Raw genomic sequence first — 144,179 nt, 5'->3', positions numbered from 1 at the left:
ATAGATTCACAATGAACTATAGACTCACAGGGAACTATAGACTCACACGGGGAACTATAGACTCACAGGGAACTATAGACTCACAGGGAAATATAGACTCACACGGGAACTATAGACTCACGGGTAGCAATAGACTCACACGGGAACTATAGACTTACGGGTAACTATAGACTCACACGGTAACTATAGACTCACACGGGGAACGATAGGCTCACACGGGGAACTATAGACTCACAAGAGGAACTATAGACTCACACGGGGAACTATAGACTCACAGGGTACTATAGACTCACACGAGAACTATAGACTCACAAGGAACTATAGACTTACACGGGGAACTATAGACTCACACGGGGAACTATAGACTTACACGGGGAACTATAGACTCACAGAGAACTATAGACTAACAGGGAACTATAGACTCACACGGGGAACTATAGACTCACACAGGAACTATAGACTCACACGGGGAACTGTAGACTCACAGGGAACTATAGACTCACAGGGAACTATAGACTCACAGGGAACTATAGACTCACACAGGAACTATAGACTCACACGGGAACTATAGACTCACACGGGGAACTATAGACTCACAGATAACTATAGACTCACACGGGACCTATAGACTCACACGGGAACTATAGACTCACACGGGGACTATAGACGCACAGGGGAAACTATAGATTCACACGGGAACAATAGACTCACAGCTAACTATAGACTCACAGGGAACTATAAACTCACACGGTAATCTATAGACGCACAGGGAACTATAGACTCACATGGGAACTATAGACTCACACAGGGTACTATAGACTCACAGGGGGAACTATAGACTCGCAGGGGGAACTATAGACTCACACGGAAACTATAGACTCACAGGTAACTATAGACTCACAGAGAACTATAGTCTCACAGGGAACTATAGACTCACACAGGGAACTATAGACTCACGCGGAACTATAGACTCACACGGGAACTATAGACTCACAGGGGGAACTATAGACTCACACGGGAACTATAGACTTACAGGTAACTATAGACTCACAGGGAACTATAGACTCACAGGGAACTATAGAATCACACGGTAATCTATAGACTCACACGGGAACTATAAACTCACACGGGAACTATAGACTCCCACAGGAACTATAGATTCACACGGGGAACTATAGACTCACACGGGTAACTATAGACTCACAGGGAACTATAGACTCACACAGGTAACTATAGACTCACACGGAACTATAGACTCACATGGGAAATATTGACTCACAGGGGGAGCTATAGACTCACACGGGAACTATAGACTCACAGGTAACTATAGACTCACACGGGAACTATAGACTGACACAGGGAACTATAGACTCACACGGGAAGTATAGACTCACACGGGAACTATAGACTCACACAGGAACTATAGATTCACACGGGGAACTATAGACTCACACGGGGAACTATAGACTCATACGGGGAACTATAGACTCACACGGGGAACTATAGACTCACAGGGAACTATAGACTCACACGAGGAACTATAGACTCACACGGGGAACTATAGACTCACAGGGACCTATAGACTCACACGGGGAACTATAGACTCACACGGGGAACTATAGACTCACAGATAACTATAGACTCACACGGGAACTATAGACTCACACGGGAACTATAGACTCACACGGGGAACTATAGACTCACAGGGTAATATAGGCTCACACGGGAACTATAGACTCACAGGGAACTATAGACTCACACGGGGAACTATAGACTCACAGGGTACTATAGACTCACACGGGAACTATAGACTCACAGGGAACTATAGACTCACAGGGAACTATAGACTCACACAGGAACTATAGACTCACACGGGAACTATAGACTCACACGGGGAACTATAGATTCACAGATAACTATAGACTCACACGGGAACTATAGACTCACACGGGAACTATAGACTCACACGGGGACTATAGACGCACAGGGGAAACTATAGACTCACACGAGAACAATAGACTCACAGCTAACTATAGACTCACAGGGAACTATAAACTCACACAATAATCTATAGACGCACAGGGAACTATAGACTCACAGGGAACTATAGACTCACATGGGAACTATAGACTCACACAGGGTACTATAGACTCACAGGGGGAACTATAGACTCGCAAGGGGAACTATAGACTCAAACGGAAACTATAGACTCACAGGTAACTATAGACTCACGGAGAACTATAGTCTCACAGGGAACTATAGACTCACACAGGGAACTATAGACTCACGCGGAACTATAGACTCACACGGGAACGATAGATTCACAGGGGGAACTATAGACTCACACGGGAACTATAGACTTACAGGTAACTATAGACTCACAGGGAACTATAGACTCACAGGGAACTATAGAATCACACGGTAATCTATAGACTCACACGGGAACTATAGACTCACACGGGAACTATAGACTCCCACAGGAACTATAGATTCACACGGGGAACTATAGACTCACACGGGAACTATAGACTCACACGGGGAACTATAGACTCACAGGGAACTATAGACTCACACGAGGAACTATAGACCCACACGGGAACTACAGACTCTCTCGGGAACTATAGACTCACGGGGAACTATAGACTCACACGGTAACTATAGACTCACACGGGGAACTATATACCTACAGAGAACTATAGCCTCACACGGGTACTATAGACTCACACGGGGAACTATAGACTCACAGGGAACTATAGACTCACAGGGAACTATAGACACACAGGAACTATAGACTCCCAGTGAACTATAGACTCACACGGGGAACTATAGACTTACACGGGAACTTTAGACTCACACGGGGAACTATAGACTCACACGGGAAATATAGACTCACAGATAACTATAGACTCACAGGGAACTATAGACGCACAGGGAACTATAGACTCACAGAGATCTATAGACTCACAGAGAACTATGGACTCACAGAGAACTATAGACTCACAGGGAATTATAGACTCACGGAGAACTATAGACTCACAGAGAACTATAAACTCACAGAGAACTATAGACTCACACGGTAACTATAGACTCACACGGGGAACTATAGACTCACAGGGAACTATAGACTCACAGAGAACTATAGACTCACAGAGAACTATAGACTCACACGGGGTACTATAGACTCACACGGGAACTATAGACTCACAGGGAACTATAGATTCACAGGGAACTATAGACTCACAGGGAACTATAGACTCACACGGGAACTATAGACTCACAGGGTACTAAAGACGCACACAGGAACGATAGACTCACAGGTAACTATAGACTCACAGGGAACTATAGATTCACACGGGGAACTATAGACTCACAGGGAACTATTGACTCACACGGGTAACTATAGACTCACATGGGAACTATAGACTCACAGGGAACTATAGACTCACACAGGGAACTATAGACTCACAGGGAAATATAGACTCACACGGGTAACTATAGACTCACACGGGAACTATAGACTCACAGGGAACTATAGACTCACAGGGAACTATAGACTCACACGGGAACTATAGACTCACAGGGAACTATAGACTCACACGGGGAACTATAGACTCACAGGGAACTATAGACTCACAGGGAACTATAGACTCACAGGGAACTATAGACTCACACGTGGAACTATAGACTCACAGGTAACTATAGACTCAAAGGTAACTATAGACTCACACGAGGAACTATAGACTCACAGGGAACTATAGACTCACGGGTAGCAATAGACTCACACGGGAACTATAGACTTACGGGTAACTATAGACTCACACCATAACTAGAGACTCACACGGGGAACTATAGACTACCAGGGAACTATTGACTCACAGGGAACTATAGACTCACACGAGGAACTATAGACTCACAGGGTACTATAGACTCACAGGGAACTATAGACTCACACAGGGAACTATAGACTCACACGGGGAACTATAGACTCACAGCGAACTATAGACTCACAGGGAACTATAGACTCACACGGGAACTATAGACTCACAGGGAACTATAGACTCACACGGAAACTATAGACTCACAGGTAACTATAGACTCAGAGAGAACTATAGTCTCACAGGGAACTATAGACTCACACGGGGAACTATAGACTCACACGGGAACTATAGACTCACGGGTAGCTATAGACTCACACGGTAACTATAGACTCACAGGGGGAACTATAGGCTCACACAGGGAACTAGAGATTCACAGGGAACTATAGGCTCACAGGGAACTATAGACTCACACGGGAACTATAGACTCACACGGGGAACTATAAACTCACACGGGGAACTATAGACTCACAGGGAACTATAGACTCACACGGGGAACTATAGACTCACAGAGAACTATAGACTCACAGAGAACTATGGACTCACACGGGAACTATAGACACACACGGCAACTATAGACTCACACGGGGAACTATAGACTCACACGGGAACTATAGACTCATAGGGAACTATAGACTCACACGAGGAACTATAGACTCGCACGGGGAACAATAGACTCACAGGTTACTATAGACTCACACGAGAACTATAGACTCACAAGGAACTATAGACTTACACGGGGAACTATAGACTCACACGGGGAACTATAGACTCACACGGGGAACTATAGACTCACAGGGAACTATAGACTCACAGGGAACTATAGACTCACAGGGAACTATAGACTCACACGGGGAACTATAGACTCACACAGGAACTAGAGACTCACACGGGGAACTTTAGACTCACAGGGAACTATAGACTCACAGGGAACTATAGACTCACAGGGAACTATAGACTCACACGGGGAACTATAGACTCACAGGGGGAACTATAGACTCACACGGGGAACTATAGACTCACACGGGAACTATAGACTCAAACAGGAACTATAGACTCACACGGGGAACTATAGACTCACACGGGGAACTATAGACTCACACGGGAACTATAGACTCACACGGGAACTATAGACTCACACGGGGAACTATAGACTCACAGGGTACTATAGACTCACAGGAACTATAGACTCACACGGGGAACTATAGTCTCACAGGGAACTATAGACTCACACAGGGAACTATAGACTCACGCGGAACTATAGACTCACACGGGAACTATAGACTCACAGGGGGAACTATAGACTCACACGGGAACTATAGACTTAAAGGTAACTATAGACTCACAGGGAACTATAGACTCACACGGGAACTATAGAATCACACGGTAATCTATAGACTCACACGGGGAACTATAGACTCACAGGAAACTATAGACTCACACGGGAACTATAGACTCACAGGGAACTATAGACTCACACGAGGAACTATAGACTCACACGGGAACTATAGACTCACACGGGAACTATAGACTCACACGGGAACTATAGACTCACGGGTAGCAATAGACTCACACGGGAACTATAGACTTACGGGTAACTATAGACTCACACGGGAACTATAGACTCACAGGGAACTATAGACTCACAGGGAACTATAGACTCACACAGGAACTATAGACTCACAGGGAACTATAGACTCACAGGGAACTATAGACTCACACAGGAACTATAGACTCACACGGTAACTATAGACTCACACGGGGAACTATAGACTAACAGGGAACTATAGACTCACACGGGAACTATAGACTCACAGGGAACTATAGACTCACACGAGGAACTATAGACTCACAGGGAACTATAGACTCACAGAGAACTATAGACTCACAGGGAACTATAGACACACACGTGGAACTATAGACTCACACGAGGAACTATAGACTCACACGGGAACTATAGACTCACACGGGGAACTATAGACTCACAGGGTACTATAGACTCACAGGAACTATAGACTCACACGGGGAACTATAGACTAACAGGGAACTATAGACTCACAGGGAACTATAGACTCACACAGGGAACTATAGACTCACAGGGAACTATAGACTCAAAGAGAACTATAGACTCACAGGAAAATATAGACTCACACGGGGAACTATAGACTCACAGGGAACTATAGACTCACAGAGAACTATAGACTCACAGGGAACTATAGACACACACGTGGAACTATAGACTCACACGAGGAACTATAGACTCACACGGTAACTATAGACTCACACGGGGAACTATAGACTCACACGGTAACAATAGACTCACAGGGTACTAAAGACGCACACAGGAACTATAGACTCACGGGTAACTATAGACTCACAGGGAACTATAGATTCACACGGGGAACTATAGACTCGCAGGGAAATATAGACTCACAGGGAACTATAGACTCACACGGGGTCTATAGACTCACATGGGTAACTATAGCCTCACACGGGAACTATAGACTCACAGGGAACTATAGACTCACACAGGGAACTATAGACTCACAGGGAAATATAGACTCACAGGGAACTATAGACTCGCACGGGAACTATAGACTCACAGGGAACTATAGACTCACACGGGAACTATAGACTCACAGGGAACTATAGACTCACACGGGAACTATAGACTCACACGGGGAACTATAGACTCACAGGTAACTATAGACTCACACGGGAACTATAGACTCACGGGTAGCAATAGACTCACATGGGAACTATAGACTTACGGGTAACTATAGACTCACACGGGAACTATAGACTCACAGGGAACTATAGACTCACAGGGAACTATAGACTCACACAGAAACTATAGACTCACAGGGAACTATAGACTCACAGGGAACTATAGACTCACACAGGAACTATAGACTCACACGGTAACTATAGACTCACACGGGGAACTATAGACTAACAGGGAACTATAGACTCACACGGGAACTATAGACTCACAGGGAACTATAGACTCACACGAGGAACTATAGACTCACACGGGGAACTATAGACTAACAGGGAACTATAGACTCACAGGGAACTATAGACTCACACAGGGAACTATAGACTCACAGGGAACTATAGACTCACAGAGAACTATAGACTCACAGGGAACTATAGACACACACGTGGAACTATAGACTCACACGAGGAACTATAGACTCACACGGTAACTATAGACTCACACGGGGAACTATAGACTCACACGGTAACTATAGACTCACACAGGGAACTATAGACTCACACGGGGAACTATAGACTCACACGGGAACTATAGACTCACACGGGGACTATAGACTCACAGGGGAAACTATTGACTCACACGGGAACTATAGACGCACAGGGAACTATAAACTCACAGGGAACTATAGACTCACACGGGGACTATAGACTCACACGGGAACTATAGACTCACACGGGAACTATAGACTCACAGGGAACTATGGACTCACAGGGAACTATAGACTCACAGGGAACTATAGACTCACAGGGAACTATAGACTCACAGGGAACTATAGACTCACAGAGAACTATAGACTCACAGGGAACTATAGACTCACACGGGGAACTATAGACTCACACAGGGAACTATAGACTCACAGATAACTATAGACTCACACGGGAACTATAGACTCACACGGGAACTATAGACTCACACGGGGACTATAGACTCACAGGGGAAACTATAGACTCACACGGGAACTATAGACGCACAGGGAACTATAAACTCACAGGGAACTATAGACTCACACGGGGACTATAGACTCACAGGGGAAACTATAGACTCACATGGGAACTATAGACTCACATGGGAACTATAGACTCACATGGGAACTATAGACTCACACAGGGTACTATAGACTCACAGGGGGAACTATAGACTCGCAGGGGGAACTATAGACTCACACGGAAACTATAGACTCACAGGTAACTATAGACTCAGAGAAAACTATAGTCTCACAGGGAACTATAGACTCACACAGGGAACTATAGACTCACGCGGAACTATAGACTCACACGGGAACTATAGACTTAAAGGTAACTATAGACTCACAGGGAACTATAGACTCACAAGGAACTATAGAATCACACGGTAATCTATAGACTCACACGCGAACTATAGACTCACACGGGAACTATACACTCCCACAGGAACTAGAGATTCACATGGGGAACTATAGACTCACACGGGGAACTATAGATTCACACGGGGAACTATAGACTCACAGGGAACTATAGACTCACACGGGAACTATAGACTCACAGAGAACTATAGACTCACACGAGGAACTATAGACTCACACGGGAACTATAGACTCACACGGGAACTATAGACTCACACGGTGAACAATAGACCTACAGAGAACTATAGCCTCACACTGGTACTATAGACTCACACGGGGAACTATAGACTCACAGGGAACTATAGACACACAGGAACTATAGACACACAGGAACTATAAACTCCCAGTGAACTATAGACTCACACGGGGAACTATAGACTCACAGGGAACTATAGACTCACAGGGAACTATAGACACACAGGAACTATAGACTCCCAGTGAACTATAGACTCACACGGGGAACTATAGACTTACACGGGAACTATAGACTCACACGGGGAACTATAGACTCACACGGGAACTATAGACTCACACGGGAACTATAGACTCACACAGGGAACTATAGACTCACACGGGTACTATAGACTCATACTGGGAACTATAGACTCACACGGGAAATTTAGACTCACACGGGAACTATAGACTCACACGGGGAACTATAGACTCACAGGGAACTATAGACTCACAGAGAACTATAGACTCACAGAGAACTATAGACTCACACGGGGTACTATAGACTCACACGGGAACTATAAACTCACAGGGAACTATAGATTCACAGGGAACTATAGACTCACAGGGAACTATAGACTCACACGGGAACTATAGACTCACAGGGTACTAAAGACGCACACAGGAACTATAGACTCACGGGTAACTATAGACTCACAGGGAACTATAGATTCACACGGGTAACTAGAGACTCACAGGGAACTATAGACTCACACGGGTAACTATAGACTCACACGGGAACTATAGACTCACAGGGAACTATAGACTCACACAGGGAACTATAGACTCACAGGGAAATATAGACTCACACGGGGAACTATAGAATAACAGGGAACTATAGACTCACGGGTAGCAATAGACTCACACGGGAACTATAGACTCACACGGGAACTATAGGCTCACACGGGGAACTATAGACTCACACGGGTACTATAGACTCACACGGGGAACTATAGACTAACAGGGAACTATAGACTCACACGGGAACTATAGACTCACACAGGGAACTATAGACTCACACAGAGAACTATAGACTCACACGGGGAACTATAGATTCGCACGGCAACTATAGACTCACACGGGGAACTATAGACTCACACGAGGAACTATAGACTCAAACGGCAACTATAGACTCACAGGGAACTATAGACTCACACGGAGAACTATAGACTCACACGGGGAACTATAGACTCACAGGGAACTATAGACTCACACGGGGAACTATAGACTCACAGAGAACTATAGACTCACAGAGAACTATGGACTCACACGGGAACTATAGACACACACGGCAACTATAGACTCACACGGGGAACTATAGACTCACACGGGAACTATAGACTCACAGGGAACTATAGACTCACACGAGGAACTATAGACTCACACGGGGAACTATAGACTCACAGGGTACTATAGACTCACACGAGAACTATAGACTCACAAGGAACTATAGACTTACACGGGGAACTATAGACTCACACGGGGAACTATAGACTCACACGGGGAACTATAGACTCACAGGGAACTATAGACTCACAGGGAACTATAGACTCACATAGGAACTATAGACTCACAGGGAACTATAGACTCACAGGGAACTATAGACTCACACGGGGAACTATAGACTCACACAGGAACTATAGACTCACACGGGGAACTTTAGACTCACAGGGAACTATAGACTCACAGGGAACTATAGACTCACAGGGAACTATAGACTCACACGGGGAACTATAGACTCACAGGGGGAACTATAGACTCACACGGGGAACTATAGACTCACACGGGAACTATAGACTCAAACAGGAACTATAGACTCACACGGGGAACTATAGACTCACACGGGGAACTATAGACTCACACGGGAACTATAGACTCACACGGGAACTATAGACTCACACGGGGAACTATAGACTCACAGGGTACTATAGACTCACAGGAGCTATAGACTCACACGGGGAACTATAGTCTCACAGGGAACTATAGACTCACACAGGGAACTATAGACTCACGCAGAACTATAGACTCACACGGGAACTATAGACTCACAGGGGGAACTATAGACTCACACGGGAACTATAGACTTAAAGGTAACTATAGACTCACAGGGAACTATAGACTCACACGGGAACTATAGAATCACACGGTAATCTATAGACTCACACGGGAACTATAGACTCACACGGGAACTATAGACTCCCACAGGAACTATAGACTCACACGGGGAACTATAGATTCACACGGGGAACTATAGACTCACAGGGAACTATAGACTCACACGGGAACTATAGACTCACAGGGAAATATAGACTCACACGAGGAACTATAGACTCACATGGGAACTATAGACTCACACGGGAACTATAGACTCACACGGGGAACTATAGACCTACAGAGAACTATAGCCTCACACGGGTACTATAGACTCACACGGGGAACTATAGACTCACAGGGAAATATAGACTCACAGGGAAATATAGACACACAGGAACTATAGACTCCCAGTGAACTATAGACTCACACGGGGAACTATAGACTTACACGGGAACTTTAGACTCACACGGGGAACTATAGACTCACACGGGAACTATAGACTCACACAGGGAACTATAGACTCACACGGGAACTATAGACTCACACGGGAACTATAGACTCACACGGGAACTATAGACTCACACGGGGAACTATAGACCTACAGAGAACTATAGCCTCACACGGGTACTATAGACTCACACGGGGAACTATAGACTCACAGGGAAATATAGACTCACAGGGAAATATAGACACTCAGGAACTATAGACTCCCAGTGAACTATAGACTCACACGGGGAACTATAGACTTACACGGGAACTTTAGACTCACACGGGGAACTATAGACTCACACGGGAACTATAGACTCACACAGGGAACTATAGACTCACACGGGAACTATAGACTCACACGGGAACTATAGACTCACACGGGAACTATAGACTCACACGGGGAACTATAGACCTACAGAGAACTATAGCCTCACACGGGTACTATAGACTCACACGGGGAACTATAGACTCACAGGGAAATATAGACTCACAGGGAAATATAGACACACAGGAACTATAGACTCCCAGTGAACTATAGACTCACACGGGGAACTATAGACTTACACGGGAACTTTAGACTCACACGGGGAACTATAGACTCACACGGGAACTGTAGACTCACACAGGGAACTATAGACTCACACGGGAACTATAGACTCACACGGGAACTATAGACTCACACAGGGAACTATAGACTCACACGGGAAATTTAGACTCACAGATAACTATAGACTCACAGGGAACTATAGACTCACAGAGATCTATAGACTCACAGAGAACTATAGACTCACAGAGAACTATAGACTCACAGGGAATTATAGACTCACAGAGAACTATAGACTCACAGCGAACTATAGACTCACAGAGAACTATAGACTCACACGGTAACTATAGACTCACACGGGGAACTATAGACTCACAGGGAACTATAGACTCAAAGAGAACTATAGACTCACAGAGAACTATAGACTCACACGGGGTACTATAGACTCACACGGAAAGTATAGACTCACACGGGAACTATAGACTCACAGGGTACTAAAGACGCACACAGGAACTATAGACTCACGGGTAACTATAGACTAACATGGAACTATAGATTCACACGGGGAACTATAGACTCACAGGGGTCTATAGACTCACACGGGTAACTATAGACTCACACGGGAACTATAGACTCACATGGAACTATAGACTCACACAGGGAACTATAGACTCACAGGGAAATATAGACTCACAGGGAACTATAGACTCACACGGGAACTATAGACTCACAGGGAACTATAGACTCACACGGGAACTATAGACTCGCAGGGAACTATAGACTCACACGGGAACTATAGACTCACACGGGGAACTATAGACTCACAGGTAACTATAGACTCACACGGGAACTATAGACTCACGGGTAGCAATAGACTCACACGGGAACTATAGACTTACGGCTAACTATAGACTCACACGGGAACTATAGACTCACAGGGAACTATAGACTCACAGGGAACTATAGACTCACACAGGAACTATAGACTCACAGGGAACTATAGACTCACAGGGAACTATAGACTCACACAGGAACTATAGACTCACACGGTAACTATAGACTCACACGGGGAACTATAGACTAACAGGGAACTATAGACTCACACAGGGAACTATAGACTCACAGGGAACTATAGACTCACAGAGAACTATAGACTCACAGGGAACTATAGACTCACACGGGGAACTATAGACTCACAGGGAACTATAGACTCACAGAGAACTATAGACTCACAGGGAACTATAGACACACACGTGGAACTATAGACTCACACGAGGAACTATAGACTCACACGGTAACTATAGACTCACACGGGGAACTATAGACTCACACGGTAACTATAGACTCACAGGGTACTAAAGACGCACACAGGAACTATAGACTCACGGGTAACTATAGACTCACAGGGAACTATAGATTCACACGGGGAACTATAGACTCACAGGGAAATATAGACTCACAGGGAACTATAGACTCACACGGGGTCTATAGACTCACATGGGTAACTATAGACTCACACGGGAACTATAGACTCACAGGGAACTATAGACTTACGGGTAACTATAGACTCACACGGGAACTATAGACTCACAGGGAACTATAGACTCACAGGGAACTATAGACTCACACAGGAACTATAGACTCACAGGGAACTATAGACTCACAGGGAACTATAGACTCACACAGGAACTATAGACTCACACGGTGACTATAGACGCACACGGGGAACTATAGACTAACAGGGAACTATAGACTCACACGGGAACTATACACTCACAGGGAACTATAGACTCACACGAGGAACTATAGACTCACACGGGGAACTATAGACTAACAGGGAACTATAGACTCACAGGGAACTATAGACTCACACAGGGAACTATAGACTCACAGGGAACTATAGACTCACAGAGAACTATAGACTCACAGGGAACTATAGACACACACGTGGAACTATAGACTCACACGAGGAACTATAGACTCACACGGTAACTATAGACTCACACGGGGAACTATAGACTCACACGGTAACTATAGACTCACACAGGGAACTATAGACTCACACGGGGAACTATAGACTCACACGGGGAACTATAGACTCACACGGGAACTATAGACTCACATGGGAACTATAGACTCACAGGGAACTATGGACTCACAGGGAACTATAGACTCACAGGGAACTATAGACTCACAGGGAACTATAGACTCACAGAGAACTATAGACTCACAGGGAACTATAGACTCACACGGGGAACTATAGACTCACACAGGGAACTATAGACTCACAGATAACTATAGACTCACACGGGAACTATAGACTCACACGGGAACTATAGACTCACACGTGGACTATAGACTGACAGGGGAAACTATAGACTCACACGGGAACTATAGACGCACAGGGAACTATAAACTCACAGGGAACTATAGACTCACACGGGGACTATAAACTCACAGGGGAAACTATAGACTCACATGGGAACTATAGACTCACATGGGAACTATAGACTCACATGGGAACTATAGACTCACACAGGGTACTATAGACTCACAGGGGGAACTATAGACTCGCAGGGGGAACTATAGACTCACACGGAAACTATAGACTCACAGGTAACTATAGACTCAGAGAGAACTATAGTCTCACAGGGAACTATAGACTCACACAGGGAACTATAGACTCACGCGGAACTATCGACTCACACGGGAACTATAGACTCACAGGGGGAACTATAGACTCACACGGGAACTATAGACTTAAAGGTAACTATAGACTCACAGGGAACTATAGACTCACAAGGAACTATAGAATCACACGGTAATCTATAGACTCACACGCGAACTATAGACTCACACGGGAACTATACACTCCCACAGGAACTAGAGATTCACACGGGGAACTATAGACTCACACGGGGAACTATAGACTCACAGGGAAATATAGACTCACAGGGAAATATAGACACACAGGAACTATAGACTCCCAGTGAACTATAGACTCACACGGGGAACTATAGACTTACACGGGAACTTTAGACTCACACGGGGAACTATAGACTCACACGGGAACTATAGACTCACACAGGGAACTATAGACTCACACGGGAACTATAGACTCACACGGGAACTATAGACTCACACGGGAACTATAGACTCACACGGGGAACTATAGACCTACAGAGAACTATAGCCTCACACGGGTACTATAGACTCACACGGGGAACTATAGACTCACAGGGAAATATAGACTCACAGGGAAATATAGACACACAGGAACTATAGACTCCCAGTGAACTATAGACTCACACGGGGAACTATAGACTTACACGGGAACTTTAGACTCACACGGGGAACTATAGACTCACACGGGAACTATAGACTCACACAGGGAACTATAGACTCACACGGGAACTATAGACTCACACGGGAACTATAGACTCACACGGGAACTATAGACTCACACGGGGAACTATAGACCTACAGAGAACTATAGCCTCACACGGGTACTATAGACTCACACGGGGAACTATAGACTCACAGGGAAATTTAGACTCACAGGGAAATATAGACACACAGGAACTATAGACTCCCAGTGAACTATAGACTCACACGGGGAACTATAGACTTACACGGGAACTTTAGACTCACACGGGGAACTATAGACTCACACGGGAACTGTAGACTCACACAGGGAACTATAGACTCACACGGGAACTATAGACTCACACGGGAACTATAGACTCACACAGGGAACTATAGACTCACACGGGAAATTTAGACTCACAGATAACTATAGACTCACAGGGAACTATAGACTCACAGAGATCTATAGACTCACAGAGAACTATAGACTCACAGAGAACTATAGACTCACAGGGAATTATAGACTCACAGAGAACTATAGACTCACAGCGAACTATAGACTCACAGAGAACTATAGACTCACACGGTAACTATAGACTCACACGGGGAACTATAGACTCACAGGGAACTATAGACTCAAAGAGAACTATAGACTCACAGAGAACTATAGACTCACACGGGGTACTATAGACTCACACGGAAAGTATAGACTCACACGGGAACTATAGACTCACAGGGTACTAAAGACGCACACAGGAACTATAGACTCACGGGTAACTATAGACTCACATGGAACTATAGATTCACACGGGGAACTATAGACTCACAGGGGTCTATAGACTCACACGGGTAACTATAGACTCACACGGGAACTATAGACTCACAGGGAACTATAGACTCACACAGGGAACTATAGACTCACAGGGAAATATAGACTCACAGGGAACTATAGACTCACACGGGAACTATAGACTCACAGGGAACTATAGACTCACACGGGAACTATAGACTCACACGGGGAACTATAGACTCACAGGGTACTATAGACTCACAGGAGCTATAGACTCACACGGGGAACTATAGTCTCACAGGGAACTATAGACTCACACAGGGAACTATAGACTCACGCAGAACTATAGACTCACACGGGAACTATAGACTCACAGGGGGAACTATAGACTCACACGGGAACTATAGACTTAAAGGTAACTATAGACTCACAGGGAACTATAGACTCACACGGGAACTATAGAATCACACGGTAATCTATAGACTCACACGGGAACTATAGACTCACACGGGAACTATAGACTCCCACAGGAACTATAGACTCACACGGGGAACTATAGATTCACACGGGGAACTATAGACTCACAGGGAACTATAGACTCACACGGGAACTATAGACTCACAGGGAAATATAGACTCACACGAGGAACTATAGACTCACATGGGAACTATAGACTCACACGGGAACTATAGACTCACACGGGGAACTATAGACCTACAGAGAACTATAGCCTCACACGGGTACTATAGACTCACACGGGGAACTATAGACTCACAGGGAAATATAGACTCACAGGGAAATATAGACACACAGGAACTATAGACTCCCAGTGAACTATAGACTCACACGGGGAACTATAGACTTACACGGGAACTTTAGACTCACACGGGGAACTATAGACTCACACGGGAACTATAGACTCACACAGGGAACTATAGACTCACACGGGAACTATAGACTCACACGGGAACTATAGACTCACACGGGAACTATAGACTCACACGGGGAACTATAGACCTACAGAGAACTATAGCCTCACACGGGTACTATAGACTCACACGGGGAACTATAGACTCACAGGGAAATATAGACTCACAGGGAAATATAGACACTCAGGAACTATAGACTCCCAGTGAACTATAGACTCACACGGGGAACTATAGACTTACACGGGAACTTTAGACTCACACGGGGAACTATAGACTCACACGGGAACTATAGACTCACACAGGGAACTATAGACTCACACGGGAACTATAGACTCACACGGGAACTATAGACTCACACGGGAACTATAGACTCACACGGGGAACTATAGACCTACAGAGAACTATAGCCTCACACGGGTACTATAGACTCACACGGGGAACTATAGACTCACAGGGAAATATAGACTCACAGGGAAATATAGACACACAGGAACTATAGACTCCCAGTGAACTATAGACTCACACGGGGAACTATAGACTTACACGGGAACTTTAGACTCACACGGGGAACTATAGACTCACACGGGAACTGTAGACTCACACAGGGAACTATAGACTCACACGGGAACTATAGACTCACACGGGAACTATAGACTCACACAGGGAACTATAGACTCACACGGGAAATTTAGACTCACAGATAACTATAGACTCACAGGGAACTATAGACTCACAGAGATCTATAGACTCACAGAGAACTATAGACTCACAGAGAACTATAGACTCACAGGGAATTATAGACTCACAGAGAACTATAGACTCACAGCGAACTATAGACTCACAGAGAACTATAGACTCACACGGTAACTATAGACTCACACGGGGAACTATAGACTCACAGGGAACTATAGACTCAAAGAGAACTATAGACTCACAGAGAACTATAGACTCACACGGGGTACTATAGACTCACACGGAAAGTATAGACTCACACGGGAACTATAGACTCACAGGGTACTAAAGACGCACACAGGAACTATAGACTCACGGGTAACTATAGACTAACATGGAACTATAGATTCACACGGGGAACTATAGACTCACAGGGGTCTATAGACTCACACGGGTAACTATAGACTCACACGGGAACTATAGACTCACATGGAACTATAGACTCACACAGGGAACTATAGACTCACAGGGAAATATAGACTCACAGGGAACTATAGACTCACACGGGAACTATAGACTCACAGGGAACTATAGACTCACACGGGAACTATAGACTCGCAGGGAACTATAGACTCACACGGGAACTATAGACTCACACGGGGAACTATAGACTCACAGGTAACTATAGACTCACACGGGAACTATAGACTCACGGGTAGCAATAGACTCACACGGGAACTATAGACTTACGGCTAACTATAGACTCACACGGGAACTATAGACTCACAGGGAACTATAGACTCACAGGGAACTATAGACTCACACAGGAACTATAGACTCACAGGGAACTATAGACTCACAGGGAACTATAGACTCACACAGGAACTATAGACTCACACGGTAACTATAGACTCACACGGGGAACTATAGACTAACAGGGAACTATAGACTCACACAGGGAACTATAGACTCACAGGGAACTATAGACTCACAGAGAACTATAGACTCACAGGGAACTATAGACTCACACGGGGAACTATAGACTCACAGGGAACTATAGACTCACAGAGAACTATAGACTCACAGGGAACTATAGACACACACGTGGAACTATAGACTCACACGAGGAACTATAGACTCACACGGTAACTATAGACTCACACGGGGAACTATAGACTCACACGGTAACTATAGACTCACAGGGTACTAAAGACGCACACAGGAACTATAGACTCACGGGTAACTATAGACTCACAGGGAACTATAGATTCACACGGGGAACTATAGACTCACAGGGAAATATAGACTCACAGGGAACTATAGACTCACACGGGGTCTATAGACTCACATGGGTAACTATAGACTCACACGGGAACTATAGACTCACAGGGAACTATAGACTTACGGGTAACTATAGACTCACACGGGAACTATAGACTCACAGGGAACTATAGACTCACAGGGAACTATAGACTCACACAGGAACTATAGACTCACAGGGAACTATAGACTCACAGGGAACTATAGACTCACACAGGAACTATAGACTCACACGGTGACTATAGACGCACACGGGGAACTATAGACTAACAGGGAACTATAGACTCACACGGGAACTATACACTCACAGGGAACTATAGACTCACACGAGGAACTATAGACTCACACGGGGAACTATAGACTAACAGGGAACTATAGACTCACAGGGAACTATAGACTCACACAGGGAACTATAGACTCACAGGGAACTATAGACTCACAGAGAACTATAGACTCACAGGGAACTATAGACACACACGTGGAACTATAGACTCACACGAGGAACTATAGACTCACACGGTAACTATAGACTCACACGGGGAACTATAGACTCACACGGTAACTATAGACTCACACAGGGAACTATAGACTCACACGGGGAACTATAGACTCACACGGGGAACTATAGACTCACACGGGAACTATAGACTCACATGGGAACTATAGACTCACAGGGAACTATGGACTCACAGGGAACTATAGACTCACAGGGAACTATAGACTCACAGGGAACTATAGACTCACAGAGAACTATAGACTCACAGGGAACTATAGACTCACACGGGGAACTATAGACTCACACAGGGAACTATAGACTCACAGATAACTATAGACTCACACGGGAACTATAGACTCACACGGGAACTATAGACTCACACGTGGACTATAGACTGACAGGGGAAACTATAGACTCACACGGGAACTATAGACGCACAGGGAACTATAAACTCACAGGGAACTATAGACTCACACGGGGACTATAAACTCACAGGGGAAACTATAGACTCACATGGGAACTATAGACTCACATGGGAACTATAGACTCACATGGGAACTATAGACTCACACAGGGTACTATAGACTCACAGGGGGAACTATAGACTCGCAGGGGGAACTATAGACTCACACGGAAACTATAGACTCACAGGTAACTATAGACTCAGAGAGAACTATAGTCTCACAGGGAACTATAGACTCACACAGGGAACTATAGACTCACGCGGAACTATCGACTCACACGGGAACTATAGACTCACAGGGGGAACTATAGACTCACACGGGAACTATAGACTTAAAGGTAACTATAGACTCACAGGGAACTATAGACTCACAAGGAACTATAGAATCACACGGTAATCTATAGACTCACACGCGAACTATAGACTCACACGGGAACTATACACTCCCACAGGAACTAGAGATTCACACGGGGAACTATAGACTCACACGGGGAACTATAGACTCACAGGGAAATATAGACTCACAGGGAAATATAGACACACAGGAACTATAGACTCCCAGTGAACTATAGACTCACACGGGGAACTATAGACTTACACGGGAACTTTAGACTCACACGGGGAACTATAGACTCACACGGGAACTATAGACTCACACAGGGAACTATAGACTCACACGGGAACTATAGACTCACACGGGAACTATAGACTCACACGGGAACTATAGACTCACACGGGGAACTATAGACCTACAGAGAACTATAGCCTCACACGGGTACTATAGACTCACACGGGGAACTATAGACTCACAGGGAAATATAGACTCACAGGGAAATATAGACACACAGGAACTATAGACTCCCAGTGAACTATAGACTCACACGGGGAACTATAGACTTACACGGGAACTTTAGACTCACACGGGGAACTATAGACTCACACGGGAACTATAGACTCACACAGGGAACTATAGACTCACACGGGAACTATAGACTCACACGGGAACTATAGACTCACACGGGAACTATAGACTCACACGGGGAACTATAGACCTACAGAGAACTATAGCCTCACACGGGTACTATAGACTCACACGGGGAACTATAGACTCACAGGGAAATTTAGACTCACAGGGAAATATAGACACACAGGAACTATAGACTCCCAGTGAACTATAGACTCACACGGGGAACTATAGACTTACACGGGAACTTTAGACTCACACGGGGAACTATAGACTCACACGGGAACTGTAGACTCACACAGGGAACTATAGACTCACACGGGAACTATAGACTCACACGGGAACTATAGACTCACACAGGGAACTATAGACTCACACGGGAAATTTAGACTCACAGATAACTATAGACTCACAGGGAACTATAGACTCACAGAGATCTATAGACTCACAGAGAACTATAGACTCACAGAGAACTATAGACTCACAGGGAATTATAGACTCACAGAGAACTATAGACTCACAGCGAACTATAGACTCACAGAGAACTATAGACTCACACGGTAACTATAGACTCACACGGGGAACTATAGACTCACAGGGAACTATAGACTCAAAGAGAACTATAGACTCACAGAGAACTATAGACTCACACGGGGTACTATAGACTCACACGGAAAGTATAGACTCACACGGGAACTATAGACTCACAGGGTACTAAAGACGCACACAGGAACTATAGACTCACGGGTAACTATAGACTCACATGGAACTATAGATTCACACGGGGAACTATAGACTCACAGGGGTCTATAGACTCACACGGGTAACTATAGACTCACACGGGAACTATAGACTCACAGGGAACTATAGACTCACACAGGGAACTATAGACTCACAGGGAAATATAGACTCACAGGGAACTATAGACTCACACGGGAACTATAGACTCACAGGGAACTATAGACTCACACGGGAACTATAGACTCGCAGGGAACTATAGACTCACACGGGAACTATAGACTCACACGGGGAACTATAGACTCACAGGTAACTATAGACTCACACGGGAACTATAGACTCACGGGTAGCAATAGACTCACACGGGAACTATAGACTTACGGCTAACTATAGACTCACACGGGAACTATAGACTCACAGGGAACTATAGACTCACAGGGAACTATAGACTCACACAGGAACTATAGACTCACAGGGAACTATAGACTCACAGGGAACTATAGACTCACACAGGAACTATAGACTCACACGGTAACTATAGACTCACACGGGGAACTATAGACTAACAGGGAACTATAGACTCACACAGGGAACTATAGACTCACAGGGAACTATAGACTCACAGAGAACTATAGACTCACAGGGAACTATAGACTCACACGGGGAACTATAGACTCACAGGGAACTATAGACTCACAGAGAACTATAGACTCACAGGGAACTATAGACACATAGACACACACGTGGAACTATAGACTCACACGAGGAACTATAGACTCACACGGTAACTATAGACTCACACGGGGAACTATAGACTCACACGGTAACTATAGACTCACAGGGTACTAAAGACGCACACAGGAACTATAGACTCACGGGTAACTATAGACTCACAGGGAACTATAGATTCACACGGGGAACTATAGACTCACAGGGAAATATAGACTCACAGGGAACTATAGACTCACACGGGGTCTATAGACTCACATGGGTAACTATAGACTCACACGGGAACTATAGACTCACAGGGAACTATAGACTCACACAGGGAACTATAGACTCACAGGGAAATATAGACTCACAGGGAACTATAGACTCACACGGGAACTATAGACTCACAGGGAACTATAGACTCACACGGGAACTATAGACTCACAGGGAACTATAGACTCACACGGGGAACTATAGACTCACAGGTAACTATAGACTCACACGGGAACTATAGACTCACGGGTAGCAATAGACTCACACGGGAACTATAGACTTACGGGTAACTATAGACTCACACGGGAACTATAGACTCACAGGGAACTATAGACTCACAGGGAACTATAGACTCACACAGGAACTATAGACTCACAGGGAACTATAGACTCACAGGGAACTATAGACTCACACAGGAACTATAGACTCACACGGTGACTATAGACGCACACGGGGAACTATAGACTAACAGGGAACTATAGACTCACACGGGAACTATAGACTCACAGGGAACTATAGACTCACACGAGGAACTATAGACTCACACGGGGAACTATAGACTAACAGGGAACTATAGACTCACAGGGAACTATAGACTCACACAGGGAACTATAGACTCACAGGGAACTATAGACTCACAGAGGACTATAGACTCACAGGGAACTATAGACACACACGTGGAACTATAGACTCACACGAGGAACTATAGACTCACACGGTAACTATAGACTCACACGGGGAACTATAGACTCACACGGTAACTATAGACTCACACAGGGAACTATAGACTCACACGGGGAACTATAGACTCACACGGGGAACTATAGACTCACACGGGAACTATAGACTCACATGGGAACTATAGACTCACAGGGAACTATGGACTCACAGGGAACTATAGACTCACAGGGAACTATAGACTCACAGGGAACTATAGACTCACAGAGAACTATAGACTCACAGGGAACTATAGACTCACACGGGGAACTATAGACTCACACAGGGAACTATAGACTCACAGATAACTATAGACTCACACGGGAACTATAGACTCACACGGGAACTATAGACTCACACGTGGACTATAGACTGACAGGGGAAACTATAGACTCACACGGGAACTATAGACGCACAGGGAACTATAAACTCACAGGGAACTATAGACTCACACGGGGACTATAAACTCACAGGGGAAACTATAGACTCACATGGGAACTATAGACTCACATGGGAACTATAGACTCACATGGGAACTATAGACTCACACAGGGTACTATAGACTCACAGGGGGAACTATAGACTCGCAGGGGGAACTATAGACTCACACGGAAACTATAGACTCACAGGTAACTATAGACTCAGAGAGAACTATAGTCTCACAGGGAACTATAGACTCACACAGGGAACTATAGACTCACGCGGAACTATCGACTCACACGGGAACTATAGACTCACAGGGGGAACTATAGACTCACACGGGAACTATAGACTTAAAGGTAACTATAGACTCACAGGGAACTATAGACTCACAAGGAACTATAGAATCACACGGTAATCTATAGACTCACACGCGAACTATAGACTCACACGGGAACTATACACTCCCACAGGAACTAGAGATTCACACGGGGAACTATAGACTCACACGGGGAACTATAGATTCACACGGGGAACTATAGACTCACAGGGAACTATAGACTCACACGGGAACTATAGACTCACAGAGAACTATAGACTCACACGAGGAACTATAGACTCACACGGGAACTATAGACTCACACGGGAACTATAGACTCGCACGGTGAACAATAGACCTACAGAGAACTATAGCCTCACACGGGTACTATAGACTCACACGGGGAACTATAGACTGACAGGGAACTATAGACACACAGGAACTATAGACACACAGGAACTATAGACTCCCAGTGAACTATAAACTCACACGGGGAACTATAGACTCACAGGGAACTATAGACTCACAGGGAACTATAGACACACAGGAACTATAGACTCACACGGGGAACTATAGACTTACACGAGAACTATAGACTCACACGGGGAACTATAGACTCACACGGGAACTATAGACTCACACGGGAACTATAGACTCACACAGGGAACTATAGACTCACACGGGAACTATAGACTCACACAGGGAACTATAGACTCACACGGGAAATTTAGACTCACATGGGAACTATAGACTCACACGGGGAACTATAGACTCACAGGGAACTATAGACTCACAGAGAACTATAGACTCACACAGGAACTATAGACTCAAACGGTAACTATAGACTCACACGGGGAACTATAGACTAACAGGGAACTATAGACTCACACGGGAACTATAGACTCACAGGGAACTATAGACTCACACGAGGAACTATAGACTCACACGGTAACTATAGACTCACACGGGGAACTATAGACTCACACGGTAACTATAGACTCACAGGGTACTAAAGACGCACACAGGAACTATAGACTCACGGGTAACTATAGACTCACAGGGAACTATAGATTCACACGGGGAACTATAGACTCACAGGGAAATATAGACTCACAGGGAACTATAGACTCACACGGGGTCTATAGACTCACATGGGTAACTATAGACTCACACGGGAACTATAGACTCACAGGGAACTATAGACTCACACAGGGAACTATAGACTCACAGGGAAATATAGACTCACAGGGAACTATAGACTCACACGGGAACTATAGACTCACAGGGAACTATAGACTCACACGGGAACTATAGACTCACAGGGAACTATAGACTCACACGGGGAACTATAGACTCACAGGTAACTATAGACTCACACGGGAACTATAGACTCACGGGTAGCAATAGACTCACACGGGAACTATAGACTTACGGGTAACTATAGACTCACACGGGAACTATAGACTCACAGGGAACTATAGACTCACAGGGAACTATAGACTCACACAGGAACTATAGACTCACAGGGAACTATAGACTCACAGGGAACTATAGACTCACACAGGAACTATAGACTCACACGGTGACTATAGACGCACACGGGGAACTATAGACTAACAGGGAACTATAGACTCACACGGGAACTATAGACTCACAGGGAACTATAGACTCACACGAGGAACTATAGACTCACACGGGGAACTATAGACTAACAGGGAACTATAGACTCACAGGGAACTATAGACTCACACAGGGAACTATAGACTCACAGGGAACTATAGACTCACAGAGAACTATAGACTCACAGGGAACTATAGACACACACGTGGAACTATAGACTCACACGGGAACTATAGACTCACACGCGAACTATAGACTCACACGGGAACTATACACTCCCACAGGAACTAGAGATTCACACGGGGAACTATAGACTCACACGGGGAACTATAGATTCACAGGGAAATATAGACTCACAGGGAAATATAGACACACAGGAACTATAGACTCCCAGTGAACTATAGACTCACACGGGGAACTATAGACTTACACGGGAACTTTAGACTCACACGGGGAACTATAGACTCACACGGGAACTATAGACTCACACAGGGAACTATAGACTCACACGGGAACTATAGACTCACACGGGAACTATAGACTCACACGGGAACTATAGACTCACACGGGGAACTATAGACCTACAGAGAACTATAGCCTCACACGGGTACTATAGACTCACACGGGGAACTATAGACTCACAGGGAAATATAGACTCACAGGGAAATATAGACACACAGGAACTATAGACTCCCAGTGAACTATAGACTCACACGGGGAACTATAGACTTACACGGGAACTTTAGACTCACACGGGGAACTATAGACTCACACGGGAACTATAGACTCACACAGGGAACTATAGACTCACACGGGAACTATAGACTCACACGGGAACTATAGACTCACACGGGAACTATAGACTCACACGGGGAACTATAGACCTACAGAGAACTATAGCCTCACACGGGTACTATAGACTCACACGGGGAACTATAGACTCACAGGGAAATTTAGACTCACAGGGAAATATAGACACACAGGAACTATAGACTCCCAGTGAACTATAGACTCACACGGGGAACTATAGACTTACACGGGAACTTTAGACTCACACGGGGAACTATAGACTCACACGGGAACTGTAGACTCACACAGGGAACTATAGACTCACACGGGAACTATAGACTCACACGGGAACTATAGACTCACACAGGGAACTATAGACTCACACGGGAAATTTAGACTCACAGATAACTATAGACTCACAGGGAACTATAGACTCACAGAGATCTATAGACTCACAGAGAACTATAGACTCACAGAGAACTATAGACTCACAGGGAATTATAGACTCACAGAGAACTATAGACTCACAGCGAACTATAGACTCACAGAGAACTATAGACTCACACGGTAACTATAGACTCACACGGGGAACTATAGACTCACAGGGAACTATAGACTCAAAGAGAACTATAGACTCACAGAGAACTATAGACTCACACGGGGTACTATAGACTCACACGGAAAGTATAGACTCACACGGGAACTATAGACTCACAGGGTACTAAAGACGCACACAGGAACTATAGACTCACGGGTAACTATAGACTCACATGGAACTATAGATTCACACGGGGAACTATAGACTCACAGGGGTCTATAGACTCACACGGGTAACTATAGACTCACACGGGAACTATAGACTCACAGGGAACTATAGACTCACACAGGGAACTATAGACTCACAGGGAAATATAGACTCACAGGGAACTATAGACTCACACGGGAACTATAGACTCACAGGGAACTATAGACTCACACGGGAACTATAGACTCGCAGGGAACTATAGACTCACACGGGAACTATAGACTCACACGGGGAACTATAGACTCACAGGTAACTATAGACTCACACGGGAACTATAGACTCACGGGTAGCAATAGACTCACACGGGAACTATAGACTTACGGCTAACTATAGACTCACACGGGAACTATAGACTCACAGGGAACTATAGACTCACAGGGAACTATAGACTCACACAGGAACTATAGACTCACAGGGAACTATAGACTCACAGGGAACTATAGACTCACACAGGAACTATAGACTCACACGGTAACTATAGACTCACACGGGGAACTATAGACTAACAGGGAACTATAGACTCACACAGGGAACTATAGACTCACAGGGAACTATAGACTCACAGAGAACTATAGACTCACAGGGAACTATAGACTCACACGGGGAACTATAGACTCACAGGGAACTATAGACTCACAGAGAACTATAGACTCACAGGGAACTATAGACACACACGTGGAACTATAGACTCACACGAGGAACTATAGACTCACACGGTAACTATAGACTCACACGGGGAACTATAGACTCACACGGTAACTATAGACTCACAGGGTACTAAAGACGCACACAGGAACTATAGACTCACGGGTAACTATAGACTCACAGGGAACTATAGATTCACACGGGGAACTATAGACTCACAGGGAAATATAGACTCACAGGGAACTATAGACTCACACGGGGTCTATAGACTCACATGGGTAACTATAGACTCACACGGGAACTATAGACTCACAGGGAACTATAGACTCACACAGGGAACTATAGACTCACAGGGAAATATAGACTCACAGGGAACTATAGACTCACACGGGAACTATAGACTCACAGGGAACTATAGACTCACACGGGAACTATAGACTCACAGGGAACTATAGACTCACACGGGGAACTATAGACTCACAGGTAACTATAGACTCACACGGGAACTATAGACTCACGGGTAGCAATAGACTCACACGGGAACTATAGACTTACGGGTAACTATAGACTCACACGGGAACTATAGACTCACAGGGAACTATAGACTCACAGGGAACTATAGACTCACACAGGAACTATAGACTCACAGGGAACTATAGACTCACAGGGAACTATAGACTCACACAGGAACTATAGACTCACACGGTGACTATAGACGCACACGGGGAACTATAGACTAACAGGGAACTATAGACTCACACGGGAACTATAGACTCACAGGGAACTATAGACTCACACGAGGAACTATAGACTCACACGGGGAACTATAGACTAACAGGGAACTATAGACTCACAGGGAACTATAGACTCACACAGGGAACTATAGACTCACAGGGAACTATAGACTCACAGAGAACTATAGACTCACAGGGAACTATAGACACACACGTGGAACTATAGACTCACACGAGGAACTATAGACTCACACGGTAACTATAGACTCACACGGGGAACTATAGACTCACACGGTAACTATAGACTCACACAGGGAACTATAGACTCACACGGGGAACTATAGACTCACACGGGGAACTATAGACTCACACGGGAACTATAGACTCACATGGGAACTATAGACTCACAGGGAACTATGGACTCACAGGGAACTATAGACTCACAGGGAACTATAGACTCACAGGGAACTATAGACTCACAGAGAACTATAGACTCACAGGGAACTATAGACTCACACGGGGAACTATAGACTCACACAGGGAACTATAGACTCACAGATAACTATAGACTCACACGGGAACTATAGACTCACACGGGAACTATAGACTCACACGTGGACTATAGACTGACAGGGGAAACTATAGACTCACACGGGAACTATAGACGCACAGGGAACTATAAACTCACAGGGAACTATAGACTCACACGGGGACTATAAACTCACAGGGGAAACTATAGACTCACATGGGAACTATAGACTCACATGGGAACTATAGACTCACATGGGAACTATAGACTCACACAGGGTACTATAGACTCACAGGGGGAACTATAGACTCGCAGGGGGAACTATAGACTCACACGGAAACTATAGACTCACAGGTAACTATAGACTCAGAGAGAACTATAGTCTCACAGGGAACTATAGACTCACACAGGGAACTATAGACTCACGCGGAACTATCGACTCACACGGGAACTATAGACTCACAGGGGGAACTATAGACTCACACGGGAACTATAGACTTAAAGGTAACTATAGACTCACAGGGAACTATAGACTCACAAGGAACTATAGAATCACACGGTAATCTATAGACTCACACGCGAACTATAGACTCACACGGGAACTATACACTCCCACAGGAACTAGAGATTCACACGGGGAACTATAGACTCACACGGGGAACTATAGATTCACACGGGGAACTATAGACTCACAGGGAACTATAGACTCACACGGGAACTATAGACTCACAGAGAACTATAGACTCACACGAGGAACTATAGACTCACACGGGAACTATAGACTCACACGGGAACTATAGACTCGCACGGTGAACAATAGACCTACAGAGAACTATAGCCTCACACGGGTACTATAGACTCACACGGGGAACTATAGACTGACAGGGAACTATAGACACACAGGAACTATAGACACACAGGAACTATAGACTCCCAGTGAACTATAAACTCACACGGGGAACTATAGACTCACAGGGAACTATAGACTCACAGGGAACTATAGACACACAGGAACTATAGACTCACACGGGGAACTATAGACTTACACGAGAACTATAGACTCACACGGGGAACTATAGACTCACACGGGAACTATAGACTCACACGGGAACTATAGACTCACACAGGGAACTATAGACTCACACGGGAACTATAGACTCACACAGGGAACTATAGACTCACACGGGAAATTTAGACTCACATGGGAACTATAGACTCACACGGGGAACTATAGACTCACAGGGAACTATAGACTCACAGAGAACTATAGACTCACACAGGAACTATAGACTCAAACGGTAACTATAGACTCACACGGGGAACTATAGACTAACAGGGAACTATAGACTCACACGGGAACTATAGACTCACAGGGAACTATAGACTCACACGAGGAACTATAGACTCACACGGTAACTATAGACTCACACGGGGAACTATAGACTCACACGGTAACTATAGACTCACAGGGTACTAAAGACGCACACAGGAACTATAGACTCACGGGTAACTATAGACTCACAGGGAACTATAGATTCACACGGGGAACTATAGACTCACAGGGAAATATAGACTCACAGGGAACTATAGACTCACACGGGGTCTATAGACTCACATGGGTAACTATAGACTCACACGGGAACTATAGACTCACAGGGAACTATAGACTCACACAGGGAACTATAGACTCACAGGGAAATATAGACTCACAGGGAACTATAGACTCACACGGGAACTATAGACTCACAGGGAACTATAGACTCACACGGGAACTATAGACTCACAGGGAACTATAGACTCACACGGGGAACTATAGACTCACAGGTAACTATAGACTCACACGGGAACTATAGACTCACGGGTAGCAATAGACTCACACGGGAACTATAGACTTACGGGTAACTATAGACTCACACGGGAACTATAGACTCACAGGGAACTATAGACTCACAGGGAACTATAGACTCACACAGGAACTATAGACTCACAGGGAACTATAGACTCACAGGGAACTATAGACTCACACAGGAACTATAGACTCACACGGTGACTATAGACGCACACGGGGAACTATAGACTAACAGGGAACTATAGACTCACACGGGAACTATAGACTCACAGGGAACTATAGACTCACACGAGGAACTATAGACTCACACGGGGAACTATAGACTAACAGGGAACTATAGACTCACAGGGAACTATAGACTCACACAGGGAACTATAGACTCACAGGGAACTATAGACTCACAGAGAACTATAGACTCACAGGGAACTATAGACACACACGTGGAACTATAGACTCACACGAGGAACTATAGACTCACACGGTAACTATAGACTCACACGGGGAACTATAGACTCACACGGTAACTATAGACTCACACAGGGAACTATAGACTCACACGGGGAACTATAGACTCACACGGGGAACTATAGACTCACACGGGAACTATAGACTCACATGGGAACTATAGACTCACAGGGAACTATGGACTCACAGGGAACTATAGACTCACAGGGAACTATAGACTCACAGGGAACTATAGACTCACAGAGAACTATAGACTCACAGGGAACTATAGACTCACACGGGGAACTATAGACTCACACAGGGAACTATAGACTCACAGATAACTATAGACTCACACGGGAACTATAGACTCACACGGGAACTATAGACTCACACGTGGACTATAGACTGACAGGGGAAACTATAGACTCACACGGGAACTATAGACGCACAGGGAACTATAAACTCACAGGGAACTATAGACTCACACGGGGACTATAAACTCACAGGGGAAACTATAGACTCACATGGGAACTATAGACTCACATGGGAACTATAGACTCACATGGGAACTATAGACTCACACAGGGTACTATAGACTCACAGGGGGAACTATAGACTCGCAGGGGGAACTATAGACTCACACGGAAACTATAGACTCACAGGTAACTATAGACTCAGAGAGAACTATAGTCTCACAGGGAACTATAGACTCACACAGGGAACTATAGACTCACGCGGAACTATCGACTCACACGGGAACTATAGACTCACAGGGGGAACTATAGACTCACACGGGAACTATAGACTTAAAGGTAACTATAGACTCACAGGGAACTATAGACTCACAAGGAACTATAGAATCACACGGTAATCTATAGACTCACACGCGAACTATAGACTCACACGGGAACTATACACTCCCACAGGAACTAGAGATTCACACGGGGAACTATAGACTCACACGGGGAACTATAGATTCACACGGGGAACTATAGACTCACAGGGAACTATAGACTCACACGGGAACTATAGACTCACAGAGAACTATAGACTCACACGAGGAACTATAGACTCACACGGGAACTATAGACTCACACGGGAACTATAGACTCGCACGGTGAACAATAGACCTACAGAGAACTATAGCCTCACACGGGTACTATAGACTCACACGGGGAACTATAGACTGACAGGGAACTATAGACACACAGGAACTATAGACACACAGGAACTATAGACTCCCAGTGAACTATAAACTCACACGGGGAACTATAGACTCACAGGGAACTATAGACTCACAGGGAACTATAGACACACAGGAACTATAGACTCACACGGGGAACTATAGACTTACACGGGAACTATAGACTCACACGGGGAACTATAGACTCACACGGGAACTATAGACTCACACGGGAACTATAGACTCACACAGGGAACTATAGACTCACACGGGAACTATAGACTCACACAGGGAACTATAGACTCACACGGGAAATTTAGACTCACATGGGAACTATAGACTCACACGGGGAACTATAGACTCACAGGGAACTATAGACTCACAGAGAACTATAGACTCACACAGGAACTATAGACTCAAACGGTAACTATAGACTCACACGGGGAACTATAGACTAACAGGGAACTATAGACTCACACGGGAACTATAGACTCACAGGGAACTATAGACTCACACGAGGAACTATAGACTCACACGGGGAACTATAGACTAACAGGGAACTATAGACTCACAGGGAACTATAGACTCACACAGGGAACTATAGACTCACAGGGAACTATAGACTCACAGAGAACTATAGACTCACAGGGAACTATAGACTCACACGGGGAACTATAGACTCACAGGGAACTATAGACTCACAGAGAACTATAGACTCACAGGGAACTATAGACACACACGTGGAACTATAGACTCACACGAGGAACTATAGACTCACACGGTAACTATAGACTCACACGGGGAACTATAGACTCACACGGTAAGTATAGACTCACAGGGTACTAAAGACGCACACAGGAACTATAGACTCACGGGTAACTATAGACTCACAGGGAACTATAGATTCACACGGGGAACTATAGACTCACAGGGAAATATAGACTCACAGGGAACTATAGACTCACACGGGGTCTATAGACTCACATGGGTAACTATAGACTCACGCGGAACTATCGACTCACACGGGAACTATAGACTCACAGGGGGAACTATAGACTCACACGGGAACTATAGACTTAAAGGTAACTATAGACTCACAGGGAACTATAGACTCACAAGGAACTATAGAATCACACGGTAATCTATAGACTCACACGCGAACTATAGACTCACACGGGAACTATACACTCCCACAGGAACTAGAGATTCACACGGGGAACTATAGACTCACACGGGGAACTATAGATTCACACGGGGAACTATAGACTCACAGGGAACTATAGACTCACACGGGAACTATATACTCACAGAGAACTATAGACTCACACGAGGAACTATAGACTCACACGGGAACTATAGACTCACACGGGAACTATAGACTCACACGGTGAACAATAGACCTACAGAGAACTATAGCCTCACACGGGTACTATAGACTCACACGGGGAACTATAGACTGACAGGGAACTATAGACACACAGGAACTATAGACACTCAGGAACTATAGACTCCCAGTGAACTATAAACTCACACGGGGAACTATAGACTCACAGGGAACTATAGACTCACAGGGAACTATAGACACACAGGAACTATAGACTCACACGGGGAACTATAGACTTACACGGGAACTATAGACTCACACGGGGAACTATAGACTCACACGGGAACTATAGACTCACACGGGAACTATAGACTCACACAGGGAACTATAGACTCACACGGGAACTATAGACTCACACAGGGAACTATAGACTCACACGGGAAATTTAGACTCACATGGGAACTATAGACTCACACGGGGAACTATAGACTCACAGGGAACTATAGACTCACAGAGAACTATAGACTCACACAGGAACTATAGACTCAAACGGTAACTATAGACTCACACGGGGAACTATAGACTAACAGGGAACTATAGACTCACACGGGAACTATAGACTCACAGGGAACTATAGACTCACACGAGGAACTATAGACTCACACGGGGAACTATAGACTAACAGGGAACTATAGACTCACAGGGAACTATAGACTCACACAGGGAACTATAGACTCACAGGGAACTATAGACTCACAGAGAACTATAGACTCACAGGGAACTATAGACTCACACGGGGAACTATAGACTCACAGGGAACTATAGACTCACAGAGAACTATAGACTCACAGGGAACTATAGACACACACGTGGAACTATAGACTCACACGAGGAACTATAGACTCACACGGTAACTATAGACTCACACGGGGAACTATAGACTCACACGGTAAGTATAGACTCACAGGGTACTAAAGACGCACACAGGAACTATAGACTCACGGGTAACTATAGACTCACAGGGAACTATAGATTCACACGGGGAACTATAGACTCACAGGGAAATATAGACTCACAGGGAACTATAGACTCACACGGGGTCTATAGACTCACATGGGTAACTATAGACTCACACGGGAACTATAGACTCACAGGGAACTATAGACTCACACGGAAACTATAGACTCACAGGTAACTATAGACTCAGAGAGAACTATAGTCTCACAGGGAACTATAGACTCACACAGGGAACTATAGACTCACGCGGAACTATAGTCTCACACGGGAACTATAGACTCACAGGGGGAACTATAGACTCACACGGGAACTATAGACTTAAAGGTAACTATAGACTCACAGGGAACTATAGACTCACAAGGAACTATAGAATCACACGGTAATCTATAGACTCACACGCGAACTATAGACTCACACAGGAACTATACACTCCCACAGGAACTAGAGATTCACACGGGGAACTATAGACTCACACGGGGAACTATAGATTCACACGGGGAACTATAGACTCACAGGGAACTATAGACTCACTCGGGAACTATATACTCACAGAGAACTATAGACTCACACGAGGAACTATAGACTCACACGGGAACTATAGACTCACACGGGAACTATAGACTCACACGGTGAACAATAGACCTACAGAGAACTATAGCCTCACACGGGTACTATAGACTCACACGGGGAACTATAGACTGACAGGGAACTATAGACACACAGGAACTATAGACACACAGGAACTATAGACTCCCAGTGAACTATAAACTCACACGGGGAACTATAGACTCACAGGGAACTATAGACTCACAGGGAACTATAGACACACAGGAACTATAGACTCCCAGTGAACTATAGACTCACACGGGGAACTATAGACTTACACGGGAACTATAGACTCACACGGGGAACTATAGACTCACACGGGAACTATAGACTCACACGGGAACTATAGACTCACACGGGAACTATAGACTCACACGGGAACTATAGACTCACAGAGAACTATAGACTCACACGAGGAACTATAGACTCACACGGGAACTATAGACTCACACGGGAACTATAGACTCACACGGTGAACAATAGACCTACAGAGAACTATAGCCTCACACGGGTACTATAGACTCACACGGGGAACTATAGACTGACAGGGAACTATAGACACACAGGAACTATAGACACACAGGAACTATAGACTCCCAGTGAACTATAAACTCACACGGGGAACTATAGACTCACAGGGAACTATAGACTCACAGGGAACTATAGACACACAGGAACTATAGACTCCCAGTGAACTATAGACTCACACGGGGAACTATAGACTTACACGGGAACTATAGACTCACACGGGGAACTATAGACTCACACGGGAACTATAGACTCACACGGGAACTATAGACTCACACAGGGAACTATAGACTCACACGGGAAATTTAGACTCACATGGGAACTATAGACTCGCACGGGGAACTATAGACTCACAGGGAACTATAGACTCACAGAGAACTATAGACTCACACAGGAACTATAGACTCACACGGTAACTATAGACTCACACGGGGAACTATAGACTAACAGGGAACTATAGACTCACACGGGAACTATAGACTCACAGGGAACTATAGACTCACACGAGGAACTATAGACTCACACGGGGAACTATAGACTAACAGGGAACTATAGACTCACAGGGAACTATAGACTCACACAGGGAACTATAGACTCACAGGGAACTATAGACTCACAGAGAACTATAGACTCACAGGGAATTATAGACTCACACGGGGAACTATAGACTCACAGGGAACTATAGACTCACAGAGAACTATAGACTCACAGGGAACTATAGACACACACGTGGAACTATAGACTCACACGAGGAACTATAGACTCACACGGTAACTATAGACTCACACGGGGAACTATAGACTCACACGGTAACTATAGACTCACAGGGTACTAAAGACGCACACAGGAACTATAGACTCACGGGTAACTATAGACTCACAGGGAACTATAGATTCACACGGGGAACTATAGACTCACAGGGAAATATAGACTCACAGGGAACTATAGACTCACACGGGGTCTATAGACTCACATGGGTAACTATAGACTCACACGGGAACTATAGACTCACAGGGAACTATAGACTCACACGGAAACTATAGACTCACAGGTAACTATAGACTCAGAGAGAACTATAGTCTCACAGGGAACTATAGACTCACACAGGGAACTATAGACTCACGCGGAACTATAGTCTCACACGGGAACTATAGACTCACAGGGGGAACTATAGACTCACACGGGAACTATAGACTTAAAGGTAACTATAGACTCACAGGGAACTATAGACTCACAAGGAACTATAGAATCACACGGTAATCTATAGACTCACACGCGAACTATAGACTCACACGGGAACTATACACTCCGACAGGAACTAGAGATTCACACGGGGAACTATAGACTCACACGGGGAACTATAGATTCACACGGGGAACTATAGACTCACAGGGAACTATAGACTCACACGGGAACTATATACTCACAGAGAACTATAGACTCACACGAGGAACTATAGACTCACACGGGAACTATAGACTCACACGGGAACTATAGACTCACACGGTGAACAATAGACCTACAGAGAACTATAGCCTCACACGGGTACTATAGACTCACACGGGGAACTATAGACTGACAGGGAACTATAGACACACAGGAACTATAGACACACAGGAACTATAGACTCCCAGTGAACTATAAACTCACACGGGGAACTATAGACTCACAGGGAACTATAGACTCACAGGGAACTATAGACACACAGGAACTATAGACTCCCAGTGAACTATAGACTCACACGGGGAACTATAGACTTACACGGGAACTATAGACTCACACGGGGAACTATAGACTCACACGGGAACTATAGACTCACACGGGAACTATAGACTCACACGGGAACTATAGACTCACACAGGGAACTATAGACTCACACGGGAAATTTAGACTCACACGGGAACTATAGACTCACACGGGGAACTATAGACTCACAGGGAACTATAGACTCACAGAGAACTATAGACTCACAGGGAACTATAGACTCACAGAGAACTATAGACTCACAGGGAACTATAGACTCACACGGGGAACTATAGACTCACAGGGAACTATAGACTCACAGAGAACTATAGACTCACAGGGAACTATAGACACACACGTGGAACTATAGACTCACACGAGGAACTATAGACTCACACGGTAACTATAGACTCACACGGGGAACTATAGACTCACACGGTAACAATAGACTCACAGGGTACTAAAGACGCACACAGGAACTATAGACTCACGGGTAACTATAGACTCACAGGGAACTATAGATTCACACGGGGAACTATAGACTCACAGGGAAATATAGACTCACAGGGAACTATAGACTCACACGGGGTCTATAGACTCACATGGGTAACTATAGACTCACACGGGAACTATAGACTCACAGGGAACTATAGACTCACACGGAAACTATAGACTCACAGGTAACTATAGACTCAGAGAGAACTATAGTCTCACAGGGAACTATAGACTCACACAGGGAACTATAGACTCACGCGGAACTATAGTCTCACACGGGAACTATAGACTCACAGGGGGAACTATAGACTCACACGGGAACTATAGACTTAAAGGTAACTATAGACTCACAGGGAACTATAGACTCACAAGGAACTATAGAATCACACGGTAATCTATAGACTCACACGCGAACTATAGACTCACACGGGAACTATACACTCCCACAGGAACTAGAGATTCACACGGGGAACTATAGACTCACACGGGGAACTATAGATTCACACGGGGAACTATAGACTCACAGGGAACTATAGACTCACACGGGAACTATATACTCACAGAGAACTATAGACTCACACGAGGAACTATAGACTCACACGGGAACTATAGATTCACACGGGAACTATAGACTCACACGGTGAACAATAGACCTACAGAGAACTATAGCCTCACACGGGTACTATAGACTCACACGGGGAACTATAGACTGACAGGGAACTATAGACACACAGGAACTATAGACACACAGGAACTATAGACTCCCAGTGAACTATAAACTCACACGGGGAACTATAGACTCACAGGGAACTATAGACTCACAGGGAACTATAGACACACAGGAACTATAGACTCCCAGTGAACTATAGACTCACACGGGGAACTATAGACTTACACGGGAACTATAGACTCACACGGGGAACTATAGACTCACACGGGAACTATAGACTCACACGGGAACTATAGACTCACACGGGAACTATAGACTCACACAGGGAACTATAGACTCACACGGGAAATTTAGACTCATACGGGAACTATAGACTCACACGGGGAACTATAGACTCACAGGGAACTATAGACTCACAGAGAACTATAGACTCACACAGGAACTATAGACTCACACGGTAACTATAGACTCACACGGGGAACTATAGACTAACAGGGAACTATAGACTCACACGGGAATTATAGACTCACAGGGAACTATAGACTCACACGAGGAACTATAGACTCACACGGGGAACTATAGACCAACAGGGAACTATAGACTCACAGGGAACTATAGACTCACACAGGGAACTATAGACTCACAGGGAACTATAGACTCACAGAGAACTATAGACTCACAGGGAACTATAGACTCACACGGGGAACTATAGACTCACAGGGAACTATAGACTCACAGAGAACTATAGACTCACAGGGAACTATAGACACACACGTGGAACTATAGACTCACACGAGGAACTATAGACTCACACGGTAACTATAGACTCACACGGGGAACTATAGACTCACACGGTAACTATAGACTCACAGGGTACTAAAGACGCACACAGGAACTATAGACTCACGGGTAACTATAGACTCACAGGGAACTATAGATTCACACGGGGAACTATAGACTCACACGGGAACTATAGACTCACAGAGAACTATAGACTCACACGAGGAACTATAGACTCACACGGGAACTATAGACTCACACGGGAACTATAGACTCACACGGTGAACAATAGACCTACAGAGAACTATAGCCTCACACGGGTACTATAGACTCACACGGGGAACTATAGACTCACAGGGAACTATAGACACACAGGAACTATAGACACACAGGAACTATAGACTCCCAGTGAACTATAGACTCACACGGGGAACTATAGACTCACAGGGAACTATAGACTCACAGGGAACTATAGACACACAGGAACTATAGACTCCCAGTGAACTATAGACTCACACGGGGAACTATAGACTTACACGGGAACTATAGACTCACACGGGGAACTATAGACTCACACGGGAACTATAGACTCACACGGGAACTATAGACTCACACAGGGAACTATAGACTCACACGGGAACTATAGACTCACACAGGGAACTATAGACTCACACGGGAAATTTAGACTCACACGGGAACTATAGACTCACACGGGGAACTATAGACTCACAGGGAACTATAGACTCACAGAGAACTATAGACTCACAGAGAACTATAGACTCACACGGGGTACTATAGACTCACACGGGAACTATAAACTCACAGGGAACTATAGATTCACAGGGAACTATAGACTCACAGGGAACTATAGACTCACACGGGAACTATAGACTCACAGGGTACTAAAGACGCACACAGGAACTATAGACTCACGGGTAACTATAGACTCACAGGGAACTATAGATTCACACGGGTAACTATAGACTCACAGGGAACTATAGACTCACACGGGTAACTATAGACTCACACGGGAACTATAGACTCACAGGGAACTATAGACTCACACAGGGAACTATAGACTCACAGGGAAATATAGACTCACACGGGGAACTATAGACTAACAGGGAACTATAGACTCACGGGTAGCAATAGACTCACACGGGAACTATAGACTCACACGGGAACTATAGGCTCACACGGGGAACTATAGACTCACACGGGTACTATAGACTCACACGGGGAACTATAGACTAACAGGGAACTATAGACTCACACGGGAACTATAGACTCACAGGGAACTATAGACTCACACGAGGAACTATAGACTCACAGAGTACTATAAACTCACAGGGAACTATAGACTCACACGGGGAACTATAGACTCACACGGGAACTATAGACTCACACAGGGAACTATAGACTCACACGGGAACTATAGACTCACACAGGGAACTATAGACTCACACAGAGAACTATAGACTCACACGGGGAACTATAGACTCACACGGGAACTATAGACTCACACAGGGAACTATAGACTCACACAGAGAACTATAGACTCACACGGGGAACTATAGACTCACACGGCAACTATAGACTCACACGGGGAACTATAGACTCACACGAGGAACTATAGACTCACACGGCAACTATAGACTCACAGGGAACTATAGACTCACACGGAGAACTATAGACTCACACGGGGAACTATAGACTCACAGGGAACTATAGACTCACACGGGGAACTATAGACTCACAGAGAACTATAGACTCACAGAGAACTATGGACTCACACGGGAACTATAGACACACACGGCAACTATAGACTCACACGGGGAACTATAGACTCACACGGGAACTATAGACTCACAGGGAACTATAGACTCACACGAGGAACTATAGACTCACACGGGGAACTATAGACTAACAGGGAACTATAGACTCACATAGGAACTATAGACTCCATCGGGGAACTATAGACTCACACGGGGAACTATAGACTCACAGGCAACTATAGACTCACAGGGAACTATAGACTCACATAGGAACTATAGACTCACAGGGAACTATAGACTCACACGGAGAACTATAGACTCACACGGGGAACTATAGACTCACAGGGAACTATAGACTCACACGGGGAACTATAGACTCACAGAGAACTATAGACTCACAGAGAACTATGGACTCACACGGGAACTATAGACTCACACGAGGAACTATAGACTCACACGGTAACTATAGACTCACACGGGGAACTATAGACTCACACGGTAACTATAGACTCACAGGGTACTAAAGACGCACACAGGAACTATAGACTCACGGGTAACTATAGACTCACAGGGAACTATAGATTCACACGGGGAACTATAGACTCACAGGGAAATATAGACTCACAGGGAACTATAGACTCACACGGGGTCTATAGACTCACATGGGTAACTATAGACTCACACGGGAACTATAGACTCACAGGGAACTATAGACTCACACGGAAACTATAGACTCACAGGTAACTATAGACTCAGAGAGAACTATAGTCTCACAGGGAACTATAGACTCACACAGGGAACTATAGACTCACGCGGAACTATAGTCTCACACGGGAACTATAGACTCACAGGGGGAACTATAGACTCACACGGGAACTATAGACTTAAAGGTAACTATAGACTCACAGGGAACTATAGACTCACAAGGAACTATAGAATCACACGGTAATCTATAGACTCACACGCGAACTATAGACTCACACGGGAACTATACACTCCCACAGGAACTAGAGATTCACACGGGGAACTATAGACTCACACGGGGAACTATAGATTCACACGGGGAACTATAGACTCACAGGGAACTATAGACTCACACGGGAACTATATACTCACAGAGAACTATAGACTCACACGAGGAACTATAGACTCACACGGGAACTATAGACTCACACGGGAACTATAGACTCACACGGTGAACAATAGACCTACAGAGAACTATAGCCTCACACGGGTACTATAGACTCACACGGGGAACTATAGACTGACAGGGAACTATAGACACACAGGAACTATAGACACACAGGAACTATAGACTCCCAGTGAACTATAAACTCACACGGGGAACTATAGACTCACAGGGAACTATAGACTCACAGGGAACTATAGACACACAGGAACTATAGACTCCCAGTGAACTATAGACTCACACGGGGAACTATAGACTTACACGGGAACTATAGACTCACACGGGGAACTATAGACTCACACGGGAACTATAGACTCACACGGGAACTATAGACTCACACGGGAACTATAGACTCACACAGGGAACTATAGACTCACACGGGAAATTTAGACTCACACGGGAACTATAGACTCACACGGGGAACTATAGACTCACAGGGAACTATAGACTCACAGAGAACTATAGACTCACACAGGAACTATAGACTCACACGGTAACTATAGGCTCACACGGGGAACTATAGACTAACAGGGAACTATAGACTCACACGGGAACTATAGACTCACAGGGAACTATAGACTCACACGAGGAACTATAGACTCACACGGGGAACTATAGACCAACAGGGAACTATAGACTCACAGGGAACTATAGACTCACACAGGGAACTATAGACTCACAGGGAACTATAGACTCACAGAGAACTATAGACTCACAGGGAACTATAGACTCACACGGGGAACTATAGACTCACAGGGAACTATAGACTCACAGAGAACTATAGACTCACAGGGAACTATAGACACACACGTGGAACTATAGACTCACACGAGGAACTATAGACTCACACGGTAACTATAGACTCACACGGGGAACTATAGACTCACACGGTAACTATAGACTCACAGGGTACTAAAGACGCACACAGGAACTATAGACTCACGGGTAACTATAGACTCACAGGGAACTATAGATTCACACGGGGAACTATAGACTCACACGGGAACTATAGACTCACAGAGAACTATAGACTCACACGAGGAACTATAGACTCACACGGGAACTATAGACTCACACGGGAACTATAGACTCACACGGTGAACAATAGACCTACAGAGAACTATAGCCTCACACGGGTACTATAGACTCACACGGGGAACTATAGACTCACAGGGAACTATAGACACACAGGAACTATAGACACACAGGAACTATAGACTCCCAGTGAACTATAGACTCACACGGGGAACTATAGACTCACAGGGAACTATAGACTCACAGGGAACTATAGACACACAGGAACTATAGACTCCCAGTGAACTATAGACTCACACAGGGAACTATAGACTTACACGGGAACTATAGACTCACACGGGGAACTATAGACTCACACGGGAACTATAGACTCACACGGGAACTATAGACTCACACAGGGAACTATAGACTCACACGGGTACTATAGACTCACACAGGGAACTATAGACTCACACGGGAAATTTAGACTCACACGGGAACTATAGACTCACACGGGGAACTATAGACTCACAGGGAACTATAGACTCACAGAGAACTATAGACTCACAGAGAACTATAGACTCACACGGGGTACTATAGACTCACACGGGAACTATAAACTCACAGGGAACTATAGATTCACAGGGAACTATAGACTCACAGGGAACTATAGACTCACACGGGAACTATAGACTCACAGGGTACTAAAGACGCACACAGGAACTATAGACTCACGGGTAACTATAGACTCACAGGGAACTATAGATTCACACGGGTAACTATAGACTCACAGGGAACTATAGACTCACACGGGTAACTATAGACTCACACGGGAACTATAGACTCACAGGGAACTATAGACTCACACAGGGAACTATAGACTCACAGGGAAATATAGACTCACACGGGGAACTATAGACTAACAGGGAACTATAGACTCACGGGTAGCAATAGACTCACACGGGAACTATAGACTCACACGGGAACTATAGGCTCACACGGGGAACTATAGACTCACACGGGTACTATAGACTCACACGGGGAACTATAGACTAACAGGGAACTATAGACTCACACGGGAACTATAGACTCACAGGGAACTATAGACTCACACGAGGAACTATAGACTCACAGAGTACTATAAACTCACAGGGAACTATAGACTCACACGGGGAACTATAGACTCACACGGGAACTATAGACTCACACAGGGAACTATAGACTCACACGGGAACTATAGACTCACACAGGGAACTATAGACTCACACAGAGAACTATAGACTCACACGGGGAACTATAGACTCACACGGGAACTATAGACTCACACAGGGAACTATAGACTCACACAGAGAACTATAGACTCACACGGGGAACTATAGACTCACACGGCAACTATAGACTCACACGGGGAACTATAGACTCACACGAGGAACTATAGACTCACACGGCAACTATAGACTCACAGGGAACTATAGACTCACACGGAGAACTATAGACTCACACGGGGAACTATAGACTCACAGGGAACTATAGACTCACACGGGGAACTATAGACTCACAGAGAACTATAGACTCACAGAGAACTATGGACTCACACGGGAACTATAGACACACACGGCAACTATAGACTCACACGGGGAACTATAGACTCACACGGGAACTATAGACTCACAGGGAACTATAGACTCACACGAGGAACTATAGACTCACACGGGGAACTATAGACTAACAGGGAACTATAGACTCACATAGGAACTATAGACTCCATCGGGGAACTATAGACTCACACGGGGAACTATAGACTCACAGGCAACTATAGACTCACAGGGAACTATAGACTCACATAGGAACTATAGACTCACAGGGAACTATAGACTCACAGGGAACTATAGACTCACACGGGGAACTATAGACTCACACAGGAACTATAGACTCACACGGGGAACTTTAGACTCACAGGGAACTATAGACTCACAGGGAACTATAGACTCACAGGGAACTATAGACTCACACGGGGAACTATAGACTCACAGGGGGAACTATAGACTCACACGGGGAACTATAGACTCACACGGGAACTATAGACTCAAACAGGAACTATAGACTCACACGGGGAACTATAGACTCACACGGGGAACTATAGACTCACACGGGAACTATAGAATCACACGGGAATTATAGACTCACACGGGGAACTATAGACTCACAGGGTACTATAGACTCACAGGAAATATAGACTCACACGGGGAACTATAGTCTCACAGGAAACTATAGACTCACACAGGGAACTATAGACTCACAGGGGGAACTATAGACTCACACGGGAACTATAGACTTAAAGGTAACTATAGACTCACAGGGAACTATAGACTCACACGGGAACTATAGAATCACACGGTAATCTATAGACTCACACGGGAACTATAGACTCACACGGGAACTATAGACTCCCACAGGAACTATAGACTCACACGGGGAACTATAGATTCACACGGGGAACTATAGACTCACAGGGAACTATAGACTCACACGGGAACTATAGACTCACAGGGAACTATAGACTCACACGAGGAACTATAGACTCACACGGGAACTATAGACTCACACGGGAACTATAGACTCACACGGGGAACTATAGACCTACAGAGAACTATAGCCTCACACGGGTACTATAGACTCACACGGGGAACTATAGACTCACAGGGAAATATAGACTCACAGGGAAATATAGACACACAGGAACTATAGACTCCCAGTGAACTATAGACTCACACGGGGAACTATATACTTACACGGGAACTTTAGACTCACACGGGGAACTATAGACTCACACGGGAACTATAGACTCACACAGGGAACTATAGACTCACACGGGAACTATAGACTCACACGGGAACTATAGACTCACACAGGGAACTATAGACTCACACGGGAAATTTAGACTCACAGATAACTATAGACTCACAGGGAACTATAGACTCACAGAGATCTACAGACTCACAGAGAACTATAGACTCACAGAGAACTATAGACTCACAGGGAATTATAGACTCACAGAGAACTATAGACTCACAGCGAACTATAGACTCACAAAGAACTATAGACTAACAGGGAACTATAGACTCACACGGGGAACTATAGACTCACAGGGAACTATAGACTCACACGAGGAACTATAGACTCACAGGGTACTATAGACTCACAGGGAACTATAGACTCACACGGGGAACTATAGACTCACACGGGAACTATAGACTCACACAGGGAACTATAGACTCACACGAGGAACTATAGACTCACACAGGGAACTATAGACTCACACAGAGAACTATAGACTCACACGGGGAACTATAGACTCACACGGGAACTATAGACTCACACAGGGAACTATAGACTCACACAGAGAACTATAGACTCACACGGGGAACTATAGACTCACATGGCAACTATAGACTCACACGGGGAACTATAGACTCACACGAGGAACTATAGACTCACACGGCAACTATAGACTCACAGGGAACTATAGACTCACACGGAGAACTATAGACTCACACGGGGAACTATAGACTCACAGGGAACTATAGACTCACACGGGGAACTATAGACTCACAGAGAACTATAGACTCACAGAAACTATGGACTCACACGGGAACTATAGACACACACGGCAACTATAGACTCACACGGGGAACTATAGACTCACACGGGAACTATAGACTCACAGGGAACTATAGACTCACACGAGGAACTATAGACTCACATGGGGAACTATAGACTCACAGGGTACTATAGACTCACACGAGAACTATAGACTCACAAGGAACTATAGACTTACACGGGGAACTATAGACTCACACGGGGAACTATAGACTCACATGGGGAACTATAGACTCACAGGGAACTATAGACTCACAGGGAACTATAGACTCACATAGGAACTATAGACTCACAGGGAACTATAGACTCACAGGGAACTATAGACTCACACGGGGAACTATAGACTCACACAGGAACTATAGACTCACACGGGGAACTTTAGACTCACAGGGAACTATAGACTCACAGGGAACTATAGACTCACAGGGAACTATAGACTCACACGGGGAACTATAGACTCACAGGGGGAACTATAGACTCACACGGGGAACTATAGACTCACACGGGAACTATAGACTCAAACAGGAACTATAGACTCACACGGGGAACTATAGACTCACACGGGGAACTATAGACTCACACGGGAACTATAGACTCACACGGGAACTATAGACTCACACGGGGAACTATAGACTCACAGGGTACTATAGACTCACAGGAACTATAGACTCACACGGGGAACTATAGTCTCACAGGGAACTATAGACTCACACAGGGAACTATAGACTCACGCGGAACTATAGACTCACACGGGAACTATAGACTCACAGGGGGAACTATAGACTCACACGGGAACTATAGACTTAAAGGTAACTATAGACTCACAGGGAACTATAGACTCACACGGGAACTATAGAATCACACGATAATCTATAGACTCACACGGGAACTATAGACTCACACGGGAACTATAGACTCCCACAGGAACTATAGACTCACACGGGGAACTATAGATTCACACGGGGAACTATAGACTCACAGGGAACTATAGACTCACACGGGAACTATAGACTCACAGGGAACTATAGACTCACACGAGGAACTATAGACTCACATGGGAACTATAGACTCACACGGGAACTATAGACTCACACGGGGAACTATAGACCTACAGAGAACTATAGCCTCACACGGGTACTATAGACTCACACGGGGAACTATAGACTCACAGGGAAATATAGACTCACAGGGAAATATAGACACACAGGAACTATAGACTCCCAGTGAACTATAGACTCACACGGGGAACTATAGACTTACACGGGAACTTTAGACTCACACGGGGAACTATAGACTCAAACGGGAACTATAGACTCACGCAGGGAACTATAGACTCACACGGGAACTATAGACTCACACGGGAACTATAGACTCACACGGGAACTATAGACTCACACGGGGAACTATAGACCTACAGAGAACTATAGCCTCACACGGGTACTATAGACTCACACGGGGAACTATAGACTCACAGGGAAATATAGACTCACAGGGAAATATAGACACACAGGAACTATAGACTCCCAGTGAACTATAGACTCACACGGGGAACTATAGACTTACACGGGAACTTTAGACTCACACGGGGAACTATAGACTCACACGGGAACTATAGACTCACACAGGGAACTATAGACTCACACGGGAACTATAGACTCACACGGGAACTATAGACTCACACAGGGAACTATAGACTCACACGGGAAATTTAGACTCACAGATAACTATAGACTCACAGAGAACTATAGACTCACAGAGAACTATGGACTCACAGGGAATTATAGACTCACAGAGAACTATAGACTCACAGCGATCTATAGACTCACAGAGAACTATAGACTCACACGGTAACTATAGACTCACACGGGGAACTATAGACTCACAGGGAACTATAGACTCAAAGAGAACTATAGACTCACAGAGAACTATAGACTCACACGGGGTACTATAGACTCACACGGAAAGTATAGACTCACACGGGAACTATAGACTCACAGGGTACTAAAGACGCACACAGGAACTATAGACTCACGGGTAACTATAGACTCACAGGGAACTATAGATTCACACGGGGAACTATAGACTCACAGGGGTCTATAGACTCACACGGGTAACTATAGACTCACACGGGAACTATAGACTCACAGGGAACTATAGACTCACAAAGGGAACTATAGACTCACAGGGAAATATAGACTCACAGGGAACTATAGACTCACACGGGAACTATAGACTCACAGGGAACTATAGACTCACACGGGAACTATAGACTCACAGGGAACTATAGACTCACACGGGAACTATAGACTCACACGGGGAACTATAGACTCACAGGTAACTATAGACTCACACGGGAACTATAGACTCACGGGTAGCAATAGACTCACACGGGAACTATAGACTTACGGCTAACTATAGACTCACACGGGAACTATAGACTCACAGGGAACTATAGACTCACAGGGAACTATAGACTCACACAGGAACTATAGACTCACAGGGAACTATAGACTCACAGGGAACTATAGACTCACACAGGAACTATAGACTCACACGGTAACTATAGACTCACACGGGGACCTATAGACTAACAGGGAACTATAGACTCACACGGGAACTATAGACTCACAGGGAACTATAGACTCACACGAGGAACTATAGACTCACACGGGGAACTATAGACTAACAGGGAACTATAGACTCACAGGGAACTATAGACTCACACAGGGAACTATAGACTCACAGGGAACTATAGACTCACAGAGAACTATAGACTCACAGGGAACTATAGACTCACACGGGGAACTATAGACTCACAGGGAACTATAGACTCACAGAGAACTATAGACTCACAGGGAACTATAGACACACACGTGGAACTATAGACTCACACGAGGAACTATAGACTCACACGGTAACTATAGACTCACACGGGGAACTATAGACTCACACGGTAACTATAGACTCATAGGGTACTAAAGACGCACACAGGAACTATAGACTCACGGGTAACTATAGACTCACAGGGAACTATAGATTCACACGGGGAACTATAGACTCACAGGGAAATATAGACTCACAGGGAACTATAGACTCACACGGGGTCTATAGACTCACAAGGGTAACTATAGACTCACACGGGAACTATAGACTCACAGGGAACTATAGACTCACACAGGGAACTATAGACTCACAGGGAAATATAGACTCACAGGGAACTATAGACTCACACGGGAACTATAGACTCACAGGGAACTATAGACTCACACGGGAACTATAGACTCACAGGGAACTATAGACTCACACGGGGAACTATAGACTCACAGGTAACTATAGACTCACACGGGAACTATAGACTCACGGGTAGCAATAGACTCACACGGGAACTATAGACTTACGGGTAACTATAGACTCACACGGGAACTATAGACTCACAGGGAACTATAGACTCACAGGGAACTATAGACTCACACAGGAACTATAGACTCACAGGGAACTATAGACTCACAGGGAACTATAGACTCACACAGGAACTATAGACTCACACGGTGACTATAGACTCACACGGGGAACTATAGACTAACAGGGAACTATAGACTCACACGGGAACTATAGACTCACAGGGAACTATAGACTCACACGAGGAACTATAGACTCACACGGGGAACTATAGACTAACAGGGAACTATAGACTCACAGGGAACTATAGACTCACACAGGGAACTATAGACTCACAGGGAACTATAGACTCACAGAGAACTATAGACTCACAGGGAACTATAGACACACACGTGGAACTATAGACTCACACGAGGAACTATAGACTCACACGGTAACTATAGACTCACACGGGGAACTATAGACTCACACGGTAACTATAGACTCACACAGGGAACTATAGACTCACACGGGGAACTATAGACTCACACGGGGAACTATAGACTCACACGGGAACTATAGACTCACATGGGAACTATAGACTCACAGGGAACTATGGACTCACAGGGAACTATAGACTCACAGGGAACTATAGACTCACAGGGAACTATAGACTCACAGGGAACTATAGACTCACAGAGAACAATAGACTCACAGGGAACTATAGACTCACACGGGGAACTATAGACTCACACAGGGAACTATAGACTCACAGATAACTATAGACTCACACGGGAACTATAGACTCACACGGGAACTATAGACTCATACGTGGACTATAGACTCACACGGGAAACTATAGACTCACACGGGAACTATAGACGCACAGGGAACTATAAACTCACAGGGAACTATAGACTCACACGGGGACTATAAACTCACAGGGGAAACTATAGACTCACATGGGAACTATAGACTCACATGGGAACTATAGACTCACATGGGAACTATAGACTCACACAGGGTACTATAGACTCACAGGGGGAACTATAGACTCGCAGGGGGAACTATAGACTCACACGGAAACTATAGACTCACAGGTAACTATAGACTCAGAGAGAACTATGGTCTCACAGGGAACTATAGACTCACACAGGGAACTATAGACTCACGCGGAACTATAGACTCACACGGGAACTATAGACTCTCAGGGGGAACTATAGACTCACACGGGAACTATAGACTTAAAGGTAACTATAGACTCACAGGGAACTATAGACTCACAAGGAACTATAGAATCACACGGTAATCTATAGACTCACACGCGAACTATAGACTCACACGGGAACTATACACTCCCACAGGAACTAGAGATTCACACGGGGAACTATAGACTCACACGGGGAACTATAGATTCACACGGGGAACTATAGACTCACAGGGAACTATAGACTCACACGGGAACTATAGACTCACAGAGAACTATAGACTCACACGAGGAACTATAGACTCACACGGGAACTATAGACTCACACGGGAACTATAGACTCACACGGTGAACAATAGACCTACAGAGAACTATAGCCTCACACGGGTAATATAGACTCACACGGGGAACTATAGACTGACAGGGAACTATAGACACACAGGGACTATAGACACACAGGAACTATAGACTCCCAGTGAACTATAAACTCACACGGGGAACTATAGACTCACAGGGAACTATAGACTCACAGGGAACTATAGACACACAGGAACTATAGACTCCCAGTGAACTATAGACTCACACGGGGAACTATAGACTTACACGGGAACTATAGACTCACACGGGGAACTATAGACTCACACGGGAACTATAGACTCACACGGGAACTATAGACTCACACAGGGAACTATAGACTCACACGGGAAATTTAGACTCACATGGGAACTATAGACTCACACGGGGAACTATAGACTCACACAGAGAACTATAGACTCACACGGGGAACTATAGACTCACACGGGAACTATAGACTCACGGGTAACTATAGACTCACAGGGAACTATAGATTCACACGGGTAACTATAGACTCACACGGGAACTATAGACTCACACGGGGAACTATAGACTCACACGGGGAACTATAGACTCACACGGGAACTATAGACTCACACAGGGAACTATAGACTCACACGGGAACTATAGACTCACACAGGGAACTATAGACTCACACGGGAACTATAGACTCACACGGGAACTATAGACTCACACGGGAACTATAGACTCACACAGGGAACTATAGACTCACACGGGAACTATAGACTCACACGGGAACTATAGGCTCACACGGCAACTATAGACTCACACGGGGAACTATAGACTCACACGGGAACTATAGACTCACAGGGGGAACTATAGACTCACACGGGAACTATAGACTCACGGGGAACTATAGACTCACACGGGAACTATAGACTCACGGAGAACTATAGACTCACAGGGAACTATAGACTCACACGGGAACTATCGACTCACACGGTGAACTATAGACTCACAGGGAACTATAGACTCACACGGGGAACTATAGACTCACACGGGAACTAAAGACTCACAGGGAACTATAGACTCACACAGGGAACTATAGACTGACACGAGGAACTATAGACTCACAGGGAACTATAGACTCACACGGGGAACTATAGACTAACAGTGAACTATAGACTCACACGGCAACTATAGACTCACAGGGAACTATAGACTCACGCGGGGAACTATAGACTCACACGGGGAACTATAGACTCACACGGCAATTATAGACTCACACGGGAACTATAGACTCACACGGGAACTATAGACTCACAGGGAACTATAGACTCACACGGCAACTATAGACTCACACGGGGAACTATAGACTCACACGGGGAACTATAGACTCACACGGGAACTATAGACTCACGGAGAACTATAGACTCACAGAGAACTATAGACTCACATATAACTATAGACTCACACAGGGAACTATAGACTCACACGGGGACTACAGACTCACACGGGAACTATAGACTCACACGGGAACTATAGACTCACACGGGGAACTATAGACTCACACGGGGAACTATAGACTCACACAGGGAACTATAGACTCACACGGGAACTATAGACTCACACGGGGAACTATAGACTCACAGGGAACTATAGACTCACACGGGGAACTATCGACTCACACGGGAACTATAGACTCACACGGCAACTATAGACTCACACGGGAACTATCGACTCACACGGCAACTATAGACTCACACGGGGAACTATAGACTCACACGGGAACTATCGACTCACACGGGAACTATCGACTCGCGTAACCGTGCGACTGTTCACTCCGGTGCTTTGCGTGCCGGGTGTTCGCGATCAGATGCGGTTGTTTTCCACGAAGCGGAGTGTTCAGCGCGCGCCTACGCGTCTGGTTTCGGTGGCGTTTAGCGCTCGCGTACCTGCACGATCGTTTCCAGGAGCTTCTCGGCGCTCGCGCGATCTGCGAGACGCTGTTGCGGTCGCGTGCCTGCGCGGTTGTCTCCAGCGAAGCAGCGAACAGGTGCGCCTGGCGTGCGCGTTTTCGCGCGGCTGCGCAAACGGCCCCTTTAAATGGGCCCCTTTAAACCGGAGGCAAGTGATCGCGGCGTGTTTGCCTTTGCTCGCGCGCGTGGAGCGTGCGGTGGGGACGCGCCGCGCCCGTTTTGTTCGCGTGCGGGACGGGGTTCCTCGCTCTGCGAGCGATCTCACCGCGGCACGCCGCTGCTGAACAGCGCAGCGCGTCGCAGAGCGTCGAGCAGGCGGGCGCATCGGTTGGACCATGCTGACGCGGTCAACAGCACGGGAGGGCTTTGAAGTGGGAGGGGGGCCGGTAGCCCGGACCCCACAGAGCAGCCGGGGGGTCGTGGGACAAATGTAGCGGGGGGGAGTCGGGAGGCAACAGCCCCGACAATTCGGTGACGGCGGGGGACGTTCGCCCCCCACAACCACGTTTCTGGGCCAAGGTACTACGCATTTATATATATAACAAAAAACAAGTTCTGTCACGCTCTCATTCATTCATTCATTCGGCAATCCACTCGTTCATTCCCCGTACACGCGCGTCCGAACGCCGCGAGGTAAACACCGCAATAAACACGGGCGTCACGCAAGAGACCGCGGGCAAAGACTTCTGATGCGAGGGCCCCCCACCCACCACGAGATTCAAGTGCGAGTTTGTTTTGTTTGACCTGCAGGTGAGACCTCAATAGATTGGAATCAGTTTTATTTACAAGAGTGAGTGGGTGGGTGATTGAGCGAGTGGGTGGGTGGGTGAGCGATTGCGTGAGTGGGTGGGTGAATGAGTGAGCGGTTGGGTGAGTGGTTGGGTGAAGGAGTGGGTGATTGAGCGAGTGGGCAAGTGAGTGGGTGGGTGAATGATTGAGTGTGAGTGGGTGGGTGAGCGAGTGTGTGAGTGCGAGTGAGTGGTGAGTGAGCTAGCGTTTGAGTGAGTGGTTAGGTGAAGGATTGGGTGAGTGAGCGCGTGAGTGGGTGGGTGAATGAGTGAGTGTGTGAGTGGGTGGGTGAGTGGGTGGGTGAGTGAGCGCGTGAGTGGGTGGGTGAATGAGTGAGTGTGTGAGTGGGTGAGCAAGTGCGTGAGTGAGTGGTGAGTGAGCTAGCGTTTGAGTGAGTGGTTAGGTCAAGGAGTGGATGAGTGAGAGGGTGGGTGAATGAGTGGGTGGGTGAGTGAGTGAGCGAGTGAGTGAGTGGGTGGGTAAATGAGTGAGCGAGTGAGTGGGTGGATGAGTGGGTGGGTGGGTGAGCAAGTGCGTGAGTGAGTGGTGAGTGAGCTAGCGTTTGAGTGAGTGGTTAGGTCAAGGAGTGGATGAGTGAGTGGGTGGGTGAATGAGTGGGTGAGTGGGTGAGTGAACGAGAGAGTGAGTGAGTGGGTGGGTAAATGAGTGAGCGAGTGAGTGGGTGGATGAGTGGGTGGGTGGGTGAGCGAGTGCGTGAGTGAGTGGTGAGTGAGCTGGTCTCCACACACCGCAGTCGTAATGGGAGCGGCCGCTGGATTCGAACCGGTAACCTCTGTGACGAGCTGCTTGCCATAGCCATGACACCGACTCTTAAACATTCCAGGGGTGTCGGCGTCGGCGGGGGGGGGGGGTCCACGTTTTCTCGAACCCGGCTCGGCTTCGATACCGTTTGGTCACGATACCATATCGGCTGTTGTCAACTTTCACAACACGGCAATCGTCGCGATATCACTTTCCCTTTGACCGTATAGCACCGCATCACAATGCACCGCATCGCAATGCACCGCATCGCAATGCACCGCATCGCAATGCACCGCATCGCAATGCACCGCATCGCAATGCACCGCAACTCCATGCACCGCATCGCAATGCACCCCATCGCAATGCACCGCATCGCAATGCACCGCATCGTAATGCACCGCATCGCAATGCACCGCATCGCAATGCACCGCATCGCAATGCACCGCATCGCAATGCACCGCATCGCAATGCACCGCATCACAATGCACCGCATCGCAATGCACCGCATCGCAATGCACCGCATCGCAATGCACCGCAACTCCATGCACCGCATCGCAATGCACCCCATCGCAATGCACCGCATCGCAATGCACCCCATCGCAATGCACCGCGTTACAATGCACCGCAACTCCATGCACCCCATCACAATGCACCCCATCGCAATGCATCGCATCGCAATGCACCCCATCGCAATGCACCGCATCGCAATGCACCCCATCGCAATGCACCGCATCGCAATGCACCCCATCGCAATGCACCGCATCGCAATGCACCGCATCGCAATGCACCCCATCGCAATGCACCGCATCGCAATGCACCCCATCGCAATGCACCGCATCGCAATGCACCGCATCGCAATGCACCGCATCGCAATGCACCCCATCGCAATGCACCGCATCGCAATGCACCGCATCGCAATGCACCCCATCGCAATGCACCGCATCGCAATGCACCGCATCGCAATGCACCCCATCGCAATGCACCCCATCGCAATGCACCGCATCGCAATGCACCGCATCGCAATGCACCCCATCGCAATGCACCCCATCGCAATGCACCGCATCGCAATGCACCCCATCGCAATGCACCGCATCGCAATGCACCCCATCGCAATGCACCCCATCGCAATGCACCGCATCGCAATGCACCCCATCGCAATGCACCCCATCGCAATGCACCCCATCGCAATGCACAGCATCGCAATGCACCGCATCGCAATGCACCACATCGGCTAACTTGTGGGGGAGAGGGGGTGGGGGGCCTCAGCTACGATGCCAGTAGCTTGGTAACCGACCCCCCCCCCCACCTCGACGCAATTGCCAAAGGATCACGGAGGCTGTGATTGAGGGGGGCATGAGTCCATGAATTCCCCCTCGCGACCAGACTCGAGACGCGACGTGCGGACAGTCACGTGGCGCCGCGCCGGCGAGGAGATGTTAAATCCCTCGCCCGGTATGCAGGAGGTTCGTGGGTTCGATCCCGACCCTGACGCCTGCTGCTGTATATTTGGAGTCTGCGTCTCTCTCTCATCATCATCACGGTGGCTAGGAGATGTTAAATCCCTCGCCCGGTATGCAGGAGGTCGTGGGTTCGATCCAGACCCTGACGCCTGCTGCTGTATTTGGAGTTTTCGTGTCTCTCTTTCTCTCTCTCCCCGTGGTGGTCGCGTGGATTCTGACTCCGGGAATTCCACAGTTTTTTTTTTGCTGCAATACATTTCCATGTGATAAGCCATTTCGTTTAAGCTATCAATTGTATACAGGTCGCTGCTGTAAAATAGCTATAGAGCTCAGTGGACCCTACCTTGTAAATAGCTATAGAATGTCTGAACACTGCAGAGTGGGCAGTCGAGGATGGCATTCCCCTGGGCTTATGTGGTACAAGAGGATGTGGAGGAGAGCGGACTTGCCGATGACTCGTACCGGTGGTGTCAAGATCGGCCTCTGTGGAGAAGGGAGACTCGTAAAGGACGCTACCGGGCAGTGCCAAGCTAGGTGCACTGTGAGGGCTATTGAGCAGTTGGAGGCAGTCGCCTTCCAACAACAGCGGAGGTTGGAGTAATGAGGCTCACAACAACGAGGTGAGAGCCAGGGTGGCTAAAAGGCAGCGAGGTGGCGCTGTGGGGAGCACAGGCCGTCCATCTCAAGTCAGACCAGAACGCCTGAGTCTGTCCCGTACCATCCTGCCAGCGAGCCTTCGACACTTTACATAATGCCTTCAAAGTGACGTGCACCCTGCCTGGCACGAGCGCTCACATTATATGCATGTCCTCATTCATTATTGTTAATTTACAGACATTGATTCTCATTGACTCATCACTCATTCATTCCCCCCCAATTACTCTCCAACCGTAACTTTCATCGCCACCATCAATTCGTCGTGAATTTACCAACAGCATCACCACAATTTTATGCAACACCACCACCAGCAGCTGCTGGTATGGCAACATTTTCTCAACTCTTGGAGATGGTGGTCTCAAGTTTCAAACGGACACATATTCAGTTCTTTTGAGATGGTGGTCTGGATAAGGCTGAAAGTTTTTGCATGTGCAATGCTGCGCACATTCGTGTGTTGTTAAATTTATCCACCAACATTCCGCCACCACGATCAATTCACCATCATCACCGCTATCACAAGTGATGTACCACCATCAACACCAAATGACCACTATTACCACCACGAATGCACCACCGCTACCAACTCATCACCACCACCATCATCACCAATTCACCATCACCAATGCGCCACCATAAATTCATAATTATCACCACCACCAATTCACCACCACGAAATTCGCAGAAGCACCTCTATGACCACCTTCACCAATCATCAGCCCCACGCTTGCCCTCCCTCTCTCCGTGTCAATAACAAAAAACTCTTTTGTTTATTTTACCAGGTAAGGCCCGCTGAGCTATGTAGCCCTTTTTCAGAAGCGACCTGGCCACAAATGATAGCTCAACGAAGTGGAAATTTATAACTGCCAAATACTCTAAATGCACGTTTCTAAATGTGGAGGGAAAAACCGGAGGACCCAGAGACAAATCCACGCGACCACCACGGGGACAGCAAACACGAAAACTCCAAATCTACAGCAGCAGCAGCAGGCATCAGGGTCAGGCTCGAACCCACGACCTCCTGCATACCAGGCGAGGGAGATAACATCTTGTTTTCGCGTGGCGTCCGCAGTGGCAGAGGTCACGTCGCCATAAACGCGTGGCCACCGCCAGCGAATATCTCTCACCGGGTAAAAACCACAGACCGCGGGCAAAGTCTCGCTTCGATAGCGCGCACAACTCTGGATAACGAGCCGTAGATAGGGAGAACCTCAAGGACCCAGTGGCAACTGCTTCGGGATAAATGGGGCGTCCGGCGAAGTCCCTCACTCGACGGGAGCTTCTCCTCATGGCGATCAGCGGCTTCCTCTTGGCGGCGTGCGTTGCGCTCAGCGCCCTGCTCGGCACCGGGGTGCTATGTGCCGAGCCAGGTGATTGGTGGCGGCGGCCGTGTGAAGCGAGGGGCCACGGTGGCTGGGAGATGTTAACTACCTCGCCTGGTACACAGGTGGTCGTGGGTTCCAGCCTGACGCCTGCTGTTGTTGCTGCTGCTGTATATTTGGAGGTGTGCCTGTTATTCCCGTGGTGGTCGCGTTAATTGTTTATCCTGGTCCTCCGGTTTTCTCCCCTCCATATTTCCAATCACGCGTTTAGAGTGTTCGGCTGCGATGAATGTTGACCTGATAATTGACTTCTTTGAGCTATCGTTTGTGGCCAGGTCGCTTATGAAAAAGAGTTATACAGCTCAGACGGCCTTACTTGGTAAAAACATGTAATTGGCGAAGTGATGGTGGTGATGGCGTCCATGAGAACGGTAATGGTCATTAACATTGCTATGCTGATGGTGTGATTGGATCTTTGGAGTGATTGTATGGCACGGGCCAGATCAGCTCAATGTAACGACGGCAGAAGGCTGCTAGACATCTTCTGTGCAGCCGACAGATGCGGTTTGTACTACACAACAAGCTGTACACGCATCCGCACGCACGCAGTCGCATGCACGTTGGACTTCTGTCACAATATACGTAAGCAACCGTGCTAATCGGAGGTGCGGGGGAAGGACGACAAAATAAACACAGCAACAAGAAGCAGTTCTTAAAAAAAAACGCGTTTGCAATCGAGTATGGTCCGACGTTGATTTGAAGCTTTCGTGAATGCAGTAATCCTTACCGTTTGGTTATTTTGGTAAAGTCATCACGTAGGTAGAAAATAAAATTAAATACTATGGTCCAGCACACCGAGTCGAAGCAAACACATCGGCAAGATGGTGATGTTGACGGTGGTGATGTTGACGGTGGTGATGTTGACGATGGTGATGTTGACGGTGGTGATGTTGACGGTGGTGATTTTGACGATAGTGATTTTGACGATGGTGATGTTGACGGTGGTGATGTTGACGATGGTGATGTGGACGACGATGTTGACGATGTTGACGGTGGTGATGTTGACGGTGGTGATTTTGACGATGGTGATTTTGACGATGGTGATGTTGACGGTGGTGATGTTGACGGCGGTGATGTTGACGGTGGTGATGTTGACGATGGTGATGTTGACGATGGTGATGTCGACGATGGTGATGTCGACGATGGTGATGTTGACGATAATATTTTCTCAATCGTGATGATGGCTATGCAGTGGTGTAGTGACATTATCAGCTCAGGGGGCCGCGGCAGTCGGTCAAGGTGATGGCCCCAATATTTGATTTGTCCCGCAGGGTCGCACCTCGAGACTGTGAGAGAACGCGGCCTCCTCTTTCCCTAATCACATCCTCGTTACGCTCACGGTCTCGGACATCTAACACTGGAGGGACGCTCCGTATTCGCAAAATTCAGCCACTACTACAATGATTTTTTTTCATTCAACATTTATTTCATCCGTGTTTTAGATAGGTTTTCGTTTGCTTGGCTCTTTCGGTAAAGTCACGTAGATAGAAAATAAAATGAAAAACATATAAAATAAAAATTATATATTTTTCAATTTTATTACGTTATTTTTAAATTTATTTTATATCTACGTGACTTTACCGAAACAATCAAGAATATGAATTCCTGCAGTCGCGAAAGTTTTAAGACAAAATTTCGTTTTTTTACACCGTTGTTGAAAACATCTCTCACGGTGATTGTCAAGCGGCCCCCAACTCGTAGCTTTGGCCACTAGGGGAGGGGGTGGACAAGGCACCACCACCTGCCCCACGCGAATTATGCGACTGTGGTAATGACGATGCTATCGATGATGATGATGGTGGCGTTCCCTCGTGTCCCCAGCCCCTGTGTCGCTCTGCTCGAGTTTCCCGTGCGCCGAGTCCTGTGACCAGGCCGTCCCGCCCTGCAATGGGCTCGTCTTCGAGGAGCTCTGGGATCGACTCGACATGGACACGTGGGAGCACGAGATCACCCTGGGCGGCGGAGGGGTGCGCGCTGACCCCTCACCCTGACCACTAGCCTGACCCTGGCCACTAGCCTCACCCTGACCACTAGCCTGACCCTGAACCCGTCCCTGATCTCTAGACTGACCCTGACCACTAGCCTGACCCTGACCACTAGCCTGACCCTGACCACTAGCCTCACCCTGACCACTAGCCTGACCACTAGCCTGACCCTGAACCCGTCCCTGATCTCTAGACTGACCCTGACCACTAGCCTGACCCTGACCACTAGCCTGACCACTATCCTGACCCTGAACCTCTCCCTGACCACTAGCCTGACCCTGAACCCGTCCCTGATCTCTAGACTGACCCTGACCACTATCCTGACCCTGAACCTCCCCCTGACCACTATCCTGACCCTGACCACTAGACTGACCCTGACCACTAGCCTGACCCAGAACCTCTCCCTGACCACTATCCTGACCCTGAACCCGTCCCTGATCTCTAGCCTGACCGTGAACCTGACCACTAGCCTGACCCTGAACCTCTCCCTGACCACTAGCCTGACCCTGATCTCTAGCCTGACCCTGACCACTAGCGAGATCCTGACCTCTAACCAGTCCCTGACCACAGAAGACATGGAGCGATGAAATATTGTGTGCAGATGGTTGTGTTTTTTTTCTTGTGGAGGTGGTTGTATCGTGGTTGTGGTCCAGGCCACACCGCCCCCCACGTGTGCCGTGACGGCCTTCACAGGTGCTGCTCGCTAACAGCACTTGCAGCAAGAGTCTGTTAAGGCTACACGGGGGATGTTCGTCTTTGGTGGTTATATCGTGGTTGTTGCGTGGTTGTGGTTATGGTTGTGGTTGTTGCGTGGTGGTGGTTGTGATTATTCCTGTGGTTATTGCATTGTTGTTGTTATTATTGTGATGGTTGTGTTTATTTCTGCGGTTGTGGTTATTGTTGTGGTTATTCTTGTGACGGTTGTGTGTATTTCTGCGGTTGTGGTTATTGTTGTGGTCATTCTTGTGACGGTTGTGTGTATTTCTGCGGTTGTGGTTATTGTTGTGGTTATTCTTGTGACGGTCGTGTTCATTCCTATGGTTGTGGTCATCGTTGTGGTTTGTTGCGTGGTCCTCGTGGTGGTAGTGGTTGCGATGACTCCCGTGTTGGTGGCTGTCTCTCTTTAGAACTGGGAGTTCCAGCACTACACGAACAATCGCAGCAACAGCTACGTGCGCGACGGGACTCTGTTCATCCGCCCCACGCTCACGGAGGAGACCTACAATGAGAACTTCGTGCGCACCGGCACCCTCAACGTCTGGGGTGAGGGTTCGAGTCCGGGCCGTGTCTGCGTCTTTGGTACGGTCGGTCAACCCGTGACCTCCTACCGCCAGGAGCGGCGAGCCTTCACACGCCTGACGTGACGGCCTCAGGGTGCACCTAGCCTGGCACGAGCGACCGCGGTGATGTAACTTAGTGTTGTTTCGTGGAGCGGTGGTGCAGTGGTTAGCGCATTGTGCTACGAACACCGGTGACGGATTATCCGAGCCAATTTTGGTCGACCCAGTCTCAAATGAGTACCTGGTGTGGTGTGTTCAGGATCAGCACTGGGGAGACAAAGGCGGCCGGGCGTGATGCTGGCCACCCGCCCCTTCCGTGTGCCGTGCCGCCCTTCATAGGCACTGGATTACAGCACTTGCCCCCACAGTCTGTCGAAGGCTACGCGGGGGATCTTTGTCTTTTGGAGATGTGGCACAGCGGTTAGCGCCATGAATGAGTGCCTCTCGGTGGAGTCCACCTCGGTCAGGTAGTCGGCGACCAAAACAACAACAAGAGCCGTGACGCTCCCCCGACCGCCGTGACGCTCCCCGTCCGTTGTGACGCGCGGCAGGCGCGGCTCCGGCCGACACGTGCACGGGCAACGCGTTCTACGGCTGCGAGCGCTCGGGCAACGGGGCCGACCTGGTGGTGAATCCGGTGCAGTCGGCGCGCCTGCGCACCGTCCACTCCTTCGCCTTCACCTACGGGCGCGTCGAGGTGACCGCCAAGATGCCCACGGGCGACTGGCTGTGGCCGGGTGAGCGACGGCGCCCCTGCACCGAGACACCTTGCGCTGAACCACCCTGCTGCACCGTGATGCCCAGCACCGAGACAACGCCACACTGAGACACTCTGCAGCGAAACGTGACGCATCGATCCGTTTGTGACTGCACACGTTCGTGACTGCTGCATGCGTGACCATGTGTGTGTGTATGTAGCGATCTGGATGCTGCCCAAGAGGAACGCATATGGGGGTTGGCCCAGCTCTGGCGAGATTGACATCGTGGAGTGCCGCGGTGAGCTGGGGGTCCGGTTGGGGCCTCGGATCTGGTTTGGCTCGCCTCTGCGTCTGGGTCGGATTCTGTTTTCCGTGGATGTGATCAGGTTTCCCGTGGGTCTGGTCAGATTTTCTTTAGGTATGGGTGTGGTCTGGGGCTGGATTTAGGTCTGAGTTTGGTCTGGATCTGGGCTTCGGTCTGCGTCTGGGTTCAGGTTTGGGCTTAGGTCTGGCTTTAGGCCTGGGTTTAGGTCTGAGTTTGGTTTGGGTTTAGGTCTGTCTTTAGGCCTGGGTCTGCTATGGGTATGGGTTTAGGTCTGAGTTTGCTCTGGGTTTAGGTCTGGGTTTAGGTCTGGGCTTATGTCTGGGTGTGGGTTTATGCCTGGGTTTGCTCTGGGTTTAGGTCTGGATGTGGAATAGGTGTGCGTCTGGGTGTGGATGTGGTCCGGACCGCACCAGACTTGGACTCGGTGTCAATGACTGTCCCCACGCCGCGCAGGGAACGCAAATCTGAAGGATGCTCAGGGAGTGTCTCACGGGGTGGACGAAATGGGGTCCACCATGCACTGGGGACCCTACCCCGACCTCAACTCCTGGCCCAAGACTCATGCAACAAAGTGAGTAGGCCTGAGGGGACCTTAGACCCATGAGTCTACAGCAACGACATAAATCACAACCATAGCTGCCACAACAGCAATCACATTAACCGTAATAATCACAAAGAACACAGCTACGGAAACAACTTAAAACACGTGTTTTTATTTTCCCAGGTAAGAAGCGACCTGGCCACAAATGATAGCTCAACGAAGTGGCTTATCACGTGGGAATGTATAGCAGCCAATTAGTCAAAATTCATGTTTAGATTATGATACGTGACCACGGGGAGAGATAGAACACGCAAACTCCAAATATACAGGCGTCAGCCTCTGGATCGAACTCACGACCTGATGTATACCAGGCGAGGTAGCTAACATCTCGCCACCATGGCACTCCTACAACCAACCACAAAAACCGCTGTGCTACCGCTCCCCCACGTACACCCTTCAATAGACTGTTGGGGCAAGTGTTGTGCGCGTGAACCGATTGAGGCCGGCACGGCACATGAGCGGGTGGGTCGCCATCACCATGCCCGGAAGCTTCCCTGGTGGACGATATTTACACATCGCACCAGGTACTCATTTTAAGGCTGAGTCGACCTAGAGATGGCGCAGGACCGGTTCGGTCGTCGGGTTCGTAACGTAGCGCGCTAACCACTGCGCCACCGCTCCCCACTCATAACGACAACAACAACAGCCCAACATAACAGTCACCTGAAAGCAACCATCGCCCACTGCCGCATAGAACCCGGCAGCACCCTTCCGACAAGAGTCGTGGAACTCAGTGAAGCTTAGCTGGGCAAACAGGCAACGAATAGAAAAATAAATAAACATAGCACACAACAATAGCAACAGTCACCATGATGACCACAACTTTCGGCACAACAACGACGTAAATAAAACTAATCGATGTATTTTTTTCGACTTAAATCTTTCGTGACTGCAGGGATTCATCTTCTTGGAATCGTCAATGTCCATGCGGGTTTCATATATACCCCCCCCCTTCCTTCACCCCCCCCCCCTTCCCCACCCCGTCACAGGCACGCGAAAGAGGGGACTTTCGGAACTGGATTCCACAAGTACGAGGTGGAGTGGACACCAGACTACATGAGGTAACAAGTATCATCATCAACAGAATCAGCATCATCATCATCAACAGCAGCAGCAGCATCATGATCATAATAATCATCTTGGACTTGGCAACAAAAATCGTTGAGGAACCATCGGGCAGCCAGGAGGAGATGTCCATGCAGGACAAAGAGATGATGGACGCCACGGTGGCTAGGAGATGTTAACTACCTCGCCCGGTATACAGGAGGGCGTAGGTTCGATTCCGACCCTAACGCCTGCTGCTGCTGCTGTATATTTGGAGTTTGCGCATTCACCCTCCCCGTGGTTGCGTGGATTTTCTCCGGCTCCTCCGGTTTTTTTCCCCTCCACATTTAGGAGCACGAGTTTAGAGTAGTTGGCCGCTGTAGATTTCCCCACGATAAGCCACTTCGTTGAGATTTCATTTGTGGGCAGGTCGTTTCTGCTGAAAGAGAGCTCTATAGCTCAGTGAGACATTGCCTGGAATTGTTTTGGCTTTTATTTGGATCCGCAATGGGGCTGCAGCAGCAATCAGATCTTTGAGGTGAGACGGGCGATAGACTAAGATTTGGGGGCATGGAGAGCATCTTTGGATCTGCCATTGACTCTGTGCAAAGCCGTAGCCATCGAGTCAACATTGGGGGGAACCAAATTTTCCAGGGGGTCTGGGGGCCCACCACCCCCACCCCCCTCCCAGAAAAAATATATCCAAATTTGAAAACGAATTCCCTGCCTAAAATATAAAAAATCACTAACACGTAGGATGGACTTTTATTTATTTTTTACAATGTCTAATAGTGTATTGTATTACATTGCTCTGTTTTTTTTCTTTTTTTTAGCTTTTTTTGTTTCATTGCATGTAATGGCAGAGATTAGGGATTAATAAAGTACAACCATAACCACAATCATATAAACAGAAATCTATTTTATAGCAATATATTGGGGGGGGGGGGACATTTTGAGCACATTTGAATATTATAATTACGGCCTTGACTCTGTGGACCGTGTCTGGGAATGTGAAAACTGCTATAGGCTGCTATGGCATCCCAGGTAAGATGAGTCAGCTGCTTGGAAAGTCTGTGATGTCACTCAGGCCTGTGTGCGAAGAGGTGAAACGTCACAATGGTTTCATTTCCGGAGAGGTCGTTTTGCCGAGGGTGTGTTTTGTCTCCCTCATCGTGTATTCACTAACACCACGAACGTGACGAGCGCAGATTAAAACCCAGGATTTAATACAGGGCAGATGAATGTGCGGGTTTGTTGGCTTTAACTTTTTGCTGGAGCCGTGAAGCTGGTGGACACCAGTTTCCTCCTGGCCACTCCAAATATCTCAAATTTCATTCTGGCCACTCCAAACCCCTCCAGTTCCTCCCTGGTCCCTCCAGTTCCTCCTGGCCGCTCTAGATGTCTCCAGTTTTCTCCTGGCCACTCCCAATGTCTCCAGTTTCCTCCTGGCCACTCCAAATATCTCAAATTTCATCCTCGTCCCTCCAGACACCTCCAGTTCCTCTCTGATCCCTCCAGTTCCTCCTGGCCGCTCCAGATGTCTCCAGTTTTCTCCTGGCCACTCCCAATGTCTCCAGTTTCCTCCTGGCCACTCCAAATATCTCAAGTTTCATCCTCGTCTCTCCAGACACCTCCAGTTCCTCCCTGATCCCTCCAGTTCCTCCTGGCCACTCCAGATGCCTCCAGTTTCTTCCTGGCCTCTGCAGATGTATCCAATTTTCTCCTGGCAACTCCACGTATCTCCACTTTTCTCCAGCTCCCTTCAGATGCCTCCAGTTTCTTTCTGGTACCTTCAGATGCCTCTAGTTTGCTCCTGGCCACTCCAGATGTCTACAGTTTCCTCCAGGTTGCTCAAAGCGACGGATGTGTGGCCCCAGGTTCCTGCTGGACGGCGAGGAAACCCTGAAGGTGAACCCTGCAGCAGATGGATTCTGGGGCCTGGGCGCCTTCCCCACTAACATCGACAACCCGTGGAGGGGGCGAGGAAAGATGGCGCCCTTCGACCAAGATGTGAGGATAAGGACCTGGGAGGAAGGGGAGGAGATCTAAACTAAAACTATTAAAAACTAAAAAACAAGTTGTACCAGGTAAGGCCCACTAAGCTGTGTAGCTCTTTTTGAGAAGCGACCTGGCCACAAATGATAGCTCAACGAAGGGACTTATCATATCCAAATAGAGAGCAGTCCAATACTCTAAACGCGTGTTTCTAAATGTGAATAAAAAATCCATGTGACCACGGGGAGACCGTGCAAACTTCAAGTATACAGGCGTCAGGGTCAGGATCGAACCCACGAGCTCCTGCATACCATGCAAGGTAGTTAACAGCTTGCCACCACGGCGCTGGATCTGAATCCTCGATCAAGGGATCTGGAGTCTAGATCTTAGGCCTAGGAACTGGATCCGGGAGCCTTGAACCTGGGATACTGAGACTTGGGTCCTGAAACATCAGATTATTGGATCTTGGATTCACCTTCCCCCCCACACCCATCTGGAAATCTGGGTAATGGGAAATGGATATTGGAATCTTGGATCTGGGAAATGGAATCTGGGATCCCAGGAATGGAATAAGAGACCTAGATTCTGATACTGTGACCTGAAAACCTGGCACAGAAACCTGCAATATGGATTCGAAGAGCCTCGGATCTGGAAATTTGGGACCTTGTTTATGAAGTCATTTTTGTATTGTACCTTCTGGAAATCTTTAAAACAGAGCTGCATAGCTCATCGAATGCATCCAGTATAAATTAATATTCTAATTCCATAAGTCCACAATTTACACGGAAACCAGCATCACGTACTTCCTAATACTCCCCGCCCCCCACCTCCTACGACCTTCCCTGTGCCTGGACCCTCTGACCTCTCTGACCACCCACACCCATAGTTCTACCTGATCTTGAACCTGGCCGTGGGGGGCACGGCCTTCTTTGTGGACGACTGGACGAACCAACCCTACCCCAAGCCCTGGTTGAACAGCTCGCCGAGAGCGGCTGCGGACTTCTACAATGCCAAGTACGCGCCACGCCTGTTCATGTGTACGCGTGTGTACACGTACGTGTACACGTATGTGTATATACACGGATGTGTACACGTATGTGTATATACACAGGGGAGCGGTAGTGTAGCGGTTAGCGCTACGCTGCGCTATGAACCTGGCGACCCGGGTTCCATTCCCGCTCACGGCCAACACCAGTGGCGATTATATGAACCGGTCCCGGGCCTCCCCTAGGTCGACCCGGCCTCAAATGAGTACCTGGTGCGGTGGATTAAAACATTGCCACTGGAGAGACTAAGGCGGTCGGGCGTGGTGCTGGCCACCCACCCCCTCGTGTACCGTTCCGGCCTTCATAGGTGCTCGCTAACAGCACTTGCCCCTACAGTCTGTTAAGGCTACACGGGGGATCTTTATCTTTGTATATACGTGTGTGTGTGTACACGCATTGGTGGTCGTGACTGATGATGCTGATGATATTTGGAAAATGATCAAGTTGAAGATTAACCTCGTTGCTCTGCCCATGCGAGAAGCTGCCACACAGCGGGGTAGTGGTCAGCAGCGCGCTCTACTCGATATCCAGAGGTCGCCGGTTCAACTCCATCTCCAGGCGCGGCAGTTACAGCAATGGGGGGGGGGGGGGGTCGGGGTGGTGAGGTTTCTTACATCACCTGCCCCACCACCGCCTGTGACCACCCAGCAGCCGCGTAAATTGGTTCAACCGCCCGCAGTGAGTCCACGATCTGCGGGTCACGCGTGACGGTGGGGTGGTAAAGTGTGGGTTGCTCCCGAAACGTCGGGCCAGCGTGCAAGAGAAGAGGGCCTCTCGAGAGCTCCCTCGAGTGGAGGCCACTCCCGCCAGCGGCAGGGCCGCGAGCGAGCACTCCCAAGGGGCTGCGCCCATCCCCAACGGGATTTCCACTATCCTTTGGGTCTTTCGGTAAAGCCACGTAGAAAGCCGAATTTGTTTTACAAAAAAACCACCGACGTTTCGATCGCAAACACGACCGCAGCATGACCGCTTGTGTTGCGATCGAAACGTCGTAGTTTTTTCGTGTTTTTTTTTTAACCCATCTCCGCGACTTTACCGGAAGACCCAAACGATATGGATTCCTGCAGTCACGAGACAGCTTCAAGTCGGGACTTCCACTGTCGACCCGCAGGTCCCAGTGGCTCCCCACCTGGAAGAGGGAGGTGAACAACGGAGAGGAAGCGGCGCTGCAAGTGAAGGACATCCGCGTGTGGGCCTACAAATAGAGCCCCCCCCCCACTTCGTGGAGCCCCGATGGAGCCAAGTGGAGTCACCCATGCAACCCCCCCCCCCCCCTTTGAGGCCACAGTAGTACCCAGATCCACAATTACTCCACCCGTGGTTACCCGGAATAAATGAGGCCACCACAGAGGAGATGGATTGTTGATTTGAGTTGTAGATTTAATTTGCAGGGAATCATGCAAGAGCATTGTGGGTAGGAGGGGGTATACGATGACGACGATCGTCGGTCCAGGGTTGCGTTCTCGCGGCCTGGACGAAGGGTGTCGGCCCGGCCAGGCCTTGAATAATAAAATCAATGATGCCTCCTCATCCCATTTGTCTCTCTGCATCACACAAAATAAGTGTTTAACACCTCACCGCCTCCCCCACCAAACTCCGTTCCGCCTTCAATCGCTCGCTCCTCGCCCCCCCCCCGCGACCGGGATGCACACGATAGGGCGCCGATGTGGCGGGATGTTATCTCCATCGCCTGGTATGCAGGAGGTCGTGGGTTCGATCCCGACCCCGGCCGGCCTGCTGCTGCTGCTGTATATTTGGAGTCTGCGTGTCTCTCTCGTGTCCCGTGGCGGTCGCGTGTGATTCTTCTCCCCTCCACATTTTAGAATGAACATCGCGCGTTCAGGAGCGTTCAGCTGTTGCTGTACATTTCCACGTGACGATGAATACGCCACTTCGATGAGCCATCATTCGTTGATGGCCAGGTCGCTTCTGATAAACAGCTCCACAGCTCTCCTGCACGCGCTACGCGACCCCACGGGAACCCCGCTCCGTGTCTCGGCGGTGAAGCAAGCGGCTCACAATCGGAGGGGCGGGGTGGTCGATAAATTGAGTAACACTGTGGGGGAAGTCAACACTGCTTGTGGAATTTACACTGGGAGCTGTAGTGGGTTTTGCTGCGAAGGTCTCTTAACGTAAAAACACAAACCCAAAACCTCCCACGCTGTGATCACGCTGTGTGTGTGTGCTAACTGGCACAGATTGATGAAAGCGAGTCACGTGATCTGCCCCCCCCTACCCCCACAACACCACCCACAACAACAGGCGCTCCCCAGTGATGTCTACACACAGACTTAGGGGGGGATGGGGGGGGTTGAGGCGTCGCTAATACCAGTTCAGAGAGACGTCACCGATGTCTGCCCTGAGCGGGAATCAAACTCAGGCCGCGCGGTTTGAAGCACAGTGCGTCAACCACTACGCTGCCACCCCCACCCCACGCAACACACCAAGTGGTGGGAATGTCACCGGAGCGCTTGTGCCAAGCTAGGTGCACTTTCAGGCTATCAGGCGAAGTGCGGAAGGATCGCCGCTGGCAGGTCACGGGAGAGACCCCAAGTGCCAAGGGCTGACTGAAGATATGACCGGCAGACGCACCACCTGTGCCCCCTACTGTGCAACCTAGGCAAAGACACCCAAACTCACTTGCACCAATCACACCCCATGTCGCACACATCACGTCATCACACCCATCCACCCATACCGTCGCATCTCAAATCACATCACACCCGTAACATCACACCCATCCCACACATATCACATCACATCCAAATAACGGCATCACAACCATCCCATCATATCACATCCAACCCATCACATCACACCACACGCATCATCACATCTCACACCCATCCGCACCCCCGATTACAACGATTGGCTATGTACAGCGCAAAGTGAGTTGAGCATTCGTACATACATCCCCGCCACACGTCACACCCCATCATCGTCGCGTCATGTCGTCACGTCACACCCCATCATCGTCGCGTCATGTCGTCACGTCACACCCCATCATCGTCGTCGCGTCATGTCGTCACGTGACACCTCGTCGTCGTGTCACACTTCGTCGCGACGTCACACTTGGTCGTCACGTCGCACCTTGTCATGACGTCACACCTCGTCGCCACATCACACCTCGTCGCCACGTCACACTTAGTCGACACGTCACACTTAGCCGTCACGTGACACCTCGTCACGACGTCACACCTCATTGCCACGTCACACTTAGTCGCCACGTCGCACTTATCCGTCACGTGACACTTAGTCGTCACTTCACACCTCGTCACGACGTCACACCTCGTCGCCACGTCACACCTCGTCACCACGTCGTCACACCTCGTCAGGACACACGTACGACAGGAAGAGCTCCACCTCGTCACCACGTCGTCACACCTCGTCGCCACGTCGTCACACCTCGTCAGGACACACGTACGACAGGAAGAGCTCCACCTCGTCGCCACGTCGTCACACCTCGTCAGGACACACGTACGACAGGAAGAGCTCCACCTCGTCGCCACGTCGTCACACCTCGTCGCCACGTCGTCACACCTCGTCAGGACACACGTACGACAGGAAGAGCTCCACCTCGTCGCCACGTGACACCTCGTCGCCACGTCACACCTCGTCGCCACGTCGTCACACCTCGTCAGGACACACGTACGACAGGAAGAGCTCCACCTCGGCGCGCACGACCGCGCGCACCGGGTGGATGTCATCGGGGGACGGGTGCCCTGCGCTCATGTCCCACGCGTCGATCACCACGGCGCCGCCGCCGCCGCCGCCGGCGGCGCCGCCGAGGGCGGTGCCGAGGTGCCGGCGCAGGGCGCGGCGCATGAGCGCGTCGAGGCCGCGCGCCAGCCACTCGGAGCCGTGCGCCGAGCGGTAGCCGGTGTTGGCGCTCTTGACGAGCACGAGAGTGTGCGGGGCGCGACGCAGCAGGCGCCGCAGCGCCGCGCCGATGCGGTCGACGCGGCCGGCGTAGAGCGCCGCGGGGAACGACGTGAAGTGGGCGCACACCGAGAGCACCACCACCGTGCCGGGCAGGCCTGGCACGCCGCGAGGGGCGGGCGGGCGGGCGTGACGGTGTGGTGCACGTGATGATGTGTGTGTGCGTGTGTGACGAGGTGCACGTGATAGATGTGTGTGTGTGACGAGGTGCACGTGATAGATGTGTGTGCGTGTGTGACGAGGTGCACGTGATAGATGTGTGTGTGACGAGGTGCACGTGATAGATGTGTGTGCGTGTGTGACGAGGTGCACGTGATAGATGTGTGTGCGTGTGACGAGGTGCACGTGATAGATGTGTGTGTGTGTGACGAGGTGCACGTGATAGATGTGTGTGTGTGTGACGAGGTGCACGTGATGATGTGTGTGTGTGTGACGAGGTGCACGTGATAGATGTGCGTGCGTGTGACGAGGTGCGCGTGATAGATGTGTGCACGTGTGTGACGAGGTGCACGTGATAGATGTGTGTGTGTGTGACGAGGTGCGCGTGATAGATGTGTGCACGTGTGTGACGAGGTATGCGTGATGATGTGTGTGTGTGTGACGAGGTGCACGTGATAGATGTGTGTGTGTGTGACGAGGTGCGCGTGATAGATGTGTGTGCGTGTGACGAGGTGCACGTGATAGATGTGTGCGTGTGTGTGTGCGTGTGTGACGAGGTGCACGTGATGATGTGTGTGTGTGCGTGTGTGACGAGGTGCACGTGATGATGTGTGTGTGTGCGTGTGTGACGAGGTGTACGTGATGATGTGTGTGTGTGCGTGTGTGACGAGGTGCACGTGATGATGTGTGTGTGTGCGTGTGTGACGAGGTGTACGTGATGATGTGTGCGTAACGAGGTGTGTGCGCGTGTGTGACGAGGTGCGCGTGATGAGGTGGTTGTGGCGGGGAGAGAAGGGGAGGGGAGACCACAGAGTGACACGCTAATCACCACCACGCTTGACATCGTTCTGTGCGAGTGGGAAGCTTAGAGCACGTGGCGGTGGTTGTCGTGGTGGTGACTGTGGTGGTAGTGATTGTAGTGGTGGTGGTGGTAGTGGTGGTGGTGATTGTAGTGGTGGTGGTGATTGTAGTGGTGGTGGCGATGGTGGTGGTGATTGTAGTGGTGATGGTGGTGGTTGTCGTGGTGGTGGTGGTAGTGGTGATGATTGTAGTGGTGGTGGTGATTGTAGTGGTGGTGGTGGCGATGGTGGTGGTGGTAGTGGTGGTGATTGTAGTGGTGATGGTGGTGGTTGTCGTGGTGGTGGTGGTAGTGGTGATGATTGTAGTGGTGGTGGTGATTGTAGTGGTGGTGGTGGCGATGGTGGTGGTGGTAGTGGTGGTGATTGTAGTGGTGGTGGTGATTGTAGTGGTGGTGATTGTAGTGGTGGTGTGACCACTGCAGAGCCGGGCCGAGCCACCGCGGCCACAACACCACCACAACAATCACCATCGCCACCACCACCACCACCACCACAATCACCACTGCCACCACAATCACCACCATCACCACCATCACCACCGCCACGCGCAACCAGACGCGACTGTCGCCCCCCTGCACGCCTCCAGCAGCAGCAGCAGCCAGCAGCAGCAGCAGCCAGCAGTAGCAGCAGCAGCCAGTAGCAGCAGCAGCCAGCAGCAGCAGCAGCCAGCAGCAGCAGTAGCAGCAGCAGTAGCAGCAGCAGTAGCAGCAGCAGCAGCCAGCAGTAGCAGCAGCAGCCAGCAGTAGCAGCAGCAGCAGCAGCAGCAGCCAGCAGCAGCAGTAGCAGCAGCAGCAGCAGCCAGCAGTAGCAGCAGCAGCAGCCAGCAGTAGCAGCAGCCAGCAGCAGCAGCAGCCAGCAGCAGCAGTAGCAGCAGCAGCAGCAGCAGCCAGCAGTAGCAGCAGCAGCAGCCAGCAGTAGCAGCAGCAGCAGCCAGCAGTAGCAGCAGCAGCCAGCAGTAGCAGCAGCAGCAGCCAGCAGCAGCAGCAGCAGCAGCCAGCAGTAGCAGCAGCAGCAGCCAGCAGCAGCAGCAGCAGCAGCCAGCAGCAGCAGTCAGCAGCAGTAGCCAGCAGCAGCAGCAGCCAGCAGCAGTAGCAGCAGCAGCCAGCAGCAGCAGCAGTCAGCAGCAGCAGCAGCCAGCAGCCAGCAGCAGCAGCAGCAGCCAGCAGCAGCAGCAGCCAGCAGCAGCCAGCAGCCAGCAGCAGCAGCCAGCAGCAGTCAGCAGCAGCCAGCAGCCAGCAGCAGCAGCACCAGCAGCAGCAGCCAGCAGCAGCAGCCAGCAGCAGCAGCAGCAGCAGCCAGCAGCAGCCAGCAGCCAGCAGCAGCAGCAGCAGCCAGCAGCAGCAGCAGCCAGCAGCAGCAGCAGCCAGCAGCAGTCAGCAGCAGCAGCAGTCAGCAGCAGCCAGCAGCAGTCAGCAGCAGCAGTCAGCAGCAGCCAGCAGCAGTCAGCAGCAGCAGCAGCAGCCAGCAGCAGCAGCCAGCAGCCAGCAGCAGCAGCCAGCAGCAGCAGCAGCCAGCAGCAGCAGCAGTCAGCAGCAGCAGCAGCCAGCAGCAGCAGCAGCAGCAGCAGTCAGCAGCAGCAGCAGCCAGCAGCAGCAGCAGCAGCCAGCAGCAGCAGCACCGGCAGCAGCAGTCAGCAGCAGCAGCAGCAGCCAGCAGCAGCAGCCAGCAGCAGCAGCAGCAGCCAGCAGCAGCAGCAGCAGCAGCCAGCAGCAGCAGCCAGCAGCAGCAGCAGCCAGCAGCAGCAGCAGTCAGCAGCAGCAGCAGCCAGCAGCAGCAGCAGCAGCAGCCAGCAGCAGTCAGCAGCAGCAGCAGTCAGCAGCAGCAGCAGCCAGCAGCAGCAGCAGCAGCCAGCAGCAGCAGCACCGGCAGCAGCAGTCAGCAGCAGCAGCAGCAGCCAGCAGCAGCAGCCAGCAGCCAGCAGCAGCAGCCAGCAGCAGCAGCAGCCAGCAGCAGCAGCAGTCAGCAGCAGCAGCAGCTAGCAGCAGCAGCAGCCAGCAGCAGCAGCAGCAGCAGCAGCCAGCAGCAGTCAGCAGCAGCAGCAGTCAGCAGCAGCAGCAGCCAGCAGCAGCAGCCAGCAGCAGCAGCACCGGCAGCAGCAGCCAGCAGCAGCAGCAGCAGCGGCAGCAGCAGCAGCCAGCAGCAGCAACAGCAGCAGTCAGCAGTCAGCAGCAGCAGCCAGCAGCAGCAGCCAGCAGCCAGCAGCAGCAGCCAGCAGCCAGCAGCAGCAGCCAGCAGCAGCAGCAGCAGCCAGCAGCAGCAGCAGCCAGCAGCAGCAGCAGCAGCAGCCAGCAGCAGCAGCAGCAGTCAGCAGCAGCAGCAGCAGCCAGCAGCAGCAGCAGCAGCGGCAGCAGCAGCAGCCAGCAGCATCCAGCAGCAGCAGCAGCCAGCAGCAGCAACAGCAGCAGTCAGCAGTCAGCAGCAGCAGCCAGCAGCAGCAGCCAGCAGCAGCAGCCAGCAGCAGCAGCCAGCAGCAGCAGCCAGCAGCAGCAGCAGCAGCAGCCAGCAGCAGTCAGCAGCAGCAGCAGTCAGCAGCAGCAGCAGCCAGCAGCAGCAGCAGCAGCCAGCAGCAGCAGCACCGGCAGCAGCAGTCAGCAGCAGCAGCAGCAGCCAGCAGCAGCAGCCAGCAGCCAGCAGCAGCAGCCAGCAGCAGCAGCAGCCAGCAGCAGCAGCAGTCAGCAGCAGCAGCAGCTAGCAGCAGCAGCAGCCAGCAGCAGCAGCAGCAGCAGCCAGCAGCAGTCAGCAGCAGCAGCAGTCAGCAGCAGCAGCAGCCAGCAGCAGCAGCCAGCAGCAGCAGCACCGGCAGCAGCAGCCAGCAGCAGCAGCAGCAGCGGCAGCAGCAGCAGCCAGCAGCAGCAACAGCAGCAGTCAGCAGTCAGCAGCAGCAGCCAGCAGCAGCAGCCAGCAGCCAGCAGCAGCAGCCAGCAGCCAGCAGCAGCAGCCAGCAGCAGCAGCAGCAGCCAGCAGCAGCAGCAGCCAGCAGCAGCAGCAGCAGCAGCCAGCAGCAGCAGCAGCAGTCAGCAGCAGCAGCAGCAGCCAGCAGCAGCAGCGGCAGCAGCAGCAGCCAGCAGCATCCAGCAGCAGCAGCAGCCAGCAGCAGCAACAGCAGCAGTCAGCAGTCAGCAGCAGCAGCCAGCAGCAGCAGCCAGCAGCAGCAGCCAGCAGCAGCAGCCAGCAGCAGCAGCCAGCAGCAGCAGCAGCAGTGTGTGGTGCCAATGGGTACCCCCTACAACTCACCCCCCCCTCACCCCCCCTCACCCCCCCTCACCACCCCCACCCCCGATACGAGGCCAGGACAGTGCCGCTAATTCAGTGATGTATCCGATGTCCCCTCGCATGCAACCAGCCAAGAGGCTCGAGGCGCCCCCCCCCCCCCCCCCGTTCACCCACACGGGCTACAGGAGGGATCGGCGGAGGGGGGATCAACAACAGGGGGGGGAGGGATCAACAAGAGGAAGGATCGGTGAGGGTCGGAGATCGGCAGGGATGGGGGCGGGGGGGGAGGGCAGCGGGGATCAGTGGGGATCAACACGAAGGATCAGGAGTATCAGGAGGAAGAAGCAGCGATCCGAATGAATCAGGGGGATCAATTGTGATCAGAGGGGGTTAAAGGACATCAGTAGACATCGGAGGGGTTCAGTGGGGATCAGCGGGGATCGGCGGGTAACAGAGCAGTTCGGGGGGCTTCAGGGGGTCCCGCGGGATCAACGGGATCAGCGGGGATCAGGGGGATTAGCGGGGTTCAGCGAGGACCAGGGGGATTAGCGGGGTCCCGCGGGATCAACGAGATCAGCGGGGATCAGGGGGCTCACCGGGCAGGCTGTCGAGCTCGTTGGCGATGTAGTGGATGGAGGATACCGGTCCCCGCTTGGAGCGCAGGGGCAGGCCGTGGGAGCGGCACAGAACCACGGCTCCGGCCTCGGGGTCCCGGGCGATCAGGGGCCCCAGCTGCAGTGGAGCGTTGTTGGCCTCCACCTTCAGCGCTGTGCGTGTGGGCGGGGGGGGGTGGGGGAACAGGGGACCTCATTCAACCATCCACTCACCCAAACAGCCACTCACTTACCCAATCACCCACTCACTCAACCACCCACTCAACCACTCACCCACCGACTCAACCACCCACCCACTCACCTACCCACTAACTCATCTGCCTCCTAACTCACTCAATCAGCCACCGACTCGCTCATCCACCCACTCACCTACCCGCTCACTCGCTTGCTCGGTCAACCACCCGCCCGCCCGCCCACCGGCTAACCTCATCGCTAACTCGCTCACTCACAGGGCGCGGTGTCGGTGAGCGGCTGCCCCCACCGGCTCACCGCGTGGCTCACTCACAGGGCGCGGTGTCGGTGAGCAGCTGCCCCCACCGGCTCACCACGTGGCTCACTCACAGGGCGCGGTGTCGGTGAGCAGCTGCCACCACCGGCTCACCGCGTGGCTCACTCACAGGGCGCGGTGTCGGTGAGCGGCTGCCGCCACCGGCTCACCGCGTGGCTCACTCACAGGGCGCGGTGTCGGTGAGCAGCTGCCGCCACCGGCTCACCGCGTGGCTCACTCACAGGGCGCGGTGTCGGTGAGCGGCTGCCCCCACCGGCTCACCGCGTGGCTCACTCACAGGGCGCGGTGTCGGTGAGCGGCTGCCCCCACCGGCTCACCGCGTGGCTCACTCACAGGGCGCGGTGTCGGTGAGCAGCTGCCACCACTGGCGCAGCGTGGAGTCCCCGTACATGAAGACTCGGCGGCCCCGGAGGCAGCGTGCCACGGCGCCCGCCTGGCGGAAGCGCCGAGCGGCGCACACCAAGGAGTGCCACTCTCCCTCCACGTAGAATCCGCTCGGCACCACCGCCGTCGCGGTGGGGGGCAGCCCCGGGCGGCATGGGGGCAGGCGTGCCGCTTGGGGGGACGGGGGAGTGGGGGGCACAGTGGGGGGCACAGTGGGGCGGGAGGGGGAGCAGGGTGAATGGAGGGGGGAGGTGGGAGGGGGCAAGGAAAATGGGGGAGGGTGCCAGAGGGAGGGAACAGGAGAGGAGGGAGCAATAAGGGGGGGGGGGGGTGTGGGGAGAGGGGAGGGAGCAGGAGAATAGGGGAAGAAGGGGACGGCAAAGAGGTGATACGGAAGAGGGTGTGTGTACGGTGTGTGTACGGTGTGTGTACGGTGTGTGGTGTCTGTGTGGTGTGTGTGTACGGTGTGTGTAGGGTGTGTGTACGGTGTGTGGTGTCTGTGTGGTGTGTGTGTGTACAGTGCGTGTACGGTGTGTGTACGGTGTGTGTACGGTGTGTGTACGGTGTGTGTGTGGTGTGTGCGGTGTGTGTACGGTGTGTGGTGTGTGTACGGTGTGTGTACGGTGTGTGGTGTGTGTACGGTGTGTGTATGGTGTGTGTACGGTGCGTGTACGGTGTGTCTATGGTGTGTGGTGTCTGTGTGGTGTGTGTGCGGTGTGTGGCGCGGTGTGTGCGGCATGTGGTGCGTGTGCAGTGCGGTGTGTGTATGGTGTGTGGTGTCTGTGTGGTGCGTGTGCAGTGCGGTGTGTGTGCAGTGTGCCCGGTGTGCGTGGTGCAGTAATGCGGGTGCGGTAATGTGTGCGGTGTGTGTGCAGTGTGCAGTGTGCGTGCGGTGTATGTGTGGTATGTTCGGTGTGCAGTGCGGTGTGTGTGTGTGTGTGGTGCGGTAATGTGTACGGTGTGTGTGTGTGGTGCGGTAATGTGTACGGTGTGTGTGTGTGGTGCGGTAATGTGTACGGTGTGTGTGTGTGCGCGCGGTGTGGTGCATGTGCAGTGTATGTGCGGAGCGGGTCGATGTGTGTTGCGGTGCGTGGTGTCTGTGTGCAGTGCGGTGTGTATGGAGTGTCTGGAGCAAGTCAGTGTGTAGTGTGGTGTGTGTGCGGTGTATGGTGCGGTACGTTTCGTGCGGTGTGTGTGGGGGTGTGGTGCGTGTGCGGTGTGCGGTGGTGACTCACTGAGGTTCACCTGCGAGGGCTGCACCGTGATGGTGAGGTCACCACCACCAATCGGCACATCGGTCACAGATCTGAAACAACATCATCATCATCAACAACAACCGCCATTCGCCACTAAGTGGCGCTTGTGCCAGGCCATCATCATCATCACCACCATCATCACTACCATCCTCACCACCATCATAACCGCTCCTGTTCTCCCGCTCCCTCGACCTAGTGATGGTGATGATTATTTACGGTGGTGATGATGATAATGATGGTGGTGATGACGGTGGTTGTGGTGATGATGGTGGTTATCATGATGATGATAACGGCGGTGATTACTGTGGTGTTGGTTGGAATGGTGATGGTGTTGATGACGATGTGTGATAACGGCGGTAATGGTGGTGACGATTGTGGTGGTGGTGGTGGTGATGATAGTGATGGTGGTGGTGACGATGGTGGCGGTGACGATGATGATCCCCCCCCCCACCACCACCTCCCCCCCCCCACCTATGCAGCAGCGCGTCCTCCGCCCTGGTGGTGACGGTGCGGTAGCCCCCCATGGAGTGGTAGCTCCAGGCGGAGCAGGGCAGAGTGGGGGGCCTCACGCAGAACCACCGCTCCCCCGCGTCACGGAACTCGCAGACCTCCTGCTCCTCGTCTGCGCGGGCGGCCCCACCATGCACTCGCCCCGGCTTCACGGCGTTGCACTCGGTGCGCTCCGTGCGCCCCCCACCCTCAAAGTAGCCGTAGAAAAAAACCTGCACAGGAGCGGGACAGCGTGAGAACGGACGAACCCAACCTCGCACGTCCGGCACTGCCCAAGATTCTGCAGTGGCCCCCCCCCGCCGCCCGCCCCCAACCCGGCCCAGTTAGACCCCCTCGGGCCACAGCTCCCACACACCACTCGGCTAGGGTGTACAGGAATGCCTCGCACTTTCGTCCCGTTAGAGACCAGAGCATGGACGAATATAAAAAAAAAATGTCCGAATGTCCAAGCAGAGCCTTTGCTCGGCTCGCAAATGTTTTTTTTTTGCCGGCGAAAAACGGACGTGCAATTAGCTACAGGAAATATATGACGCATACGTGCGAAACATAAATGAAAGATGAATACACATCAGAATAAATCAACAAAAATAAATAAATGAACGCGATTTTACCTTGAAATCTTTTTTTTATTCTTGTGTAGTGGGTCCCACGGAGACACACACTGTAATCTGGTGGCACCACGTTTATTATACGGCCCTACGGGGCTACTACAGGGTGTTAAAAAAAAAAGTTGACTCGATTTGAAATCGCTATATCTCTGCAACCACGAACCGGCCATGAATGAAACTCTTACCACTTGAAAGGGCGGGGCATAGAGAGGGCGGGGCATAGAGAGGGCGGGGCATAGAGAGGGCGGGGCATAGAGAGGGCAGGGCATTGATTTTTAATTGAGTACCGCTAGGTGCCTCTCCCAGCGCACAAACAGCCCCTAGCCTCAAGTCACTCTCTAGATGGTGACCCCAGCACACAAACAGCCCCTAGCCTCAGTCATTGGCAAGACGGTGACCCCCGCAACACAAGGGGCGTTTTGCCTTCTGCAATTCAGCAAGACTGAATCCGTAATTTCGGTACGGCGTGCGTTTCAACGGCGTCTTGGGATTGATCCGCCAATGTCAAAGAGCATTGGTCGTTGGTACCGACAATTTGAGGAATCGTGGCTGTTTATGTAAGGGGAAGAGCACAGGGCGAGAAGAGAGGCGTTTGGGACGAATTCAACTATCGTCTCGATGTTGTCCGTACAGCAGGTGGAGGGCACATAGAGCATTTATAAAATGGTGAGTAAAACGTGATAACTCGTTAAAACGTTTGTTATTTTTTGTGTAATTGTAACATGTTGTCATCGTGAAATATACTGCTTTGAAATTGGGTCCATCATTTTGAAACACCCTGTACTTTTTCGATTTAAAGCTTTCGTGACTGCAGGGATTCATATTCTGTTATATTTCAGTGGGCTCACATGACATTGACTTCTCCAAGACAGAGGTTCTTTGCAAGCCATCTGGCTAACCATTAGAGATTCGTTCATGAGGCTATCCACATATACAAACACAGAGACAATTTCAACCGAGAAGATGGATTCTGGCTTAGCAATCATTGGAAAGATTTGATAAACCATTTCGGGTCTTAATTGATTTTGTTCACACTTACGGTGACTTTCAGACTGCATCCATTATTTTTCTAGCTCCCCCCTCCTCCGTTCCGAGCATAGATGGACTCGTCCGTCTGACCAACCGCCAGTTGCTGTCCGTGGTGCTAACGTTAAGAAAAAAACGCCACTTTTTTTTCAAATTATCTTGCTGTGGTTTTCACACCTGATGATGATTGCTTGTGTTGCAATCGAAACGTCGTGAGAATTTTATCATTTCCCTTCTACGTGACTTTACCGAAAGAACCAAGAATATGAAACCCTGTACTTTATAAAGTTACAACGGTTTAACTAGACCCCAACCGGGTCACTACGTAACTGGGTCAAGGACGGCAACTCTTCCTGACCCACGGAACCTAAAATACAATCTAAACCGGCGACCGAAGAGCGGAGAGACGTAACACGGCGAGTCCACTCTTCCAGACAACCAAGATAGCTCCGCCCCCATCCCTCTTATCCTCTTGAGCGTGGCCTCGGGCCACGCCCCCTACTCGATCTCTCCCGAAGGAACCGGGGCCAGCGTCACGTGTCCCTCAAGCCCCCTTTTCGGGCCCCCTTACTACACCCCGTGTCGTTCACGTGCCCTCTGTCTCCCTTCAACGGGACCATGCCCTCTCGGGCCCGCTTCCCTGCCATATCTCCGCCGGTGCCAGAGAGGGGTACGTGACCTGATCAGTTACCCGCTCATGAACGCAGATGGAGTACACGCCATAGACTCCAGTTACATCTCTAAACTTGTGTAAGTGGACGAGTTTGGTTTGCACTGGCGTAGCGTTTATTTATTTCCTCTAACACTTTGGTTTTATTCTTAAGAGTTGTACTGACTGTTGTGCGAAGTGCGCCTAGCTTGCGACTTATATCGGCATGGGACATGCCTTGCTCATTAAGTTTGATTGTGTCAAGCTTTTCTTGCAAATTGAGAACTGTATGGGTCCTTTTAGCTTTCACCACACTCAGGACCCATTATGAATATATTAAAGCACAAAAATAAGTACTTTACAGTAATAACAAACAAGCACAGGAGGAATACTGCACACGTGTTTTATAATCACGAAAATAACTATGAACACTCTAGTATCACACTGTTATCACAAAAATAACTATAAACCGTTTCCAGCATGATCACAGAAATAAGTACGGTATTAATAACGTATGAATAAACACAAATGTAAGAGATGCTCACTGCGAACGACTTCGATTTAAGGACTGAACGAAAAAGATGTCGCGTGGCGCGAACGTCGTGGAAGGTTTGAAGGAACTGGACGAAAGCACGTGGACGAAATTTGAAATGTGGTGATATTTTTAAACAGCCGACAGAGCGTAGCGACGAAAATCAAAGTATCGCTGCAGCTACAGCCCCCCCCCCCCCGCAGGCCCCCACCCCCAAGCCCCCACCTTGTCGGGCGCCTCGTCACGAAGGCGGGCGAGCAGCGCGACGGCCTCCCGCGAGTGGACGAGCGATATGGAGACGGCCGTGGCGCCCGGCCACAGCAAGCGGAATGTGGCCGAGTAGGTTCCGTTCCCGTGGTCTCGCACCGCGCCCGCGGCGCTCGTCACCCCTCCGCCGTCCCCCTCCCCACCAAACCCCGCCAGGCTGGCCAGCCCCGCCAGCCCCGCGAACCCGGCGAGCCCCCCGCCGCGTCCGTATCCCTCCGCCGCCGAGTGGATCCTCGCGCGAAAGTAGTCCCCGCCGCGCAGCTTGGCGCTGCCATTGTAGTCCCGTACCACGATGGACACGGTGAGCAAATCGCCCACTCGATAAGAATAGGGGGGGGAGGACTGCGGTGGGGGTACGATGCGCATGGAGCAGTGGCGGGCGCTCGTGACCCTCAGGGGCATGTGGGGGGTCGTGAACGGGAATCGGGGGGCCCATTCAGCCCAGAAGCTTGACGGCAGCAGCTGAGAGGGGGAAGGGGGGGGGGGGAAGGGGGGGGGGCAGAGGTGGAGGCCGAGGAGGGGGAGAAGAGGTTAGATGGCCGGAGGGGAGGTGATGGGGGTGGTGATGGTGGTGGTGGTAGTGATGGTGGTAGTGGTGATGCATGATGGGAGGTGGTGCGGGTGGTGATGGGGGTCACTCACGTTCGAGAGGAGGATGATGGCGAAGATAATGGTGAAGATGGCTCCCAGAGTGTGAGTTCGCTTCACCCGGCCTTTTTTCATCTCCCCACCTGACATCAACATCTTCATTAACATGCCATTCAACAGCAGCACCATTACCACCGAAAACAACAGCATCAGCAGCATCATCATCGTAAGCAACAGCAGAATCAACAGCAGCGGCGTCATAATTAGTCATCCTAACTATCATCAGAATCGTCATCAGTAACAGCAGCATCGTCATAATCAGCATCGCACGTTCACACAAATGCCCGCTGCTTACTTTCAACTTGCCGGAACACCTCCTCCATGAGCCAGAGTTTCTGGGGAGGTCTGGACTGAGTACCCAGATACTCACTGCAACCTTAATCAGCACGAGACCAAGCTATTGTGGGTTTGAGTGGAGTCCTGGATGGATGATTGCCACAGCAGTGAAAGTCAGGTAGTCGCAGCTTACAGATAACAAGCCGATGGTCAGGAGGAAGATCAACTCCACGGTAGGTCCTGCTGTCAAGGACATGGGCCCACATTTGCTATTCAATAACTATGTAGTCCGGCAGATGTTCTTGCTGGCGCCTGGTGTGCATCCATGATATCGTGTGAATGCACCGATACCGCAACAGCGAGTTGGTGATTACATGCTGATGGGCTGCACAGCAGCCTCCTACCATTGTTACTGAGCTGATCTGGACCATGCCTTCCAATAATTCCAGACCAGGTGACTGCATCACGACCCACTCGGGCAATAAAGTCACACAAGAGGATGACTGTATACTGAGGGGTCACAATAACCAGCACCTGCGACAGGTCATAGAAAGCATCCGACTCATCAACCTTGCCCACATCCCTCCACTGATGTTCATCTACGGTGGGGCGTAAGCCACCACCGCTACCCCTCTCCTACCGTTGATGACACTCACGGCTTCCTACACCTCCGTCTCCATGTTCCCACGCACCCTTCATATATTCTTAAAAAAGTGGCACTCCCTGTTTGTTTGGCAGTTTTCTGTCCAAAGTGGACAACTGTCCTCCCCCTCCTGGTGACTGGAGCCAGAACCAGTCCACCAGACCTCCTCCTGTATTCAACAGAGGTCCTAGCGGTACCGGTCCAGCTCCCGACAGAGGAATTGAAGCCTCTTCTCCGCAGTGAGCGTTCGGACATCCCATGTGGCCAACCTCAAGTGTTTTCCTGGTGCTTCTTGAAGAGCACCGAGGGGAGGGGTAGAATCTGGCTCCACCAAATTGGATTTTACCAGAGGCCATCATAGATTATTCTCCTCCCCGGGGCCTCCTGCACAAATTGGTATGAGTGTGTCCACCGCGGTTGCTAATATAAATTAGTGCTAAGTGGACGGGTTACCAGCCCCTCGCACACACTGATCTTGCTAGATGAACACACACGACACAAAGTCACCCCCTTATAGCCTAAAGAGACTGTTGGGGCATGTGCTGTTAGCGAGCATGGCACACAAGGGGGTGGGTGGCCAGCACCCCCCCCCCCCCCCCAAGCAGTGGCGATGTTTACACACCGCACCAGGTACTCATTTGAGGCTGAGTCGACCTAGGGGAGGCCCAAGACCGATTCAGATAATCATCACTGGTGTTGGCCGTGTGCGGGAATCAAACTCATGTCGCTGGGTTTGTAGAGCAGCACGCTAACCGCTACACCACCGCACCAGATACACACCCCTCCCTACTCGTACTTGAGCCTCACCTCCGCCCCAACACACTCACGCCAACTCACACTCACTTCAGCCTCACCGCATTCATCCACCACTCGTCCCCACCCACTCAGGTCAACCTCACTGTATTCACTCTCACAATGCACTCTCACATTCATACGCTGCACTATAGACCACGCAATACAGTACTGTATCTCGATATGCAAATTTTCTACGTATGAAGTTTCAGTATAACGAACTTTGGATTTACTACCATTATTTCAATGGGAAAATATAAAGTAAAGTAATACATAAATACACTGAAATTAATCAATAATAGCCATCCACAGTACTATTTTAAGAATACAATTATAATAAGATAGATTATTGAGCGTTGTGCATCATGATTGCTCGTGGAATCTACATCATGAGGCCTCCTTTGCCAGTACCAAAATATACTAGCAGGGCTTTTCCCCCTTTTGTCTGGCAACAAAACTGACACCTTTTGCAAGGAATCATGTTAACATTAACCACAATACTTGCAGTCAAATGCAAACAAAAAACAATACTCTGATCATTTATTCATCGCCAAAAGGCACCTTTTGGCGTCATCCGGTCGAACACCATATGAGACTAGGCTCTAAGAAAAGCTGTCTCTGGTGTGGACCAATGAGTTACAAGGACAATGCATAAATGATCAGAGTATTGTTTTTTTTGTTTGCATTTGACTGCAAGTATTGTGGTTAATGTCAACATGATTCCTTGCAAAAGGTGTCAGTTTTGTTGCCAGACAAAAGGGGGAAAAGCCCTGTTAGCTCGTAGAATGTTTGAATATATTCGTCTCGGCCAATATATGCGAAGTAACGCACTAAGCTACGGAGCTTTGGTGATTGGTGGGCAATGCAACCTCACGGCTGCACCGATGATACTTTACAGGTCACGATGTTTCTCTTTTGTTTACGTCTTGAATCTCAATCCAGCGCAGTATGAGACGTAACATTATTTTCAGGGTAAATTGTCTTTGCCTACGATATGAATGGGAAGTTATTTCGCGTTCACGGTATGAAGCGGTGAGTTACGGTGGCTGAGATAACGGCACCCTCATCGCGCAGTCTGTTACCCTGTCCCCGATTTTATTCCTTTAAAGCCAATTCTTTTTCTGGGAGCACCTAAAATTTGTGAAGCGTCAATATTCAATTAGACATCGATTTTTCACGAACTTTGGTTAATGCGTCAGTAAATGTCAGCCAAAAATGTTGATTACACACATTTTGGTCCACCCATATGGGTCACTCCCGTGATTGTTGTACAGTGAAATTGATTTTTCAGGTCCAAAAGGCGTACAGCCGTTCCTCAATGGGCACACCATTTTTTTGTTGTTAAATGTCTGTGTTTATCTCTTGTGATTGGACTTTGTACGACGAACGTTTATAAAAGAAACTTCATGACCAATAAGGTCTGAATTGCTCTGTGATAAGGTAGGGCACTGATAGGGGTTGCCAGGTGTGTAACACTTCACTCAGGCTTACAGACGGTCCGAATTTACGACGCTACCACAGCATACGCCACCACGGATCGATTTACGACGCAGAAACTTCTTCCTCCTCCTCCTCCGACGCATCTATCGACCGATGACTCTGAACACATTTGATCAGCGAGGCGCTTACTGTGAAACGCAGTAGAACGTGATTTCTTCTTCAATCGATCAAGCCACTTTAGCCGAGGTAGGAAAGAAGTCGAGCAAAGTAAAATGTCTAAGAAAAATGCTGCGTCAATTTTGGTTTAAAAAAATAATGTTTCAGGAACTGTGTACAACAGCACTCTTGCCCAATGTATTAACAGCAGTAGGGGACGATTTTATAACATGTTATAGCATGAAGAATGGATTATACTGTGTATATACAGTAGATTATTGATTATCCGGCGGCTTTGGGGTGAACAGGGCGCCGGATAACCACGAGTCATTCTTGAAAACAGCTTTATTTTTGCACACTTGCGTAACGTTACCTGTTTAAGTGCTGTGTGTTTTTTTTTCGATTTAAAGCTTTCGAGGCCGCAGGGATTCATAGTCTTGGTTCTTTCGGTGAAACGTCTCGAGAATTGTATTTTATTATGTTTTATTTTTAATATTTGATCATTTCCCTACTACGCGACTTTACCGAAAGAACCAAGAATATGTTGCGTGTGTGTGTTTTCCTTAAGTGTGTTACTCGATGCTTACTATAGAACATTGGCACGAACGTACAAATAGGCACAAACATAAATACCCCAGTGTGAAAAAGTTACCGCATTTAACCTGACCGTACTTTCCACTCTTAAATCCGAGACTCCGCATGGGGTTATGCGAGTAAGTTGCCACTCCGCTCTTGTTTCAACATCAACAACATCATTGGGTTTTGACGATCGCCGGACTGTGGTTTACAACCTTTGAAGCGGTTTTTGCAGGATCGGCCCGGGACAGACGGATTAAGTTGTAACCCGGATAGCTGCTCGTTAACAGCACTTGCCCCTACAGTCTGTTAAGGCTACACGGGGGATCTTTGTGTTTGTCCCGAGACCCCCAGCAGGTGCCAATCCATGGCACCTGCTGGGTCTGTCCCGTGACCTCCTCCTGTCAGCAGCGAGCCTTCGACACTTCACGTGGCAGCACTCAAAGTGCACCTAGCCTGGCTCAGCCGCCGTGGTGACGCCACTTCGAGGCGAATGGCTGGTATTGGTAATTGGTGTTGAGTGCAATATTTTGTAAGCCTTTCCTGCGAAAATGTGGTTTCTGGCAGCATATTTCAAGAACGCAACCATCCTGACTTTTATGGAAGTGACCGCCAACACGTGCCACGGGAGACACACACGATTACACAACGTGGCCAAAACCTCGTGCTTATAGTCACGGGCTATACAATTACGTGGTAAAACCTCGTGCTTATAGTCACGGGCTATACAATTACGTGGTAAAACCTCGTGTGTTTTATAGTCACGGGCTATACAATTACGTGGTAAAACCTCGTGTGTTTTATAGTCACGGGCTATACAATTACGTGGTAAAACCTCGTGTGTTTTATAGTCACAGCCTGTACAATTACGTGGTAAAACCTCGTGTGTTTTATAGTCACGGCCTGTACAATTTACACAACGTTGGGTTCCAGCTAGAGCCATCACAGACGACAGATTGCTATGCTCAAGAAGAAGAATGAAGGTGCTTTGTATCACTGCAACAAAGATGGAACAGGCCACAAACACGAGTGGTCTCTCTATATATTTAAAAAAAACATTACTAAATAAATAACAAGTAAAATTCGTTTTAAATCCTCAACGTCGCTGAGCAGCGTGATGATTGCTTGTGTTGCAATCGAAACGTCGTATATTATGTAATTTTATTTTTATTTTTCTTATTCCTACGTGACTTTACCGGGAAAAAAACAAAGATTAGGATGGTTTTTGTTCTTCTTTGGTTCTTTAGGTAAAGTCACCACGTAGAATGAGAATAAAATAATAAATTGATAAAATAAAATAACACAATAATATTATCACGACGTTTCGGCCACAACACAAGCGGCCTTCATCAGGTGAAGGGACGAGACTGTCTGGTAGGACAGCGCTGGAATCACCAGACAGTCTCGTCCCTTCACCTGATGAAGGCCGCTTGTGTTGTGGCCGAAACGTCGTGAGAATATTATTGTGTTATTTTATTTTATCAATTTATTATTTTATTCTCATTCTACGTGGTGGTGACTTTACCGAAAGAACCAAAGAAGATGAATCCTTGCAGTCACGAAAGCTTTAAATCGAAATGTTTTGTTGTTGTTGTTGTTGCTGCTATTGCACGTTAAGGTACCTCGTGGCTTAAGGCCCCCCCCAAGTCCTCGGGAGGGCCCTGGGACACGAGGCCCCGCGATGTTCTGCTTCAGCACCGACATGGTAACAGTACAGGTCACCCAGTTGTCAGTATGAAGCTCCAGCGCTCCACAAACACGAAACAATCTCCCCCCCTCCCCCGCTATAGACGAACTCGAACAGACTGACTGCAGCAACCTTCAGCATCGACCGCCATTTGCAACTAAGTGGCGGTGACGTCACCACGGCGCACTCTGTGCCAGGCTAGGTGCACCCACGTTGAGGCCGCCACGTGAAGTGCCGAACGCCCGCTGGCAGGGAGGTCACGGGACAGACCCAGCAGGTGCCACGGGTCGACTGACTGAGATGACTGGTAGATGCACCACCCGTGCCCCTTACTGTGCCAGGCTAGGTGCACCAGGAGGTCACGGGACAGACCCAGCAGGTGCCACGGGTCGACTGACTGAGATGACTGGGCGGATGCACACCCCTGCTACCCACTGTGCCAGGCTAGGTGCACCAGGTCACGGGACAGACCCAGCAGGTGCCACGGGTCGACTGACTGAGATGACTGGTAGATGCGCCACCCGTGCCCCCTTCTGTGCCAGGCTAGGTGCACCAGAAGGTCACGGGACAGACCCAGCAGGTGCCACGGGTCGACTGACTGAGATGACTGGTAGATGCACCACCCCTGCCCCCCTACTGTGCCAGGCTAGGTGCACTAGGAGGTCACGGGTCAGACCCAGCAGGTGCCACGGGTCGACTGACTGAGATGACTGGGCGGATGCACACCCCTGCTACCCACTGTGCCAGGCTAGGTGCACCAGGTCACGGGACAGACCCAGCAGGTGCCACGGGTCGACTGACTGAGATGACTGGTAGATGCACCACCCGTGCCCCCTACTGTGCCAGGCTAGGTGCACCAGAAGGTCACGGGACAGACTCAGCAGGTGCCACGGGTCGACTGACTGAGATGACTGGTAGATGCACCACCCCTGCCCCCCTACTGTGCCAGGCTAGGTGCACCAGGAGGTCACGGGTCAGACCCAGCAGGTGCCACGGGTGGACTGACTGAGATGACTGGTAGATGCACCACCCGTGCCCCCTACTGTGCCAACTGCACTCCACACTAAATACAGCACAGCACACTACGACACGCACACACCAACTTGCACCACAGACTTATTCACAGACGTGTTATGTTTCATCAGTGCACCGTACGTATCGAGGTCCCATTATACTTTACCCATAAATAACCCAGCCTACAATATTCCACGTTAAATGACACCACAACAACCGGCGGTGACGTCAACACGACGCTTGTGCCAGGCCATGTGCACCTTGAGGCCACGTGAAGTGTCGAACGCCCGCTGGCAGGAGGTCACGGGGCAGACCCAGGTGCCACGGGTCGACTGACTGAGATGACTGGCTGATGCACTACCTGTGCCCCCTACTGTGCCAACTTGCTGTGCTTTAGCCACCCGGCGCTCCGCTCGTTGTTGTGAGCGTCGCTCCTCCGCCCTCCATTGTTGTTGGAGGGCGACTGCCTCTAACTGCCCAGCAGCGTCCTTCACGAGCCTCCTCCACAGAGGCCGATCTTGACACCGCTGGTACCAGTCATCGGCAAGTCCACTCACCTCCACGTCCTCCTGTACCACATCACTCCATCTCTTCTCTAGCCCGTGCCGCGCCTGTTTAGCCCCCTCGATCCGGCCGAACAAAAGCTGTTCATTCTAGATTTGAAGCTTTCGTGACTGCAAGGATCCATACTCTTTGGTTCTATTCGGTAAAGTCACGTAGGGAGAAAATAAAATAACAAAAATCACGACGTTTCGGCCAAAACACAAGTGGCCTTCATCAGGTGAAGGGACCGTGCTGTCCTGAGGACAGCGTTGGAGTGAAAACAGCCAAGCCCAGGTCGCTGTTTCGGCATGCGGTGGCTGGGCATGCGGTCTACATGACCCAGCCAACGCAGCCTTGCCCGCCGGAGAAGCTCACCGATGGGACCTTGCCCAGATCTTTCAAACATTTGTGAGCTCCTCACACAATCCAGCCTGGTTAAACCCAGGATGGATCGTAGGCAGGCCAGCCTAAATGTTTCTAACCGGCCAAGATGTTCCATTAAGGGGGTCCACGTTTGACACACGCACACACAGGGACATGCACACACACATACAAAAACACACAAAAGAGAAAGATCCCCCGTATAGCCCAGACAGACTGTTGGGGCAAGTGCTGCGAAGCGAGCAACACGTGTGAAGGACAGCACGGCACACGAGTGGAGGTGGATGACCAGCAACACGCCTGGCCGCCTTCATATATACACAGCAGCACACACACAGCAGCACACACACAGCAGCACACACACAGCAGCACACACACAGCAGCACACACACAGCATCACACACAGCATCACACACAGCACACACACAGCACACATTCATATACATAGCAGCACACACAGTAGCACACACACAGCATCACACACAGCACACACACAGTACACACACAGCATCACACATATACATAGCAGCACACACACAGCAGCACACACAGCATCACACGTAAACATAGCAGTACACACACAGCACCACACATTTACATAGCAGCATACAAACATATACATAGCAGCACACTAACACAGCAGCACACACACAGCATCACACATACACATAGCAGCACACTAAGACAGCAGCACACACAGCACCACACACACAGCACCACACACACAGCATCACACATATACATAGCAGCACACACACACAGCATCACACATATACAAATCAGCACACACACATCACACGTATCCATAGCAGCACACACACAGCATCACACATATACATAGCAGCACACACACAGCATCACACATACACACAGCATCACACACACAGCATCACACATACACACAGCAGCACACACAGCATCACACACAGCATCACACACAGCACACACACAGCACACACACAGCACACATTCATATACATAGCAGCACACACAGTAGCACACACACAGCATCACACACAGCACACACACAGCATCACACATATACATAGCAGCACACACACAGCAGCACACACAGCATCACACATAAACATAGCAGTACACACACAGCACCACACATTTACATAGCAGCATACAAACATATACATAGCAGCACACTAACACAGCAGCACACACACAGCATCACACCTATACATAGCAGCACGCTAAGACAGCAGCACACACAGCACCGCACACACAGCACCACAAACACAGCACCACACATATACATAGCAGCGCACACACACACAGCATCACACATATACAAACCAGCACACACACATCACACGTATCCATAGCAGCACACACACAGCATCACACATATACATAGCAGCATCACACACAGCATCACACACAGCATCACACACAGCACACACACAGCACACATTCATATACATAGCAGCACACACAGTAGCACACACACACAGCATCACACACAGCACACACACAGTACACACACAGCATCACACATATACATAGCAGCACACACACAGCAGCACACACAGCATCACACATAAACATAGCAGTACACACACAGCACCACACATTTACATAGCAGCATACAAACATATACATAGCAGCACACTAACACAGCAGCACACACACAGCATCACACATATACATAGCAGCACACTAAGACAGCAGCACACACAGCACCACACGCACAGAACCACACACACAGCATCACACATATACATAGCAGCACACACACACAGCATCACACATATACAAACCAGCACACACACACATCACACGTATCCATAGCAGCACACACACAGCATCACACATATACATAGCAGCACACACACAGCATCACACATACACACAGCATCACACACACAGCAGCGCACACACAGCAGCACACACAGCATCACACACAGCATCACACACAGCATCACACACAGCACACACACATCACACATTCATATACATAGCAGCACACACAGTAGCACCCACACAGCATCACACACAGCACACACACAGTACACACACAGCATCACACATATACATAGCAGCACACACACAGCAGCACACACAGCAACACACATAAACATAGCAGTACACACACAGCACCACACATTTACATAGCAGCATACAAACATATACATAGCAGCACACTAACACAGCAGCACACACACAGCATCACACATATACATAGCAGCACACTAAGACAGCAGCACACACAGCACCACACACACAGCACCACACATACAGCATCACACATATACATAGCAGCACACACACACACAGCATCACACATATACAAACCAGCACACACACGTCACATGTATCCATAGCAGCACACACACAGCATCACACATATACATAGCAGCATCACACACAGCATCACACACAGCATCACACACAGCACACACACAGCACACATTCATATACATAGCAGCACACACAGCAGCACACACACAGCACACACACAGTACACAAACAGCATCACACAAATACATAGCAGCACACACACAGCAGCACACACAGCATCACACATAAACATAGCAGTACACACACAGCACCACACATTTACATAGCAGCATACAAACATATACATAGCAGCACACTAACACAGCAGCACACACACAGCATCACACATATACATAGCAGCACACTAAGACGGCAGCACACACAGCACCACACACACAGCATCACACATATACATAGCAGCACACACACAGCATCACACATATACATAGCAGCACACACACATCACACATATACATAGCAGCACACACACAGCATCACACATATACATCGCAGCACACACACAGCATCACACATATACATAGCAGCACACACACAGCGTCACACATACACATAGCAGTACACACACAGCATCACACATATACATAGCAGCACACACACATCACACGTATCCATAGCAGCACACACACAGCATCACACATATACATAGCAGCATACAAACAGCATCACACATATACATAGCAGCACACACAGCATCACACACATACATAGCAGCACACACAGAATCACACATATACATAGCAGCACACACACAGCAATACACAAATACATAGTAGCACACACATACATAGTAGCACACACACAGCATCACACACATACATAGCAGCACACACACAGCATCACACATATACATAGCAGCACACACACAGCATCACACATACACACAGCAGCACACACACAGCAGCACACACACAGCAGCACACACAGCATCACACACAGCATCACACACAGCATCACACACAGCACACACACAGCACACATTCATATACATAGCAGCACACACAGTAGCACACACACAGCATCACACACAGCACACACATAGTACACACACAGCATCACACATATACATAGCAGCACACACACAGCAGCACACACAGCATCACACATAAACATAGCAGTACACACACAGCACCACACATTTACATAGCAGCATAAAAACATATACATAGCAGCACACTAACACAGCAGCACACACACAGCATCACACATATACATAGCAGCACACACAGCACCACACACACAGCACCACACACACAGCATCACACATATACATAGCAGCACACACACAGCATCACACATATACATAGCAGCACACACACATCACACGTATCCATAGCAGCACACACACAGCATCACACATATACATAGCAGCACACACACAGCATCACACATATACATAGCAGCACACACACAACATCACACATATACATAGCAGCACACACACAGCATCACACATATACATCGCAGCACACACACAGCATCACACATATACATAGCAGCACACATATCATAGCAGCACACGTATACAAACCAGCACACACACACATCACGCGTATACATAGCAGCACAAACACAGCATCACACATATACATAGCACACACACAGCGTCACACATACACATAGCAGTACACACACAGCATCAGACATATACATAGCAGCACACACAGCATCACACATATACATAGCAGCACACACACAGCATCACACATACGCATAGCAGCACACACACACAGCATCACACATATACAAACCAGCACACACACATCACACGTATCCATAGCAACACACACACAGCAATACACAAATACATAGCAGCACACACATACATAGTAGCACACACACAGCATCACACACATACATAGCAGCACACACACAGCATCACACATATACATAGCAGCATACACACAGTGTCACACATATACATAGCAGCACACACACAGCATCACATATATACATAGCAGCACACACAGCATTACACATATACATAGCAGCACACACACAGCATCACACATACACATAGCAGCACACACACACAGCATCACACATATACAAAGCAGCACACACACATCACACGTATCCATAGCAGCACACACACAGCATCACACATATACATAGCAGCATACACACATATACATAGCAGCACGCACATAGCATCACACACATACATAGCAGCACACACAGAATCACACATATACATAGCAGCACACACACAGCAATACACAAATACATAGTAGCACACACATACATAGTAGCACACACAGCATCACACACATACATAGCAGCACACACACAGCATCACACATATACATAGCAGCACACATACACATAGCAGCACACACACAGCATCACACATATACATAGCAGCACACACACAGCATCACACCAATACATAGCAGCACACATACAGCATCACACATACACATAGCAGCACACACACAGCATCACACATATACATAGCAGCACACACACAGCATCACACACATACATAGCAGCACACACACAGCATCACACATATACATAGCAGCACACACACAGCATCACACATATACATAATAGCACACACAGCAACACACACATAAACATAGCAGCGCACACACAGCATCACACATACACATAGCAGCACACACACAGCATCACACATATACATAGCAGCACACACACAGCATCACACACGTACATAGCAGCACACACAGAATCACACATATACATAGCAGCACACACACAGCAATACACAAATACATAGCAGCACACACACAGCATCACACATATACATAGCAGCACACTTATACAAACCAGCACACACACATCACACGTATACATAGCAGCACACACACAGCATCACACATATACACAGCAGCACACACAGCATCACACACAGCATCACACACAGCACACACACAGCACACATTCATATACATAGCAGCACACACACAGTAGCACACACACAGCATCACACACAGCACACACAGAGTACACACACAGCATCACACACGTACATAGCAGCACACACAGAATCACACATATACATAGCAGCACACACACAGCAATACACAAATACATAGCAGCACACACATACATAGTAGCGCACACACAGCATCACGCACATACATAGCAGCACACACAGCATCACACATATACATAGCAGCACACATACAGCATCACACATATACATCGCAGCACACACACAGCATCACACACATACATAGCAGCATACATATCATAGCAGCACACTTATACACACCAGCACACACACATCACACGTATACATAGCAGCACACACACAGCATCACACATATACATAGCAGCACACACAGCATCACACATATACATAGCAGCACATACACAGCATCACACATACACATAGCAGCACACACACAGCATCACACACATACATAGCAGCACACACAGAATCACCCATATACATAGCAGCACACACACAACAATACACAAATACATAGCAGCACACACATACATAGTAGCACACACACAGCATCACACACATACATAACAGCACACACACAGCATCACACATATAGCAGCACACACACAGCAGCACACACATACACAGCAGCACACACATCATCACACATATGCATAGCAGCACACACACAGCAATACACAAATACATAGCAGCAGACACATACATAGGAGCATACACACAACATCACACACATACATAGCAGCACACACACAGCAATACACAAATACATAGCAGGACACACATACATAGTAGCTCACACACAGCATCACACACATACATAGCAGCACACACACAGCATCACACATATACATAGCAGCACACACACAGCATCACACATATACATAACAGTACACACACAACAACACACACACATATACATAGCAGCGCACACACAGCATCACACATATACATTGCAGCACACACACACAGCATCACACATGCATAGCAGCACACACAGAATCACACACATACATAGCAGCACACACATAGCATCACACATATACATAGCAGCACACAGCATCACACATATACATAGCAGCACACACACAGCATCACACATACACATAGCAGCACACACACAGCAATACACAAATACATAGCAGCACAACAACAACCGCCATTCGCCACTAAGTGGCGGTGACATCACCACGACGCTTGTGCCAGGCTATGTGCACCCTGAGGCCACGTGAAGTGTCGAACGCCCGCTGGCAGGAGGTCACGGGGCAGACCCAGGTGCCACGGGTCGACAGACTGAGATGACTGGCTGATGCACCACCTGTGCCCCCTACTGTGCCAACCTGCTGTGCTTTAGCCACCCGGCGCTCCGCTCGTTGTTCTGAGAGTCGCTCCTCCGTCCTCCGTTGTTGTTGGAGGGCGACTGCCTCCAACTGCCCAGTAGCATCCTTCACGAGCCTCCTCCACAGAGGCCGATCTTGACACCGCTGGTACCAGTCATCGGCAAGTCCACTCAGCTCCACGTCCTCCTGTACCACATCACTCCATCTCTTCTCTAGCCCGTGCCGCGCCCGCTTAGCCCCCTCAATCCGGCCAAACAAAAGCTGTTTCGGCATGCGGTGGCTGGGCATGCGGGCTACATGACCCAGCCATCGCAGCCTTGCCTGCCCGAGGAGCTCACCGATGGGACCCTGCCCAGATCTTGCAAGGATTTGTGAGCTCCTCACACAATCCAGTCTGGTTAAACCCAGGATGGATCGTAGGCAGGCCAGCCTAAATGTTTCTAACCGGCGAAGATGTTCGATTAGGGGGGTCCACGTTTCGCAAGCGTAGAGAAGGGAGGGAATGACCGTGGCCGAGAAGACCTGAAGCTTAGTGCGGAGCGACAGACCATGTAGCTTCCACACAGCGTTACGCAACCGATGAAAAGATATTGCCGCTCGACTGATTTGGAGTGAGACCTCTGCTGTTAAACTGGAGCCAGTCATAAGCACACTGCCCAGGTATGGGAAACTCTCCACTCTCTCCACAACTGCCCCATCACCGATTGGGAGTTGTGGGGGTGGAGTGTCCGATGGTACAAAATACCCAGGCAGGTGCTTAGTTTTGGTGGGGCTGATGGTAAGGCCCCACCTCTTAGTGGCACGCTCCAGTCTCAGCAGCAGCGTCTCCAACTCCTCCTCTGACTGAGCAGCTATTACCAAATCATCAGCATACATAACGTGGTTGAGCAATAGGGAGCCATCCCTTGACCGCACCCGGGCATCGATTAGCCTCCCATTATATCTGTACCATTAGGACATTCCCCCGGTACAGCTATTGAAGGCTTCACGAACTACGTGGTCAAAATAGATGTTAAATAATGTGGGAGCCAGAGTACATCCCTGTCGCACCCCAAGGTGTACAGGGAATGGCTCTGACTCCCGGCCATGTAGTTTTACCCGGGCCCGCTCACCATCATGAAGGTCCTTAATGATCGTGAGCAGAGGGTCAGGTACTCCAAAAGCACGAAGAACGACCCAGAGCCCAGGCCTACTGATGGTATCATAGGCCTTGACCAAGTCAATAAAGCAGAGATGTAGGTCTTGTTGGAATTCCCTACACCTCTGCTGTAGCAGACGGACAGAAAATATGGCATCTGTGCAGGACCGCCCTTTCCTGAAACCGCATTGGGGCTCCGCAAACCTCTCCTCAGCGTGCCTGGCAAGGCGATGCTGAATAATCCTTGCCAGGACCTTTCCCGGCACATTGAGGAGTGAGAGCACACACACAGCATCACACACACAGCAGCACACACATACACAGCAGCACACACATCATCACACATATGCATAGCAGCACACACACAGCAATACACAAATACATAGCAGCACACACATACATAGCAGCACACACACAGCATCACACACATACATAGCAGCACACACATCATCACACATATGCATAGCTGCAAACATACAGCAATACACAAATACATAGCAGCACACACATACATAGTAGCACACACACAGCATCACACACATACATAGCAGCACACACACAGCATCACACATATACATAGCAGCACACACACAGCATCACACATATACATAGCAGCACACACACAGCATCACACATATACATAGCAGCACACACACAGCATCACACATATACATAGCAGCACACACACAGCATCACACATATACATAGCACACACACAGCATCACACATATAAATAGCAGCACACACACAGCATCACACACACAGCAGCACACACATACACAGCAGCACACACATCACACATATGTATAACAGCACACACACAGCAATACACAAATACATAGCAGGACACACATACATAGTAGCACACACACAGCATCACACACATACATAGCAGCACACACACAGCATCACACATATACATAGCAGCACACACACAGCATCACACATATACATAACAGTACACACACAACAACACACACACATATACATAGCAGCGCACACACAGCATCACACATATACATTGCAGCACACACACACAGCATCACACATGCATAGCAGCACACACAGAATCACACACATACATAGCAGCACACACATAGCATCACACATATACATAGCAGCACACAGCATCACACATATACATAGCAGCACACACACAGCATCACACATACACATAGCAGCACACACACAGCAATACACAAATACATAGCAGCACAACAACAACCGCCATTCGCCACTAAGTGGCGGTGACATCACCACGACGCTTGTGCCAGGCTATGTGCACCCTGAGGCCACGTGAAGTGTCGAACGCCCGCTGGCAGGAGGTCACGGGGCAGACCCAGGTGCCACGGGTCGACAGACTGAGATGGCTGGCTGATGCACCACCTGTGCCCCCTACTGTGCCAACCTGCTGTGCTTTAGCCACCCGGCGCTCCGCTCGTTGTTCTGAGAGTCGCTCCTCCGTCCTCCGTTGTTGTTGGAGGGCGACTGCCTCCAACTGCCCAGTAGCATCCTTCACGAGCCTCCTCCACAGAGGCCGATCTTGACACCGCTGGTACCAGTCATCGGCAAGTCCACTCAGCTCCACGTCCTCCTGTACCACATCACTCCATCCCTTCTCTAGCCCGTGCCGCGCCCGCTTAGCCCCCTCAATCCGGCCAAACAAAAGCTGTTTCGGCATGCGGTGGCTGGGCATGCGGGCTACATGACCCAGCCATCGCAGCCTTGCCTGCCCGAGGAGCTCACCGATGGGACCCTGCCCAGATCTTGCAAGGATTTGTGAGCTCCTCACACAATCCAGTCTGGTTAAACCCAGGATGGATCGTAGGCAGGCCAGCCTAAATGTTTCTAACCGGTGAAGATGTTCCATTAGAGGGGTCCACGTTTCGCAAGCGTAGAGAAGGGAGGGAATGACCGTGGCCGAGAAGACCTGAAGCTTAGTGCGGAGCGACAGACCAGGTAGCTTCCACACAGCATTACGCAACCGATGAAAAGATATTGCCGCTCGACTGATTCGGAGTGAGACCTCTGCTGTTAAACTGGAGCCAGTCATAAGCACACTGCCCAGGTATGGGAAACTCTCCACTCTCTCCACAACTGCCCCATCACCGATTGGGAGTTGTGGGGGTGGAGTGTCCGATGGTACAAAATACCCAGGCAGGTGCTTAGTTTTGGTGGGGCTGATGGTAAGGCCCCACCTCTTAGTGGCACGCTCCAGTCTCAGCAGCAGCGTCTCCAACTCCTCCTCTGACTGAGCAGCTATTACCAAATCATCAGCATACATAACGTGGTTGAGCAATAGGGAGCCATCCCTTGACCGCACCCGGGCATCGATTAGCCTCCCATTATATCTGTACCATTAGGACATTCCCCCGGTACAGCTATTGAAGGCTTCACGAACTACGTGGTCAAAATAGATGTTAAATAATGTGGGAGCCAGAGTACATCCCTGTCGCACCCCAAGGTGTACAGGGAATGGCTCTGACTCCCGGCCACGTAGTTTTACCCGGGCCCGCTCACCATCATGAAGGTCCTTAATGATCGTGAGCAGAGGGTCAGGTACTCCAAAAGCACGAAGAACGACCCAGAGCCCAGGCCTACTGATGGTATCATAGGCCTTGACCAAGTCAATAAAGCAGAGATGTAGGTCTTGTTGGAATTCCCTACACCTCTGCTGTAGCAGACGGACAGAAAATATGGCATCTGTGCAGGACCGCCCTTTCCTGAAACCGCATTGGGGCTCCGCAAACCTCTCCTCAGCGTGCCTGGCAAGGCGATGCTGAATAATCCTTGCCAGGACCTTTCCCGGCACATTGAGGAGTGAGAGCACACACACAAGCATCACACACACAGCAGCACACACATACACAGCAGCACACACATCATCACACATATGCATAGCAGCACACACACAGCAATACACAAATACATAGCAGCACACACATACATAGCAGCACACACACAGCATCACACACATACATAGCAGCACACACATCATCACACATATGCATAGCTGCAAACATACAGCAATACACAAATACATAGCAGCACACACATACATAGTAGCACACACACAGCATCACACACATACATAGCAGCACACACACAGCATCACACATATACGTAGCAGCACACACACAGCATCACACATATACATAGCAGCACACACACAGCATCACACATATACATAGCAGCACACACACAGCATCACACATATACATAGCAGCACACACACAGCATCACACATATACATAGCACACACACAGCATCACACATATAAATAGCAGCACACACACAGCATCACACACACAGCAGCACACACATACACAGCAGCACACACATCACACATATGTATAACAGCACACACACAGCAATACACAAATACATAGCAGGACACACATACATAGTAGCACACACACAGCATCACACATATACATAGCAGCACACACACAGCATCACACACACAGCAGCACACACATACACAGCAGCACACACATCACACATATGTATAGCAGCACACACACAGCAATACACAAATACATAGCAGCACACACATACATAGCAGCACACACACAGCATCACACACATACATAGCAGCACACACATCATCACACATATGCATAGCTGCAAACATACAGCAATACACAAATACATAGCAGCACACACATACATAGTAGCACACACACAGCATCACACACATACATAGCAGCACACACACAGCATCACACATATACATAGCAGCACACACACAGCATCACACATATACATAGAAGCACACACACAGCATCACACATATACATAGCAGCACACACACAGCATCACACATATACATAGCAGCACACACACAGCATCACACATATACATAGCACACACACAGCATCACACATATACATAGCAGCACACACACAGCATCACACACACAGCAGCACACACATACACAGCAGCACACACATCACACATATGTATAGCAGCACACACACAGCAATACACAAATACATAGCAGCACACACATACATAGTAGCACACACACAGCATCACACACATACATAGCAGCACACACACAGCATCACGCATATACATAGCAGCACACACACAGCATCACACATATACATCGCAGCACACACACAGCATCACACATATACATAGCAGCACACACATACATAGTAGCACACACATAGCATCACACACATACATAGCATCACACACATCATCACACATGCATAGCTGCAAACATACAGCAATACACAAATACATAGCAGCACACACATACATAGTAGCACACACAGCATCACACACATACATAGCAGCACACACACAGCATCACACATATACATAGCAGCACACACACAGCATCACACATATACATCGCAGCACACACACAGCATCACACATATACATAGCAGCACACACATACATAGTAGCACACACATAGCATCACACACATACATAGCATCACACACATCATCACACATATGCATAGCTGCAAACATACAGCAATACACAAATACATAGCAGCACACACATACATAGTAGCACACACAGCATCACATACATACATAGCAGCACACACACAGCATCACACATATACATAGCAGCACACACACAGCATCACACATATACATAGCAGCACACACACAGCATCACACATATACATAGCAGCACACACACAGCATCACACATATACATAGCAGCACACACACAGCATCACACATATACATAGCAGCACACACACAGCATCACACATATACATAACAGCACACACACAGCATCACACATATACATAGCAGCACACATATCATAGCAGCACACACACAGCAATACACAAATACATAGCAGCACACACATACATAGTAGCACACACACAGCATCACACACATACATAGCAGCACACACATCATCACACATATGCATAGCTGCATACACACAGCAATACACAAATACATAGCAGCACACACATAGTAGCACACACACAGCATCACACACATACATAGCAGCACACACACAGCATCACGCATATACATAGCAGCACACACACAGCATCACACATATACATCGCAGCACACACACAGCATCACACATATACATAGCAGCACACACATACATAGTAGCACACACACAGCATCACACACATACATAGCATCACACACATCATCACACATATGCATAGCTGCAAACATACAGCAATACACAAATACATAGCAGCACACACATACATAGTAGCACACACAGCATCACACAAATACATAGCAGCACACACACAGCATCACACATATACATAGCAGCACACACACAGCATCACACATATACATAGCAGCACACACACAGCATCACACATATACATAGCAGCACACACACAGCATCACACATATACATAGCAGCACACACACAGCATCACACATATACATAGCAGCACACACACAGCATCACACATATACATAACAGCACACACAGCATCACACATATACATAGCAGCACACATATCATAGCAGCACACACACAGCATCACACACACAGCAGCACACACATACACAGCAGCACACACATCACACATATGTATAGCAGCACACACACAGCAATACACAAATACATAGCAACACACACATACATAGCAGCACACACATCATCACACATATGCATAGCTGCATACACACAGCAATACACAAATACATAGCAGCACACACATAGTAGCACACACACAGCATCACACACATACATAGCAGCACACACACAGCATCACGCATATACATAGCAGCACACACACAGCATCACACATATACATCGCAGCACACACACAATCACACACATACATAGCAGCACACACATACATAGTAGCACACACACAGCATCACACACATACATAGCATCACACACATCATCACACATATGCATAGCTGCAAACAAACAGCAATACACAAATACATAGCAGCACACACATACATAGTAGCACACACAGCATCACACAAATACATAGCAGCACACACACAGCATCACACATATACATAGCAGCACACACACAGCATCACACATATACATAGCAGCACACACACAGCATCACACATATACATAGCAGCACACACACAGCATCACACATATACATAGCAGCACACACACAGCATCACACATATACATAGCAGCACACACACAGCATCACACATATACATAACAGCACACACAGCATCACACATATACATAGCAGCACACATATCATAGCAGCACACACACAGCATCACACACACAGCAGCACACACATACACAGCAGCACACACATCACACATATGTATAGCAGCACACACACAGCAATACACAAATACATAGCAGCACACACATACATAGTAGCACACACACAGCATCACACACATACATAGCAGCACACACACAGCATCACGCATATACATAGCAGCACACACACAGCATCACACATATACATCGCAGCACACACACAGAATCACACATATACATAGCAGCACACATATCATAGCAGCACACACACAGCATCACACACACAGCAGCACACACATACACAGCAGCACACACATCATCACACATATGCATAGCAGCACATACACAGCATCACACATATACATAGCAGCACACATATCATAGCAGCACACACACAGCATCACACACACAGCAGCACACACATACACAGCAGCACACACATCATCACACATATGCATAGCAGCACATACACAGCATCACACATATACATGGCAGCACACACACAGCATCATACATATACATAGCACACACACAGCATCACACATATACATAGCAGCACACACACAGCATCACACATATACATAGCAGCACACAGCATCACACACACAGAATCACACATATACATAGCAGCACAACAACAACTGTCATTCACCACTAAGTGGCGGTGACCATTCCGCTTGTACCAGGCTATGTGCACGTTAAGGCCACGTGAAGTGTCGAACGCCCGCTGGCAGGAGGTCACGGGACAGACCCAGCAGGTGCCATGGGTTGACTGACTGAGATGACTTGCCGATGCACCACCTGTGCCCCCTACTGTGCCAATTTGCTGTGTTTTATCCACCAGCTCGTTGTTGTGAGCGTCGCTCCTCCGCCCTCCGTTGTTGTTGGAGGGCGACTGCCTCCAACTGCCCAGCAGCGTCCTTCACGAGCCTCCTCCACAGAGGCCGATCTTGACACCACTGGTACCAGTCATCGGCAAGTCCACTCAGCTCCACGTCCTCCTGTACCACATCACTCCATCTCTTCTCTAGCCCGTGCCACGCCCGCTTAGCCCCCTTAATCCGTCTGGAACAAAAGCTGTTTTGGCATGCGGTGGCTGGGCATGCGGGCTACGTGACCCAGCCAACGCAGCCTTGCCCGCCGGAGGAGCTCACTGATGGGACTTTGTCCAGATCTTTCAAGAATGTGTGAGCTCCTCACACAATCCAGCCTGGTTAAACCCAGGATGGATCGTAGGCAGGCCGACGACGATGTTCCATTTGGGGGGGGGTGTCCACGTTTCGCACACGTAGAGAAGGGAGTTCATGACCGTGGCCGCGAAGACCCGGGCCTGCCCACCATCATGAAGGTCCTTAATGATCGTGAGCAGAAAGTCAGGGACTCTGAAAGCACGAAGAACAACCGAGAGCCCAAGCCTACTGATGATATCATAGGCTTTGACCAGGACAATAAAGCAGAGATGTCAGCCGTGTTAGAATTAATCGGTGCAGGACCGCCCTGGCCTGAAACCGCATTGTGGCTCCGCAAGCCTCTCCTCAGCGTGCCTGGCAAGGCGATGTTGAATAATCCTTGCCAGGACCTTTCCCGGCACACCGAGGAGTGAAATGCCCCTGTAGTTTTAAATTTTGATTTAAAGCTTTCATGACTGCAGTAATTCATATTCTTAGCTCTTTCAGTAAAGTCACCACGTTGAAGGGAAACAATAAAATAATAAAATATATATAAAACAATAAAAGTTCTCACGACGTTTCGACCATAGCACAAACGACCGGTCGAAACGTCGTGAAAATTCTCACGACGTTTCGACGATAACACAAACGGTCGTTTGTGTTATCGTCGAAACGTCGTGAGAATTTTTATTGTTATATATATTTTATTATTTTATTGTTTCCCTTCAACGTGGCCCCTGTAGTTGTTACAGTCTGTGCGGTCCCCCTTCTAAAAGATCACCAGGGCATCCTTACAATCCTGCGGAACCCGTCCAGTGGTTCCAGACTGTTGTAGTGATGTCATGTAGGGCATTCTCTGCCGCGCACACAAGGACAAAAATCCCCCGTATAGCCTGCACAAGACTATTGGGGCGAGTGCTGTTAGCAAGCAACTATGAAGGCCGGCAAGTCAACACGGAGGGGGTGGGTGGCCAACACCACGCCCGGCCGCCTTTGGCTCCCTCGTGGCGCTGTTTACACATTCTACCAGGTACTCATTTTAGGCTGAGTCGACCTAGGGGAGGACCAGGACCAGTTCAGATAATCGTCACTGGTGCTGGCCGTGAGCGGCAATTGAATTCGGATCGCCAGGATCGTAGTGCAGCGCGCAGACCGCTCCACTACCGCTCACACAGCAGCACAATCTCGGTTTCTGCGCACACACACAATTAGCAACACACACGTCTCTCCCCGTGTCTCTCTGTCTCTCTCTGTCTCTCTCACTGTGTCTCTCTGTCTCTCTCACTGTGTCTCTCTGTCTCTCTCACTGTGTCTCTCTGTGTCTCTCCCCGTGTCTCTTTGTGTCTCTCCCCGTGTCTCTCTGTCTCTCTCACTGTGTCTCTCCCCGTGTCTCTCTGTCTCTCTCACTGTGTCTCTCTGTCTCTCTCCCCGTGTCTCTCTGTCTCTCTCCCCGTGTCTCTCTGTGTCTCTCCCCGTGTCTCTCTGTGTCTCTCCCCGTGTCTCTCTGTGTCTCTCCCCGTGTCTCTCTGTCTCTCTCACTGTGTCTCTCCCCGTGTCTCTCTGTCTCTCTCACTGTCTCTCTCACTGTGTCTCTCTGTCTCTCTCCCCGTGTCTCTCTGTGTCTCTCCCCGTGTCCCTCTGTGTCTCTCCCCGTGTCTCTCTGTCTCTCTCACTGTGTCTCTCCCCGTGTCTCTCTGTCTCTCTCACTGTGTCTCTCTGTCTCTCTCACTGTGTCTCTCTGTCTCTCTCACTGTGTCTCTCTGTCTCTCTCACTGTGTCTCTCTGTCTCTCTCCCCGTGTCTCTCTGTCTCTCTCACTGTGTCTCTCTGTCTCTCTCACTGTGTCTCTCCGTCTCTCTCCCCGTGTCTCTCTGTCTCTCTCCCCGTGTCTCTCTGTCTCTCTCACTGTGTCTCTCTGTCTCTCTCCCCGTGTCTCTCTGTCTCTCTCACTGTGTTTCTCCCCGTGTCTCTCTGTCTCTCTCTCCGTGTCTCTCTCCGTGTCTCTCTGTCTCTCTCCCCGTGTCTCTCTGTCTCTCACTGTGTTTCTCTGTCTCTCTCACTGTGTCTCTCCCCGTGTCTCTCTGTCTCTCTCACTGTGTCTCTCCCCGTGTCTCTCTGTCTCTCACTGTGTTTCTCTGTCTCTCGCTGTCTGTGTGTCTCTCCCCGTGTCTCTCTGTCCCTCTCACTGTGTCTCTCTGTCTCTCTCCCCGTGTCTCTCTGTCTCTCTCCCCGTGTCTCTCTGTCTCTCTCACTGTGTCTCTCCCCGTGTCTCTCTGTCTCTCTCACTGTGTCTCTCTGTCTCTCTCCCCGTGTCTCTCTGTCTCTCTCCCCGTGTCTCTCCCCGTGTCTCTCTGTCTCTCTCACTGTGTCTCTCTGTCTCTCTCCCCGTGTCTCTCTGTCTCTCTCCCCGTGTCTCTCTGTCTCTCTCACTGTGTCTCTCCCCGTGTCTCTCTGTCTCTCTCACTGTGTCTCTCTGTCTCTCCCCGTGTCTCTCTGTGTCTCTCTGTCTCTCCCCGTGTCTCTCTGTGTCTCTCTGTCTCTCACTATCTCCCCGTGTCTCTTACCGTCTCTGCTGCACGCGAGCACACGCGGAGGAGGAATCGGGAGCAGCTGGGAGCGGGGAGGAGGGGGCGCGGGGGGGAGGGGGAGCGGGAGGGGGAGCGGGAGGGGGAGAGGGGAGGGGGGGCGGGGTCTCTATGGAGACGCGGGGAGCGCGGGGACCACGCGATAGGCCACGGAGACAGCCAGCAATGGTGTGAGTCGGGTGTGTGAGTGTGAGTCGGGTGTGTGTGAGTCGGGTGAGTGTGAGTCGGGTGAGTGTGAGTCGGGTGTGTGAGTGTGAGTCGGGTGTGTGAGTGTGAGTCGGGTGTGTGAGTGTGAGTCGGGTGAGTGAGTGTGAGTCGGGTGAGTGTGAGTCAGGTATGTGAGTGTGAGTCGGGAGTGTGAGTGTGAGTCGAGTGTGTGAGTGTGAGTGTGAGTCGGGTGTGTGAGTGTGAGTCGAGTGTGTGAGTGTGAGTCGGGAGTGTGAGTGTGAGTCGAGTGTGTGAGTGTGTGGGTGTGAGTCGGGTGTGTGAGTGTGAGTCGGGTGTGTGTGAGTCGGGTGTGTGAGTGTGAGTCGGGTGTGTGAGTGTGAGTGTGAGTCGGGTGTGTGAGTGTGAGTCGGGTGAGTGAGTGTGAGTCGGGTGAGTGTGAGTCAGGTGTGTGAGTGTGAGTCGGGTGTGTGAGTGTGAGTCGGGAGTGTGAGTCGGGTGTGTGAGTGTGAGTCGGGTGTGTGAGTGTGAGTCGGGTGAGTGTGAGTCGGGTGTGTGAGTGTGAGTTGGGTGTGTGAGTGTGAGTATGAGTCGGGTGTGTGAGTGTGAGTCGGGTGTGTGAGTGTGAGTCGGGTGTGTGAGTGTGAGTCGGGTGTGTGAGTGTGAGTCGGGAGTGTGAGTCGGGTGTGTGAGTGTGAGTCGGGTGTGTGAGTGTGAGTCGGGTGAGTGTGAGTCGGGTGTGTGAGTGTGAGTTGGGTGTGTGAGTGTGAGTATGAGTCGGGTGTGTGAGTGTGAGTCGGGTGTGTGAGTGTGAGTGTGAGTCGGGTGTGTGAGTGTGAGTGTGAGTCGGGTGTGTGAGTGTGAGTGTGAGTCGGGTGTGTGAGTGTGAGTCGGGTGTGTGAGTGTGAGTCGGGTGTGTGTGTGTGAGTCGGGTGTGTGAGTGTGAGTTGGGTGTGTGAGTGTGAGTCGAGTGTGTGAGTGTGAGTCGGGAGTGTGAGTCGGGTGTGTGAGTGTGAGTCGGGAGTGTGAGTCGGGTGTGTGAGTGTGAGTCGGGTGTGTGAGTGTGAGTCGGGTGTGTGAGTGTGAGTCGGGAGTGTGAGTCGGGTGTGTGAGTGTGAGTCGGGAGTGTGAGTGTGAGTCGGGTGTGTGAGTGTGAGTCGGGTGTGTGTGAGTCGGGTGAGTGTGAGTCGGGTGAGTGTGAGTCGGGTGTGTGAGTGTGAGTCGGGTGTGTGAGTGTGAGTCGGGTGTGTGAGTGTGAGTCGGGTGAGTGAGTGTGAGTCGGGTGAGTGTGAGTCAGGTGTGTGAGTGTGAGTCGGGAGTGTGAGTGTGAGTCGAGTGTGTGAGTGTGAGTGTGAGTCGGGTGTGTGAGTGTGAGTCGAGTGTGTGAGTGTGAGTCGGGAGTGTGAGTGTGAGTCGAGTGTGTGAGTGTGTGGGTGTGAGTCGGGTGTGTGAGTGTGAGTCGGGTGTATGTGAGTCGGGTGTGTGAGTGTGAGTCGGGTGTGTGAGTGTGAGTGTGAGTCGGGTGTGTGAGTGTGAGTCGGGTGAGTGAGTGTGAGTCGGGTGAGTGTGAGTCAGGTGTGTGAGTGTGAGTCGGGTGTGTGAGTGTGAGTCGGGAGTGTGAGTCGGGTGTGTGAGTGTGAGTCGGGTGTGTGAGTGTGAGTCGGGTGAGTGTGAGTCGGGTGTGTGAGTGTGAGTTGGGTGTGTGAGTGTGAGTATGAGTCGGGTGTGTGAGTGTGAGTCGGGTGTGTGAGTGTGAGTCGGGTGTGTGAGTGTGAGTCGGGTGTGTGAGTGTGAGTCGGGAGTGTGAGTCGGGTGTGTGAGTGTGAGTCGGGTGTGTGAGTGTGAGTCGGGTGAGTGTGAGTCGGGTGTGTGAGTGTGAGTTGGGTGTGTGAGTGTGAGTATGAGTCGGGTGTGTGAGTGTGAGTCGGGTGTGTGAGTGTGAGTGTGAGTCGGGTGTGTGAGTGTGAGTGTGAGTCGGGAGTGTGAGTGTGAGTCGGGTGTGTGAGTGTGAGTCGGGTGTGTGAGTGTGAGTCGGGTGTGTGTGTGTGAGTCGGGTGTGTGAGTGTGAGTTGGGTGTGTGAGTGTGAGTCGAGTGTGTGAGTGTGAGTCGGGAGTGTGAGTCGGGTGTGTGAGTGTGAGTCGGGAGTGTGAGTCGGGTGTGTGAGTGTGAGTCGGGTGTGTGAGTGTGAGTCGGGTGTGTGAGTGTGAGTCGGGAGTGTGAGTCGGGTGTGTGAGTGTGAGTCGGGAGTGTGAGTGTGAGTCGGGTGTGTGAGTGTGAGTCGGGTGTGTGAGTGTCAGTCGGGTGTGTGAGTGTGAGTCGGGTGTGTGAGTGTGAGTGTGAGTCGGGTGTGTGAGTGTGAGTCGGGTGTGTGAGTGTGAGTCGGGTGTGTGAGTGTGAGTCGGGTGTGTGTGTGTGAGTCGGGTGTGTGAGTGTGAGTGTGAGTCGGGTGTGTGAGTGTGAGTCGGGTGTATGAGTGTGAGTCGGGTGTGTGAGTCGGGTGTGTCAGTGTGAGTCGGGTGTGTGAGTGTGAGTCGGGTGTGTGAGTGTGAGTCGGGTGTGTGAGTGTGAGTGTGAGTCGGGTGTGTGAGTGTGAGTGTAAGTCGGGTGTGTGAGTGTGACTGTGAGTCGGGTGTGTGAGTCGGGTGTGTGAGTGTGAGTCGGGTGTGTGAGTGTGAGTCGGGTGTGTGAGTGTGAGTCGGGTGTGTGAGTGTGAGTCGGGTGTGTGAGTGTGAGTGTAAGTCGGGTGTGTGAGTGTGACTGTGAGTCGGGTGTGAGGGTGTGAGTCGGGTGTGTGATTCGGGTGTGAGTGTGAGTCGGGTGTGTGAGTGTGAGTCGGGTGTGAGAAGGGTGAGGTGAGTGTGAGTCAGGGTGTGAGTGTGAGTCGGGTGTGTGAGTGTGAGTCGGGTGTGTGAGTGTGAGTCGGGTGTGAGAGGGTGAGTCGGGTGTGAGTCAGGGTGTGGGGGGTGTGAGTCGGGTGTGTGAGTGTGAGTCGGGTGTGTGAGTCGGGTGTGTGAGTGTGAGTCGGGTGTGTGAGTGTGAGCCGGGTGTGTGAGTGTGAGTCGGGTGTGAGTGTGAGTCAGGGTGTGTGAGTGTGAGTCGGGTGTGAGTGTGAGTCGGGTGTGAGTGTGAGTCGGGTGTGTGAGTGTGAATCCGGTGTGAGTGAGTGGGGTGTGAGAGGGTGAGTCGGGTGTGAGTGTGAGTCGGGTGTGAGTGTGAGTCAGGGTGTGTGTGTGTAAGTCGGGTGTGTGATTGTGAGTGTGAGTCGGGTGTGTGTGTGAGTCGGGTGTGTGAGTGTGAGTCGGGTGTGTGAGTGTGAGTGTGAGTCGGGTGTGTGAGTGTGAGTCGGGTGTGTGCGTGTGAGCCGGGTGTGAGGGTGTGAGTCAGGGTGTGAGCTGGTGAGTCGGGTGTGAGTGTGAGTCGGGTGTGTGAGTGTGAGTCGGGTGTGAGAGGGGTGAGGTGAGTGTGAGTCAGGGTGTGAGTGTGAGTCGGGTGTGTGAGTGTGAGTCGGGTGTGTGAGTGTGAGTCGGGTGTGTGAGTGTGAGTCGGGTGTGAGAGGGTGAGTCGGGTGTGAGTCAGGGTGTGGGTGTGAGTCGGGTGTGTGAGTGTGAGTCGGGTGTGTGAGTCGGGTGTGTGAGTGTGAGTCGGGTGTGTGAGTGTGAGCCGGGTGTGTGAGTGTGAGTGTGAGTCGGGTGTGTGAGTGTGAGTCGGGTGTGTGAGTGTGAGTGTGAGTCGGGTGTGTGAGTGTGAGTGTGAGTCGGGTGTGTGAGTGTGAGTCGGGTGTGTGAGATGGTGAGTCGGGTGTGAGTGTGAGTCAGGGTGTGTGAGTGTGAGTCGGGTGTGAGTGTGAGTCGGGTTTAAGTGTGAGTCGGGTGTGAGTGTGAGTCGGGTGTGTGAGTGTGAGTCCGGTGTGAGTGAGTGGGGTGTGAGAGGGTGAGTCGGGTGTGAGTCGGGGTGTGTGAGTGTGAGTCGGGTGTGAGTGTGAGTCGGGGTGTGTGAGTGTGAGTCGGGTGTGAGTGTGAGTCGGGTGTGAGTGTGAGTCGGGTGTGAGTGTGAGTCGGGGTGTGAGTGTGAGTCGGGTGAGTGTGTGAGTCGGTTGTGAGTGAGTCGGGTGTGAGAGGGTGAGTCGGGGTGTGTGACTGTGAGTCGGGTGTGAGTGTGAGTCGGGTGTGAGTGTGAGTCGGGTGTGAGTGTGAGTCGGGTGTGTGAGTGTGAGTCGGGGTGTGAGTGTGAGTCGGGTGAGTGTGTGAGTCGGTTGTGAGTGAGTCGGGTGTGAGAGGGTGAGTCGGGGTGTGTGACTGTGAGTTGGGTGTGAGAGAGTGAGTCGGGTGTGAGTGTGAGTCGGGTGTGAGAGGTTCAGTCGGGTGTGTGAGTGTGAGTCGGGTGTGAGTGTGAGTCGGGTGAGTGTGTGAGTCGGTTGTGAGTGAGTCGGGTGTGAGAGTGTGAGTCGGGGTGTGTGACTGTGAGTTGGGTGTGAGTGTCAGTCGGGTGTGAGTGTAAGTTGGGTTTGTGAGTCGGGTGAGTGTGTGAGTCGGGTGTGAGAGGGTGAGTCAGGTGTGTGAGTGTGAGTCAGGGTATGTGAGTGTGAGTCGGAGTGTTTGAGTGTGAGTCGGGTGTGAGTGTGAGTCGGGGTGTGTGAGTCGGGTGAGTGTGTGAGTCGGGTGTGAGTGAGTCGGGTGTGAGAGGGTGAGTCGGGGTGTGTGACTGTGAGTCGGGTGTGAGAAAGTGAGTCGGGTGTGAGTGTGAGTCGGGTGTGAGAGGTTGAGTCGGGTGTGAGTGTGAGTCGGGTGTGAGTGTGAGTCGAGTGTGAGTGTGAGTCGGGTGTGAGTGTGAGTCAGGGTGTGTGTGTGTAAGTCGGGTGTGTGAGTGTGAGTGTGAGTCGGGTGTGTGAGTGTGAGTCGGGTGTGTGAGTGTGAGTCGGGTGTGTGAGTGTGAGTGTGAGTCGGGTGTGTGAGTGTGAGTCGGGTGTGTGCATGTGAGCCGGGTGTGAGGGTGTGAGTCAGGGTGTGAGCTGGTGAGTCGGGTGTGAGTGTGAGTCGGGTGTGTGAGTGTGAGTCGGGTGTGAGAGGGGTGAGATGAGTGTGAGTCAGGGTGTGAGTGTGAGTCGGGTGTGTGAGTGTGAGTCGGGTGTGTGAGTGTGAGTCGGGTGTGTGAGTGTGAGTCGGGTGTGAGAGGGTGAGTCGGGTGTGAGTCAGGGTGTGGGTGTGAGTCGGGTGTGTGAGTGTGAGTCGGGTGTGTGAGTCGGGTGTGTGAGTGTGAGTCGGGTGTGTGAGTGTGAGCCGGGTGTGTGAGTGTGAGTGTGAGTCGGGTGTGTGAGTGTGAGTCGGGTGTGTGAGTGTGAGTCGGGTGTGTGAGTGTGAGTGTGAGTCGGGTGTGTGAGTGTGAGTCGGGTGTGTGAGATGGTGAGTCGGGTGTGAGTGTGAGTCAGGGTGTGTGAGTGTGAGTCGGGTGTGAGTGTGAGTCGGGTGTAAGTGTGAGTCGGGTGTGAGTGTGAGTCGGGTGTGTGAGTGTGAGTCCGGTGTGAGTGAGTGGGGTGTGAGAGGGTGAGTCGGGTGTGAGTGTGAGTCGGGGTGTGTGAGTGTGAGTCGGGTGTGAGTGTGAGTCGGGGTGTGTGAGTGTGAGTCGGGTGTGAGTGTGAGTCGGGTGTGAGTGTGAGTCGGGTGTGTGAGTGTGAGTCGGGGTGTGAGTGTGAGTCGGGTGAGTGTGTGAGTCGGTTGTGAGTGAGTCGGGTGTGAGAGGGTGAGTCGGGGTGTGTGACTGAGTTGGGTGTGAGAGAGTGAGTCGGGTGTGAGTGTGAGTCGGGTGTGAGTGTGAGTCGGGTGTGTGAGTGTGAGTCGGGGTGTGAGTGTGAGTCGGGGGAGTGTGTGAGTCGGTTGTGAGTGAGTCGGGTGTGAGAGGGTGAGTCGGGGTGTGTGACTGTGAGTTGGGTGTGAGAGAGTGAGTCGGGTGTGAGTGTGAGTCGGGTGTGAGAGGTTCAGTCGGGTGTGTGAGTGTGAGTCGGGTGTGAGTGTGAGTCGGGTGTGTGAGTGTGAGTCGGGGTGTGAGTGTGAGTCGGGTGAGTGTGTGAGTCGGTTGTGAGTGAGTCGGGTGTGAGAGGGTGAGTCGGGGTGTGTGACTGTGAGTTGGGTGTGAGTGTCAGTCGGGTGTGAGTGTAAGTTGGGTTTGTGAGTGTGAGTCGAGTGTGAGAGGGTGAGTCAGGTGTGTGAGTGTGAGTCAGGGTGTGTGAGTGTGAGTCGGAGTGTTTGAGTGTGAGTCGGGTGTGAGTGTGAGTCGGGGTGTGTGAGTCGGGTGAGTGTGTGAGTCGGGTGTGAGTGAGTCGGGTGTGAGCGGGTGAGTCGGGGTGTGTGACTGTGAGTCGGGTGTGAGAAAGTGAGTCGGGTGTGAGTGTGAGTCGGGTGTGAGAGGTTGAGTCGGGTGTGAGTGTGAGTCGGGTGTGAGTGTGAGTCGAGTGTGAGTGTGAGTCGGGTGTGAGTTGAAAGTCGGGTGTGAGTGGGTGAGTCGGGTGTGAGTGTGAGTCAAGGGGAGCGTGTGAGTCGGGTGTGAGTGTGAGTCGGGTGTGAGTGTGATTCGGGTGTGTGAGTCGGGTGAGAGTGTCAGTCAGGGTGTGAGTGTGAGTCGGGTGTGAGTGAGTCGGGTGTGAGTGTGAGTCGGGTGTGAGTGTGAGTCAGGGTGTGAGTGTGAGTCGGGTGTGAGTGTGAGTCGGGGTGTGTGAGTGTGATCTCGGGTGTGAGTGTGAGTCGGGTGTGAGTGAGTCGGGTGTGAGAGGGTGAGTCGGGGTGTGTGAGTGTGAGTCGGGTGTGAGAGGGTGAGTCGGGTGTGAGTGTGAGTCGGGTGTGAGAGGGTGAGTCGGGTGTGAGAGGGTGAGTCGGGTGTGAGTGTGAGTCGGGTGTGAGTGAGTCGAGTGTGAGTCTGAGTAGGGTGTGAGTTGTAAGTCGGGTGTGAGAGGGTGAGTCGGGTGTGTGAGTGTGAGTCGGGTGTGTGAGTGTGAGTCGGGTGTGTGAGTGTGAGTCGGGTGTGTGAGTGTGAGTCGGGTGTGTGAGTGTGAGTCGGGTGTGTGAGTGTGAGTGTAAGTCGGGTGTGTGAGTGTGAGTCGGGTGTGTGAGTGTGAGTCGGGTGTGTGAGTGTGAGTCGGGTGTGTGTGTGTGAGTCGGGTGTGTGAGTGTGAGTCAGGTGTGTGAGTGTGAGTCGGGTGTGTGAGTGTGAGTCGGGTGTGTGAGTGTGAGTCGGGAGTGTCAGTGTGAGTCGGGTGTGTGAGTGTGAGTCGGGTGTGTGAGTGTGAGTCGGGTGTGTGAGTGTGAGTGTGAGTCGTGAGTGTGAGTGTAAGTCGGGTGTGTGAGTGTGACTGTGAGTCGGGTGTGTGAGTCGGGTGTGTGAGTGTGAGTCGGGTGTGTGAGTGTGAGTCGGGTGTGTGAGTGTGAGTCGGGTGTGTGAGTGTGAGTGTGAGTCGGGTGTGTGAGTGTGAGTGTAAGTCGGGTGTGTGAGTGTGACTGTGAGTCGGGTGTGAGGGTGTGAGTCGGGTGTGTGAGTGTGAGTCGGGTGTGAGTGTGAGTCGGGTGTGTGAGTGTGAGTCGGGTGTGAGAAGGGTGAGGTGAGTGTGAGTCAGGATGTGAGTGTGAGTCGGGTGTGTGAGTGTGAGTCGGGTGTGTGAGTGTGAGTCGGGTGTGAGTGGGTGAGTCGGGTGTGAGTCAGGGTGTGGGGGGTGTGAGTCGGGTGTGTGAGTGTGAGTCGGGTGTGTGAGTCGGGTGTGTGAGTGTGAGTCGGGTGTGTGAGTGTGAGCCGGGTGTGTGAGTGTGAGTCGGGTGTGTGAGATGGTGAGTCGGGTGTGAGTGTGAGTCAGGGTGTGTGAGTGTGAGTCGGGTGTGAGTGTGAGTCGGGTGTGAGTGTGAGTCGGGTGTGAGTGAGTGGGGTGTGAGAGGGTGAGTCGCGTGTGAGTGTGAGTCGGGTGTGAGTGTGAGTCAGGGTGTGTGTGTGTAAGTCGGGTGTGTGAGTGTGAGTCGGGTGTGTGAGTGTGAGTGTGAGTCGGGTGTGTGAGTGTGAGTCGGGTGTGTGCGTGTGAGCCGGGTGTGAGGGTGTGAGTCAGGGTGTGAGCTGGTGAGTCGGGTGTGAGTGTGAGTCGGGTGTGTGAGTGTGAGTCGGGTGTGAGAGGGGTGAGGTGAGTATGAGTCAGGGTGTGAGTGTGAGTCGGGTGTGTGAGTGTGAGTCGGGTGTGTGAGTGTGAGTCGGGTGTGTGAGTGTGAGTCGGGTGTGAGAGGGTGAGTCGGGTGTGAGTCAGGGTGTGGGTGTGAGTCGGGTGTGTGAGTGTGAGTCGGGTGTGTGAGTCGGGTGTGTGAGTGTGAGTCGGGTGTGTGAGTGTGAGCCGGGTGTGTGAGTGTGAGTGTGAGTCGGGTGTGTGAGTGTGAGTCGGGTGTGTGAGTGTGAGTCGGGTGTGTGAGTGTGAGTGTGAGTCGGGTGTGTGAGTGTGAGTCGGGTGTGTGAGTGTGAGTCGGGTGTGTGCGTGTGAGCCGGGTGTGAGGGTGTGAGTCAGGGTGTGAGCTGGTGAGTCGGGTGTGAGTGTGAGTCGGGTGTGTGAGTGTGAGTCGGGTGTGAGAGGGGTGAGGTGAGTATGAGTCAGGGTGTGAGTGTGAGTCGGGTGAGTGTGTGAGTCGTTTGTGAGTGAGTCGGGTGTGAGAGGGTGAGTCGGGGTGTGTGACTGTGAGTTGGGTGTGAGAGAGTGAGTCGGGTGTGAGTGTGAGTCGGGTGTGAGTGTGAGTCGGGTGTGAGTGTGAGTCGGGTGTGTGAGTGTGAGTCGGGGTGTGAGTGTGAGTCGGGTGAGTGTGTGAGTCGGTTGTGAGTGAGTCGGGTGTGAGAGGGTGAGTCGGGGTGTGTGACTGTGAGTTGGGTGTGAGAGAGTGAGTCGGGTGTGAGTGTGAGTCGGGTGTGAGAGGTTCAGTCGGGTGTGTGAGTGTGAGTCGGGTGTGAGTGTGAGTCGGGTGTGTGAGTGTGAGTCGGGGTGTGAGTGTGCGTCGGGTGAGTGTGTGAGTCGGTTGTGAGTGAGTCGGGTGTGAGAGGGTGAGTCGGGGTGTGTGACTGTGAGTTGGGTGTGAGTGTCAGTCGGGTGTGAGTGTAAGTTGGGTTTGTGAGTGTGAGTCGAGTGTGAGAGGGTGAGTCAGGTGTGTGAGTGTGAGTCAGGGTGTGTGAGTGTGAGTCGGAGTGTTTGAGTGTGAGTCGGGTGTGAGTGTGAGTCGGGGTGTGTGAGTCGGGTGAGTGTGTGAGTCGGGTGTGAGTGAGTCGGGTGTGAGCGGGTGAGTCGGGGTGTGTGACTGTGAGTCGGGTGTGAGAAAGTGAGTCGGGTGTGAGTGTGAGTCGGGTGTGAGAGGTTGAGTCGGGTGTGAGTGTGAGTCGGGTGTGAGTGTGAGTCGAGTGTGAGTGTGAGTCGGGTGTGAGTTGAAAGTCGGGTGTGAGTGGGTGAGTCGGGTGTGAGTGTGAGTCAAGGGGAGCGTGTGAGTCGGGTGTGAGTGTGAGTCGGGTGTGAGTGTGATTCGGGTGTGTGAGTCGGGTGAGAGTGTCAGTCAGGGTGTGAGTGTGAGTCGGGTGTGAGTGAGTCGGGTGTGAGTGTGAGTCGGGTGTGAGTGTGAGTCAGGGTGTGAGTGTGAGTCGGGTGTGAGTGTGAGTCGGGGTGTGTGAGTGTGATCTCGGGTGTGAGTGTGAGTCGGGTGTGAGTGAGTCGGGTGTGAGAGGGTGAGTCGGGGTGTGTGAGTGTGAGTCGGGTGTGAGAGGGTGAGTCGGGTGTGAGTGTGAGTCGGGTGTGAGAGGGTGAGTCGGGTGTGAGAGGGTGAGTCGGGTGTGAGTGTGAGTCGGGTGTGAGTGAGTCGAGTGTGAGTCTGAGTAGGGTGTGAGTTGTAAGTCGGGTGTGAGAGGGTGAGTCGGGTGTGTGAGTGTGAGTCGGGTGTGTGAGTGTGAGTCGGGTGTGTGAGTGTGAGTCGGGTGTGTGAGTGTGAGTCGGGTGTGTGAGTGTGAGTCGGGTGTGTGAGTGTGAGTGTAAGTCGGGTGTGTGAGTGTGAGTCGGGTGTGTGAGTGTGAGTCGGGTGTGTGAGTGTGAGTCGGGTGTGTGTGTGTGAGTCGGGTGTGTGAGTGTGAGTCAGGTGTGTGAGTGTGAGTCGGGTGTGTGAGTGTGAGTCGGGTGTGTGAGTGTGAGTCGGGAGTGTCAGTGTGAATCGGGTGTGTGAGTGTGAGTCGGGTGTGTGAGTGTGAGTCGGGTGTGTGAGTGTGAGTGTGAGTCGGGTGTGTGAGTGTGAGTGTAAGTCGGGTGTGTGAGTGTGACTGTGAGTCGGGTGTGTGAGTCGGGTGTGTGAGTGTGAGTCGGGTGTGTGAGTGTGAGTCGGGTGTGTGAGTGTGAGTCGGGTGTGTGAGTGTGAGTCGGGTGTGTGAGTGTGAGTGTAAGTCGGGTGTGTGAGTGTGACTGTGAGTCGGGTGTGAGGGTGTGAGTCGGGTGTGTGAGTGTGAGTCGGGTGTGAGTGTGAGTCGGGTGTGTGAGTGTGAGTCGGGTGTGAGAAGGGTGAGGTGAGTGTGAGTCAGGATGTGAGTGTGAGTCGGGTGTGTGAGTGTGAGTCGGGTGTGTGAGTGTGAGTCGGGTGTGAGTGGGTGAGTCGGGTGTGAGTCAGGGTGTGGGGGGTGTGAGTCGGGTGTGTGAGTGTGAGTCGGGTGTGTGAGTCGGGTGTGTGAGTGTGAGTCGGGTGTGTGAGTGTGAGCCGTGTGTGTGAGTGTGAGTCGGGTGTGTGAGATGGTGAGTCGGGTGTGAGTGTGAGTCAGGGTGTGTGAGTGTGAGTCGGGTGTGAGTGTGAGTCGGGTGTGAGTGTGAGTCGGGTGTGAGTGAGTGGGGTGTGAGAGGGTGAGTCGCGTGTGAGTGTGAGTCGGGTGTGAGTGTGAGTCAGGGTGTGTGTGTGTAAGTCGGGTGTGTGAGTGTGAGTCGGGTGTGTGAGTGTGAGTGTGAGTCGGGTGTGTGAGTGTGAGTCGGGTGTGTGCGTGTGAGCCGGGTGTGAGGGTGTGAGTCAGGGTGTGAGCTGGTGAGTCGGGTGTGAGTGTGAGTCGGGTGTGTGAGTGTGAGTCGGGTGTGAGAGGGGTGAGGTGAGTATGAGTCAGGGTGTGAGTGTGAGTCGGGTGTGTGAGTGTGAGTCGGGTGTGTGAGTGTGAGTCGGGTGTGTGAGTGTGAGTCGGGTGTGAGAGGGTGAGTCGGGTGTGAGTCAGGGTGTGGGTGTGAGTCGGGTGTGTGAGTGTGAGTCGGGTGTGTGAGTCGGGTGTGTGAGTGTGAGTCGGGTGTGTGAGTGTGAGCCGGGTGTGTGAGTGTGAGTGTGAGTCGGGTGTGTGAGTGTGAGTCGGGTGTGTGAGTGTGAGTCGGGTGTGTGAGTGTGAGTGTGAGTCGGGTGTGTGAGTGTGAGTCGGGTGTGTGAGTGTGAGTCGGGTGTGTGCGTGTGAGCCGGGTGTGAGGGTGTGAGTCAGGGTGTGAGCTGGTGAGTCGGGTGTGAGTGTGAGTCGGGTGTGTGAGTGTGAGTCGGGTGTGAGAGGGGTGAGGTGAGTATGAGTCAGGGTGTGAGTGTGAGTCGGGTGTGTGAGTGTGAGTCGGGTGTGTGAGTGTGAGTCGGGTGTGTGAGTGTGAGTCGGGTGTGAGAGGGTGAGTCGGGTGTGAGTCAGGGTGTGGGTGTGAGTCGGGTGTGTGAGTGTGAGTCGGGTGTGTGAGTCGGGTGTGTGAGTGTGAGTCGGGTGTGTGAGTGTGAGCCGGGTGTGTGAGTGTGAGTGTGAGTCGGGTGTGTGAGTGTGAGTCGGGTGTGTGAGTGTGAGTCGGGTGTGTGAGTGTGAGTGTGAGTCGGGTGTGTGAGTGTGAGTCGGGTGTGTGAGTGTGAGTCGGGTGTGTGAGATGGTGAGTGGGGTGTGAGTGTGAGTCAGGGTGTGTGAGTGTGAGTCGGGTGTGAGTGTGAGTCGGGTGTAAGTGTGAGTCGGGTGTGAGTGTGAGTCGGGTGTGTGAGTGTGAGTCCGGTGTGAGTGAGTGGGGTGTGAGAGGGTGAGTCGGGTGTGAGTGTGAGTCGGGGTGTGTGAGTGTGAGTCGGGTGTGAGTGTGAGTCGGGGTGTGTGAGTGTGAGTCGGGTGTGAGTGTGAGTCGGGTGTGAGTGTGAGTCGGGTGTGTGAGTGTGAGTCGGGGTGTGAGTGTGAGTCGGGTGAGTGTGTGAGTCGTTTGTGAGTGAGTCGGGTGTGAGAGGGTGAGTCGGGGTGTGTGACTGTGAGTTGGGTGTGAGAGAGTGAGTCGGGTGTGAGTGTGAGTCGGGTGTGAGTGTGAGTCGGGTGTGAGTGTGAGTCGGGTGTGTGAGTGTGAGTCGGGGTGTGAGTGTGAGTCGGGTGAGTGTGTGAGTCGGTTGTGAGTGAGTCGGGTGTGAGAGGGTGAGTCGGGGTGTGTGACTGTGAGTTGGGTGTGAGAGAGTGAGTCGGGTGTGAGTGTGAGTCGGGTGTGAGAGGTTCAGTCGGGTGTGTGAGTGTGAGTCGGGTGTGAGTGTGAGTCGGGTGTGTGAGTGTGAGTCGGGGTGTGAGTGTGCGTCGGGTGAGTGTGTGAGTCGGTTGTGAGTGAGTCGGGTGTGAGAGGGTGAGTCGGGGTGTGTGACTGTGAGTTGGGTGTGAGTGTCAGTCGGGTGTGAGTGTAAGTTGGGTTTGTGAGTGTGAGTCGAGTGTGAGAGGGTGAGTCAGGTGTGTGAGTGTGAGTCAGGGTGTGTGAGTGTGAGTCGGAGTGTTTGAGTGTGAGTCGGGGTGTGTGAGTCGGGTGAGTGTGTGAGTCGGGTGTGAGTGAGTCGGGTGTGAGAGGGTGAGTCGGGGTGTGTGACTGTGAGTCGGGTGTGAGAAAGTGAGTCGGGTGTGAGTGTGAGTCGGGTGTGAGAGGTTGAGTCGGGTGTGAGTGTGAGTCGGGTGTGAGTGTGAGTCGAGTGTGAGTGTGAGTCGGGTGTGAGTTGAAAGTCGGGTGTGAGTGGGTGAGTCGGGTGTGAGTGTGAGTCAAGGGGAGCGTGTGAGTCGGGTGTGAGTGTGAGTCGGGTGTGAGTGTGATTCGGGTGTGTGAGTCGGGTGAGAGTGTCAGTCAGGGTGTGAGTGTGAGTCGGGTGTGAGTGAGTCGGGTGTGAGTGTGAGTCGGGTGTGAGTGTGAGTCGGGTGTGAGTGTGAGTCGGGGTGTGTGAGTGTGATCTCGGGTGTGAGTGTGAGTCGGGTGTGAGTGAGTCGGGTGTGAGAGGGTGAGTCTGGTGTGAGTGTGAGTCGGGTGTGAGTGAGTCGAGTGTGAGTCTGAGTAGGGTGTGAGTTGTAAGTCGGGTGTGAGAGGGTGAGTCGGGGTGTGTGAGTGTGAGTCGGGTGTGAGAGGGTGAGTTGGGTGTGAGTGTGAGTCGGGTGTGAGTGTGAGTCGGGTGTGAGTGTGAGTCAAGGTGAGGGTGTGAGTCGGGTGTGAGTGTGAGTCGGGTGTGAGTGTGAGTCGGGTGTGATTCGGGTGTGAGTGAGTCGGGTGTGAGTGTGAGTCAAGGTGAGAGTGTGAGTCGGGTGTGAGAGGGTGAATCGGGTGTGAGTGTGAGTCGGGTGTGAGTCGGGTGTGATTCGGGTGTGAGTGAGTCGGGTGAGAGTGTGAGTCAGGGTGTGAGTGTTAGTCGGGTGTGAGTGAGTCGGGTGTGAGTCGGAATGTGAGTGTGAGTCGGGTGAATGGTGATGGGTGAATGGTGATAAGGGGATGGTGATGATGGGGAGACGATGGCGATGGTAATGATTATTGGCTTGATGATGATGATGGGAGGACGGTGATAGCAGGATGATGTTGATGGTGGTGGTTTGAGGAGGAGGAGGAGGGGTATGGCGGCAGCAATGATGATGCTGAATAGAGGATGGCGGTGGGTGATGGGGGTGATGGCAGAGGATGGCGGTGGGTGATGGGGGTGATGGCAGAGGATGGTGATGGGTGATGGCAGAGGATGGCGATGGGGGTGATGGGGGTGATGGCAGCGGATGGCGATGGGGGTGATGGCAGAGGATGGCGATGGGGGTGATGGTGGTGATGGCAGAGGATGGCGATGGGGGTGATGGCAGAGGATGGTGATGGGGGTGATGGTGGTGATGGCAGAGGATGGCGATGGGGGTGATGGCAGAGGATGGTGATGGGTGATGGCAGAGGATGGTGATGGGGGTGATGGCAGAGGATGGTGATGGGGGTGATGGGGGTGATGGCAGAGGATGGTGATGGGGTGATGGCAGAGGATGGCGATGGGGGTGATGGCAGAGGATGGCGATGGGGGTGATGGCAGAGGATGGCGATGGGGGTGATGGGGGTGATGGCAGAGGATGGCGATGGGGGTGATGGGGGTGATGGCAGAGGATGGCGATGGGGGTGATGGGGGTGATGGGGGCGATGGGGGTGATGGGGGTGATGGGGGTGATGTTTCTTTACAATGGGCTGGGACCAGAGCGCCCTTGCCGCGTCTGCCCTTCCCTCTCCCTCCGAGCGGCTGATGACGTCACGGCAGTGCTGCTCGGATCGCGAATGCGTTTCGGAGAGTGAGAGTGTGTGTGTGTGTGTCTGTGTGTCTGTGTGTGTGTCTGCGAAACGTGGACCCCCCTAATGGAACATCTTCGCCGGTTAGAAACATTTAGGCTGGCCTGCCTACGATCCATCCTGGGTTTAACCAGACTGGATTGTGTGAGGAGCTCACAAATCCTTGAAAGATCTGGGCAGGGTCCCATCGGTGAGCTCCTCCGGCAGGCAAGGCTGCGATGGCTGGGTCATGTAGCCCGCATGCCCAGCCACCGCATGCCGAAACAGCTTTTGTTTGGCCGGATTGAGGGGGCTAAGCGGACGCGGCACGGGCTAGAGAAGAGATGGAGTGATGTGGTACAGGAGGGCGTGGAGCTGAGTGGACTTGCCGATGACTGGTACCAGCGGTGTCAAGATCGGCCTCTGTGGAGGAGGCTCGTGAAGGATGCTACTGGGCAGTTGGAGGCAGTCGCCCTCCAACAACAACGGAGGGCGGAGGAGCGACGCTCAGAACAACGAGCGGAGCGCCGGGTGGCTAAAGCACAGCAGGTTGGCACAGTAGGGGGCACAGGTGGTGCATCAGCCAGTCATCTCAGTCCGTCGACCCGTGCCACCTGGGTCTGCCCCGTGACCTCCTGCCAGCGGGCGTTCGACACTTCACGTGGCCTCAGGGTGCACATGGCCAGGCACAAGCGTCGTGGTGACGTCACCGCCACTTAGTGGCGAATGGCGGTTGTTGTTGTTGTCTGTGTGTGTGTCTGTGTGTGTCTGTGTGTGTGTCTGTGTGTGAGTGTGTGTGCTGCCCCCCGTGCTGCCCCCCGTGCTGCCCCCCGTGCTGCCCCCCATGTGCTGCCCCAAATATGCGTGACGATGCATCTAACCCGCGTACCCCCCCCCGCTCGCTCTCTCTCGATCTCTCCGTGCATCTCCCGAGCGTGCGCCTCTCCGTGCCTCGATCCATCTGTAGTGGGTTCCACCGGAGACTTGGAGTCTTTAGAGGCAACACGGTTCACTGTAAATCTGTGACGGGGACCCCGTTAACTCCCACTACCTGGGGAGGTGTGGCCTCCGGGCTGACGTGCCCTCTCACTGGGGCTGCGGGGGCTCCGAGTCCTCCGGCTAAGGGTCACCCAGGGGAGGCTACGCTGACCCCACCCAGCCAAGGTGCGGGTCCTGACCACTGGTCCGCGCTCGGCCCCGGCCCTTACAAGGACATCGGGTTCCCCGGTTCCCTGGGTCCCTGGGTCCCCAGATCCCCAGGGTCCCCAGGTCCCAGGGTCCTCGCCTAGCTGGTCCTCTGTCTTCATCTTCAGAGCACTGCCTCGAGCCATCCTGGGGTCCGAGTTTTATACCCCTCGGTGACTTTCCGCCCCCGGTACCGCCCCCTTTCTGGAACCTTCCAGGGGGCTCTGGAAGAACCCCCCCACCCCACCCCTCACCTGGGGTCGGGTGGGGGGGGAGGGGCCAACTCCTCCTCTGAACGGTCCGGCTCTCAATGTGTCTCTCTAGCTCCAGGTGGCACCCCCTGTGGGCCCGTGCCCGCCACTACAGCTAAGTATACACCGGGCGGTGTGTGCTCTCTATACCCGGACGCTACACATCCACAACCGGCGAGGATGTTTATAGGGAAGGACCCCCCCCCTCCCCCTACCTGTTAGATACGGGGGCTGGTTAGACCAAGGGGAGGGTGGAAGTGGGAAATGAGTGTGAGAATGTCAGTCAGATGTGAGGGTATGGGTGTGAGTCGGGGGTGTGGGTGTGAGTCGGGGGTGTGGGTGTGAGTCGGGTGTGATGGTGAGTGTGAGTCGGGTGTGAGAGTGAGTTGGGTGTAAGAGTGTGAGGCGTGTATGTGGGTTAGAGTGTGAGTCGGGTGTGAGGGTGTGAGTCGGGTGTGAGGGTGTGAGAGTGTGAGTCGGGTGTGAGACCTTACCATCAGCCCCACCAAAACTAAGCACCTGCCTGGGTATTTTGTACCATCGGACACTCCACCCCCACAACTCCCAATCGGTGATGGGGCAGTTGTGGAGAGGGTGGAGAGTTTCCCATGCCTGGGCCGTGTGCGGCTCCGGTTTGACAGCAGAGGTCTCACTCCGATCAGTCGAGCGGCATTATCTTATCATCGGTTGCGTAACGCTATGCGGAAGCTACCTGGTCTGTCGCTCCACACGAAGCTTCAGGTCTTCTGGGCCACAGTCATGCCCTCCCTTCTCTACGCTTGCGAAACATGGATTCCCCTAATGGAACATCTACGCCGGTTTGAAACATTTAGGCTGGCCTGCCTACAATCCAACCTGGGTTTAACCAGGCTGGATTGTGTGAGATGCTCACAAATCCTTGAAAGATCTGGACAAAGTCCCTTTGGTGAGCTCCTCCGGCAGGCATGGCTGCGTTGGCTGGGTCATGTAGCCCGCATGTCCAGCCACCGAATGCCCAAACAGCTTTTGTTCGGCCGGATCGAGGGGGCTTAACGGGCGCGGCACGGGCTAGAGAAGAGATGGAATGATGTGGTACAGGAGAACGTGGAGCTGAGTGGACTTGCCGATGACTGGTACCAGCGGTGTCAAGATTGGCCTCTGTGGAGGAAGCTCGTGAAGGATGCTACTGGGCAGTTGGAGGCAGCCGCCCTCCAACAACAACGGAGGGCGAAGGAGCGACGCTCACAACAATGAGCGGTGCGCCCGCTGACTAAAGCACAGCAGGTTGGCACAGTAGGGGGCACAGGTGGTGCATCGACCAGTCATCTCAGTCAGTCGACTCGTGGCACCTGCTGGGTCTGCCCCGTGACCTCCTGCCAGCGGGCGCTTGACACTTCACGTGGCCTCAACGTGCACATAGCCTGGCACAAGCGTCGTGGTGACATCACCACCACTTAGTGGCGAATGGCGGTTGTTGTTGAGTCGGGTGTGAGAGTGTGGGTGTGAGTCATGTGGGTGTGACTTGGGTGTGTGTGTGAGATTGTGAGTTGGGAATGAGAGTGTGAGTCGAGTTTGGAATGAGAGTGTGAGTCGAGTTTGGAATGAGAGTGTGAGTCGAGTTTGGAATGAGAGTGTGAGTCGAGTTGGAGTTAGAGTGTGAGTCGAGTTGGAGTTAGAGTGTGAGTCGAGTTGGAGTTAGAGTGTGAGTCGAGTTGGAGTTAGAGTGTGAGTCGAGTTGGAGAGTGAGTCGAGTGAGAGTTAGAGTGTGAGTCGAGTGAGAGTTAGAGTGTGAGTCGAGTGAGAGTTAGAGTGTGAGTCGAGTGAGAGTGAGTGTGAGTCGAGTTGGAGTTAGAGTGTGAGTCGAGTGAGAGTTAGAGTGTGAGTCGAGTCAGAGTTAGAGTGTGAGTCGAGTTGGAGTTAGAGTGTGAGTCGAGTGAGAGTTAGAGTGTGAGTCGAGTTGGAGAGTTAGAGTGTGAGTCGAATGAGAGTTAGAGTGTGAGTCGAGTTGGAGTTAGAGTGTGAGTCGAGTGAGAGTTAGAGTGTGAGTCGAGTGAGAGTTAGAGTGTGAGTCGAGTGAGAGTTAGAGTGTGAGTCGAGTTGGAGTTAGAGTGTGAGTCGAGTGAGAGTTAGAGTGTGAGTCGAGTTGGAGTTAGAGTGTGAGTCGAGTGAGGGTTAGAGTGTGAGTCGAGTGAGAGTGAGTGTGAGTCGAGTTGGAGTTAGAGTGTGAGTCGAGTGAGAGTTAGAGTGTGAGTCGAGTGAGAGTTAGAGTGTGAGTCGAGTTGGAGTTAGAGTGTGAGTCGAGTGAGGGTTAGAGTGTGAGTCGAGTTGGAGAGTGAGTGTGAGTCGAGTGAGAGTTAGAGTGTGAGTCGAGTGAGAGTTAGAGTGTGAGTCGAGTTGGAGAGTGAGTGTGAGTCGAGTGAGAGTTAGAGTGTGAGTCGAGTGAGAGTTAGAGTGTGAGTCGAGTGAGAGTTAGAGTGTGAGTCGAGTTGGAGTTAGAGTGTGAGTCGCGTGAGAGTTAGAGTGTGAGTCGAGTGAGGGTTAGAGTGTGAGTCGAGTGAGTGTTAGAGTGTGAGTCGAGTGAGAGTTATAGTGTGAGTCGAGTGAGAGTTAGAGTGTGAGTCGAGTTGGAGTTAGAGTGTGAGTCGAGTGAGAGTTTGAGTGTGAGTCGAGTGAGAGTGAGTGTGAGTCGAGTGTGAATCGAGTTGGAGTTAGAGTGTGAGTCGAGTTAGAGTGTGAGTCGAGTGAGAGTTAGAGTGTGAGTCGAGTGAGAGTTAGAGTGTGAGTCGAGTTGGAGTTAGAGTGTGAGTGAGAGTTAGAGTGTGAGTCGAGTGAGTGTTAGAGTGTGAGTCGAGTGAGAGTTAGAGTGTGAGTCGAGTTAGAGTGTGAGTCGAGTGAGAGTTAGAGTGTGAGTCGAGTTGGAGTTAGAGTGTGAGTCGAGTTGGAGTTAGAGTGTGAGTCGAGTGAGAGTTAGAGTGTAAGTCGAGTTGGAGTTAGAGTGTGAGTCGAGTGAGAGTTAGAGTGTGAGTCGAGTGAGAGTTAGAGTGTGAGTCGAGTTGGAGAGTGAGTGTGAGTCGAGTGAGAGTTAGTGTGAGTCGAGTGAGAGTTAGAGTGAGAGTTAGATTGTGAGTCGAGTGAGCGTTAGGGTGTGAGTCGAATTGGAGTTAGAGTGTGAGTCGAGTGAGAGTTAGAGTGTGAGTTGAGTGAGCGTGAGTGTGAGTCGAGTTGGAGTTAGAGTGTGAGTCGAGTTGGAGAGTTAGAGTGTGAGTCGAGTGTGAGTCGAGTTGGAGTTAGAGTGTGAGTCGAGTGAGAGTTAGAGTGTGAGTCGAGTTGGAGTTAGAGTGTGAGTAGAGTGAGAGTTAGAGTGTGAGTCGAGTTGGAGAGTTAGAGTGTGAGTCGAGTGAGAGTTAGAGTGTGAGTCGAGTGAGAGTGAGTGTGAGTCGAGTGTGAGTCGAGTTGGAGTTAGAGTGTGAGTCGAGTTGGAGTTAGAGTGTGAGTCGAGTTAGAGTTAGAGTGTGAGTCGAGTGAGAGTTAGAGTGTGAGTCGAGTGAGTGTTAGAGTGTGAGTCGAGTGAGAGTGAGTGTGAGTCGAGTGTGAGTCGAGTTGGAGTTAGAGTGTGAGTCGAGTTGGAGTTAGAGTGTGAGTCGAGTTAGAGTTAGAGTGTGAGTCGAGTGAGAGTTAGAGTGTGAGTCGAGTTGGAGTTAGTGTGAGTCGAGTTGGAGTTAGAGTGTGAGTCGAGTTGGAGTTAGAGTGTGAGTCGAGTGAGAGTTAGAGTGTGAGTCGAGTTGGAGTTAGAGTGTGAGTCGAGTGAGTGTTAGAGTGTGAGTCGAGTGAGAGTTAGAGTGTGAGTCGAGTTGGAGTTAGAGTGTGAGTCGAGTGAGGGTTAGAGTGTGAGTCGAGTTGGAGTTAGAGTGTGAGTCGAGTTGGAGTTAGAGTGTGAGTCGAGTTGGAGTTAGAGTGTGAGTCGAGTGAGGGTTAGAGTGTGAGTCGAGTGAGAGTTAGAGTGTGAGTCGAGTTGGAGTTAGAGTGCGAGTCGAGTTGGAGTTAGAGTGTGAGTCGAGTTGGAGTTAGAGTGTGAGTCGAGTTGGAGAGTTAGAGTGTGAGTCGAGTTGGAGTTAGAGTGTAAGTCGAGTTGGAGTTAGAGTGTGAGTCGAGTTGGAGTTAGAGTGTGAGTCGAGTGAGAGTTAGAGTGTGAGTCGAGTTGGAGTTAGAGTGTGAGTCGAGTTGGAGTTAGAGTGTGAGTCGAGTTGGAGAGTTAGAGTGTGAGTCGAGTTGGAGTTAGAGTGTAAGTCGAGTTGGAGTTAGAGTGTGAGTCGAGTTGGAGTTAGAGTGTGAGTCGAGTGAGAGTGAGTGTGAGTCGAGTTGGAGAGTTAAAGTGTGAGTCGAGTGAGAGTTAGAGTGTGAGTCGAGTTGGAGTTAGAGTGTGAGTCGAGTTGGAGTTAGAGTGTGAGTCGCGTGAGAGTTAGAGTGTGAGTCGAGTGAGGGTTAGAGTGTGAGTCGAGTGAGTGTTAGAGTGTGAATCGAGTGAGAGTTATAGTGTGAGTCGAGTGAGAGTTAGAGTGTGAGTCGAGTTGGAGTTAGAGTGTGAGTCGAGTGAGAGTTTGAGTGTGAGTCGAGTTGGAGTTAGAGTGTGAGTCGCGTGAGAGTTAGAGTGTGAGTCGAGTGAGGGTTAGAGTGTGAGTCGAGTGAGTGTTAGAGTGTGAGTCGAGTGAGAGTTATAGTGTGAGTCGAGTGAGAGTTAGAGTGTGAGTCGAGTTGGAGTTAGAGTGTGAGTCGAGTTGGAGTTAGAGTGTGAGTCGAGTTGGAGTTAGAGTGTGAGTCGAGTGAGGGTTAGAGTGTGAGTCGAGTGAGAGTTAGAGTGTGAGTCGAGTTGGAGTTAGAGTGCGAGTCGAGTTGGAGTTAGAGTGTGAGTCGAGTTGGAGTTAGAGTGTGAGTCGAGTTGGAGAGTTAGAGTGTGAGTCGAGTTGGAGTTAGAGTGTAAGTCGAGTTGGAGTTAGAGTGTGAGTCGAGTTGGAGTTAGAGTGTGAGTCGAGTTGGAGTTAGAGTGTGAGTCGAGTGAGAGTTAGAGTGTGAGTCGAGTTGGAGTTAGAGTGTGAGTCGAGTTGGAGTTAGAGTGTGAGTCGAGTTGGAGAGTTAGAGTGTGAGTCGAGTTGGAGTTAGAGTGTAAGTCGAGTTGGAGTTAGAGTGTGAGTCGAGTTGGAGTTAGAGTGTGAGTCGAGTGAGAGTGAGTGTGAGTCGAGTTGGAGAGTTAAAGTGTGAGTCGAGTGAGCGTTAGAGTGTGAGTCGAGTTGGAGTTAGAGTGTGAGTCGAGTTGGAGTTAGAGTGTGAGTCGCGTGAGAGTTAGAGTGTGAGTCGAGTGAGGGTTAGAGTGTGAGTCGAGTGAGTGTTAGAGTGTGAGTCGAGTGAGAGTTATAGTGTGAGTCGAGTGAGAGTTAGAGTGTGAGTCGAGTTGGAGTTAGAGTGTGAGTCGAGTGAGAGTTTGAGTGTGAGTCGAGTTGGAGAGTTAGAGTGTGAGTCGAGTGAGAGTTAGAGTGTGAGTCGAGTGAGTGTTAGAGTGTGAGTCGAGTGAGAGTGAGTGTGAGTCGAGTGAGAGTGAGTGTGAGTCGAGTGTGAGTCGAGTTGGAGTTAGAGTGTGAGTCGAGTTGGAGTTAGAGTGTGAGTCGAGTTAGAGTTAGAGTGTGAGTCGAGTGAGAGTTAGAGTGTGAGTCGAGTGAGTGTTAGAGTGTGAGTCGAGTGAGAGTGAGTGTGAGTCGAGTGTGAGTCGAGTTGGAGTTAGAGTGTGAGTCGAGTTGGAGTTAGAGTGTGAGTCGAGATAGAGTTAGAGTGTGAGTCGAGTGAGAGTTAGAGTGTGAGTCGAGTTGGAGTTAGTGTGAGTCGAGTTGGAGTTAGAGTGTGAGTCGAGTTGGAGTTAGAGTGTGAGTCGAGTGAGAGTTAGAGTGTGAGTCGAGTTGGAGTTAGAGTGTGAGTCGAGTGGGAGTTAGAGTGTGAGTCGAGTGAGAGTTAGAGTGTGAGTCGAGTTGGAGTTAGAGTGTGAGTCGAGTGAGGGTTAGAGTGTGAGTCGAGTTGGAGTTAAAGTGTGAGTCGAGTTGGAGTTAGAGTGTGAGTCGAGTTGGAGTTAGAGTGTGAGTCGAGTGAGGGTTAGAGTGTGAGTCGAGTGAGAGTTAGAGTGTGAGTCGAGTTGGAGTTAGAGTGCGAGTCGAGTTGGAGTTAGAGTGTGAGTCGAGTTGGAGTTAGAGTGTGAGTCGAGTTGGAGAGTTAGAGTGTGAGTCGAGTTGGAGTTAGAGTGTAAGTCGAGTTGGAGTTAGAGTGTGAGTCGAGTTGGAGTTAGAGTGTGAGTCGAGTGAGAGTTAGAGTGTGAGTCGAGTTGGAGTTAGAGTGTGAGTCGAGTTGGAGTTAGAGTGTGAGTCGAGTTGGAGAGTTAGAGTGTGAGTCGAGTTGGAGTTAGAGTGTAAGTCGAGTTGGAGTTAGAGTGTGAGTCGAGTTGGAGTTAGAGTGTGAGTCGAGTGAGAGTGAGTGTGAGTCGAGTTGGAGAGTTAAAGTGTGAGTCGAGTGAGAGTTAGAGTGTGAGTCGAGTTGGAGTTAGAGTGTGAGTCGAGTTGGAGTTAGAGTGTGAGTCGCGTGAGAGTTAGAGTGTGAGTCGAGTGAGGGTTAGAGTGTGAGTCGAGTGAGTGTTAGAGTGTGAGTCGAGTGAGAATTATAGTGTGAGTCGAGTGAGAGTTAGAGTGTGAGTCGAGTTGGAGTTAGAGTGTGAGTCGAGTGAGAGTTTGAGTGTGAGTCGAGTTGGAGTTAGAGTGTGAGTCGCGTGAGAGTTAGAGTGTGAGTCGAGTGAGGGTTAGAGTGTGAGTCGAGTGAGTGTTAGAGTGTGAGTCGAGTGAGAGTTATAGTGTGAGTCGAGTGAGCGTTAGAGTGTGAGTCGAGTTGGAGTTAGAGTGTGAGTCGAGTGAGAGTTTGAGTGTGAGTCGACTGAGAGTGAGTGTGAGTCGAGTGTGAATCGAGTTGGAGTTAGAGTGTGAGTGAGAGTTAGAGTGTGAGTCGAGTGAGTGTTAGAGTGTGAGTCGAGTGAGAGTTAGAGTGTGAGTCGAGTTAGAGTGTGAGTCGAGTGAGAGTTAGAGTGTGAGTCGAGTTGGAGTTAGAGTGTGAGTCGAGTTGGAGTTAGAGTGTGAGTCGAGTGAGTGTTAGAGTGTAAGTCGAGTTGGAGTTAGAGTGTGAGTCGAGTGAGAGTTAGAGTGTGAGTCGAGTGAGAGTTAGAGTGTGAGTCGAGTTGGAGAGTGAGTGTGAGTCGAGTGAGAGTTAGTGTGAGTCGAGTGAGTGTTAGAGTGAGAGTTAGATTGTGAGTCGAGTGAGCGTTAGGGTGTGAGTCGAATTGGAGTTAGAGTGTGAGTCGAGTGAGAGTTAGAGTGTGAGTTGAGTGAGGGTGAGTGTGAGTCGAGTTGGAGTTAGAGTGTGAGTCGAGTTGGAGAGTTAGAGTGTGAGTCGAGTGTGAGTCGAGTTGGAGTTAGAGTGTGAGTCGAGTGAGAGTTAGAGTGTGAGTCGAGTTGGAGTTAGAGTGTGAGTAGAGTGAGAGTTAGAGTGTGAGTCGAGTTGGAGAGTTAGAGTGTGAGTCGAGTGAGAGTTAGAGTGTGAGTCGAGTGAGTGTTAGAGTGTGAGTCGAGTGAGAGTGAGTGTGAGTCGAGTGTGAGTCGAGTTGGAGTTAGAGTGTGAGTCGAGTTGGAGTTAGAGTGTGAGTCGAGTTAGAGTTAGAGTGTGAGTCGAGTGAGAGTTAGAGTGTGAGTCGAGTGAGTGTTAGAATGTGAGTCGAGTGAGAGTGAGTGTGAGTCGAGTGTGAGTCGAGTTGGAGTTAGAGTGTGAGTCGAGTTGGAGTTAGAGTGTGAGTCGAGTTAGAGTTAGAGTGTGAGTCGAGTGAGAGTTAGAGTGTGAGTCGAGTTGGAGTTAGTGTGAGTCGAGTTGGAGTTAGAGTGTGAGTCGAGTTGGAGTTAGAGTGTGAGTCGAGTGAGAGTTAGAGTGTGAGTCGAGTTGGAGTTAGAGTGTGAGTCGAGTGAGAGTTAGAGTGTGAGTCGAGTGAGAGTTAGAGTGTGAGTCGAGTTGGAGTTAGAGTGTGAGTCGAGTGAGGGTTAGAGTGTGAGTCGAGTTGGAGTTAGAGTGTGAGTCGAGTTGGAGTTAGAGTGTGAGTCGAGTTGGAGTTAGAGTGTGAGTCGAGTGAGGGTTAGAGTGTGAGTCGAGTGAGAGTTAGAGTGTGAGTCGAGTTGGAGTTAGAGTGCGAGTCGAGTTGGAGTTAGAGTGTGAGTCGAGTTGGAGTTAGAGTGTGAGTCGAGTTGGAGAGTTAGAGTGTGAGTCGAGTTGGAGTTAGAGTGTAAGTCGAGTTGGAGTTAGAGTGTGAGTCGAGTTGGAGTTAGAGTGTGAGTCGAGTGAGAGTTAGAGTGTGAGTCGAGTTGGAGTTAGAGTGTGAGTCGAGTTGGAGTTAGAGTGTGAGTCGAGTTGGAGAGTTAGAGTGTGAGTCGAGTTGGAGTTAGAGTGTAAGTCGAGTTGGAGTTAGAGTGTGAGTCGAGTTGGAGTTAGAGTGTGAGTCGAGTGAGAGTGAGTGTGAGTCGAGTTGGAGAGTTAAAGTGTGAGTCGAGTGAGCGTTAGAGTGTGAGTCGAGTTGGAGTTAGAGTGTGAGTCGAGTTGGAGTTAGAGTGTGAGTCGAGTGAGTGTTAGAGTGTGAGTCGAGTTGGAGTTAGAGTGTGAGTCGAGTTGGAGTTAGAGTGTGAGTCGAGTGAGTGTGAGTCGAGTTGGAGAGTGAGCGTTAGAGTGTGAGTCGAGTGAGAGTTAGAGTGTGAGTCAGAGTGTGAGTCGAGTGAGTGTTAGAGTGTGAGTCGAGTTGGAGAGTGAGTGTGAGTCGAGTGTGAGTCGAGTGAGTGTTAGAGTGTGAGTCGAGTTGGAGAGTGAGTGTGAGTCGAGTGTGAGTCGAGTGAGTGTTAGAGTGTGAGTCGAGTGAGAGTGAGTGTGAGTCGAGTGTGAGTCGAGTTGGAGTTAGAGTGTGAGTCGAGTTGGAGTTAGAGTGTGAGTCGAGTTAGAGTTAGAGTGTGAGTCGAGTGAGAGTTAGAGTGTCAGTCGAGTTGGAGTTAGTGTGAGTCGAGTTGGAGTTAGAGTGTGAGTCGAGTTGGAGTTAGAGTGTGAGTCGAGTGAGAGTTAGAGTGTGAGTCGAGTTGGAGTTAGAGTGTGAGTCGAGTGAGAGTTAGAGTGTGAGTCGAGTGAGAGTTAGAGTGTGAGTCGAGTTGGAGTTAGAGTGTGAGTCGAGTGAGGGTTAGAGTGTGAGTCGAGTTGGAGTTAGAGTGTGAGTCGAGTTGGAGTTAGAGTGTGAGTCGAGTTGGAGTTAGAGTGTGAGTCGAGTGAGGGTTAGAGTGTGAGTCGAGTGAGAGTTAGAGTGTGAGTCGAGTTGGAGTTAGAGTGCGAGTCGAGTTGGAGTTAGAGTGTGAGTCGAGTTGGAGTTAGAGTGTGAGTCGAGTTGGAGAGTTAGAGTGTGAGTCGAGTTGGAGTTAGAGTGTAAGTCGAGTTGGAGTTAGAGTGTGAGTCGAGTTGGAGTTAGAGTGTGAGTCGAGTGAGAGTTAGAGTGTGAGTCGAGTTGGAGTTAGAGTGTGAGTCGAGTTGGAGTTAGAGTGTGAGTCGAGTTGGAGAGTTAGAGTGTGAGTCGAGTTGGAGTTAGAGTGTAAGTCGAGTTGGAGTTAGAGTGTGAGTCGAGTTGGAGTTAGAGTGTGAGTCGAGTGAGAGTGAGTGTGAGTCGAGTTGGAGAGTTAAAGTGTGAGTCGAGTGAGAGTTAGAGTGTGAGTCGAGTTGGAGTTAGAGTGTGAGTCGAGTTGGAGTTAGAGTGTGAGTCGAGTGAGTGTTAGAGTGTGAGTCGAGTTGGAGTTAGAGTGTGAGTCGAGTTGGAGTTAGAGTGTGAGTCGAGTGAGTGTGAGTCGAGTTGGAGAGTGAGCGTTAGAGTGTGAGTCGAGTGAGAGTTAGAGTGTGAGTCAGAGTGTGAGTCGAGTGAGTGTTAGAGTGTGAGTCGAGTTGGAGAGTGAGTGTGAGTCGAGTGTGAGTCGAGTGAGTGTTAGAGTGTGAGTCGAGTTGGAGAGTGAGTGTGAGTCGAGTGTGAGTCGAGTGAGTGTTAGAGTGTGAGTCGAGTGAGAGTGAGTGTGAGTCGAGTGTGAGTCGAGTGAGAGTTAGAGTGTGAGTACAATCTTCGATGTTACCGAGCCTCTCCATATCTAACGTTGACTTCACTGCGGTGAACAATTTGTGTGCCTCCGGCACATTCATGGAACTTGATGTCATGCGATGAGAGGACATCGGCGACCGTAGAGACGTACCCAAGGATGGACCACTGTGGTCCGCCAAATATGTACGGCATAGGCGATGACTGTCCCACCCACACGGCTTGATGTACTGTGGCCAATCACAGAGGCGTGAGTCAATGCACACCGAACCTTCACCTTAGCCCAGACATGGGCAGCGTACGGCCCTTTGGGCTTGTTAATCCGGCCCGCCGAACTTGTACAAATATTATTATTATTAAATTAAATTTTCCCCTTCTCCTGTAATGCCCCCATTTCCCCATTAGATGGCGCACTTTGACCGGGAGTTACGACATGTTTTTGTATTGTTCGTGCAATTTGTTCAATTGTCTCGCAAATAAATGCTTTGCTACCTGCTAAAGGCCAAATCCTTTCATGTAATGATTTTTACACGTCATTTATATTAGTTCACACAAACACTCCGTCCATCTGTTCCTGGCCCGGCCCCTCTGAGATATTTTAGAACCCATTGAGGCCCGCGAGTCAAAATATGTGCCCACCCCTGGCTTATCTCACGGTCGATGGTGTCGAAGGTGGCTGAGAGATCTGTGGTGCACCGATCATCCACGATTTTGTGGCGGTTGAATCTGCCCACCGCGGCGACGTAGGGGAGTAACCGCTTCGGATAAAGGCCCTCTCTGACCTTTAGAATAGCACTCAGCTTTGAGATCGGGCGATAGTTTTGCGGGGCCTCTGTGGCTCAAGCCAACTTTCGGTGGCAGTGTTACCCGCGCCATTTTGAACGGATCTGGAACGCAGCCCTCGCTGAACAAAACATTTGCCAGATGGGCAATCAGCGGCGCAAGCAGCGTCCGAGCATGCTTTTGAGAATCGACGTGCGGATGTGGTTGAGTGGCGACGTTTTACTTGGCAGCCGTGCGGTGATCATCGACACCTCTGCCACCGACGCTGGTGCCAGCGTCTCGAGTTTTGCATCGGTTCCATGTTGATCAGAACGCAGATGTCAGACCGGGAGGATGCGTTGCGTTCGGGTTAGAACCTGCCGTCTTGAGCGTCACTATTTTATTGACGGAGGACATCGCAAGTCCTGTGCACAGACCGGGCTGACTCGTTGGCGGGTGGTCGGAGTGCTGTGAACGCCGCACGGTGCGCCGCGGAGCACGGGGGTCGCGTGCCAACTGGTTGGCGCGCAGAGCATTGGACGGTCTGCGAGACTCAATAATGAGTCGGCTGGCTGGTCTCCAGCCGGCTCTGTCAGCGAGTCGGACATTCTCGGAACCGGGTTTTCTTCTAAAGAAGCAGCAGGCCTCCCCCGGGTCTGCTTTGCGGAGATTGCCTTCGGTGACAGACGGGCCCCAGGTTCATCAAGAACAGCAGTGATGTCGGTTTCAAATTTAACTGCAAATGAATCGACCGTCGATGCAGGATTTTTAGACACGTCGATGTAGACGATGATTCCGAGGGCAAGCATCGTGGTCCATTCCAAGGCCGTAGCCATGGAGTCAACATTGACAGAGACCAAATCTTACAGGGGGTCTGGGGGTCCCTCCCCAGAAAAAAAAATCTAAATTTGAAAACGAATTTCCTGCCTAAAATATTCAAAAATTCACTAACACATGGGATGGACTTTTTATTTATTTTTTACAATGTCTAATAGTGTTCATATTCTTAGCTCTTTCGGTAAAGTCACGTTGAAGGGAAACAATAAAATAATAAAATATATAAAACAATAAAAATTCTCACGACGTTTCGACCATAACACAAACGGTCACCTGATGATGACCGTTTGTTTTTATATATATTTTATTATTTTATTGTTTCCCTTCAACGTGACTTTACCGAAAGAGCTAAGAATATGAATTACTGCAGTCACCAAAGCTTAAAATCAAAATCTAATAGTGTTATTGTATTACATTGCTCGTTTTTTATCCCTTTTCTTGTTTCATTGTTTGTAAAAGCGGAGATTAGGGATTAATAAAGTACAACCATAACCTCAATCATATAAACAGAAATCTATGCATCGTTATATGAAGACAAGTCCAGATATTGTGGCTAAGGTTTAACAAATTGTTGTTTTTATTTACATAGCATCGCAATTATTATTTTTGTTAATTTTTTTTTTATGTGGTGGGACATTTTGAGCATATATCAATATTGGGGGGGGGGGATGTTTGATTGAGGATGTGTGTCCCCCTCCCCAATATATATTAGAATTACGGCCTTGGTCCAGCCGTTTCCTGTCTTTGTATGATTTCGTCGTGATGGGCCAATAACACTGGTTTACAGCCAAACTGCTTCCGAAATAAATGTAGTTCGACTCCACTAATTCTGGGTCACTGAGAATGAAAATCATGCTTAAAATTGTTGATTGGCTCTAGTTTTCAAGAGAGGCTACTGGGTCAGTATATACGACCCTGGACTTGGGAATGGTGGAGGATAATTGAGTTATAAAGGGAAGCGATCTCAATTTAAACCAGAAATTACTCAAATACATATTTGACTGGATCTATGAATACATCTATGACTGGGTTTGGACAGTGCTTGCTTTTTGAGCAAAACAATGAATGATGCAATCTGAACCTGGTATTGCATCATACATGATATGAATTGCATCATGTTATTCCTAGAAGTCATGGATGATGCAATCATAACGAGGCTGCTGAACAAGTTGCCCAATATCAGCTCGAGAAATCATACAGTGTCATGCTCTCTTATTTGTCAGTGTTTGATTTTGCAAAGGGACACATTTCTGTTTAGCCAAAGTGAGCAGAGATGCCTCGTACTTGTCTAAACAAAGCATATAACTTCTGCTATGTTTGTGGAGATGTGACTTTTGTATCACACAGGCGCAGTATAACCACTGTGGTTAAGAAAGCCTATCACTTTCATTTTGGCTGCAAAATTGGAGATCAGGACAAAATGTGGGCCCCATGCTGCAGCACTTGTGCAACGAATCTTCGCCGGTGGTCGATCATGAAAAGGAAATCCATGCCTTTTGCCTTGCCAATGATTTGGAGAGAGCACAACAGATCATACCAGCAATTGTTACACGTTTGCATCGTGCCTACAGTTGGGAAAGGTGTGTCGAAAAAGTGGACTGTGCATTATCGAGAAGGACTGCCGGTTCCTGATACACCAGAATCATTCTCACTTTGGCTCAGACGAGGAAGAGGAAGAAGATGAAACTTCTGGTCACTGAACCATCGATGGTGTGATGGCAGGCCTCAACATTGTTCATGATCCAGATGAGTGGAGACTGTTCATCGATTCATCGAAGATGAGTCTTAAAGCTGATTTGCTGCATAATGGAAATGTTTGCCATCGAATCCTAGTTGGTCATGCAGTCCATATGAAGGTCTGATGAAGAATTTTGTCAAAGCCTCGGACAAAACACAAGCAGCTTTCAAGTACCTCCGTGGAAAATGTCCAAGGTTAGGTGAAGCTAAGATAAAGGAGGGTGTCTTTGTTGGTCCTCAGATTCGTGAACCTCTTCGAGATGATGCATTTGGCAGTGCGCTGCGTGGCAAGGAAAAGACGGCATGGAACGCCTTCCAGTTAGCGGCAACAGATTTTCTCGGAAACAACAGGGCAGACAACTACGCGGAGTTGGTGGAAAACCTCCTCAAGGCATACAAAAGGCTTGCTTTGCAACATGTCGCTAAAGATAACATGTTTTGCACTCTCATCTAGATTTTTTTTTTAAACAGAACTGCGGAGCAGTGAGCGAAGAGCACGGCGAGCGATTTCACCCAGGACATCGCGAAAATGGAGAAACGCTATCAGGGCAAACGGAGCCCATCAATGCTTGCAGACCATTGCTGGGCAGTGACAAGAGGTGCTCCATTGAATGAATGCAGGAGACAAGCCAAGAAGCGCCGAGTACTCTTTGGTTCTTCCGGTAGAGTCACGTAGGTAAAAGAGATAAAGTAAAAAATCAAATTAAATCACGACGTTCCGGGCGCGACACTAAGTGCCCGCCATCAGGTGGAACAACCCCATCAATAAACAAATCGCTGAAATGGGCAATTATTGTTGCAGTTGTTTCCACGTGATGACGGGCACTTGTGTCGCGCCCGAAACGTCGTGATTTCGTTTGATTTTTATTTCATTTTATCTTTTTCACCTACGTGACTTTACCGAATAGAACCAAAGAGTATGGATCCTTGCAGTGACGAAAACTTCAAATCTAGAATTAAGCGCCGAGTAGACACTGAATGAGGAGTAAACTATGTACTTATATATACATAATAGTTTTTTTTGCCTTTAGTTTCATAATACATTGTATTTATATAACGCTTCTGCTGATTTGTAAAGTGTTACATGAACAGCACAGGTGACATGTTATCATGTAAAGCAACCAGAAACACGTGGAAAGACCTACAATTTACGAGTAAAACTCTACTGTTTACGCAATATACATAGACGTAAAATGTTAAAGCTTAAATAACTTTGGAACAGTAGCCCATCAGTTGTTTGAATTGTCATCTTTGAATTCAGCACGTCAAAGTCCACAATAAACAGCACATTTCATCTCTGAAGCAGACGACGTCTAATCAATTGCAGACCAGTGTAATCGGTAACGCCAGTGTGCACGTCACGAAACTCTGATCCGAAATACTCACCGCTGATGTGCTGGGTTAAACTGGTAAAGCCAGCTGAGCTGCCATGTACCTCTCTTTCAGAAGCGACCTGGCCACAAATGAAAGTTCAACGAAGTGGCTCATCACGTGGATACTTATCTCTTTTTTTTTAAATGTGGAGTGAAAACCCGGGAGAACTCGGAGAGAAATCCACGCGACCACGGCGAGAACACGCAAACTCGAAATATACAGCAGCAGCAGGCGTCAGGGTAGGGATCGAACCCACGACCTCCTGTATACCGGGCGAGGTAATTAACATCTCCTAGCCACCGTGATGATGAGAGAGAGACACGCAAACTCGAAATATAAAGCAGCAGGCGTCAAGGTTGGGATCGAACCCACGACCTCCTGTATACCAGGCGGGGTAATTAACATATCATAGTCACCGTGTTGATGATGAGAGAGAGAGACACGCAAACTCGAAATATACAGCAGAAGTCAGTGTCGGGATCGAACCCACGACCTCCTGTATACCAGGCGGGGTAGTTAACATTGCATAGCCACCGTGTTGATGATGAGAGAGAGAGAGACACGCAAACTCCAAATATACAGCAGCAGGCGTCAAGGTTGGGATCGAACCCACGACCTCCTGTACACCAGGCGGGGTAGTTAACATCTCATAGCCACCGTGTTGATGATGAGAGAGAGAGACACGCAAACTCCAAATACACAGCAGGTGACAGGGTCGGGATCGAACCCACGACCTCCTGTATGCCAGGCGAGGTAGTTAACATCACATAGCCACCGTGTTGACGATGAGAGAGAGAGAGAGACACGCAAACTCCAAATATACACCAGCAGGCGTCAAGGTTGGGATCGAACCCACGACCTCCTGTATACCAGGCGAGGTAGTTAACATCTCATAGCCACCGTGTTGACGATGAGAGAGAGAGAGAGACACCGCAAACTCCAAATACACAGCAGCAGGCATCAAGGTTGGGATCGAACCAACGACCTCCTGTATACCAGGCGAGGTAGTTAACATCTCCTAGCCACCGTGTTGATGATGAGAGAGAGAGACACGCAAACTCCAAATAAACAGCAGCAAGTGTCAGGGTCGGGATCGAACCCACGACCTCCTGTATACCAGGCGAGGTAATTAACATCTCATAGCCACCGTGTTGATGATGAGAGAGAGACACGCAAACTCCAAATACACAGCAGGTGTCCGGGTCGGGATCGAACCCACGACCTCCTGTATACCAGGCGAGGTAGTTAACATCTCATAGCCACCGTGTTGACGATGAGAGAGAGACACGCAAACTCCAAATACACAGCAGGTGTCAGGGTCGGGATCGAACCCACGACCTCCTGTATACTAGGCGAGGTAGTTAACATCTCATAGCCACCGTGTTGACGATGAGAGAGAGACACGCACACTCCAAATACACAGCAGCAGGCGTCAAGGTAGGGATCGAACCCACGACCTCCTGTATACCAGGCGAGGTAGTTAACATCTCCTAGCCACCACCAGGGATGACAAAGGTAGCAGGGCGTGGTGCTGGCAACGCCACCCACGTGCTTACAGGGGGTATCCACGCCGGGGTGGAGAGTAGCCCGAATGTTCAGCCACCGCATGCCCAAGCAGATTCTATTTGGCCAGATAGTGAGGGCTGAACGGGCGCGGCACGGGGCTAGAAAAGAGATGGACTGATGCGCCAGAGAAGAATGTGGAGCTGAGTGGACCTGCCGATGACCGGTACCAGCGGTGTCACGATCGGCCTCTATAAAGGAGGCTCGTGAAGGACGCTGCTGCTACTGGGGAGTTGGAGGCAGTCGCCCTCCAGCAACAACGGAGGGCGGAGGAGCGACGCTCACAACAACGAGCGAAGCGCCGGGCGGCTAAAGCGCAGAGAGATGGCACAGTGGGGAGGGGAGTTGGTGAATCATCTCAGTCAGTCAAGCCATGGCACCTGGGTCTGTTCCGTGACCTCCTGCTTTCGACATTTCACGTGTTCTCAAAGTGCGCTTAGAATTCTAGATTTGAAGCTTTCGTGACTGCAAGGATTCATGCTCTTTGTTTTTTTTTCGGTCAAGTCACGTAGGTAAAAAAAAATAGAATAAAATAAATTAAAACTAAATTAAATCACGACGTTTCGGGTGCAACACAAGCGTCCGCCGTCCCCACCTGAAGAAGGGCGCTTGTGTTGCGCCCGGAACGTCGTAATTTAACTTAGTTGATAATTGTTTTTTTACCCTTTTATCTGGCAACAAAACCGACACTTTTTTTACAAGGAGTCATGTTTACATTGACCACAATACCTGCGGTCGGAACGCAAACACCAAACAACAACTCTGATAATGTATGTGGCACTGTCCTTGAAATTGATTGGTCCACACCCGAGACAGCTTTCTTTAGAGCCTCGTCTCACGTTGGTGTTGGACCAGAAGACGCCAAAAGGCGCACAACTCAAAGGCAATGCACCATCAGAGTATGAGAGCTCGGGGTAAGCATTTACACCATTGGAAACCTCATTTGCCAGTAACAAAATATGATAATTGGTCTTTTACCCTTTCATCTGGCATACTCTGATGGTGCATGTCTTTGAGTTGTGTGACGCCTTTTGGCGTCTTCTGGTCCAACACCAACGTGAGACGAGGCTCTAAAGAAAGCTGTCTCGGGTGTGGACCAATCAATTTCAAGGACAGTGCCACATACATTATCAGAGCTGTTGTTTTTTTTGGTTTGCGTTCCGACCGCAGGTATTGTGGTCAATGTAAACATGACTCCTTGTTAAAAAAAGGTGTCAGTTTTGTTGCCAGATAAAACGGTAAAAAAACCAATCATCATATTTTGTTACCGGCAAATGAGGTTTCCAATGGTTTAATTCAGTTGTTGTCATTTACTTTATTGTATTTTTTTTTACCTACGTGACTTGACCGAAAAACAACCCCCCAAAGAGTTCGCTTAGAATGGCAGAAACGTCGTGGTGACTCCACTTTGTGACGAACCCATCAAGCCTATTCACCGCACCCACTCAGCACTCCCCAGAGCGGATAACAGCAATAACCACCCCTCTCAGTGCACAAACCGCGAGATCTGGAGTTTGGGAAAGCCTGGTTAATGCATGTGTGTGTGATCAATAGAGCTATTTATAGTGATTCAATCTCTGTGAGATCAATAGCGCTTTCTGATAGTGAATGGATCTCTGTGTGTGATCAATAGAGCCGTATGAGAGTGAATGGATGTGTGTGATCAATATATCTAATCGAGCGTGAATTGATATCTTTGTGATCAATAGAGCCATATGAGAGTGAATGGATATGTGCGATCAATATATCTAATTGAGCGTGAATTGATATCTGTGTGATCAATGGAGCCATATGAGAGTGAATGGATATGTGCGATCAATATATCTAATCGAGCGTGAATTGATATCTGTGTGATCAATAGAGCCATATGAGAGTGAATGAATATGTGTGTGATCAACAGAGCGAATCCAGCGTGAATGGATATGTGTGATCAAAATAGCCATATGAGAGTGAGTGATCTATGTGTGATCAATATATCTAATCGAGCGTGAATTGATATCTGTGTGATCAATAGAGCCATATTAGAGTGAGTGATCTCTGTGTGATCAACAGAGCTAATCCGAAGTGAATGGATCTGTGTGATCAATAGAGATAATTAAGAGTGGGCGGCTCTGTGTGTGATCAATAGAAGCATATGGGATTGAGTGGATCTCTGTGTGATCAATAGAGCTACTCGATGGTGAATGGATCTCTTTGTGATCAATAAAGCCGTATGAGAGTGAGTGGATCTGTGTTCAAAATAGCTGCACGAGTGAGTGATCTTTGTGCGATCAATACAGCCATATGAGAGTGAGTGTATCTCTGTGTGATCAATAAAGCTCATCGGGAGTGAATGGATCTCTTTGCGATCAATATATCCATATGAGAGTGAGTGGATCTGTGTGTGATCGATATAGCCATGAGAGTGAGTGTATCTGTGTGTGATCAATATATCCATATGAGAGTGAGTGTATCTGTGTGTGATCAATATATCCATGAGAGTGAGTGTATCTGTGTGTGATCAATATCCATATGAGAGTGAGCGTATCTGTGTGTGATCAATAGAGACATGGGAGTGAGTGTATCTGTGTGTGATCGATATATCCATATGAGAGTGAGTGTATCTGTGTGTGATCAATACAGCCATATGAGAGTGAGTGTATCTGTGTGTGATCAATATATCCATATGAGAGTTAGTGTATCTGTGTGTGATCAATATATCAATATGAGAGTTAGTGTATCTGTGTGTGATCAATAGAGACATGAGAGTGAGTGTATCTGTGTGTGATCGATATATCCATATGAGAGTGAGTGTATCTCTGTGTGATCAATATAGCCATATGAGAGTGAGTGTATCTGTGTGTGATCAATATATCCATATGCGAGTGAGTGTATCTGTGTGTGATCGATGTATCCATGAGAGTGAGTGTATCTGTGTGTGATCAACATAGCCATATGCGAGTGAGTGTATCTCTGTTCGACTAACGGAGCTCTTGGGAGAGTGACCGGATTTCCCGTGTACATCGACAGATCTCTGCGTGATCAATGCTCGCGATCGATTTGGCTTCGATTGATCATCGCGACGACCTTCGACCTCCCGAAATCACCAACGCAAAGCGGCAGTGACGGGAGACGCACAGCTGCGTCGTCGGTGCGGGAATCGACTCGATTAGAATCGATTTCCGCGCGACTCTGAATCATCTCGTCCGCAACAGCGGAAATCGATTTAAAAAGCGAGCGAATCGACTAAGCCGCCAATGTTAATAGACTCGTGCATCGATTCGATCTCGCACGGGAGACGGGGTGGGGCGGAATCGATTCGGGGAGTTCTGAGCGGATTCAGAAATTCCGGGGTTTGTGACGTGTGCAGGGCGCGGCGCGGAGGGAGAGAGACGGAGAGACGGACAGGGT

General features: G+C 49.9%; 3 protein-coding genes across 3 annotated transcripts in view; 2 read left to right on the top strand and 1 right to left on the bottom strand.

Moving 5' to 3' along the window:
* Window positions 1–58,729: 58,729 nt before the first annotated feature.
* On the top strand, window positions 58,730–69,403 carry LOC116944498 (beta-1,3-glucan-binding protein-like). Its single transcript, XM_032958156.2, has 10 exons — window positions 58,730–58,887; window positions 60,721–60,866; window positions 62,012–62,147; window positions 62,716–62,901; window positions 63,083–63,160; window positions 63,641–63,758; window positions 64,778–64,849; window positions 66,710–66,842; window positions 67,714–67,841; window positions 68,985–69,403. Exons 1-10 carry the CDS (start codon window positions 58,761–58,763, stop codon window positions 69,076–69,078), a joined length of 1,218 nt encoding a protein of 405 aa, XP_032814047.1. The 5' UTR covers window positions 58,730–58,760; the 3' UTR covers window positions 69,079–69,403.
* LOC116944489 (NXPE family member 3-like) lies at window positions 69,229–122,911 on the bottom strand. Its single transcript, XM_076068432.1, has 9 exons — window positions 122,847–122,911; window positions 108,229–108,274; window positions 83,041–83,129; window positions 82,357–82,860; window positions 79,278–79,528; window positions 78,786–78,856; window positions 77,500–77,721; window positions 76,641–76,811; window positions 69,229–71,910 (listed from the first exon to the last, which is right to left on the bottom strand). The coding sequence occupies exons 3-9, from the start codon at window positions 83,119–83,121 to the stop codon at window positions 71,501–71,503; spliced, it is 1,710 nt and encodes a 569-aa protein (XP_075924547.1). The 5' UTR covers window positions 83,122–83,129; window positions 108,229–108,274; window positions 122,847–122,911; the 3' UTR covers window positions 69,229–71,500.
* Window positions 122,912–144,077: 21,166 nt separating this feature from the next.
* The window catches only part of LOC116937907 (annexin A5-like), a 26,385-nt gene continuing 26,283 nt past the window's right edge, over window positions 144,078–144,179 (top strand). Inside the window, exon 1 of the mRNA XM_076068427.1 lies at window positions 144,078–144,179. This exon is cut by the window's right edge and continues 11 nt beyond it. The gene's annotated coding sequence lies outside the window, so the exon portion shown is untranslated.

This window comes from Petromyzon marinus, chromosome 21 (assembly GCF_048934315.1).
Source record: "Petromyzon marinus isolate PM22_M1 ecotype Great Lakes invasive population chromosome 21, UKy_Petmar_22M1.pri1.0, whole genome shotgun sequence".
Classification (NCBI taxonomy): Eukaryota; Metazoa; Chordata; class Hyperoartia; order Petromyzontiformes; family Petromyzontidae; genus Petromyzon; species Petromyzon marinus.
Note: the sequence above shows the minus strand (reverse complement) of the source record. Positions and strands in the feature narration are given on the sequence as shown.

Coding starts and splice junctions, on each gene's coding strand:
- LOC116944498 (XM_032958156.2), top strand. CDS start 58,761: ATGGGGCGTCCGGCGAAGTCCCTCACTCGACGGGAGCTTCTCCTCATG. Junction 60,867..62,011: donor TCACCCTGGGCGGCGGAGGG/GTGCGCGCTGAC, acceptor GTCTCTCTTTAG/AACTGGGAGTTCCAGCACTA. Junction 63,161..63,640: donor TGACATCGTGGAGTGCCGCG/GTGAGCTGGGGG, acceptor CACGCCGCGCAG/GGAACGCAAATCTGAAGGAT.
- LOC116944489 (XM_076068432.1), bottom strand. CDS start 83,121: ATGAAAAAAGGCCGGGTGAAGCGAACTCACACTCTGGGAGCCATCTTC. Junction 82,861..83,040: donor CCATCATCCTCCTCTCGAAC/GTGAGTGACCCC, acceptor TCCCCCTCTCAG/CTGCTGCCGTCAAGCTTCTG. Junction 78,857..79,277: donor GAGGACGCGCTGCTGCATAG/GTGGGGGGGGGG, acceptor ATGTTGTTTCAG/ATCTGTGACCGATGTGCCGA.